Source organism: Falco rusticolus, chromosome 15 (assembly GCF_015220075.1).
Source record: "Falco rusticolus isolate bFalRus1 chromosome 15, bFalRus1.pri, whole genome shotgun sequence".
NCBI lineage: Eukaryota > Metazoa > Chordata > Aves > Falconiformes > Falconidae > Falco > Falco rusticolus.
Window position 1 is genome coordinate 2,655,076 of NC_051201.1, and position 119,574 is coordinate 2,774,649.

The following is a 119,574-nucleotide window of genomic DNA, read 5'->3' on the forward strand; positions in this document are numbered from 1 at the left end:
GCCCCTCTCCGGCCCAGCAGGGGCTCACGGGGCCGGGCCAGCCGCCGCCTCCCTCAGCCCCGACCCCAGCAGGGAGCCGCGGGCGGGAAAAGGGCAGGCTGGAAAAGGGCGGGTGCCGCGCCTCGCTGCTGTCGGTCGCGCTGAGTCCGCTGGTCCGATAGGGGGCACCCGCGGCCAGGCCGCTCGGGCAGGAGGCGGGCCGCAGCCTGAAAGTGCCGGGCCGAAGCGGGCGCCGCTGCCCGTCTCGCGGTGCGCCCGGGGCGGCCAGCGCGGCGCGGCGAGCGCGGTGCTGCTGTCGCGGCCTAGCCCGGCCTTTCAGCCATGGGGAAGAAGGGGAAGCGGGAAAAGAAGGGGAAGGGAGCCGAGAAGACGGCCGCGAAGATGGAGAAGAAGGTGTCCCGCAGAGCCAAGAAAGAAGAGGTGAGGGACGGCAGCGGGGGGCTCTGGTTGCCCCGGCCCGCGAGGCCTGGGCCTCCCTTGGGGCTCTCTGTGGGTCTTGGGGCGTTTTCTGGAACGAGGCCTGAAGGGAAAAGCGGCGGTGGAGGTGGGGGTCGGAGGAGTGGGTCGGAGACAGGGGTATTTCGGTCTGATGGCAAAGGAGCGTCTCCAGACGCGAGGGGCTGTAGCGTGGTTCAGCCCCCTGGGGCCGGCCTGTGCCGCCTGGGTGCGAGGGCCCTCGGAAAGGAGGCAGAGAGGGTAAGGGGTGACAGGAAAACTGCCACCGGGAAGACTTGCATGTATCTGTGAAAAGCTGGAGCAGTGTGTGATAGCAGGTGTAAAAGGAGGACAAAAAAATGCGATTTAAGGGTCGTTCTTGCTTTCCATTTCCCCCACCCTTTTCTTCTGCCCTTAAAAGCAAAGGAAAATGTTTGTTTCTCTCACTAGACTGGGTGCTTGTATTTAGGCCTTAAACGGGCTACCTTTCCCTGGTCAAAACGTGGTGTTGACAGGAACGTGCCTGTGTACATGTATACTGGCTGCACGCTGCAGAGGCAAAATCCGTAGATTTTGGAAATCTCTACTTCAACCAGACCTTCAGAAAGTAACTGAAGGGGGGTGGTGAACAACGGGGGTTGTAGGAGAGACCTTGGATCTGAACCCCCCCCTTAGCTGCAGTCCTGCATCTGCACTTGCAACTCGGTGTATGTGCAGTTGTGGAGGCAGTTTTTGTTTTTAATTGACGGAAGTTGAAAGGGAATAAAAATATGTGCAGGTTTCTCTCCAGCTAAAGTATGAGCTGGGAATAGAAAAGAGTTGCCAGTTCCATGTAGGTGTTTTTCCATTGCAGACACAGAAGAGGACCGGCTGGATTGGAGCATATAGATGCTCATCACTTTGTTAAATGATTTACATTTATTTGCTTATTTGTGCAGTGTTTCTGCTGCAGGAAAAGCAGGCATGCACTAAATGCACTTTGCTTGTTAGTGTTTTAGGGGAGACCAATCTTTAAGGCATATGTGGAAATAGTCAGCATCCATTTATTGTAGTTGAAACGAGGGGAACCTAAGCAGACGATTTTTTTTTTTTAAAAAAAGGGAAATTGTGCGGGTGGGTGCTGTTTTCTTATGGTGTGCAGGTGGCTCTGAGCATGTCAAGGAACTCAAGTCTGGCTTTTTATTTTCAGGAGGATCTTGAAGCCCTGATAGCAGAATTCCAGAGTTTAGATGCTAAAAAGACCCAAGTAATTGAGTCATCCTGCCCACCCCCCTCACCCAGGTAAGAGATTTTGTGAGGCTTTGGACACAGCAGTTGATGGTGCTCTTAAATGAAATTTATTTATGTGAAGTTATTTCCTGAAAGTGGAAGGCACGGCTTATATCTGGACTTCAGAAATACCTTGTATATTGAATATCTGGTGAAAAAAAGGACCAAAAGTTTTTCTTTTTCCCTTAAAATCTGTTTTTTAATCATCCCATCAGCACAAAGGAGGCAAAGCAGGGTTAGATTACAGAGCTTTGAGGAAAAAGAAAAGTTAGGAGGAAGTTTTGGGTTTGGGCTAGAAAGCTGAAGGGGCTTAAGAGGCAAAAGGATATGTCATGAGATACAAGACACTTTATCTAGTGTAGCTTGGGGTCCACAGACTTGTAGGTTCTGTATTTCTGTTTCCTGTGGCTTGTTAAATAAATGCCTTTCTCTGTGATATCTGTTTTCTGCTCGATGTAGTGGGAGAGGTCAGTACATTACTTTCAATCTCACAAGGGTGTTAACGGTGGTCAGTTAGTTCTTCCTTGGGAGTAGTCGGGGTCTATCTCCGGATGGTGCAAAACACTGGTGGTACATAGATGAGCAGTGACCAGTGACGACTGCAGCATAATGACGCAGATAAGTTGATATGAGACAGCCCAGTTCTACCCATAGTTATGTGCCCTCATAAAACTTAATTTTTGTTCTTGACACACCAGCATTAAAATTAAAGAGCTCACGTCAAAAAGCGTGTTAAATGACAATGTAACGTGTGCTCTTAAAATAGGAGAAGATTTCAGACAATGTCAAATTAATCTTGTTGAAAGTTTTAAAGAAGTTAATTTCTTTGAGAAGTTTCTAGCCCTGGGGTGAGTATCGCAGGCTAGTAATTTGGCAGATGATGGAGAGACCTTTGTGGCTAGGGGGCAGAGGTGCTAGTGCTAGCTGAGTTAAAGGCTTCAAGCTTCTGAGTTTTGCACAACCTTTACACATCTGCTGTTTTGGACGTCCCTCTTTGTTTTGCAGGCTGAATGGCTCCCTGTCTGCTCACCCTGAGAAAGATGAATTGATCCTTTTTGGAGGTGAATATTTCAATGGCCAAAAAGTAATGTATACTTTAATTTTTTCTTCTTTATTCTACCCACTCCCTGCCTTTTACTGTAATTTGCATGAGTCTCATTTGAAGTGAAATTCAAGGCAGCAGTCATAAAATATGTATTTGTTCCTGAATGAGAGCAAAATAGCCTTTTAATTCTGCCGTGATACTGTCTCATGCCTGAACAGTTGGCAGGAAGGAGACATGCTAGAGCCCATTAAGGAGTCAGAGTGATTGTCTCGGCATCAATATTTCAGGGCTTCATAATTTCTCCAGACTTAATTGTAGCCATATCTGCTCCTCATTTTTGGTAACTATTGAAGAATATCTATCTTCCATCTGTAAAAACAAGGTACTTCTGCAGTTTTGCTGCTGGCAAGGCATTGCCTGCCCTGGAGATCTGTACAGTAGCAAATATTTGTAGGTGGGCATTCTTGTTACTGAATTTCTGCAAGCTTCAAATGTTTCTTGTGTTGCTGGAGACAAACAGGTCTTTGTGACCCTAAGAAGTTTTATGTACTGTAGCTTAAACTCAAGCCTTCCAATGATATTTGGCGGCCTTAGGATTACACAGTGTGATGTGTTAAACTGATTCTGCTTGCTTCCCTACCTTGTGCTGTTCCGGTCCCTGGAGTTTAGCAGCAGTTTGGGCAACTTTAACCTGCACATCTACGTTAAGCTCCAACTTCTTAAGTCCTCATATCTCACGCTATCGTAGGCTTAACCAAGGGTTTGGGAAAGAACAGTCCAGTCTAGTGGATCACTCTGAAAAAGTTCCTGACTCGCAGGCTAGTGGAGGAGGTGGTTGTCCTCCTTCCCTGCCTGATGAGGCAGGTGAGCTGTTACTTTGCAAAGCTGGTCCTGTGCTCCTCCCCCATACTCACAGGCAGCATCCAGGGGTGCCCGTGCTTGGACAGACTGACCCTGTCCAATGGAAAGCTGTGGTGATGTGTATTTTCTCTTCCTTTCTAACAGACATACCTGTATAATGAACTGTATGTTTACAACATCCGGAAGAACAGCTGGTCTAAAGTAGAGATCCCCAACCCACCACCAAGGCGATGTGCTCACCAGGTAAAGTACTGGGTGCCAGAGCAGCAGTTGGAATTGTTCTGATTCTGCGGTAAAGATGGATGTGAGTTGATTCCCACTGCCCCAAGAGTTTCTGACTTTCCATTCTCCTTGTAAGGGGCTGCCAATCATTTCACTTCACCTCTTCTGCTGAGGGGGCCTGTCCAAGCCTGTCCAAGGTGCTTGTGTTCTCTGATCACTGGGTGGCCTCTGGAAACTTTTAAGTGTGGAATGAAGATTTGGGATTGTATCTCTTGGCCTAGCAGGACTCATTGGGGAGGCTTTTCTTCTGCAGATGAACTCTTTGCTGTATTACATAGGGACCAGCTCAATCATCCATAATCCCAGGGTGGCACTGAATTTTCAAAATGCTGGTCAGGGTACAACTTTGAATTTGATCAAAGTGCTGTGAATGGCAGAGTTGCTGTGCATGATTGTTTCCTTAATGCCCACAGGCCTACATCTATGGGCATTACAGATAATGCTGCTCCGGCAGTGTGAAAGACCCGTTACTGTAGGGTGTCCCTACTAGCATGTAGCAGTTGAGCTTTGCCAAGGGTCCCAACTGTACAACATGATGGACTGCTAGCACTGACTGCGTGTGTCCTGCCTTTGGGTTGTGATTTTTATTTTTTTTTTTTCCTTGGCAGATGGGCTGCTTTTCTTTTGTCATTAAGAGCAATAGACAAAGTTACCTAAGTTTGCCCTGGGATATCATGACACTCCCCAAGAATTCACCTCTCTGGTGCCTGTATTATTAAGGTGACTGACTGGTTGTGATAGTGAAGGATTTGTGTTTGTTTTCTTTATGTGAACACCTGCACATTAGGAACTGGACCAAAGACTTGTATTTTTTGCAGGTCTGTGGCCCTCACCAGCTGTCTGATAGATTATCTTACCTGTTGCAGCAAGTGGCTGGGTCACTGGTACATTTCAAAAGCTGCCATACAGGATGCAAATGTTATTTTCCTACCTACGGCCAAAGCTCTTCAGAGCTTTCTGGTAAGATCCAGTACCCTGGTTAGGTTCATGGACCTTTGTTATACTATGTCTAAATATCAGTCTTGCTCTGAGGTGTGTGTCCTTTCTTGAATTGAAAGGTTCTGACTTGATTTTTGGGCTACCTTGTGGTGCTTAAAATGGACCTTGACTTCAGAGGCCAAATTCCAGGAGGAGACCATAAATCTGAATGTTTGTTTCCCTAGGCGAACAGGGATTGCTTTGCGGGTGTGGAGTTGAGAGGTGCTTGCTGGTGTTGGTAGCCAGCAGATGGCTGTCTAGCAGCTGAATCTGAACTGAGCGGGCAGACTGTGCATCAGGGAGCACCTGGATTGCAACAAAAATAAAATCAGAAACGTAGCTGAGGAGTCCTGCTTCAACAATAAGTTTTCTGTCTAAGAATTAGAGTTGCACAGGAGGCAGTTCAGCCTTGTTAGTTGGCTGGTCTGTTGTCTTCCTTGTGACTTTGAGCTAATGCAGAATATGCATTAAAAATAAACAGAAGCTTGTCTGTGGGTTTGTATGTGCATGTTTTCAGTCTTATTTGTCATCTCTGGTCTCTGACACATGATGCTCTGTTTGAATTACACTGGCTTCATTCCATCAGTTCAACAGAGCTGAGGCGAGAATAGCTATGGATGGGTGTTGTCAGTTGTTTAAGGAAAAGGTTTGGCTATGTAATGAATTTCAAGCCAGCTTTTCAAAAGGTCACACACAAGTATGAGCAGGCCGTTGCATATACCTTCCCTTTAAACTTTTAAATGCTTAGATACCCATGAAAATCAGGCATGTGTCCCCTTTGTTTAGGTAACTTCATGTTCCCACAAATCCTGCTTGCCCCCCCCCCCCCCCCCCCGATATTTTCTCATGTGTTTAATCGTTGCATATATAGGCTGGTTTATGTTGCATCACAGTCGTGCATCTGATGCTAAAAATCTTTGCTGTTTTTTGGGAAAGATTGGCAGGTAATGGAGCCCTTCTGAAGAAAGAGATCATTATCCCAATGTTAATCTATAATGTGTACCCTGGAAAAAACATGTGTGGAAGAATTTATTTATAGTGTAAATAACCAAAGAGGTCCCAGTCAAGAAGAAATTTGCATAGTCACGTAGTTTCCTTTTTGGGATTCCTTCCTTCTTTCTTAGTGCTTACACAGATAATTTTAATGAAGTAGAGTCTTGCTCTTCTTTCCCTGCTTTCAGCTGTCAGCTTGCATTGCAACAGTGTTTTAGTGCTGCTCTGTCCAAAAGAAAACAAACCACCAAAACAAAAAAAAAACCCCACAAAACCCTTTGATATTCTTCTCTCTGCTACTTGCCCTAATTAAAGCAGCACCAGTCTGCTCTTGTCCAAATGCAGTGCATTTCCTTCTGTGTTTGGGGTGGGTTTTTTGGTTGAGTGGTGTTGGTTGGTGTTTTTTCTTCAGAGTGAGCAGTAGTGCTTTTCATGTCTTGGGAGGTGCCAGGTTTGGACTTGTACTGCAGCTTGACTTCTTTACTGCTTGTTGTTTTATAATCTGCAAAAACTGCGAAGGGCAGTTGTGCACTGTTAATGGCTTTTTCCAAAAGACTTTTCCTTGCATCGCTGTGCCTGCCTGGTGCTGGGATGTTAGATGTGTCTTGGAGGCAGGAAGCACCCCTGTTCCTCCCATGGCTTAGGGTTCACCAGCCTCAGTATGTCTTCTGCAGGATGCTATTTATGTGGCTAAAGGATGGGTGAAATGTTGCTGAGCCTTAGTTGTGGGGAGGTTTCCTTTTTGTGGACAGAGAGGTCTGAACAATTGTGGTTAAACTAAATCCCAAGATGATTCCCAAGGAATGTTGAATTTGTAGAACTGGAATTCAAGATGCTAGGAGGTCAGAAAAGCCCTGCTCCTTGGCCAGCTTTCCTTTGCAATAGGAAAGGTGTGCTAAGCAATGAGTAAACTGCATTTGAAATTCCTCATCCTTCAGCCATTCCGCATCCTTCAGCCCCAGAGAGCTGCTATTGTCAAGCAGGGTGGCAGCAGCCACTGCCACTTGTCTGCTCTCTGGTATTTGGAGACAGCTGCACATCCAATTGAAAGCTCTCCTGTCACTGGTTTCTGAACCCTTGTCTGATCCAGCTCTTCCTTCTTCTGGCAGGCAGCAGTGGTGCCCACAGCCGGTGGGCAGCTGTGGATATTTGGCGGGGAGTTTGCATCTCCCAATGGGGAACAGTTCTATCATTACAAGGATCTCTGGGTCCTGCATTTGTCTACCAAGACCTGGGAGCAGATCAAGTAAGTGATGGGCCATCTTGACTACACTGTGTTTTTGCCAAGAAAGGTCGAACCAGATGATTCTTGAGGTCCCTTCCAACTGGTATTTTATGATTCTGTGATGTGTTCTGAAGTCAGTGGTGTTGACCTCAGGAGAAACTGTGCCGGTGTCATCTAAGTTTGATTCCTGGCATAGTGCTGTGATTTCCCAGCTGTCTGCCCATCTCTCCCTTGAGTACAGAGGTGCCTGCCCTAGAATGGTGGAGAGGACAGCCACCAGAATGAAGTGGAAATGAGAGATGTGTTCCAACTCTATTGAGGCCAAAGCTATTTTATTTAGTATGTGATTTTTTGGAGCATGGGTTTGCTTGGGTGTTACTTTAACTGAAGGAAGGAGTATGATGAAAAGCACTCCGTCCTCCCAAACGTGGTGGGTGTAGATGACGTCCAGCATCAAAACGGTACTTCTTGTTCCATCTGTCTGGGCTCCTCCTGACTGGGTTGTACAAGACCAGTACAAGGATCTCTCAATTTTACCATTGCTTGAGAAGACAGCTTGTATCTATCCACAGAGCCAGCTGTGCTCCTGGTAATTGACATTTGCTGCTTCAAGATCCCGTGGGATAAACAAGCCAATAATTCAGGCCTGTCAAAGCAGATAGTGCCAAAAGCCCTAGTAGTTTTTGATAGGAGTTAAAGTGTCTACGTACCTTGTGTGGATCTGGCCTAAAGTCCTCTGCTAATATTTCCTTTACCTTTGGCTTCTTGGTTTTGCTGCTTATGTTTATATATGCATCAGAAAAGAAGAGGTCTGGTGGGTCATCCAGTGAACGGAGAGGCAGGACATGTGGCTTTGGTTCTGACTTTGACACAAACTTTCTCTTGGACCTTGGGATTGTCTTGACGGTAAGATTATTCCAGTCCACCCAAAGCTGTGCTGTGACTTCTTGTGCAGCTGACCTTTGAAGCGGCACTGGGGAAAGCAGCAGCTTTTGAGCACTGCTGATCTGTTTGACCCATGGAGGTCGTGGTTATGAGCTCTGTGTCCTTCTTTCAGGTGGGAAGCCTTGAATCTGCCTAGGTCGTTCACTTTTCGCCCTGCTTACAGGGTGTGGGTGCCTGTTACCTGTGTCTGTCTCTTCCTGCACAGTAATTGAGAGGGTGGGTTAGGGCTGAGCTGTACAGAGATGGATACTCTGGCTCTGCCTTGGCACATGCCTGAGGCCACGCAGTGAGTCATCGTGCCTGTCTGCCTTTTTCCCACTCCCTGTGAAATGGTTGCATTGACATTGCTTGACAAGGGGAAAATGTGAAGGTCTAATTTTACTGATGTTAATGTAGCACTGAAGTGACTCTGGTGTGGAAGGGGGGGCATATACAGCCAAAGCACAAAATCCCAAGGAGTCCAAAGCCGGCTGGGTTAGAAGGATGCCTCACAGCACAGGATCTGGCAGCTGACTGCTCTGCAAGAATCCAGGGATCGTCCTTTTGAGTAGCTCTGGGAGGCTGAGGGATAACTCTTCAATTTTTAAGTGGCTGGTTCCTGTCCATCATTGTGGTTCTTGGCTCCAGACCTGACAGTGTTAATGTAATAACAGCTTTAATTTGTAATGTTATAGGAAGCCAGGTTTACTGTAGTGAGCCCTGCTTGTCATTGAGAAGTGGGGGGTGAGAGAAACCCTTCAGTATGATGGAGGGCTCTTTAAGAGGTGCAGGGATTAAAAAGACCTGTCAGTGTGCAGGCTGATCTGCCTATTGTTGTTAGGAAGAAGCTGACGTAATGACTGTGACTGCACCCCTACCCAGCTCCCCCAAAATAACTTCTGAATCCCTTGCTCAGTCTCAGCCAAATAAAGGGGATGAACTCAAATGCATTACATCCCTACCAGTTTCATGTAAGCAGGCGAGGGGGAGGAAGTGATGCTCGCCATAGAGTCCCTGCTGAGAGAAGGGGTTGACATTTCAACCAAACTCTTGGTTGAGAAAGTCCTCACCAGACAGCAGTGTTAATACCCAGCTGCAGAGAGAGTGAGGGCGGGAGATTGTTTTTTTGTGAGCCATTGGAGAATCCAGATGAGGCTTCGTTAGCTCCACCACCGATGGCGCAAATTGTTCTCTTGTGGGTTTGTAGATGCTTTGCTGTAGAGCTGATTTAGGGTTTTCCACTCCCAAAAGAAATGCTGCAGTACCTGACCTGCCTGGGAAGAGGAAACAAGGTGGTTATGAGGTTCTGCTTGTCCTGTATCTTATCCCATGAGGGAGAGCAGCCTTGAGGATGCTGAGTGTAACTTATACTGCAAAATAACCTGTTCCCTCCCTGGAGCTGAGCGTGACGTTTACATGTGCTGTGAGTCACAGGATGCCCCAAGCGACTAAAACCATGGCAAGAGGTTCTGGTGAGATGGGTTGTTACAGTTAGTGGGGAGGGAGCCGGATTGGCAAGGTGAGTGCCTGGTCCCACTGAGGGAGCAAGTTCTAGGTACGATGTTCTTCAGGCTGCCTAGAGCTGCCCTCTGTTCCCAGGTATTGGTTGTCACATGTCACCTTGGCTGCCCTGACACAGTGGGACGATGTGTTTGGAGACACTGATCTTCAGTGTTTCTTAGAAAACATCTATCCTCTTATCTACTAAGTGAGCATCATAAATTATATGGTTGAAAGTGCCCTGAAGAGGTGATCTTTTCTTTCTCCCCGCCCTATACAGGATCTACTCAGTTGGAGCTTCCTGATGTGTTTGGGTGGATGTCTGTCTTTCAGCCTTGCTGGAATTTTGAAAATGACAGTGTCCTGGTCTTAGTGTTCATGTGAAACAACATACATTTCCTCCCCATCCTTGGGCAGAGCTCCAAGAACTGCATTGATGAGGCATCTGGCAGAGAAGGCTGGGAGGGGATGTCTTTGTTTTAATGCTAACCTGACTGAGTGTGAAAATAAGTTTCTGCTGCCTCTTTGCTTTTCCATATGGCATCTTGATTACAGTCTGCATAGAAAGGGGAAGAGGAAAGGGCATGGAGGACTGAGTTGTACGAGGAATTTTTCTGCTTCTTTTAAAACTATGATCATAACATGTGCTGCATTTCCCTTCCTTCAGTATTTTGCTTTTGTTGCCAGGGAACTCCATTGCTGCTGTCATTTTTCTACATAGGTTTCTCACGGCTGTCTGAAGTCAAGCACTTGCTTATTGTGGATTGTCATTAACCAGCTGGGATGACTGGTGACAGTGGGGGTCAGCTAGGGGACTAGTGGTATTGGGAGGGTGAACATGTTTGGGAAGACTTAAGTGGAGGGGGCAGATTGTGTGGATTTGGTGGGTTGTGGTGGTATATAACTGGTGTAACAAGCCTTCACATAGGAGGCCAAACAATAATTTCATGTGTCTGATGTGGTAGCAGTGTTACCTGAATAAATGCCTGGTGATAGGTATGTGGGGTACAGACCAGCACTGGGTAAACTCAGTTGGGTTTGGAAGACTTCATTTTGGTGCAAATAATAGAGGAACATAATTAGTCATTAAGAAATGACTGTATAAGAGACAAAGTTTCTGTTTCTCTTCCACATGGGAAGAACCATGTACCCTGTTTCAGGTGATTTTAAATGTATTTGGTTTGCATGGACTGAATAGCTAAGCTGACCCTGCTGTGATCTGAACTTGCAGTTCTAGGAAATCTAGGTATTCCAGCGCCACAGCTTATATTTCAGACAATTATGTTGTCCTTCATGGCCTACAGTTCATGCCACAGACCATCTTAGTGCCATAAGAGGCTTGGCTATAAAACACTTTTGAAGAGAAGACCTGGAATGACTCTTCCCTGTGAATAACATCCCTGTGCAGCGTCTGCAAAGGCTGCTGGGGAAGTGGATCTCCATTATCTCCTCACACAGAGCACAGTGGTGCCAATCTGCTTGACAGAGTTAAAAATTGCTATATTTACTTGCGTTTTGCATGCACAAAGATGGTCCAAACAGAACAAATCCCAGCCCATTAGAAGACTTGCCAGCAACTGACTTTGACTTACTGGAACCAGCTTATTGTGTGTGTGATGCACAAGGTTGCCTTAGCGCATGAACTGTTTGTTACTCTGCCTTAGAGCTAAGTAATATTTTAGCCTAATTGCCTCATTCCTTCCTAGAGAGAACATTCTTATTCAGCTTTGCGTGGCCCAGTGCACTCTTTCTCAAAGAGAACAAGGAGCATCATGCTTTGGGGTTGTGCTTGGGAACTGGCAGATCCCTCTTCTGTGTAGTTCTTTGTCATTCTTTTGAGCCGATATAACTCCCTTCCCTTTAATACTGGAATGTTAATGATAACTTCCCATAACAGTTTTGTGAGATGTGGTGCTATAAATATTTCAGGGTAGCATTTCACAAGTGTGTTTAACGCTGTTTACAGAGAGAACTGGAGCAGTCACTGCAGTACAGGATGCCTTTCAGCATAGGTTTGTTTCTGACTGACGGCTCTTCTTGCTCATGTGCTACCTGTCACCAGAAGGATCAGGTCCTGCAACATAAGGTAGAAAAGTGTGTTGGTGCTTGAAGAAAAGAAGGGTATTTTGGTGTGCTGTTGAGTAGACTTCCTCTGTCAGCCCAGAAGTGAGCCCTGTGAGCTTGTTCTTCGGTAGATTAGGATCCAGATGTACAACTGTTGATTGTCCTTGCAAGGAATTTGATTTGAGGATTTTGTCCCTTGTGGCAATTGCATATTCCTTCACTGGTGTGCTTCCTAACTGAGCGTATGAGCATGTGGGTATGCTGTGTGTGCCGCTGGACAGAATGCTTGTTTGCATTCACAGGTGTAAGACTTAAAACTGAACGCTGAAGTCCTGGGCTTCACCTGCCCCGAGTACTGGAGGATAAAAGTGCTTTGTCCTGAAATGCCCCTTTGATGGGATATGCTATGCATCATCACTTCTATTGTTATGGAAAGGTTACGAGATTCATCTGAGCATCCTCTGGATGAAGGAATGAATGAAAGGGTAATTTGCTTAGGCAGTCTGTAGCCAGGGTGACATGTAAGTACTTCTTGAATCTGGGGGCTGAATTCAGGCCTGTTATGTTACTATAAGTCCCAAAGTAACTCCACAAGCAAAAGCAAATTCCTTATGGAGCAGTTCTGATCAGACTCATGCTGTACATGTGTAGAGCCAGTCCTTTTCCAGACTTATATTTGAATCTATTTTTAAAAAAAGTCTGGAGAATTTACAGCTCCCTCCCACATGTCTGCTTTCTGGTGTCAACCCCATGAAGTAGAGTATTAATCATAAAGTCTGTGAAACCATTTCCAAAATGCTTGTTTTGGACTGTGAGCAGTGATACAGGTAAAAGGAGGCAGTTCACATTTGGGAAGCAAGTCTTGGAGCTTGCAGCAAGTGCCTTCTGGAGTGGCAGCAGGGTTAGACATTACTGCCAGTCCTGCTTTGCTGTGCCATTTGGTTTTTCCAGTGTTGTGTCTGGAGACTGGGGACAAAGGACTTTGTATGAATAGCTCCGTGTAAAAATACTTCCAAAGAGCAGCTGTTGCAAGTTTAGGAGGGCATGTCCTTACATCAAAGGCTATAAACTTTCCTTTATAGCTGATCCCTGCAATGTGTGATGTTGAGGCCAGGGAAGCTGAGGTGATACAGTACTGTGCAGGGTGAGGCCTCTTGGAACCTGTTCTTGTAGCTTGTGTTGCTAGTCTAAAGGAAGGAGAGAGCACAGCCTTATGATTGAGAGCAGGTGATGCTGGTGGCAGTGAGGCTTCATTGAATTCCAACCCAGCCCCTGACTGGAGGAGTTTTTTTGTGACTTTGAGTTAATTGTACATTTGTGGGAGCTTGTTTATTAGAACACACACATCAATGAATAAACTTTTCATTGTTCGGAATTGAGTTTTGACTTGGAGGAAACCTGTTTGAGAAGCAAGGCAGATGCTTTCTGAGAACAGGATTGTTAATGTTTGTAGATTTTCAGCTCCTTCTTTCCTTTAAAAAAATAATTTAAAGGTGTCATCCTTTGGAATAATAATGTGGGAGCTTTGTTACAGAAGAGAAAATAGTGATTTCAGATCTTGGTGAAATTAATACTAGAGGTGCTGTTCTGTAGGGTGGTACTTAAAAATCCAGTAAACTCCTAGAAAACCCTACTCTCTGTTAGAATAAAAAGTCCAAGCAATCGATATTAATTCAGTCTCAACCAAGCACTGCTGTCTTTGCTTGGAGTTTTTCATTATGACTGGTGTGAGATTGTAATTTCTGATGGTAAATAAGGGCCCTCATTTTCTCTCTCCACGGAAACCTATCGCCACACTTTACAGCCACCTGCTGTCAGTTAAAGTGTAGCAGTAGGGTTGTGGGTTTAGGTTTTGCTGTTGTTTTTAACAGTGAGCAGGTTTCATACTTATTTAGGCCCTGATTCTGCAACCACTTAACACATGTTAACACTGCCTATTTGAGAAGTCTTGCTGAGTTCAGTGGTGCTCACTGTGTGCACTTTGGGAAACTCCACAGCAAGAGTGAAAATGTGATTGATTAGTCCATGGGGGCAGGGAACACACAAAGCAAAATGCTGTTTCCTGTGCAGTTTGGCCTAAAGTTGCCTTTGTTTTAAGAGTTCTTGGAGCTGTTTTTGTTCTCTCTCATATGGTGCTCAGTCTGTTGGTGAGCATGAAGGAAGGTGCTTCTTCATTGCCTCTCAGGAATGTTGTTGCCAGCTGCCTGACTTCGCGTGAAGCTTTTGAATGTGACAGATGGGGTGTTGTTGCTTGTTCCTGGAAATGGAAGTAGCACATTTAACTGAAAGGTCAAGAAGGCTTGGAAGAGCAGAACAGTGATGCATAGTTGCTTTTTAATGTGTAAGATAATAACGATGACTTGTTTTGTTGCAGTGCTTTTGTTCTTGAGGAAATCAAAGTAATTTACAAAGTCTTCTCGCTAGTTTGATGTCATATCTTAACTGCAGGTGGATGAGCGGGGATGCTATGGACATGTGATTTCCTGAGACTGCAGGAGAGTGGATGTCAGAGCCAGTCTCTGGCTCTTACTTGGTACTTGGAGAAAGCATCTGTCTGGAGTGTCTTACCTACAGTTGTGGGAGTTAACTGCTATTCATTAAACACTCCTGAAAAATTAGCTCCTGAGTCATAGCAGAAAAGACTTCAAGACTTAGGGTGCTGTTGGAGACTAAACGGCTTATCACTAGGAATAAAATTGTTCCTGCAAAATGCCTGTGTGGCAAATACTAAGAGTTACAGGAAGAGCACACACACTGTTCTGGAGAAAAGCATACATATGTATTAAGACAACAAAGTTCCCTGTGGTCTCCCATTTCAGGAGAACAGAAGCTGAACTCAGCCAGCCCAGCTGAAATGACTTCAACAAAAATGGACTGACACATTAACAAGAGAGGAAATTTTGCTGATCAGTGGAATTTCTTTGCATTTCAGGGCATCAGGAGGTCCCTCTGGGCGAAGCGGACATCGAATGGTTGCTTGCAAAAGACAGCTGATCATCTTTGGAGGTTTCCATGAGAGTGCAAGGTGGGTTATTGCAGGGTGGCTGGTGGTATTGAATCCTCTGTTTTTACAGTTTCACCAGTAACAGAAAGATGAGCTTTAATGGAAGGATTATCCTCAGCAGTACTATTACTGAACTGGACTATGTTAGAAAGACAAGTGATGTTGATGTAAAGTCTTCAAGTGTTTGAGAAACCTTTGTACCACTTAGCTGATCACTGAAGTAGCTACTCATCCTTGTAGCTAAAGCTCAATACATCACTTTTGGCCTCTGAATCTTGTCAAAGAGCTCTGTCTTCCTGGAAGCATCTTCTCAGTAGGCTCTCACGTACTACATGAGGTCAGAGTTACACATGGGGACTGTGAAGAGAGTGGAGCTACATATTGTCTCAGAAACAGTAAGTGGCATAACCACGGTCCCTGGGAGCACAATGCAAGCTGCAAAGCCCTCCCTCGCTTTGGCTGTGTCCTTGGGAGTTTAACCTGTGCAGAGCGTTTTCTGCTAGCAGTTTGTGAGCTGGCCAGTAGAAGGAGGAGAGGGCATATGTATATTTTTCCCACCCTCCTAGACAAACGTAGCTCTAATCTGTTTTGATCTTTTCTGTTCCGGTTTAAGTTACCTTGGACCATGTTAACTCCAATAAGTTAATGAAACCTCTGTTGTAGTAAGGAATGACATGGGTAAAAAAGAAACCAGAGAGGTCTTGCTTAAAGGAGTGTTGTCAAATGCAAATTGTTGCACTGAAATAATAATCCTCACTGGAACAAATCTTTTGTGCATTGCTACAGAAGGAGAAAAGTCATAAATGCAAGAAGCTGAATAAGGTGCTGTACCTCTTCAGAGGTTCCTGGTGCAGTTCCTGAGATGATATTTTATGCTGTCTTAAATGGTGACTATTAAAAAATCTTTGATGTGCCAATTTGTTCTCTCTAGAGATTACATCTATTACAACGATGTGTATGCCTTCAACCTGGACTCCTTCACCTGGAGCAAGCTGGCTCCATCGGGGATCGGGCCTGCTCCAAGATCTGGGTGTCAAATGGCTGCCAGTCCTGAGGGCAGCATAATCATCTATGGAGGCTACTCCAAACAGGTAGGAGAGTTTTTGTGGTAAGGCAGGGCGGTTACTTCCTAGATTCTAAACAGAATAGTTGATGGAAAAACTAAGGGGCTAAAGTGAAAACTAAAATGTGACAAACTCAGGTTGCATAAGTGGGGCTGATGGAATGGTCTTGGCCTGTATTGGCTGCGTAGCCCTACTTGGAGAGGGCAGCAGGCTTACAGCCTGGGAGAGCAACACAGATCTCTGCACTGCTGCTTCCCTCTGCTTCTTCGCAAGCCTTGTCTCCAGTGCAAGATTTAGTGATCTTGTCACTTTATTTCCTGCTGCTTGACTGACAGTGTTTCCACGTGTCAGGCAGCTGCCAGATGTCCAAAAAACACTGGTAATGAGAGTGCGTGTTAGCCTGTGGTTATGCCAGCTTGGAGCAAATGTATAGTTGTGCCCTTGGATTGTTAGTACACAGGAACTGGTTTGCAGTGCTACTGCCAAAGGAGGCACCTTCCAGTTGTGCCTTTTGTGTGCTGTTTGATGAGCTTATCTTGGTTAAAATATGTGTTTTATTCTCCCTGCTAATCTAATGTAAGAAGGTGGTATCACAGAGGTAGGAATAAGCAGCTGGGAGAAATGACATTTTTTGGCAATGGTGGTTACTGCCAACTTAAAGCATTCTCAAGTAGTACTCATCTGTGTTCCAGTACTTGCAGGTTAAAAGCAGCAGTTGCCAGGAGGCTTGTATTTTCTTACATCAGTGAAAGGGTTAAGGGAGCAGCACTAGTTAGCAAACTCAATAAGCTAAGGAAGACTTCTGATGAGCACCAGGCTTCCTCTGCTCTGCTGCTTGCTTTGTTAATCATGGTAATTTATACTGGATAGCCTTTAGACCATATGTCCTCGTTGACCAAGTATCCCTGTCTCCATGCTGGGCAGGAGGAAGTAAATATTTCATTGAGCAAAAGGCTCCTGCAAAAGCTTTTAATGTTGCAAATGCAGACAGAAGACCCGGATCCTGCTGCTGCTGTCTCAGTGGAAAGGCATTGCTTCCAGCAGTGCATTGCTGGGGGAGAAGGACGCGTTGTTATTCTAACGTGAATAAATGCACAAAGAAGAAAAGCAGGGAAAGGGAAGATAGTCTGTCTATATATTTAGAAGCATTTGTGCCTCCTCACGGCCTGCGCTTGGGGCTCTTATTTCATCAGATGTGCATTTGATTAAATAGCAGTAACAATACAGAGGCATTTTCTGCCCGAAAGGGCTTTGTCCTCTTCCTTTCTCTGTCCCGTTTCCTCACTCTTGAGGGTGGGAAGGAAGCATGAGCCTGCATGCTATGCTAGATGTGGATCTCGTGGCTACTGAAAGCAGCTGGGTTTCAAGTGCACACCGAGCCCCATGGAAATATAAAAGTTGACAAGTGTTTGCAGTTGGTTCTATACCACTTTACGAGGGTGGGCTGTGTCACACTGCTCTGGCTTAGAGCTAATACAACTGCAGTAGAAGGGATGGGGTAATGCAAAGCTGCCCTCAGCCTTTATGCCGGGCACTGGGCAAGCATAAGAGCTGGGTGCAGTTCCTTTCCAGCTCGGAGAACAGCTTTTAGATTAAAATAACCACTCTTGTTACGAATCTGCTTTCTTTGTAATAAAGAGCTAAGTCTGCTTCTCTCTGCTGTGCCATTCCTAACAGAGACTTTGCTTGTGTATTCTGTAGCACAAGTGAACTTTCAGGCAGGAATGGTGCAGCTGAGCTACAAATTGACCAAAGCACTGGACAGAATTCTCTCTGTATCTTTCTTGAGAGGCAAAGGCAACAAACCTTTAGCACGCCCCTGAAAATTTAATTCAGCAAGATTAAGCCCTTCTAGGAGAAGCACAACTTCATTAATGTGTGGCTATTTAACTCTCATTCCATCTTTGCTTACAGCCGGTGGTGGAGCTGAGTCTCTCTGGGTTTACGTCGAAGTGAAGAAAGTGCATTTGGCTTGTGTACTCCCCTTAGAGTCACTGGCTGGGGTACTCTTGGGAGAAAGAAGAGGTAGATGGTGGAGGAAACAATATGTAATTGGAGCTGGAGAAGATGTATTCATTGTCTCCAATTAGAGGCGGATGGTACTTTCAGGAGTGCTATGAAGACGTTTTTGCCTTATGAAGACATTTTTGCATATGCAGCCAGGCAAATGTCCAAGAAAAATGCCATTCACAGTCGTATAGAGACTTCTCCTCTAATAAGAGGCAGGACAGAGTTGCACATGTGCTGTAAAAAAGGTGCACGTTTCTGTAGAAGTCTCCTGAGGCTAGAGCTGCTATTAGGCATGTATATGGTGTGAATTGGTTTGAAGGGAAGGGAAGCAGAAATCATAATAGCTCCTCTGTTTTAATACCAACATGGTATGTCTGTTGCATGGCTAGAGATTTGTGATGTGGCAAGGCTGCTTTCCTGTGGTGGGCAGTTCTGGTGCATACAACTCCAATGAAGACAGGCTGAGAGAGCTGGGGTTGTTCAGCCTGGAGAAGAGAAGGCTCTGGGGAGACCTTATAGCAGCCTTCCAGTACCTACAGGGGCTGACAAGAAAGCTGGAGGGACTTTTTACAAGGGCATGTAGTGATAGGACAAGGGGGAATGGCTTTAAGCCGAAAGATAGTAAGGAAGAAATTCTTTACTATGAGGGCAGCGAGGTGCTGGCACAGGCTGCCCAGAGAAGCTGTGGGTGCCCCATCCCTGGAAGTGTCCCAGGCCAGGTTGGACGGGGCTGGGGGCAACCTGGGCTATGGCAGGTGTCCCTGCCCCTGGCAGGGGGCTTGAAATTAGATGTTCTTTGAAAGTCCCTTCCAACCAAAACTGTTCTATGATTCTGTGATTACATCCTGTGCTCTCCTTAGCCCGTCTAAATCTGCTTTGAAGTACTGTACCAGAACAGCTGTGCGATGTAGTATAATGTGTGTTGCCTAGGTCAAAAAGAAATGAGTCCAGGAGGCTCATGGTTATGGCTGGAATTGTAGGCATCTCTGTACCCAGCTGGGTGCTGAGGCTCTATAAAGCCTGAGCAACGCTGTCAGTTTGCTGCCAGGATGTGCCCTGCTCAAGTGATCAGTTTGCCTGTCCTCAGGTCAGCAGGCATTGGGAGCTGGGAAGGCAGAAGCAGAGAGGTTTAGTCCCTGCTTTGATTTTTCCGGACTTGCATGCAGAGCTGAGTGTGGAGGGTGAGTTTTCAGTAATGTCTGTCAGTCCAGGCTGTGTTGCTGAATTTCCTTCATGTGTCCTGGGTAAGAAAGTACCTCTTGTGGTTGGGGAAACAGAGGCAGAAAAGATCAAGTGACTTGTCTAAGGCCCTCCAGTGCTTTTATACTGAGCCAGGACGAGAACCTTGGTACGTAGACATCCTGCTGCCTGTGCCAGCCAGTAGATTTTGCTGACCAAGTGAACCACCAGGATGCAGGTGTTGAAAAAGGAGGTTTATAACCCTGAGTGTGACTTAACTTGAGGTGGTGCACAAATTAACAGGGGTGTGTCTGATATTTTAAAATTCATGATCCTTGGCACTATGGTGTCCCTGTGTTCATCTGTTTCATCTTCAGCCTTGAAACTATAAAGGCAACTTCAGCAAGCCCTTACAGAAGGGGATGTTGTGGGCGTTGTCAGCTCTGCCTAAAGCGTACCTCTGAATCCCACAAGGAGCTCAGACTGGCTCTCCTGCTGATCTTAAAGATGTCCTCGCCCGTTTCTCATGCTGGGGATGGGGCTTGCTGCAGCAAGCTGCATTTTTGGCTGTATGAAGCAGTAAGACCTCTCTATTGCTAGGCAACGTGAGCGCACTGTGCCTGACTGGCACGACGAATGCAGCCGGGAGGTGTTGGAGGCTAACGCTGCTCTACCTTGCAGGTGCAAGCAGCCTACAAGCCATGGGAGGGCTGGCTTTTGGGTGCCAAAGCAGACTAGCATGTTGGGTTATTTTTTAGGGTTTGGGATGATTATTTTTTTTTTTTTTAGTGGCAAGCTTTGCAAAGCTGAATTGGATTCTGCTGGGAGGTTGCTTGTGGCAGGGCTGGAGCATTTGCCTGAATTGCTAGATCTGATAGGACTGGTTCCTTCTGTAGTTCTGCCTACTAAGGGCTTCTGCTAATTCGATGTATTTTGCCATTGTTAATCTCTTTTTATCAGACACATTTAGCACTTTATACACAGGGAATCCTGATTCCCTTTCTGAAGAACGGCTCTCCATGCCTTGGTTTTCTTGCTCTTTGAAGGGGGATAAACAGGCATCTTGCTGTCAGTGGAGCTAGGGGTTTTTTAGCTAATGCCTGTAAAGCTCTTGTAACTTGCTAATGTACCTGTATGTGCAAACAGTAGGCTGTGGATATCCAAGCCAGTTTTGTGCTTGAAAGCAAACACCTGGAACTTGAAGGGAAGAAGGACAGTGGGGCAAACAGGAGTCTCTTGTGACTGGTGGAGCGATTTGTTCAGGGCAAGCAGGTGTCCTGGGTGTGAGGGGATTGATCTCTCCAGTAGCAGTGTACTGCTTGCTGGTGAAGTGTCTGCTTTTGAGCCAGTGTGAGCTGGTGAAAACATGAATCTCTTTGACAACAAATAACTAACTCCCACTCCACCTCATTGGGGTTTTCTCAGCCCAAGAAGCTTTGTCATGTTGTATACGCAGCATGTTTACTACAGGGAGATGTGTGGTTTTCAGGAGGAAAGTAATGCAGTTATTCTGTGCAGGTTGTACGGCGGTGAAGCCGACTGCTCTCTCAGTATTTGTTATTTCCCCTCCTTTTGTGCAGACAGCACACATCTTACTGTGCTCCTCCACACTTGTGTCCCCTGTGTGTATGAATCTGTGCTCTGTCTAGCATTTAAAGCCAAAGTGCAGCCTACCTGAGACTGGGGAGGAAACAACCACCATTTCTGTTACTGCCAGCAGGCAGGCACTTTGCAGTCTCTGGGCTGCACTTCAGTCCTATAAGGTGTGAAGCCTCCTGCCCGTCTCTCCCTCCCTTCCTCTCCTCTGCCCATCCATCCCTGACAGCCGTTTGCTCAGGTGAGGCTTGGAAGGGTGTTTAAGGTAAGGGACAGACTGAAAAGGCGGCCGCATCTCAGCTGTCTGCAGCCTGCAGCTCACTGGTGACTTCTGCTCTAGACTTGTGCGACAGACAGGGAAGTATGACATTGCCAGAGCGTGGCACTTGCTCGGCACGGTGACTCACAGCTCTTTGAACTTGAGAGCTACTGCTGTAGATGGCAAAATATATGCACCACCAGGCTATGAATTGGTGTGCTTGATACTTACAGCACCTTTCTGGGAGAAGGTTTTCTTTCCCTTCCTACTCAAGGGTCTGTTGAAAGTGGGCAGCTCGCAGCCCATCCTACCGTGTCTCCCAACACCAGAGCTCCTTTAGCTATGCCTCAGAACTACTCATTTATGCAGAAACTTGTCTCACTTGTTGTCGATGTGCTGGAGAACTGGCAGTGGCTGAAGAAGTTGTCACTATATAACCTCTTATTCAGAAAATAGGATGTCAATAATACTTGTTCCTACAAGCTTCCTGTCTCTCTCTGTGCCTGACCTTCTGTTGCTTGAGGACAGTACGTGGACTAGTGTGATTGCTGACTCCATTGAAGTGGTTGCATAGAAGAGGATCTTTCCAGTGTAGACATCTTGTGTTGAAGAGTGTGTGTCTTTCAGTTTGCTAATGGGCATGCCTAGGTTCATGAGGAGAGCAAGATGACGTGATCCACAGCCCCAAACTAAAAAATTTCCCAAGGACTAGGCATAACCTGGTCCTTAAGTTAACTGAAGCTTCCTTTTTGCTGCACTGTGAGCAGAGTTCTCCTGTTTCCTCCAGCACTTCATTATAGGCCTTCCCCAGGGCTTCTCAGCATCATCCAAGTTACAGCATTGTTGTGCAATGCCTCAAACACACTTTCCTCTCTTCTGCCTTTCTAAGAATTGAGTACTATTCCTACAAATTGGGTACTGGACCGTGCAGTAACAACACAGCATACCCTGCAATAACAAAACCTGTCAAGTGCAAGGCACAAGGTTGGGTACAGATATGCAGCAAGAACAGGACAACGCTGTGCTGTTGCGCTCTCAGGGGCACCCAAGTCCTGCCTGTCTTCCTGAGGACTGGACCCAACGGGCCCAGCTTCTGCTGGGATCCACTGCCTGCATCTTGGAAGCAGTTACACAGCACAGCAATGCCATCACCCCCAGGAGGAAGGGAATTACAAGCAAGTAGGAGCTCTGCATTAAGGATGGATGGATAATGACATTATTAAAAGACCTCCTACAGTGGTGTTGCATAGCGCTGCTTTCAAATGCTGCATGTTGCTATGGGCACTGGGGTACAGGGGCTTACAGTGAAAGGAGCAAGGGAAAATCACATTTAAAATGATGCAGTTAATTGCCTCAGCTGAGGCTTGGTCCTGCTCTTGCTGGTGTCTTGCTGTTGCCTTTAGTAGGGGTGGGAGTGGGGCTTCTGTTCCATTTCTGTTTAGGAGAAAAAACTGTTGCTCAAGGCTCTGTGGGGCCCCAAATGCTAAAAATAACAGCTGCAGTCGGGCTGTGGCGCTGATAGCGAGCTGTCACCTCTGCTTCTCCTGTAGTGGGATGGAGATGGGCGGGTGGCAGGGACTGAAAGTCTGCGTGCTAGTCACAGATCTTTACTGAAAGTTGGGCCTTGTGAATGATACAGCATAGACACTCAGAGCTTCTTCTCAGCATTCAAGGGCAGAATCCCAGAGGGCCTTGCAAGCCCCGTGGAAAGTTATCGTGTGCCACTTTGGTGGAGTGGGTACCTGCTGTCTTTTACAGCTAGAGAAGCAGAGGCACAGATGTAAAATTAGTCCCTTGAGAGCATCTGATACTGTCTGTGGCAGAGTAAAAGGCAGGACCTTGGGTGTCGTTTTCTTGGTGCTTCCTTTCCTGCCACAAAAAATCAGTTTTAATCCCTTGTGACAATGAATGTCTCTTCTCTAGGTGCCAAAATTCCTGCCCTTAAACTGCATCCCGTAGTCTTCATACAGCCATGAGTCCCACAATCTGTGTTGCAGCCTGGAGAGCCTTTCCTGGTTGTCACAGGCAGAAATTGGTTTTGGCTCATCCCAGGAAGTAGCCCTGGTTTGAACACTATGGTTTTGAGCTGACTGATGCTCCAGAGCCACAGTGTGACTACCAGCTTGGCTTCTGCTTGTTCAGTCACAGTGCTTGTATTTTCAGCACAGGAATGTACAGAGTCAGGCTGAGATTAGGTTTATCTGTGGGATGGTGAATTCAGAATGGCACATACTGTTGTTCTGGCATGAGCGACTTTTCTAGGCCTTGAAAAGTTGGACCTCCTCTGTTTTGGGCGACTGAAACTGTTTAACTGAGCATCCTGGTCTTTCCTTTCTTTGCAGAGAATTAAGAAAGACGTTGACAAAGGCACCTTGCATACAGATATGTTCTTGCTGAAGACTGAAGGTGCAGGCAAGGAGGAAGGTAAGCTACTTCTACAGCTAGGAGGGCTGTGCTGGAAGTGATGCTGCAGGACTGTGAATGCAAATCCTCTCTTTCTTTGAATAACAGACGAAAAAACTCCAAGCCTGGAACAGAATTTCCCTTTTAATGAAAAGCACTATGTCCCAGTGTTTGCTTTGGGTTGATGCAAATATTTCTTCTTCCCAGGACTAGCTAAGTGCATTTGTGTGCTGTGACTCTAGCTTAAAAAGAAGGGGGCTAGGGTGAAGGAAACGGCAGTTGCAAGTGAATATTAGGGGAATTATGTTCTCCTTTTTTTGTCTGTGTGCTAGAGAAGGAAGATGGGCCATCGCACATGCAGACAGAGTTCCTCATTGCTGCACTCTGCAAAGGAAAATGGGGAAGTAGGTGCTTGTTGCTGCAGCAGACTGTACACTGCACAGCAGTTCTGTCCCCTTCTCACACTCCGTTTTACAGCCTGAAAAGATGAGGCTGTATCTGCTTTGCTGAGCAAAGCTTTTTGGTTAGCCAAAGGCTGTAAGGAGTCACGGTTCTCAGCTCCAGCTGACTTGATTTTGGAGGTAATATAAATGGTAGCTCTGACACAGTGAAACACTGGGGGATTGGAGCTGGCTGCGAAACTGGCAGAGCTCTGGAGGAAGGTTGGGCTATACTTTTTGTTAGAGAATCATTTCTAGCTCACAACATTGTCTGTGTTGACACCTCCCCGTTGGTCCTGGAATAGTCTGAGATGGAGTGGAGGGTCTCCAGGCTTCTTACATAACTGTGGGAGAAGCTCTGGCCTGCACAGGCAGTTTCAGGAAAAACTAAAAAGATATTTTAGGGATTTTTTTTGGTTTGTATGTGGGAGGGAATTAAAACAACATTTTGAAATTCCCATTCTCTGGGACATTTTGATCACTGCTCTTCTGTTTCTGAAATCCCAAAGATTTTCTTTTGTGAATTCTCCTGTGGTGGGTTGACTCTGGCTGGATACCAGGTGCCCACCAAAGCCACGCTATTACTTCCCCTCCTCAGCTGAGCAGGGGAGAATAGAACATGTAACAAAAGGCTCGTGAGTTGAGGTAAGGGCAGGGAGAGACCATTCACTGATTACTGTTGTGGGCAAGAAAGATTTAATTTGGGGAAATCAGCTTAACTTATTACCAATCAAATCGGAGTAGGGAAATGAAAAATAAAAACTAAATCTTAAAACGGCGTCCCCCTACCCCTCCCTTCTTCCCATGCTCAACTTTACTCCTGAATTCTTAACCTCCTCCCTGCCAGCAGCACAGGGGGACAGGGAACGGGGCTGTGGTCAGTTCATCACACGCTGTCTGCTGCTCCTTCCTCCTCATGGGGAGGGCTCCTCACACTCTTCCCCTGCTCCAGCATGGGGTCCCTCCCACGGGAGACAGTTCTCCGTGAACTATTCCAACATGAGTCCTTCCCATGCGCTGCAGTTCTTCATGAACGGCTCCAGCATGGGGTCCCTTCCGTGGGGTGCGGTCCTTCAGGCACAGCCTGCTCCAGCACTGCTTCCCACAGGGTCTCAGGTCCTGCCAGCAAACCTGCTTCTGGTGTGGAATCCTGTCCATAGGGCCACAGGTCCTGCCGGGAGCCTGCTCCAGCATGGGTTTCCCATGGGGTCACGGCCTCCTTCAGGCATCCCGCTGCTCTGGTGCGGGGCCATCCGTGGGCTGCAGGTGGGTATCTGCTCCACCATGGACCTCCATGGGCTGGAGGCACAGCCTGCCTCACAGTGGGCTTCACCACGGGCTGCAGGGGAATCTCTGCTCCGGCGCCTGGAGCCCCTCCGGCCTCCTTCTGCACTGGCCTTGGTGTCTGCAGAGTTGTTGCTCTCACATATCTTCACTTCTCTGTCCTGCTCCAGTTGCTGCTGCTCAGCTCTTTCCATTTTGCTTCTATTTTGCTTCTTCCCCTCCCTTCTTAAATATGTCATCCCAGAGGCACTACCACCATCACTGATAGACTCAGCCTTGGCCAGTGGCAGGTCCGTCTTGGAGCCAGCAGGCGCTGGCTGTGTTGGACATAGGGGAATCTTCTAGCAGCTTCTCATAGAAGCCACCTCTGTAGCCCCTCAGCTACCAAAACCTTGCCATACAAACCCAATACATCTCCACACTGGAAATTCCTGTTTTGACAAACTCTCTTTGGTAGTGGTGTGTCAGTAGTAGGGTATGATCTCATGAGATTATCTGTTGCAGGGGTATTATCAAGAGTGGGTTTGGGCTGGTTAGTTGTTTTATCTGTAAATGTCCCCAGAAATAAGAATCTCATCACTTTTCTTAGGAGAGAGTGTATTTTGTCCCTGGCAAAGGGGGAAGGGGACAATCTTCTTTGTGCAGAATTTCTGAAATGTTAAATTGTGATTGATTTCTTGAAACGTGACTGTCTTAAAGTGGGACTTGGGGAGGAGGAGGGTTGGTCACATATATTGTCCAGATTCCAGACCCTACTTGCATTATGTCCTATTTATAGTTTATCTTGTTGAAATTGTGGTTTCTTCAGAAACACAGTGTCTAGCCAATGCATATACTTCTTCCAGCCTGCATTTTAGTGATTTGCTCTAAATCCAGAGTAGAAAGGATTGCAGCTACAGTGGAGGGTTTCGAGCACAAGCCTTCTCCTGCTGCTGAGGCCTTTTTCAAAGTGTGGTTGGGTCTCCTTACAATGAACTGTACTTATTCTGGGCATTAAGGCAGTGGTGGAAGCTGGCAGATAAATTCTCTCCACAGGACCCTTCTACTACAGTAACTTATGTAGGGCGGGCTCCTTGGGATGACTGAGGTACATGTTCTTTGTACTTGAAGGCCATATATGATCAGTCCTTGTTTGAACTCTGCCCTCTTGTAAAGGTGTATACACCTTTCAGGAGGCTCCTTGCCCCGGAAAGCATACCTGATGATAACTCTCACCATTTGCTTTTACTGAAGGCGCAACAGCTTTCCAAGGGTAGAAGGGATGTGTGGATTAGCTACATCGTTGAACTGGAAATGCAAGTCGTTCTGATTAATGTTGTTGTTGAAGGCGCGCTATACAGTTCTGAGGATGCCCAAAATGGGTTGTTGAGTTACTTGCTGGAGTACTGAAGGGCCTTAGAAGATACGAAAAGGATTCTCCCTTCCTGTTGCTCATATTTGCTTTTACCTGTTACCAGACAAGTGGGCATGGAGTCGGCTCAACCCGTCTGGAGTGAAACCCACTCCCAGGTCTGGCTTCTCTGTGGCCATCAGTCCCAGTAACCGCTCCCTTCTTTTTGGAGGCGTGCATGATGAAGAAGAGGAAGAAAGCATTGAAGGGGACTTCTTCAATGATATTTATTTCTATGACATCGGGAAAAACCGATGGTTTCCTGGACAGCTAAAGGTATTGTTTTAAAAATAACATGTATATATTCAGTTCATTCTCCTTGATCATGCAAGCTTCTAATTCTAATAACTTGGGGTGCTCCAGAAGCTGAGCCACCAGGTGTGGCTGCCTGCTTTTATTTGTGACCCACTGATTGTGAAGAGGGGGAGAGACTGTAAAAACGAAGCTGGGGATGTGCAACTCTAGTAGGTTTTTGCCACCAGACCAACTAAATTCTTGGCTTTATGCTGCCCTACTCCTTCCCTGCCATGTAGCTCCTTGTGCTCTCCGTGCCCTGTTTCCAGTGTGATGCAGACTGTCACCTTTCTGGGGAGAGGGGAAGCCTGTGAGTCCTGGTGGTTGGGCTCAAAGCGAGAGTGGTTCAGGAGGCAATCCTCCCCTGGGAGTCAGGCTGCAAGTGCCCCATTGTTGTGTAATGTAAAATGAAAACAGTGGCATGAAAACGCAATTAATGGTGTTTTACTGGAGGCCGGCTCCTGGTCAGATGTGTAAGTCTGACATGAGACAGTTCATTGAAAGCTATTGTGAAAAAATGCCATGTTGCATTGGGATCAAAAAGCCTCCCTCTTTTCCCCGGTGTTGATGAGCTACTAGAAGAGACAAAATACTAACCTCAGCTCATAAGAACTTCAGAAATGTGGCCCTCAGCTCAGATCTTTGATTTTTGTTTGAACCACTCTCAAGGGGCAAGTGAGGTGCAAATGACCTGGTTGAACTTCCTTCTTTCCACCCACACTGTTTCTGGCTTTGATCTCAAAAAGAAGTCAATCACATAATAACAGGCAAACATACACTCAGATGTTTGCTTCTGCCTTCCTAGCTTGACTGTTTTCCAGCCCTTTCATACGATACTTTGAAGACCTGGAGTGCTTCCTGGTAATGCACTGTAATTTAGCACCCAGCAATTGTTTTGATTTCTCAGAATGGTGGGTTACATTCTCTCCCTCCTATCATGGACTAGTGGACTCCATGTGTGTGTTTGCATGCACCTGCAAGATAGAGAGCAAAAGAGCTGTTTTCTGTCTTTTCAGCATATGCTTTTAACAGAGGAAGCACCTCCACGCCATGGGTTCTCCACGAGTTTCATTGCTCCTTGTTTTGTGACTGGTAGAAGCTCGTGCTGAGTGGGAGGTTGCACCTATCACCTAAGGCTTAAAATTGTAGTGAAAAATAATTGAATTCTGCCTCCTCCCTCTCGGCAGCATTCATAGTATTTGTATTAACTGCTGTAAGTGCTATTCGGTGCAGGCAGTTCACACGCAGTCTCCTTCTGTTCCTTGTTGCTGTTAACAGGGACCAAAATCAGAGAAGAGGAAGCGAAGGCGTGGCAGACAAACTGAGGCAGAGGGTGCTGGAGATGAGGAGGTGAAGCAACCTCCACAAGGCCCGGTGGAGATAGTCAAAGAGGTGGTAGCAGAAGATGGGACTGTCATGACAATCAAGCAAGTGATCTCTGGACCTGCAGAAGAGAAGGAGAGGTCTGAATCTGAGGAGGAGGAAGAAGATGGAGCCTTGGGCCAGCAAGTGGAGCCATGCCCACGTTCGAATGCCATGCTGGCAGTGAAGCACGGGGTTCTCTATGTGTATGGGGGAATGTTTGAGGTGGGCGATCGCCAGTTCACCCTCAGTGACCTCTACAGCATTGACCTACACAAGATGGAAGAATGGAAGGTGCTAGTGGAGATGGATCCAAGTAAGTTCTGATGGTGGGATCTCTGTCACTGCCCTTAGCGTAGTAATGTTACCTGGGGGGGGGGAAAACCCCACCAACTATGGAGCTTCCTCAAAGGGTGGTGATAAGCCTTTGAGTAGTGTTTTTTTCCTGGGCAGGAAAAAGCTTGAGAGTATGTGATGTGCAGTGTCCTATGGTCACCGTTGCTACAGAAACCTGTCTGGTCCATAGCTTTGCAGTCACTGTAGAGTGTGACCACCTCTGGTTTGTCTACTTTGAAAACCAAGACGTGTAAACAGAGCATCTGTGTTCACTGGCGGCAAGTTCTAGCCTGGGAAGTCCTGCTGTTCCTTGCTTGTCCACTTAGTAGAGGACTTGCCTGTCCTCACTTTCTCAGGGTGGTGAGGGTCTTGGGTACTGCAAAGCATGTGCGCGTTAGCTAGGGTTATCTCCCCGCACCTTAAATGTGTAGTATGTTTGGTGTATACTCTGAATACCCTGCTGGGCTGTTCCTGTGCTGGGAAGGCTAGCCCAAGGGCATGTGGCAAGCACAGAAGTCAATTCCCTGAATTCCTGGCTACATGGTCATTACATGAGTGTTCAGTAGTGTTGCAGAAAGTGTTACCTGAGACACCTCAGTGAAGATGGATTTTCTGCTCATTATTGAAAGAAACTGCAGGTCCATCTTAAGAACAATTTGTATCTTGTGGTAGTGGCAAAGTGATTCAGCCCAGGCCATGTGCTTGGCACTGTAGGGAGAAATTAAAAGAGGGTGTCCCTGCGTGTCTGTCTGTGCGTAATGGGCAAAGGGCACAAAGGAGGGAGTCTTGCTTATGATCACAGAACTGTGAAGTGCTAGGGAGGAGAGCTGACTCTTGTCAGCATCGGCACTAACCAGCTTTTCTTCTGCAGCTGTTCTGTGCTGTTCGCTTCTTCCTGTTTAAACTCCTTGCTCTGCTCCTCACCAGATCCAGGCCCTGTACAGTGAGTAGGTCTGCAAGGGCAATAAATACAGCAGGGCTCTTAAGGAGCACATCTGTCTGACCTTACCCTGGCATCCTCCATGACAGCACTGGGTGTACGGGTGGGAAGTAGCTCATTATTTTTCTTCTGTTTTCTTTCTCATCAAAGAAGCACAGGAATGGCTGGAGGAGTCAGAGTCGGATGAAGAGGATGATGATATGGAAGGTGCAGAGGGAGGGGAAGAGGAAGAGGAGAGCTCTGAAGAGGAGAGTGAAGATGAGGAAGGTAATTATTAAGATGGGCGTTGTCTTCATGCTAATATAAAGTGGGTTTTAATACAATACCTGCTGGTTCCACTGCCAGCCTGGAAGGCCTTACTGGCATCTACATGAGTTTTCTAGGAAAAGCAAAGGATTTATAGTACGCTTTGCTCTAAGGGTAGAGGAGAAGTTTAATTGTTTACTGATGGGTTTTTAGGCTCTTACAAAACACATTAGCTGAAGAATAGTCTTGGCTGGGTTGACACATGGAAGAGCAGCTTGCCTTCATTAGCTGTTTGTGACCTCTCTTCCTGTCTTCCTCCCATTGTGTACTAGGAGAGGAGCAACACCCATCCGTTCAGCCTGGTGAGAAGCACGCAGACTATCTGTCCAGGACGGAGCAGTATTGGATTAAACTAGCCCGCAGCAACATGGGCCTGGATGCCAAGGAGAAGAAGGTGGTAAAGGTGGCACATGCCATGGCAAAGACTTTCTATGAAGATTCAGTCTAGGTGGTGTTGAGGCTGTTCCACAAGTGAAGAAACACACTGGGAGCGGTGGTTAGCCCCACTGAACTCAGCCTGGTGTGCCAGGCAGGCAGCGTCTCCAGGGGGTGTCCTGGCACTCCAGCTTCTGCATACTCGAGTGCCTCTGGGCTGACCAGTCTCAATATGCCTCCTTGATGAATGCTCTGGGTACACTGTTATTCCCCTGGAGGTGGTGGGAGGGTCTTGAGGAACAGGATTGCGGTTGAAGCACGTGTTTCGCTGAGGCTAGTATATACAATGCGGTCATATTTTTGTTCCAGAGTTGTTTTGAGCCTGTAAGCCAAACTGCACATCACAATGGTTCACTAGTCCCAAGTTCCCTATCCCGACTGGGGCAGAATGTGTCTCCAAGGGTTTCTGCAATAAACTTACTTGGTTACATCATCTTGGTTTTCTCAGTTAATCCCATCCTAGCTTTTCTCCTTCTTTTTCCCCCACTCTGGAAGAGGGATTCCCGTTTCCACTGTGAAATACACAGGTAGGGGTCATAAGATGCAGCCCTGAGATGTGGCTGCGCTGCCTGGAGAAACCTGGGCGTCCTTTCATGCCTTATCTGTATGAGAGCCACTGGAACCCCTGATGCGTGTAACAGTAGAAGTCTCTTCCTTGTTAATGTTAGCTGTAGCAGGTTTTGGCTTTGCTTGTGGAATCTCACATGTTGGCCAAGAAAGCAGTTGTCCTACAAATAAACTTTATGACCGGTGAAATGTCCTACCTTGAGACTGGTGGAGTGTTGAGGGCAGGAGGGAGTGGGCTGACACTCTCAAAGGAAATTTTTTTTCACCCCTGCTTTCTGACTCAGCCCCTCTCCTCAAGGCATCACTTTCTTTCCAGCAGAGCAGTGCTGTGGTCCATAGGGATAACAGATGGGATCCAAGTGTGTCTGTTGCAGCAAATGAGTGATGACTTGAGTTGACACCAGAAGGCACTAGCTGTCCTTGTGCAGAGAAATCCAGGGTGCCATGGGTATTGTTTTGGCAGGGGCATCACCAGGGAACCAGCTCTCAGGAGAGCAGTGCTACGTTCTGCAAGGCTAATTAGAATGTAAGAAAGATTAAATAGAGCAGGCTGCCAGTGTGGTTTAATTGTCAAGGTAAAAACGTGTTTGATAGGGAGATACCTTCTATGCAAAATAACAGGCAAGAGTTGAAAACAAACCATTTATTGATAGCCTAGGAGAGAATCCGTAGTGCTTGCTTGGCTAACAGCGTCAGCTGCCCTGTTGACAGTCACTTGGGTTGGTTTACCATACCTTGATCTTGTTGGCATTTCATCCTTCATGTGTGTATGACATCCATGGCTTTCTGTGCAGTGTTTCGGGGAATCTGCCACAGAGTTGCGGATTTTGTTTGGATCGTTGTGATTAATTTTTTTTACTGATTTATCTTTATTTGAAAGGTAGTGGTTTTAAAATCACAGCATCCGTGCATGGGACACCATTACAAAAGCCCAACCAGACAGGGGAAAACACATGTTTTGCCAGGTATGTTTTATCATTTTTTGCTTTTTCAAATACAGATACACACTGAATGTTTTTTTTTTTTTTCCCTGGGTTGAAGTTGGGCTGCAGCAGTGCCAAGGATGAAGGATGGTTCTGTATAGTGCTGCTGCAGCCGCAGAAAAGATTCTCCCTCCTCATTCTCTGGTAGACTGTTAGATGAGGGAACTAGACGCATCAGATGAGCTGGAGTGTGTGCAATGATAACCTGAGGTTTTTCCTTTCATCTTTTCCTCAAGGGCTCTGAAACATAGTCCTAGTTGTGCTCCATGCCAAGCTAAGTGTGACTGGAGAAGGCATAGACTGGAAGAGACATGCTTCCAAGGAACCTGTGAGTCAAGATGGGCCAACTGTCCCGCTCCTGCGAGTGGTACGGCAGCATGTTCACGCAGCCTTCTGTAGGGAACACGCTGCCTGCCTTGCGTTGCTGAGGGAGAGGAGGCTTTGGGAATGGGTTGCAGGGGAGAGGTGTTCATTTCCCAGGGCTGTCGCTGCTCTGCTCTGAGGTTGGGTTGACCTGAGCATGCACCTTGGTTCGGTTCTTCCTAGAGCTGGGGTTTTGGATGAGCTGAGATTGATCATACAGCTTGGTTCAGGAGGCTTTCGTGGCTGTCCTTAGGTTGTATGATGACAGGATGCTGCCATGGCAGACTGTCCTGGCCTGAAAATTGAGGCTTAGTTGGTCAGCTTTGACAAAATGAGGCTGTAGCACTGTAATTGGCACAGCCTGTGTGGGGACTGGAACCCACAGTGTCCATTCTCACTGGAGCCTTTGCAGCCATTGGGCTTGAGACAAATTAATTCTGGTGCATCTGCAGCCGTTCTTCAGCAGAATGAACAAGACAAATGCAGCACTCCCTTGGGCCCTGCAGCCAGCGATCTGGCTGGACCCCCCAGCCCGTCTCGTGGTGGTGTAACTGTGGAAGCTGTCATGTGTTGGTTGAGGAAATGAAACCTCTGAGAAAAGGTAAAACTTCACACCTAAGCAAGGGTGACTGATTACTTCTACTACATTAAGTGCCTACAGAGGATGTCAGAAGGTGATGGGCTCTGCCATGGTCTTAAGAAATGCAGACTGATAATTTCATATCAAACTGTAATGGTACCTTGCTCCTCTGAGCACTGGGTGAAAGCCCCCTGAGGCCTGTTCAGGGTTGCTGGATCAGGTACCTGGTCATTTTCTTGTATTGGATCCAAAAGTACCTTAAAGACGAAGGTAGTTATTCTGCAGGCAGACACACGTCGGTTAAGTGGTTTGCCTAAAATGATACGCAAGGAAAGGGCCGGGGCTAGGACTTGGTGTAAAGCTAGGAACCAAGGAACTCCAGCAGTGTCTGTCATAAAAGCAGTTATTCTTGTCTGACATGCTCAAAGAACAGCATGTACCTTTTAAAATGTATGAATGCCCAGATAAAATTCAATTATTCCTCTGGCATCCATCAGACTATTACTTTTGCCCATCTCATTGTAAAGGGGTGAGTGTATAAACATTTACATAGGAGAGGCAGACCTCAGTTTATTATTATATCTGGAAACAATCAAGCTGTTGGGGTTCTTTTTCAGCTGAAATACAAGGCTGAAAGTAAATTTTCTTTTTACTCCTCGAGGGAAATTTATTCAGTAATCCCTTTTCTTTGGGCCCCACACACACTGTAATTGCACTGTAAGTAACACGGTGAAATTGGATTTTTCTATTACGTTTACATGCACAGCTAGGAAGGGGAAAAGCGAATAAAGGAGAGTGCCGGTTGAAGTGCATTTTACTTTAGGGACTGCACAAAAAAGGCCACAGCAGAAGGTTAGTGGTTCCATGTCTAACTCGAGCTTAGCTTGTAACACATGGGATTGTTTCTCCCCCCCATCAGTGTGTGTATTGTAGTGTGTCAAGTGAAGCAAATGAACCTTGCTGTGGAGTTTGTCAGAGAGCAATTAGGGTAACGGGGCTGACCCAGAGATAAATGCTATCTGAAAACAGAGAGACCGTTCCTAGCATCTCTGCTCGTGGGATTTTGCTGATAGTTAACACAGCTCAATATGCTGAGTTGCTGGTCTCCTTGCAGCGCTGCCTACCTGCTGTGGTGGCCTGTGGAGATAAACCAGTCCTAAACCCTTCTGCTGGCAAATGCTTGTTTGTCAGGCTTGTCGTACTCTGCACACGCTGGGCTCATCTCCTTCTTCATTCATCTTTGAGAGAATCTGGGTTTATTCACAGTCTGTTTTGTATTGGCAAAACGTCTGCTTTCTGGCTCCTGGGTGGGTCCAACCGGTACTAAACAACCCTGAGCACATTGTGTCTGTCAGCAAGAGAAGGGCTAAAGACACACACGTTCTTACAAATTCAGGTCTCTGAGGGATGGGGGAGTGGGAATGGGAGCGTATCAAATGCTTTAGCTTTTGCTGGGAAACAGCTGTTGGCCTAACAGCTGCAGCATCCTTCATCACTAACCCACAGTGACTTAACGCTACAGACAAACAAAAAAAGAGCTTTGAAACATGTTCCACGCTGAGGAGGTTGGGGAGCTGTGCTCCTAACTGCTTGCAGGAGTAATTCTCGCAGCTCTCCCTTCCAACAAGACCAAACACCTGATAGCAGAATGCAGCCGCCGCTGCGGTGTGGGCAGCTGCTCTTACGGAGGAGGTAAGGGGCTGCCTGTGGGTGTTCTTAGCGCATTAAAACAAGCAAGTCTGCGAGAGAGTGTGAGCCTTGCTAGACTGTTAGTGCTGCTAGTGGTCTGCACATTGGGGATAAAAGGAAATAGGCAGATGATAAGGATTGTGAGTCTGCTAGGTAGCAGTGTAGTTGAGCATATAACACCTGTGCACGAATGTGAGTCTCTCTGAAGTTTTTTTTTTTTCCATAGATACCTCCAGATGGGGAATGTGCAGCCCATCATAGCATTTCTAAGCCACCCGTCCAACAAAAACGTTTGGGCAACACTCGACGTGTCTCAACATCTAGAAAGTTTCTTTTAACATTATAGAGCATGACCTCTGAGATGCCTTGAGTGAAGGGACAGAGCTCACCATGTACCCGAGCTACATATTCAGACCTTTGGGCACTGATTAGTAGCCAGGGGGGTTCACTGCCTGTTGAAACTCCTTCGCTTGGCATGGTAATCAGGTGATTACGCATACCCTGGAAAAACAGGTTGAGGGTCCTGCTGCAGCTAAGTGCCTGCGGGTTAATATTAGTTGAAACAGACCACTAAAAGGAACTCAAGAGCTTGAAATGCCTCTGATGGTAGCATAGAGCTGGTGGATCTGTTCTTCAGAGTCATGTTACCTAGTGCTTGCTGTGCTCAGGGCTGTCTTCAGCAATGGGTCAAGCCTTGGGCTCGGTGCAGAGCTGGTCAAGGAGCCTTGCTGTAAAGGTCAGTGACTGGCACATGACTGATGCAGTTCATTTAGGGGCGGCGTGAGGAGCTGACCGGTTTCCCTACACCAGGAAAACATGCCACCATGTGGAGAGTCTGCAAGGCCCATCTTCTGTGCAAACAATTTACCCGTGTGCAGCACAGGCAGGAGATCCAGTCCAGCCTCTCTCTGTTCTGCTTTAGCACAAATCTCTGGAGCCAACCTCTCCCTATGACAGTTTTCAAAAATTCCTACTTTTCCATCTTCCCTTAACTTGCCAAAGCCTGTCAGGATATGTAATTAGTCCTTGAGTTTCAATTAAGACCTTTCTCATCAATATGACATTATTTTTCCTCTTGCCCCTCCCCTTCTGTTGCAGTCTGGATTTTTTTTTTTTTTTTTTTTTTTTTCCCAGCAGTACTTCGTAACTCCACACAAGGTAAATAGATGCTGCAACAGCTCAGTATCTTGAAAAGATTGGGCCCTGGAGAGTCCCAGCACACTCGGAGAATCTAGGTCTCGGGTACAAGCAAACCAGACGCCAGATGGGCTGGTGAGAAGCTGACGTGGTACGAGCAGGCGGAGGATTTTTGTATTCCTTCCTTCTCTTCTTTCCCAAAGGTGTGGTGTCAAACCAGCCCATTGCTCACACAGGTGGGGTCTGGCCGGAGGACCTGGCTGTCCCTGGGGAGGGACTGGTGCCCTCTTCCCCATGGCTTTACTGCGATGGCAGGAGGTGGGCTAGTTCCTTGAGCCCCAGCCCCTCCTCGTGTTTCAGGTGCTGCGTGTTCCACTGTAGGAACATAAAAATACCCTCGCAGCCTAAAAAAAAAAAGATATAAACCTTCAGCTGTTCATATGCATCTGTCAGTGTGGACATAAAACAGTAGGTATGGACAATTTACATAGATTTATATGCCACGATGATAGACATTTTCATGTGCCTTAGGTAGATAAGCACAAATCCAGGGCTCGTAGGACAGGGAAATACAGTGAATTACCTCTCTCTCTGGGCTACTTCTCAAGAATATTTCTGGCCTTGGGCAAATGTGAAAAGCCCAGAACTAAGACAAATTGCTCAGCTCCCCATGATTAATAAAGGAATCATTATTTTTAAACACGTGGTTTGGGACCCAATTAATATTAGTCTTTGGCTATCTTTCATACTGAACGAACCTCAGCTTGACTGAGGTTTTACGCCGTGGAACGAAGCGATGAAAAATTCGAGTTGCATTTGAATTTGCACATAACTGCTGGTACATGGGCAAGAGCAGGAATAAGCAGTCAGTTGCCAGTGTGAAAAAGCTAGTCATGAAATCGCTAGTACTTATTTGATTGATAATAAGAGGCCTTTTTGTGCTGTTTATATATATCTAAATATCATACTGTGTTTGCGTAACTGTTTAACCTGCTCCTGGAGGGACCTTTGCGTCATGCACTTGAATGTGTAAAAAAAAAAAAAAAAAAAAAAAAAAAGTCCTCGAGAGCCTTTAGAAAAGGTTGCAACCAGAATTAGAAAACATGTGGATGAGGTTCCTAGGGCTGCAATCACAACATGTTGTTACTTGGTTTGTTTCGGGTACGCAGCAGTCATTCAAGAGTAAAAAAGATGACTAAGGACCCAAAGGGAAAAACAAAAAAATCCCACAAACAAATAAAAAAGAGGTATGAAGATAATGGACAGTTAACTGTGGAACATGAAATAAAAAAGTTACTGGGGTCTGCTGCCTTCAGTTATCATTTACCCTGTCCACCCATTGCCCTCTGCCTGAAAAGGGAAAGGAAGAAAAAGAGGAAGAAAAACTGCGACAGGAGGGAATAAGACCATGTAAGGAAAAGAACTGAATTTAACTGGCACATGCTCTAATCCTTAGTTTATTTCTGGTTAAAAATATAGCAATCCAGTGCAGTGTAATAAGAAATCTGCTGAAAAGGTAGCAGAGAAACAGCTAAAACCGAAGCAAAGCAAAGCTTAGTCCACAAGTCAGGGCTGTACCCAACCACTCCGTATGTGAAATGTCGAGAAGGATCCGCCCCCCCCCCAGTATGTCTGTATAAGGGTTTCATCCCACCCTCGGGTTGCTGCCACACTCGCACCCCTTCTCCTGTGAACAGAGCTGCAGTGGGTAGAACTGAGGGTGGCATTTGGTCCCTAGATGTACCAAATCCCAAACCAGCTGTTTGAACCGTACTTGGTGATGGTGGATCACCGGCAAAGCCGATCTCCGTGGTGGGGAAGGGAGGAAACAGTACAGTCATTTTTGAAAAGCCGAGGGGACATCAGCCATTTCCAAGTAATTGAGCCAAGACCAGACTCTTGTGATTGGGACCATAACAGCTCAGAACAGGGATACGGCATCTTTAATGAGTATGCATATTATCAGTGGGGACAGGGGAGGGGAGAAAATCAAGGCAGGCATATTACAAAGATGGTATAAACGAACAAATTAAGTGACATAGAAAAAAAAAAGAATACATCCTTAAAGGCTGCCATTGCCAATGATGTTTGGTTTTTTGTTTTTCTTCTTTTTTTTCTTTTTTTTTCCCTTTTTTTTCTTTTTTTTTTTTTTTTCTTTTTTTTTTTTTTTACAGGGACATGTTGGAAGCTGGAATATACATCCTGCATTACAAAGTGCAAAATACTACATGCTCAGAGCCCAAGCATGATGTCTGAAACAGTCCACAGCAAGATGTAAGAGACAAACCCACCACCCTCTCCCTCCTCTCAGGGACATGCTCCAGTGCTCCTCCCCGGATGCCTTTGAAAAACAATTTCATCTTATTTTGCTTTATTGTTATCTTAAGTGGATCAGAATCGAGCCCTCTCTCCCCAGTCCTTTCCCACCAGTCTGCTCCCCGGCATCTCTTTGCACGCAGGTGTTTGGGATGGGATGCTCAAATAACGCTGCTCCTCACGTGTCGGCGAGCACGGCACGATGACCAGCAGCCGCTCAGTTTGTGTTGCTGAAGGTGCCTGCAAGGTTTTTGGGGAATCTAGACACGTGTTTTTCACCAGGAGAAATTGGCTGGGTATCAGAAGTAGCACTGGGTAGTTTTCCAGCCTTGCCATGGGGGGAGCAGCCTGGGGAGAAGGAGTGAAGGCAGGAGGGTGGTGGGGCTGCTGCTCACACCTTGTGTTCCCTATTCCCCCCCTGCCCCTAGAAATTTAGCAAAATACCAATTGCTGCTTTGTTTTAAAAACAAATAACAAAATGGGGCCCGTTGCCCTCCTCCCATCTTTCACATCTAGACAGGGTTCGTGCCTTCCCCGCACTCCTCCTCCTTACAGCAGTGTTTCTCCATTTGTGAAGGGAGCAGGAAGAAAAGCCTGATTTTGCTTTTCTCTTGCATTTACTTTACCATTAAAGCTGTTGTGGATTTCCCTGGGAAACTCAGCCTGGAGCATCCCAAGACCCGTACATACTTCAAACAAAATCTCGCCATGGTCCCCTCATCTAGTCTCCATTTTGGGGTTCATTACTGTTGTTATGAATACATTTTTTGGGGGGTGAGGGGAAGGGAAATGAGGTTTTATTTTGTTGGGATTCCTTCTCATCCTTTCCAGTGTTGGGGGGGCAGAGTGTTGATAGCATTTTGCCATGCCACACAGCATAGTGTTATACAAGCAAAGAATTCTGGCTAAAATCCAAAAAACATTACCCAGGAAAAAAGGCAAACTGTGAGTGAGACTCGATCGTTTGTTGTTCTTCTGTGAAAAGACTTGGAAATTGTCATAGGACAGTTCAAGTTATGATTTTTCCCTTTTTGTTGTTGTTGTTTGGGTTTTTTTTTTTCCCCTCATTCATACATGTAACTGTTATTTTTGCAAACAAGACAGTCTTGAATTAGATGAAAAAGTTAATAAACAAAATGGCGACTCCAATATTTAGTAAGATCACCATGACTACCAGGATGGGAGCTGAGCCCTGGAAGAGAAAGAGAAGGAGAGGAGTTAGAAGGCAGGTTGAAGCTGTGGCTGAGGTTGCTCTGTGTCTGGGGTTGGGAGCTGCCCTGGGTCCAGGATCCTGCAGGGCAGGCAGGTCTGCAGGTGAGCAGACCCCAAACAGCTGTTTTACACCCTCCAGCCAACGATCCCGAAGCGCTTGGTGACCCTGGCTGAAGTTTTGCAGGCTGCTGCCTTAGCGAGGCAGGCGTGGCTAAAGATCTCCCCGAGAGGTGAGCGACCAGCAGCAGGGACTAAACCCAGATCTTTTGCTCCTGTCCCTGAGACAGTAAACAGGTCACACCGCTGGCTCATCTAAGCACAGTGTCCTCCTAAGGCAGCCCCCTGACTCTGCAAAGGCTGACAAAATCCCTCTCCCTTTTCACCAACAGAAGTCAATCAGGCTCTGCTGGGAGCCCCTTTGCTCCCCCCTGCCACTGACCCATAGCCCAAGGCATTCTTGGGGCTTGCAGCACCCCTGGTAGCACTGTCCCTCTCACGCCTCAGTGACAGCACAGCTGCTGGACTCCGGCTTTTCTGAGCTGCTTACTTTCCATCCGTTTGCCTCAATAGACGCGTATACCTGCAAGTCTTGGGGCAGGCTGTTTACTGTTGTGCATCAGCACAAACAGCATCCAGGTCCCCAGGTGAGCTCCGGACCCAGTGTCTGCCACGCCAACACCTGGATGCACACCCACCAGACCCGTCAATTAAGACAGCGGTTGCTTATGGACTCCTCCAGGTCACACACATAGGAAATCTGGCCATAAAAAAAATAACTAAAATTGGCTGCTTACCCGGGGTGGTCAATGAAAAGGGGAAAAAAAACCCCAAAACTATATTGGATCATACAGTTGTTTGGGGGAATCTTGAAAACACATTTCCCAATAAACATTCCTTGTACAGGTATCCTGATAATGGCAAAAGTCAGGTCAGCACATGGTGGTCTATGTTAAGGCACCATTTTTGGGAGAGCTCTGAGAACCCTTCCTGAGGTTCATGCGGACCAAATTAAGCTCCTGGGGACTATGTGGAAACCATTGCAGCAACCTGCATCGCAGCTGGCCCGTGGCCAGACACCCCCCGCAAGGTTGCAGGGCGCCCCGGGAGCATCAGTGGCTTTCCACGGAGCATAAAGGCAGCCCAGAGAGCTTGTGGGGGACCGGGTGAGGATGTGGCTGTTGGACCCCCACAGCATCCCAGGAATGACAGGAAGAGACCGCTCAGCGTCGGGACTGCAGGCAGCCCTCCCGTGCATCTTTCTGCAGAACACCAGTCAGAAAACCATCCACCCTGTCACCTCGTCCCTGCCATAAAACATTCACTGTCCTAAAGTGTTAACGTGGCTTGCTTCAGGGTGAGCAAGCGTGTGTGCAGGTAGGTGGTAGCTATTTCTCGGAGTAGCTGGTATCCTTGTCTATTCTTGCTGCAATGGAGCTGTGCCAGCTTTCCTTGCCTGGAATGATATAAATGCTTTTCTCTGTGCTCCTGTCCTCCTAACAAATCTCCAGTGGCTGTGGGGTTGGCATGGGGCAGGGGTGGCTGCCCTTTCTGAGCAAGTCCTTGTACCACTCTGCAGAGCTGCTGGGGAAAAAAAAAAAAAAAAAAAAAAAAAAAAAATATAGCTCCTTGCTGGCCAGAGATCGTTTCTCTTCTAAGCAGGCTGATTCAGTTCGCATTTGGGAGTGGGTGGGAGTGGGGATGCTGGAGCTTGCTGGAAAGGCATATTTGTAGCTTAGCAACAGGGTCAAAGGAAGCCAACCAAATGGAGGGATTGCGGAGAGCCTCTCCTGGCAGCCAGGTATCCACGCCTGACTGCTTCCAGCAAATCTCTCCGCCTGCACCACGCAAAGCCTTTCAAAGGCAGAAACCACCCCCCTGTTGCCGCTCCCCCCTACCCAAGCCTTGCTGCTGCCAAGCGCTGCGATGCCGTGTGTTATTTACATTTGGGGGGTTTAGCTTCATTTCAAAAGATTATTGGGTTTTACGATTTTTGAGCTCGTGTTAATATAATAACAGATTGCAAGTGATTATCACTGTCATTGTTTCTGTTGGCAGGGCACCACAGAGACACAAATGCCTTTGGTTCCCTCCACCTCGCAGCCAGGGAAGGACTTAATTGCTCTCTCTCCACTTGCATTAGCCTTGGTCCACTCACCATTTGATTTCCCCTGCCAAAGAAGCAGCAACCATTTCTGCCCCTGCTCTGCTCGGGCTACCGTCTCGTTTCAATACCACGAAGGAAGCAAAGTCGTATATAACCTGATGTGACTCGGGATAATCTGGAGGCTGCTTCCTCCTCCCTGACGAAGAGCAGGACTGGCTGCCCCTTGGTTCTCTGCTGTTTGAGTTTTACCCGCTCCCCCAAACCGGACACTTGGGGATGGACCCGTTGGACTGACCGAGATCACAACCCTTTGTTGTGTTGCTCTGAACTTGTGTTCAGAGGATGCTGATGGGATGGTGTCCCGGGAGGAAGCGCGCCCTTCGTTTCTATACCAGTACATCAAAGTCACGCCTTCCATCTAGAAAAGCGGGAGGAGGCCACACGCACGTACCCGCTGGCACAGCAGCAACTGGATTCCCGTGCACGAATGTTTTGCTCAGCTCCCTGGCTCAGTCTATTTGCATCTTGCATCCTCTGTTCTGTGCAGAGGCAGGAGAAAACGCTTGCCTTGCCTGCGTATGCGGGGCCTTCTGCATTTGCCAGCAACAGCATCCCAGAAATAGGATGACCAGGGAGGGGAGGGGTCTCTGCACACCGTACGGCTCAAATCTGAAAGTCTGGCAACCTACATATTCTGCTTTCTTTTTGCAGTTCCCTCTTTTCAACACCCTCTTCCTTGTGCCGACCCCGCCAAGGGCTCTCCGTCAGCACTCGCAGGTAGGGCTGCTCTCCCCGGTGAGATGCTGGTGTATCTTGGCAGGGGCTGGAGTCCTGCCTGTGGCAGCTGGTGGATAAGCAGCTTTGCGACTCTGAAGCTTCTGTTTTAGCTCCAATTACGAATCCTGCTGCATTTCTAAATGCTTATGTCTGGCTTATTTCTAACTTGTAAGGTCTTCGTGCCTTAGCCTCCGCTCAAGGGAAACGCTTGCCCTTCTCCCCTTTGATGGCAAGGATGTCCTGGGATATGTGTCATCTGCTTCTAAGAAATGATTCCTGCTCAGTGCCCAAGCAGAAGATGAATCACTTCTGGGTTTGTGCTTCGGAAGAGATGTTTTGCTGAGCCCAGCCTGGCAATAGGTCAGTGAACTCCCTTTTGCTGCAGCTACTGCCAGCGTTATTAGAACTAGCAGCTTTTGCGACTCTTCACGCCACATGCTAGCCCTCTAACACGGGCCACCCACATTTAGGAAGAAGAGACAGGACCCCTGATTTGCAACTTTGCATGTTGCTTTAGTAGTCCGGCGGGGCTTTATGACACCTCTGGCCCCCTTGAGACTTAGGAAAGCCCAAACAAACCCCCCAGGCCAGATGTATCGCAGGCTCTGGGGTGCTGGAAAGACAGGAGTTGACCGATTTTCTGAGCCTTGGGGTTTGTGTGTCAAAGCCAGCAAGCAGCCTGCAAATCTCTTCCTTTTTATCTCTTCTTTTTAAAAGCTACAACACTCTCTTTAGCCCTGAAATAGTAGTGCTCAAGCAGGCCGTCAGGAACTGCAGAGATTTGTTTAAACTACCCTGCCTGCCATTCAGGAGCCGGGGCTCTGCTGTGAAATGCTGTGCTGCCTCCCAGCGCAGTGCCCGCAAGTCCAGAACCTGCTTTACTGGGAAGCAGACGCCAGTTGGCAGCGTCCTCTCACCCAATTTTAGCTGTCTAAACGTTAGACATCTAGTCTGCGCTAACCATCTAGGCTGTCTGTAGACCAAGTGACGTGAGATGAATTCCACCCAGAATGGTTACCAGCCTGGCTCCAGGAAAGGAAAAATTAAATCAAGCTCTGGTGTGCCTAAGCATCATCCGGCATACTGGCTGATGGCAAATCTCATCAGCAAAACAAGGCAGCTCTGGGGCTGCGATTTCTTGTTTTTATTTTTTATAATAAGGTCCCTGGACTCCTTCATAGGAGGAGGAAAACATCTGCCAAGGACAGGCAACATACGCCAGTATCGGCTGCGTTGAAACGGTCCTACTGTATCGATGGGGATGGTCTCCAAGGACTTTTACAATTTCCTCCGAAGTCTAGAGAGCTGCAACACAGACCCAAACCCACGGAAACACTAAAATGTAAATAAACCCCTGTTATGGCACAGGGGTGGTAACAGTAATTGTAGCTGTAGAAGTTAGGAGTGAAGGTTTCCTCCAGTCTGTGGTTTTGGGCACGCTGCAGCTCTGATGGTAGCTGTGGCTGAGCACCACCATTTCTGTCCCCTCTGTTTTGTTTGGCTTTATCCTTTAACTGTTGTGTAGCAACTCAGGAGTCTTACTGGGAATACAAGGGACAGCTGGTTTACAAATACAATTGTGGCATAATTAATTTAAGCATTAACAATCCATTATTATCTGTTATCGCAGGGTACAAGCTCTGTCTCCCTGCCATGGAAACCATAGTGCAGGTTACCTAGGAATCCCTCTGGGATCTATTAAGTGTAATTACTAAAGGACTTGGATCAGCAAAAAATATATGTGCATTGTTTTCCAGCCTCAGCACTGCGGAAAGTGCTGAAAACTTAGCAGCTCCGTGACATTTGTGCTGAATTGTCACATAATTGCCAGGAACAGGCTGCTGTGAAACGGTTAAGGAGCATTTAGCAAAAGAAACATAAGGGATTCACTTTGCTTTCTCCAGCGTATTACAGCATCTCCCGTGACTCGAGGAAGGCAGCCCAGGAGATGCTGAATGAGCCCGTGCAAGGGGAACAGGCACTTGATACCAGTGTGCAGCTGAGTCGGGTGGTACGGGGAAACCTGCTCCTGCAGAGAAAGGTGGCTAAAGTGAACACAAGGATTTATCCCGAGATGGTGTCTCTTCATGAACTGTTTTGTCACCCCTGGTTCAGCCCTCCCATTACAGGTGCCTGCGCCGCCAGGAGCGAGCCGTGTGTTTGGAGCTGTATGTGTGGTTTTAAGATTTTTGGTTCTTGTGTGGTCAAAAGCTGGCATTTGACCTGACCCCAACTTTTTCCCAAGCTAGTATAAGATGTGGAGCTGGGCTCAAAACCCTAAAATGAATCCGGGATGACAGAGGCATAGTCAGCAGGGTGCTCTCTTCAGGTACATCGAAGGGCCCCCCTGAGATTAAAAGGGTTTTTAAAGGACCCTGTCAAGTTAAACATCACATTTCTCTCTGAACATTATTTACCTTGTGTTGTTACAAGTAATGCCTGCGATGTCTGTACATGAAAGAAATTAGAGGAAGAACAGTTTCCGATTATGATTTGTCTTAAAAAGAGACACCCTGGCACCCTTCTTTGCGCATGTGACAGCCCTGCCCACGCAGGCTGCAGTGGTGGCGATGCTCAGACCTGGCTCATCTCTGGAGGTGTGATGGCACGTGGGTGTCTGCAGGACTGATCTTCCTCCTTGCTCCCGTGTAATTACAGCTTACACTTGTAGGGAGGTGTGGATGTGCCACGGCCATTTGGGATTGGGGTTTGAACCTGTTTGAGACGAGAGAAATAAGGAAAACCCAGACGCGCCTGTGTTAGGAGACCTGCTGAAGGCTCCCAATGGGAAAAAAAATAAACGGAAAAACCTGAAGCAGGAAGACTGAGAGGACCACAGGGATAAGCCACAGGGTTTAGTCCCAAGGAGGCGAACCACAGAAAGGTCCCCTGGCCCCTTTCCCAGCAGACTGGTCCAGAGGTAGACAGACGGGAGCGACTCCACGCACGGCATCATGCCTGGTCTGAGATGCAGGGAAGATGCACAATTCCAACAGCGGGTGCCCGTTCGGGGCAGGGGCAAGAGCCAGCAGTTATTTTTCTCTCATTTTACACTCTTCAGGGCTCGAGATGCTTAACTTTTCTGAAGGAAAACACTCCACCTCAAGGTCAATCCCTTCAAGAATAACCCCACAGCTGCTGGAGAAGGGAGCATCCATCGCCCACATCGGCAGGATGGTGCCGTTCCTGGGGCGTGTGGCTGTGCTGCAGCCCCCTCCCTTGCTCCGCAGAAGCCTGGGCTGAGCCCCTGCCCGGGCACCCTCCCTCGCAGGGCTCCGGCTGCCTGGCACTCCGGCACAGCCCGGCACTGCCTGCAGATTGGCTGCCTCCTCCTCACTTTCCCCAGCGACAGCGAAACCTGCTCAGAATATCTTGATGGCAAATACGCCCCTCGCGCAGCGAGAGAGCGAGGAAGATGCTGCGGCGGCTGGAATCCCTGCCTGGCTCCCCGGCGAGTACCGGCAGGCAGTAATGGGGTCCCTCTGCCATCCCGAACCCGGCAGTTAGGGATCCCAACCATCTCCATTTGCTGCAGCTGGTCCCCCCGGTTGGTTTGCTGTTAAGAGGCAGTACCGTTAGAAAACAGCTGAGACCACTGAGATTTTATGCGACAGCATGTGACAATGGAAGGAAATGTCAGGGGTGGCTGGGCTGGGGCTTTTTTGGCTGCTGCCCTGCTGTCAGGCTATCTCAATGAGAAGAGACAGGGGGATTTTAAAGGGCTAAGTCTTAAGCCTACTCACATCTCCAGGGTGCCTTTAGTGAGACCACGACGTGTCCCTAGAAGTCTTCATCTGAATGTCTGTGATCGCTCCTGCTAAATGAGGACAGGCAGATGAATCAGGCTCTGTTCATGCCTGAGCACTGGCCCTTCTCACAGGCACGCTGAGGACCTCTGTGCCTAAGACACTTCTTTTCCTTTTTAGAAGCTGCAGATGTTCAGCACCTGCAGAAAAGGAGATGTATTCCTTTTTTTCCCCCCAACCCTAAAAATGTGGTGTTTTCTGCTGATGGATAAAAGGCTTGCCGGCACTTTAGAAAGCCTCTTTCCTTTCCAGCATCTCAACAATTCCTTTTTTCCTTTCCTATTTTAGATCTTCTCAAAGGCTCAGGCACCTTGAGCTTTGTGCTTCATGGGCCTTTAAGGCCAGAAAGGATGGTGACGTCCATGTAAGTCCCTTAATCCGACAACACTGACACCGGTCCTGGCACGTTGGTTTCCGCCTTCATCCGCCCGAACGATGACAACTGATGTGAGTTTGTTCTGTGCACGCCGGGGTCAGCGCACACAGGGACACAGAACGATCAGGTGGCTTTAAATGCAATTTTCAAGGGTTTGTATGACTGCACCGCTGGCTTGATGACCCCAAAACCCCAAAGTCCCCTGATAGTGAACACAAAGCAGTGCTGAATTTCATCAATGTTATTGAGTGGTGGCCTCAAGAAATGACCTTTATATAGAAGCAATTTTCAATTACCGATGTGCAGCCCCAACGAAGGGGGGTTCTGGGAGCTTCTTTTTAAGGGACTGGTGAAAAATGACTGGGAACGAAGTTCCTGTAGCTCATATAGCAACCTATGTGTCTGACTCCTTTACAGAGGTCTGCATTCCCACCTGGGGACGCATTGAAAAGGTTGGATGCCAAGGCACCCCACAGCCCCGAGCTGGTCCAGCCTTGTTTCTAAGATAGAGATCAAAATCAGCGATAGTTTTAAGACTGCATTTTTGCAAGACCTGCACCCCCACCCCATTCCTGCGAGCACTGCCAGAGGTGTGCTTGCTCTCGAAGCTGATGCTGGCACTCCGACACAGAGCCAACCCACCGGGCTCATCGATGCCATGTGTAGAGCTGGGTTATGGCAGATTATTTTTAAAACAAGATAACCTGTGTGGGTGACCTCAGTTCTGCGCAGGGATACTCCAGGTAGGGCAAAAATAGCCCTACTCAGCTAAAAGCATCCTTCCCGTTCATTGGCAGGCACCTTTCTGAAAGAGCCCAGCTGTCTGGGAGATGAGAAATGCCCTTTTCAGTGAGCAGCTTCACAGATGGCAGTGCTGTGGATCACAGGGAAGCAGGCTGTCATGCAAGCTGAAACGGCGTGGGCTCACACGCGTGCACGTACACGCGTGCGCACAGCCGGCCTCTCCCGGGAGCTGTGGTTTGCCTGTACGCTGGAGGCGAGCTGCTGGGAGTCCGAAGGGGAGGGGTATTTCAGGCTGGCATGAGAAATGGGGCTTTGGGGAAGTTGGGGAGCTTTAATTCTGTGTGAAAAGACCTGGAGCATGAGCAGGTTGCAGTGATTTTTGTTGCGGGACTGAGCGTGCAAGTGCCCCACATCACTGAGCGTGCACAGAGAGAGGTGGGTGTGGGGACTGGGGAGCAGATCCCCCTTACCCTTCCCCTCCTCTTCCTCGGGGACCCCTCTGCGCTCACCGAAGTCTGAAATGCTTTGAGATACTTGATGGCAGATGCAGGCACAGTCCTGGCGTTAGGCAGGAGGTTGGAACACAAATCACCAAACCTCCCATTCCTCTCCTACACCTGCTTCCCCTGCTCCTGTCCGACCACCCCTCTCCCTGCCAGGCCACTGGAACAAAACCCTGCCAGCACAGTGCAATTCTTGCTAGAACAAATTGTTGCTGGCATTGTAGGTTATTTAAATCCACATATTATCTCTTCCTCTGTATTGCATTAGCTTCCTCCCAAACCTTCACCATCTGTTCCACCCTCGGTTATGAATGTGAGAAAACTGAACATGCTGCTTCACAGCTACAGCACTTAAAAAGTATGATGTGCATCCTAATGGCTTTTCTGTGTGCCTTTACATGCAGGCTGTGCCCCTTTGTTAGTGCCCGGGATTCACTCCTATAGCCATTGCCGTTATGTTGCATTAGCTGCTATTTACCTCCAGCGCTGCGGCTCAAGCCCTCCTCCCCGGGCATGATGGCTCTGGCATGTGGGCTGGGGTCTGCCTGTGAGGCGGGAGCCTTTGCAGCACGTCTGACTTGGGCTGGCTGGGCACAGACACCAGGACTGCTTGTGCCAGCCATCCCCCTGAGGAACGCGTGGCTCGCAGCGAGAAGAAACGCTGGTTTTGTTCCCCCGTGGGGACCCGCGCCTCTCCCAGCTCCCTGCCGCTGTGGGAGGTCACATTATCAACGGTGCTGGACAATCTGCCAGTACCAGGACTTCAGCAGGGTTGATGTCCATGCAATTACTGCTGCTGCCTTCCCCTCTGAAAGCTTGTCAGGCTCCTAGTGCTGCCTGCCATTGCTGTAGCGCTTCACAGGCGCCTACGCTAGCAGGTGAGGACAGCCCGGTCCGGCCTGGGCACCCGCCGCCTGCTCAGTGCTGTGTGCTCAGGGCTGCCTTCGCTTGGTGCTCTTTTTTCATCCGGACTGGTAAGATGTGTCCTACAGTGCCGTCCACCAGCAAACACCCTGCGTTCAGCTCTTCTTAAATGCTGTGTGGGTGCTTTCAAGCCTGTGCCGAAGCTTGCAAGATGAATAGGAAGCCAGAAAGCTACAGGGCTGGGGGTGGGGGTGGGGTGGGGTGAGTTATCCGCAGCCACAGCAGGGAAACTGTGGCAGATCTGTAGTTTAGTCCTTCCTGCATCCCGGCTGCCCTCGGGCTGCAGATGTCACCACTCCCTCCTCTCTCCCACCCCTTCGCTCCCATCCCTTGGCTGCAGGTGCCGACACCTTTGCTCTGCCTGCAGAGCCGTTGGCAGGCGGCTGGAGAAGCGGGGATGCTGTAGGTATGGCAACAGTAATCACCCATTATAAACCATGATGCCCAAACTTTCGGCGTGACTGACAAATGTAATTTCAGTTTCATGATCCCTGTCTCCCAAACAACCAGGCATCATCTTCTGCTACCCTGACAGGGGGATTTAGCTCCTTCCTTCTGCCAGAGCCTGAAATGCTACCAACTGAGCGTTACAGATTTTCCTTTCTCCTGTGGAGGTCTGGCCTGGGCTGTGGCACACCCAGCAGCATGGGACCCCTCCAGCCCTGCTCTGTGTTTGGCACTGACCCGACAAGAGGCAGTTTGGAGCGGTGTTGGTTTCCCCACTGCTCCCATCAGATACCCGTCGCCCCTCCCAGCAATGCCAAACCAACGGGGAGAACAGGTGGGGGAGCTGCTCTCAACGGTAAGTCTGGAAATCATCAAAAAACAGGGCTGGAAAGGGCCTGAAAAATCACACAGCTCAGCCTTCTCCCAAGGCTGGCTCAGCCCTGTCCATGTCACATCTGAGCTGCAGATGTCCAGCCGGGTCTTACACCACCTCCTCCTGCCCAGCCACCACGGCCTCCCCAGGCAAGTTACTGCAGCCCCCAACTCACAAGTAACGGCTACTGGCTAACCACTGCCTCTAATGCTTGAATTTAAGCCCATTAATTCTGTTCACTGAGAACAGATTATTCCCTTCTACTTTGCAGCGGCTCTTTTACGTGTTTGAAGATCGCTCCATCTCCTCTTCCCTAACCTGGACACCACCAGCTCTTCCCAGGAGCCAGTTGTTAATGCCCAACGTGTCTTTGCCTCTCCTGAAACCAGGAGCCCAGGACTGGATGTCTCACAAGGGGTTATCCTCCAGGTCCCGTAAGTTATGCTCCAGCTTAGAAAGTGTGCTCGTGCTCTTCAGAGTGAGCGTATAGACTGACGTTTGGCTGTAACCTGCTACACCACCCGGACCCGCAGAGCTCTAGTAGCCCACTACCCTTGCTTTCCCTGCCTAGGCACCTTTCCCAAATTGCATCCTCTTGACTGTGGTTTGCCAAGACCCTTTTGCACTGCATCCCCCCACTGAGCGGCTTGTACCCCCTCCTGGCTCAGCAGCACCCACGCACCAGAACACCTGAGCTGTACACACCGTGCGGGTCAGCACCGGCAGCCCCGAGCAGTGGCCAGCGCAGGGATGCAACCTCTTTGCAATGTCCCCTGCACCGTGACCATGGAGTCCCTCATCCACCTGGGTCAGGCCTCCAGTGCGACACGGAGACAAGGCCACCGCTCCGGCAGGCAGTGCCATCGCACAGCGGCAGTGACGGGGAGTGGCGGCGGGCTGACGTGATGCTCAGCCACCGGCATTTAAGAACTGATGTGATGTCGCAACAGGGTCACGCTGCGCTCCTGGGCCGGCATGAAGTTCTGTCACCTAACCGAACTTCAGGGAAGCATCACCAACACCTCCCCTGCTCCTGCAGCTTTTCCACCAGGTGAGTGCTCAAAATCCCAGCGATAACGTATTTTTATCACTGGCCCCAGGGCTGGATTGTAAAACAAACTCAAACTTGCGGCTCGCATCCTCCAGTGCGAAACCTGCTGCTCCCACCAAGGCCGTGGAGAAACCCCCCCAGCGACTTCCCACACACGCTATCACGCAGCGTGGGAGAAAGGAGGAGGCGGGATTCAAGGCACAAAGCCACAATAATTCGGGGGTCAGCCCGGCAGAGGGACCTCCCCCCGCTCCGCTGCAGTACCACAACAGCTCTGCACCGGGTTTCTCGGCCAGATTTCAAGACGCAATTTCGCCTACTTACCGTACTGGATTTGAGCGCATCCCCATTGTCCTCTTCAGATTCTAGTGCAACAGGTAAAGATTTCTGTGGCGGGGAGAAGGTTAAGTCCCACCTTAGTAGCCGAGGTTCAGCTTTGTCCCCGAATCTCAGGTTTTCCAGTTTCTGCACCGTGGGCTCGGCAGAGGGAGCTGGCCTGAAATTCTCTTTGTTCTGGGACTTAGACCTCAGTCTCTGAACCCCGAAGCCCCGGTCTTCCCCACGGTGGTCATCAGCCATGCTCCTGCAGGGTCCCCCTTTGCTATAGTGTCTTTTTTGGGTGTGAATCTCTTGCATATAAGAATCCATCCTCATGAGGGGCTTCATCTCCATCTCGTAATTGCTCATCTTCTCCTCGTCTAGCTCAAGCAGCTTGGAGCTCCCTGAGCTGTGGTTGTGGGACCTGTGGTGGGAAGTCCATGAAACCGTGGCTGGGGAATCTGTCCACCTCTCTCTTTGCTTGTGGTTGGAGGCCGAATGTTTGTGTCCTCCACTCCGACCTCTGTAGTCTTCAGGGATGGAGGCGGACCCCAGCTGACCGCTCCGCAGCGTCCCGCTTCTCACACCGCGAGTCCCGCTGACCTTCTCTTCGCTCCAGCTGTTGGGTCGCAAGTAATCCCCACCGCGTCCCTCCAGCAACATCTGGATCTCCCCACCCCTCTCTTCGTCCACCGAGACCTGCCTGGAGAAGTGCGTGCTCTTGTTCCTGCAGGAAGGCCCCAGGGGCGGCGTGGAGGAGGGACTGGCGGGGAAGCTCTGCAGCGGGCTGTCGTCGGGAGTCAGGTCGGACGGGGTGGTCCCTTTGCGGTACAGCTCGGGGCTCTCTTGTTGGAGGGGCGTCCCGGTGGAGAGGACCTCAATGTCATCGCTCGAGTTCTGGCGCTTCGGTCTCTGGCATTCGAGCCCTTTTTGTGTAGTCGTTAGAAGAGAGAGGGAGAGAGAAATGCAACAGGATTATTTCTATTCTGTGGGCACCCACCTGGTTTTTCATGTCAAAGAACAGGGCTGAGGGTGCCGGACAGCAGGGGAACCGCGGGGCAAGGTCAGGACGGCGGCAGCTTAGCACAATAAACAGAGCCGCGCGGTGTGAGCGGCTGCAGCCCGGCACGGGAGACGGTTTGGCATCAGCTACGGCATTGTCAGGACAGAGGCATCCCCCATGAAGGTTGTGTTCCTCCACTGCTGTTAACTCAAGGGCCACCACCCTTTTAGAGACAACCGGGCATCACTGTGGCTCTCCTTTCCAGCTGAGCCAAACAGGCTCCACAGTGGGTGTCCTCGTCAGGCACCCTGCCTGGGGCTCAGGGAACCGCCTGTGTGTGCTACCAGCAAAATGACTTGCAACAGTTTTGCAGCCCCAGCGATGTGGGGAAGCCACTTGGGATGCAGAGCTGCTGGGAGCCCTGTGCAGGCAGAGGAGCGGGCTCAAAAGCAGCCCGCATGGCTCCACGGCACCATGCCTGCGCTGAGCACGCTGCCACTCCCTGTGTTAAGGGGGTTATGTCCCTGTCCGTTGACTTTGTTTGGGGGGGATCCATCTGACCCCCCTTTCCCACCAGTTCCCAGTCTGCCAGCATGAGAGGGGCAACCTGCGGTGCAGCTGGTGGCAGCCCATGGCTCATGCCGTGCCCTGCGCTTGTGTGCCGGGCGCCGGGATCAGCCCGTGCCTGGCTCGCTGCCCAAGTCCCCCCACCTCGCCCGGGACGGGCCGCGCATTGGCTGTGCAGTACGGACAGGGAATCCCATCCCAGAGTTTTCACAGGGAGATGGTCCCATCTGGACAGATGTGCAAGCCTCCCACTAAGGAAGCCCCCCCCCACACCATGTATCCCCCAGCTTTCCTGCCCCATACAGACACGGAGGGCGGGACGTTTGGGGAGCACGTGGGCAGCCGTGCCCCACATGTTCAGGCAGGAGCACACGTGTTCAGAGCTACGTGAGTGCAATAGACACCATCACCCTTATTTCGCTGTGCATTTCACTCCCCTTGAGCCCAGAGCACACCCCAGACAGTGTCTCCCTAGGGACAGGGACTTCAGGAGCGGCTGAGTGTCTTCTGCTGGAGGTGACCGGCTGGTGAGAAACATGTCGCTTCTCCAGACAATTAGAAAAAACCCTGCAACTTATTAATCATTGATGAAACACCAGATTATTTCAAGGGGGTGCAAGCTAATAGTGGTTAATTCTCATTTTACCCTCTCAAGGCGTAGCTGTTCTCAGCTAAAGCCATGCTAAATTACGTGAATAATTTGATAAATATATTAACTGCCTAATGCCCCTGAAATGCATCTAATTGCAATTTCTATGGCTAGACAAGAAATGAGTCTCAAAAAGGAAGAACTCAATTTCTTACCATCATTTAAAAAGAAATGCTCTGAAGCGCCTGCTCTAATCTCTCCACTTCTGCCGAGTAATTTTCTCTATCGCATCTTCTTGGGGAGCTGCTGCGGCTGGGACGTGCCTTCGCGCGCAGCCATCCCTGCGTCCCACCGCATCCACGGTCTGGATACACGCAGGGGATGCCAGGAGCATGGGGACAGATGTCCCCATTGGAGCACTTGCAGGGGAGGGAAATAGTAACAAGGCTGCTTGGAAATTTCCTACTGAAGCAATTTCTTGACGGGAAATGATCTGCTAGCGACTGTCATTTTTTTTGGGTATTACTTGCCACGGAAAATCGCGTTTGTGTTTTGGGACAATACTCAGATAGTTCAGCCTTAGTTCGTTCCCTGTGTCCCTGTTTGTCTGTGGGAGACTGAACCTCCTGGGATTTATCTGGAGCCCCTGAGCAATCCTTGTACTGGTGGGAAACTGCTGTGAAGGTGGAGTTCACCCCCTCTCTTTTCACGCAGAATAACTGTCTCTGGAGAAAGGTACAGACTGATTCTGTGGCTGTTGTTCGGATGTTCCCATTCCAGCCACCTCCAGCATCACGGATGGGAAACTGAGGCAGGGAGGGAATAAATGACTTCACACGAGAAGGCTGGGAAGCCAGCTACTGAAATGGGCTCACCCGAGACTGGGGGTGTCCCTGTTGGTCTCAGGCTTTGACCAAATCTTCCCTGGTTCAGGTCTGCGGGCCTCTTGCTGGACTTGCAGGGATTCGAAAGCTTCCCACGAGCTCCGATGACCCCAAAGCCGATCTCCAAGGGCACAACCAGCCACAGCCTCACTACACCCACTGCTCCCGCACAGCACCGCCAACCCCCATCTCCCCCGGTCCCCCGAGCCCCACGATGGAGACAGGAAAGCCCAGTGATGCTCCAGCATCTTCACCCTGCAGACCCACACCAGGGACCACGTTATTAAGCACCCTCTCGTCCTAAACCTTCCTCACCCAGCCCTGCAGTGAGCTGATCTAATCCTGCCTCCCCATGGGTTAATTCCTTGAGTTTTGTAGCCCCTGCCTGGGGCTCCCGATGAGCAGGTGCCCACGGCGCTGGGACACGCCACCCCTCCAGCCCCGGAGCCCCGCAGCGACGCAGGTGTTTCCTTGCGGAGGAACTCAACAGATGCACAGTGCCGGCTTTCAACACCCAAGGATGTGCAACAATTATTTGGAGCTAAAATTAGTCGAGGAGCACGTGATGTTCCTGGAAGAACGGTTGTGAAAGCGCAAAGGAGGATGCTGAGCACCAAATCTGGATTTCCAGCAGGATTGAGGCAACCCTGCCCAGCCAGCTGCGGCATATTCAAAGCCGAGCACGTGCCCCCAGCTGCTGCCGTGCCCCCAAGGACCCACGTACGGGATCTGGTGCGGTGTTGAGCTCCTGCCTCTGCCACTGACGTGCTGCCATCACCCCGGGGGAGTCAATTCACCAGCACCATCCAGCCCGTGGGCTGAACCGGGGAGGCACAACCTCATGATGGGAACGTGGCAGATCCCCATGGCAGGCAGAGATGGAAAAGCACAGAGGAGAGGGTGATGCAGGGTACTGAGCCGGGATATTTTTATTTTTTCCAGGTGAAGGCCTCAGGGCACTGCTGTGGCACGTATGGGGGTGCTGGAGCCAGAGCCGGTGCCTGCAGGGCTGGAGTCTGTGTCCCTTCACGCAGGGGTGGCACTATGGATGAGGGGCCAGGATGCCTGCAGGGCTGACACTGAGGGGGCCATGAAACCCCCCGTGATGCTGTGAAGGTGAGCGGCACCGAGCACCCACAGTGCTGTGCAAGGGGGGCACATCCAGCACCCATAACACTCTGCAAGGTGGGCACACTCAGCACCCATGACACTCTGCAAGGGGGGCACATCCAGCACCCACAACACTCTGCAAGGTGGGCACACTCAGCACCCATGACACTCTGCAAGGGGGGCACATCCAGCACCCACGATGCTGTGCAAGGGGGGCACATCCAGCACCCATGACACTCTGCAAGGTGGGCACACTCAGCACCCATGACACTCTGCAAGGGGGGCACATCCAGCACCCACAACACTCTGCAAGGTGGGCACACTCAGCACCCACAGCATTGTGCAAGGGGGCCACATCCAGCACCCACAGTGCTGTGCAGGGGGTCACATCCAGCACCCAAGATGCTAAGCAAGGGGGGGTGGCACGCAGCACCCACAGCGCCGTGCAGAGCGGCAGCAGCTCCCCCCATCACTGCCGCAGCCCCCCCCAGGCCGTTCGCAGCCTGAGGTCACAGGGTCTGTGGGGTGGCACGGCCGCTCGCAGCTGTTATCTGCCTGACTTGGTCCAAGGCGCTCCCAGGTTTCCTGACACGTCCTGGATGGTGTGTTTGTTTTTTAATGCGCTCTAAGTGGAAAAACCATTCCCCCTGCTTCACTCGCACACAGCCCACGAAGACACGAGCACCAGAAACACGAGCCCCAACACAAGCCAAGCACTATGTCCCTGTCTAGAAACTAGTAAAAAATGTATTACCTAAAAATATCTTCTCAAGAGGTGATTTAAAACAGCAAAGTCTCTTGGCAAGAGGAAATGGAGACGAGGAATATCTCAGGGCTGAAGAAGCCCCTGGGACTGCGCAGGCCTGTGAAAAAGCTCCGACATACAAACCAGACCTCTGCAGGAGGAGAAATGCTGAGGGGTGTTTGAGCAGGGATGTGCCTTTTCCCGCAGGCAGAGAGCTGCACAGGGCTTGGCTACGAGGGGCTCTGCATGCTGTGCCGGGGGGATGCCCGACTCCCCCCCAACACCCATCCCCACCTGACCCTGTGCTGGACGGGGTTGCTACGTGCATCACCCCAGCTCAGGCGGGCTCATGGCTGCAGCCAGACCTCAAGCCCCGTCTGGCTCATCACTGCTGAGCTGTGGGATGCCCCCGGCCGCCCCCGCAGCCTCCGCGCCGCGGTTAAGTGAGGACTCGTGCATGGGCTGGCTGGTCCAAAAGATGCAACGATCCCTTTTCCCCGACCTTGGGGAATGGCACCACCGACATGAGTCACTGGCACCAGCCCTTGGAGCAATTAAGCCGAATGAGTAATCTTCAGTTAGAGAGCTGGAAGGGGGAGAAAATAACGATAGATGCCTCCTAACGAGGGTTCAGTGTAGGAAAACTTTTGAATAAAACCATTCACATATATTAATTACTATGTTAATTGTTGCTGTGAGCTTTCCACTCCCACTCTCAGCAACCTCTCTCGCTCCTGGGGCTGCAGACCCCTGCCTGACCAGGGCTTTGCTTCGGCTTCCCCCTCCCTGAGCCTTTGCTGAGCCTGAGCCAGTAAGCAGAAATTTGGAGAAACCAGCAAGAAATGTTGAAGATGACGGAGGGGAGGGAGAGCGAGCAGGCAAACCTCAGATGCACGTTTCCCAAAACCTTTGCACAGACCCACGACTGATTTGAATGCCCAAGAGATGGACCAGGCACCAGTGCGAGCTGCCCCAGCGCTGCTGGCCCAAGCATTCAAAAGAAATCATAAACCATAAAAGCCATGGGGGTAAAGTCAGTGACGGCCTCTGGGATCATTTGTGTTCGTGTTTTGCTTTCAGAGCTCTGGTTGCCTTTTTGCAGTGCAACCATCAAGGACTAAGAATTAAAAAAAAACGGGAAAACACCCGTGAAAGGGGGAGATCCTTGTAACGACAGGACTGCACAGGGTGGAAGTGTTGAATATCGAAAGCCTTGTGCTAAAACCCCTGAAAACTGGTGTTACAGGGCAGTTTCCCACCCCAACAGTCCCGGTGAGGTCCGGGAGCTGTGGCCACACCGCGCAGGGCTCATTTTGGGGGTTTTGGGGTCTCTGCGGGGCTGCCTGGGGCAGAGAGCGGAGCGGGGCCGGCGCAGCAGCACGCACTGACCGTTTTCCCTGTGCTGGAAGGAAGGCGAAAACTCTTTGGCAGTGATCCTGGCGATCCGTGCTTCTTCCTGAGCTTTCTGCGCCGCCGTCACAGCCGCCTCCGCCTTGGCCCTGGAGTGAGAGGTCCTGCAAGGCAACCAGAGAGACAAGGACCATGTCAGGCAGCTTCCCTCTGCAGACCAAAGGCAAATTGCCCCCCACGAAACCCCTTTGCTCCAAACCCCTTCAGCTGCGACAGAGAAGCTGCCACCGGGAGCTGGGGCTGGTCGGGGGTGATGTTACATCAACAACATGTTCATGGACTGTTTCTCAGTCTGCAAATCACCCAGGCGACTTGGAAACAGGGACAGGATGGTTCGTTCCCCCGGGGAAGCATCACCCCAAAGCAGGCTGGTCCCCTCCATCACGCATCCCTCCGTGGGGTACCCCAGCCCCGCAGTTATCTGCAGCAACCTCTGCCTGCATCTCCTGTGAGCCTCTGGGGATGAAGACCTGAATTTAAAGCCGGTGGGGTTTTTTTTAACCAAAAACATTTGCTTTTAGATGGAAAAGAGAAGATTTCCACCCCCGTCACCACGTTTTGCGTAAAATGCTGGATGTAAATACAAGCACAGTTTGTCACCAAGAGCAGAGGTAGGAGCGGGGGCTTGCCATCGGTACCGCCTCTACCACCCCTTAACACATCTTTATCAGGGCTTTTTTTTTTTTTTTCCACTCTGGATGAGCGACTGTTCCCTGCACTCACCCATTACCGGCGATTCCCCAGACACTCGTGTTTGATGGTATTTCATCCCATTGCTCAGGATTTACACCCTCTTATACAGCTCCTCTGCAGCGTTTCTGTGAGCATCCTTCAAAGGCTGGTTTGCCCCTTCCCCTTAGCTGAGCTATCGAGGCACTTTAAAAAAAAAAGCCTGTTCCTACCCACTCTGGTGCAGGCAGCGTTATAAATAGCTCATCTGATTTCTTTTCCCTCCAAAATCAGGCCCTCCATCTCCTTTAATCATTTTTTTTTTTCTGCTGCTCTCTGAATTCCCTCTAATTTTTCGACATCTGCTCGAAGAGGAGTGCCATTTCTGACAGGCTCCTATAAATGGAAAATAGGGCCAGTAATGTGCCTGGCGTTGCATCGTGCAGCACCAGCCGTGGATACAAAACTGGGCGGGCGGGCGTCTGTGTGCTGTCACCTCTTTAAGCCGGGGTGAGGTGCCTGGTCCCTGCTCCCAGAGCCGACCTGTCACTCGTTTTGAAGCGCTGACAAGTTGTCTTTCCTCTAATGAGTGCTTTATTGATATAAATTTGCTGCTTTGGAGTAGCCGAGGAAGTGGGACACGACCTGTTCTCCCGGAGCTATCAAAGGTGGCGGAGGTGCTGCCGTGATGTTGTTGCAGGTCCCGCAGGTCCTCCCTGACCGATGCCACCAAAAATTGGTTTTAAATAGTTTTTAACCCACCCTGGGTCCAGTGCTCACTCTGCTCAACACTCATGCAGGGTTGGAGGAGTGGACAAGCATGTTACAGCTCCATCCCCTGGCAGGTATCCCAGCTCAGCTCTTTTAGGAGAAGCAGGGATGCTCCAAGCAGGAGCTGCAGCAAATTGCTGGGAGAGGTGCAAATTGCTCCTGGTTTTGGCACAAACGTGGTCAGTGGGAAAGGCTGGGGCATCAGATGCATCAATTAAACCACTGCAGTGCCAAGGACGGTGCTACCCGAGGCTTAAGATTATGCTGCTGACCCTCTGAGGTTGTTAAAACAGCAGCTAGCATCTTCCACGGGAGCTTCTTAGTGGTCCAGACATCGGCTCCTGAAAATCCTCCATCCACCTATCCCTCCAGTGTCTCCTCAAGCTGAAAACTGTTCAGGGGAGGGACTGTGCCTCCCATACTGCAGCACATTTACAGAGCAGGCTGCCAGTCCCCTCTGCCCTCATACAAAGGATTAATAACGTCTGAGAGTGTCTGGACCAAACTCAGCAGGCAGGATTACACGCCGCCTCCCCATACACCTCCCCGGAGATGCAAGTGGAGGCAATGATCTGTCACTTGTTGCCAGGGAGGGAGGCTGGAAGTGCCAAAAAAGCAGCTTGTGCCACTTCCAAGGGTCTGGGGACACACGAAGGTGTCTGCAGAGCGGGAGGTTACCCATACGTGCAGCCACCACCCAAGGCATGCTCCCCTCTCCAGTGTACGCCACCTCCCCTTTTTTCTCCAAAATGGGTCAAAACCACCATCCCTGGGGCGCGGATGGGTTTCCATCCCTGGAAAACTCACTCCAGCAACTTCTGGACTAGTTCATCCCCTTGGACTCCAACATCAGCCCAGGAAGAGCAGCAACTTGGGGCTTTGACCCAGAAGGAGTTAAAAATCAATCATATTAATTAAGCCATCTCTGATTTAAATATACGCAATGCCCACAAAGCGGGTGTAACGCTGAGTGCTGCGCAGGGAGGCTTAATTGTTTGTAATGCTCTCTAAGGTTCTTGGAGGAGAGGCACCATCAGAGTGAAAAGCAGAATTATGGTGATCTATATGTTGCATAATAAAATACATAAGTATTCCCAAATAAATGCAAGTAATCCAGTTAGCGTTCTCATGACTTTGTCACGTACTAAATTTAACAGCTGTCTCCTTTATACATGCCTGCTGCTTGTAGTGTGCGCTAAATCTTAATTCCCCAGTTAATTGCTTGAGTTTATTTCCTTGTAAAGCGGGTCTTTCTCCACGACATATAGACGGGGCCCGATCTAATCACTCTTCTCCTGCCGTAAGCGCTGCCATAAATCTTTCCTAGACGGAGACGCCGTCCTGGAAACCACAGTCAAAATAAGGCTGGATCCTTCCCTGTGGATTCATCACAGCTGGAGGAGGAGGCTGGGGATGCTCAGAGGCGGGAGGAATTAAACAGATCCCCCTGCATTGCTCCTTTGTTACCCCCCCGTGGTGCCCTCCATCCCGTAATAAGCCCACTGGACCAAGGGTGGTGTTTGCAGGAGCACAGTGACCCTCTTGTTTGATTGGAGTTGATTCAAAGCTGCATACCTGCTGGAAGATGCTCGGCTTGGTCCCTTCTGCCACCGGCGGGTGAACAGGGGAGAGGGAGCGCTGCAGCCCGGGGTGCCGGAGGTGGCCGGAGAGGGACTTTGGAGGACAGTCACCTCCAAATCACATTTTGGTGCGCTTCGCCACCCAAGCTGAACCGGGGACCGGTGCTGCGGCAAGGATGGTGCTAGGACGAGCCAGAGGGGTGATGGCGGGGGTGGTTTGTAGCTCTTGAGACCCGAGGGTCTGGTTTGGGTGAGGGCAGAGAGTCCAAGCTGGGACTAGCTTGGAATATTTTATTTATTAATTTTTTTGCCAAGCTGACTCACTCTTCTTGGAGGATGACCGGGCAAGTGGTCAAACTGGCAAGAAGAACTGGCAGGAGGCAAGGAAAAATCACAACCAAACAGATTTCTGTAAATCTTTGCAGATCTCTTGTGATTTGGCCAGAACTGACAAGGGAAAGGACAGTACCTGTGAGTGGTTCATAATGCCAACTTTATCAGCTCCAGCTAATCTGTAAGAAGCTGGAATAAACCAATTTGTGAGGAAGAACTTGGCTTTTTAGGAATGCCAACAGTGACTCTGGCCTGGCTCTGCCTAAGTGAGGAGCCAGTGCAAGGGCTTCTGCTGCAAACGCGGTGCTTGGGGACGGTTTAGCCAACGAGCGGCGAGCTCTCAGCAAAATCTGTGGCACCTGACGGTTTCAGGAAGAAAGGAAGCAAAATTAAAACCAGGCAGGGCTCGAGTGGTGTTTAGGTTAATGCACCGCTTTGGCAGGAGAACAAGTGGGACAAACTGCTTAAAAATTACCCTGGAAATTAGAGCGAGGTTACAGAACACCAGAAACACTTCTGAACAGAGACAGGTCTGTTTGGGAGTTGTAAATGCAACGCCAACACTTGCAGGGAGAGCACCCGGTGACACAAGAAACCTGCTTCATTTCTGAGTCCTCCCCATCCAGCTTTGCTTGAGCGCAGTGACCGTGGAAAGGGTGAGCTGGAACCAGATGAGGGATTTGCCATCCCTGTTCTTTGTTTTCTTGCACCCCTGTACGAAAAACATGCTCTTCTTCAATAAAAAACTAGGCAGCGGACTGTGTTTGGGGCGAAGGCAAGCTACGTGCTGGACGCAGGGGGAAATCTGCATTGTTTGGGGTTTAAATGCGAAAAAGCATCGTATGGGCAAGATTTCTAGAAAAGAAGGTCTGTTTTCCAAAATTCGCGTGGCAGCTCTTGCTGGGGAATTTCTGTTCTTTTGCAGGCAAACTCCTGGCTTCTCTGGTGCCCCCAGGAACTCAGAGCTCGGCCAAGGGATCCTCTCCTCAGTGGGACTGGACAGGGAAGAATGAAACTGCTGCTTTATTGTCGAGATCCTGCTGTAGGGATGGAGATCCCCAGCGTTCCTCCGTCCCATGCTGAGAGCGGATGGAAACCTCTCCTGAGCTCTCCAGGGAGCCCCAGCTCCTCAACAGGAGCGCGCACCGGGCTGCAACGAGCCCTAAACCCTTTGCTCAGTACCGAGCTGATTTCAACAGGACTATTAGGTCTTAATCTTTCCTGTATTGCCTGTACACCTACAAATCAACCCTCCTGCAAGGGAGCTCAAAACCCCCAAGCTCCTGGTAACTACAACGGGGTTCTCTGTCTTCTCCCACTTGTTTTCCATTTCTTAGCTCGCGTGGAGGGGCAGGAGTGACAGACAGACCAATCTAACTGTCCAGCAATGAAGTGAGAAAGCTGAGATCAAAAGAAAATTATTAAAACTATTATTAAAGCCTTCTTCCATGCAGCTTTTTGAACGCCTCCTACCGTATAAAAGCAGAAAGCCCTGTGGTCCACATTTTCATGGAAAACACGTAAACCTGCCACGTGCAGCCTTCACTGAAGGCTTCCCGGCTGCTGGCTCTGGGCACGCACAAGTGGCGAGGATGGGGTTAACCAGCCAGTGAGCTCATCCTGGGACATAATGAACAGCCTCAAGTTTTCCTCAGGGGCCAGGCTGGCTCCATCGGATTCACTTTGTCTCTCAGGTCAATATGTAATCAGGCAGCTTTTTTGTTGTTTTTTTTTTTTTTTTTTGTAAAATGCTTCTTTATCTTCCTACAGGAGGCACGTTCTCTCCCTCCATTACAGCGGGTCATGTATTTTTCAAATGGCAAAATTCAATTAAAACAAACACAAACTGCAAGAAAACACTTCAGGAAAAATTCAGAAAGAGTATTTGCTGGGCATTTAAACTGGGTGCTTTGCTCTGGTGAAAAGCAGCGGTGGCTGCAGCGGGGCTGGCTCAGGGCTGCACAGGGAAGCGTCGGGATGCGCTTATCCCTGGGAAGGGATGGCTGGGCAAGGCGTGGAGAAGGAATTTTTTGGTCTGACCTCCCCACGTGCAAAGACCAGGCTTGCATGAGCGTGAGTCCCTCTGCTGTGTTGACTCGCCAGGGGTTATTTCACGCTCCCACCAGCCGAGCGGAGAGCAGGATCCGGCCCTAATGGCATCGAGTTGAGATGCACCAAGAAACACAAAGCAAAAGCCCCCAAGTGATCGATGCCAGCAAGCAAACCCCAGAGCCGAAGAGAGAGGGGGAGCGCGATGCAACCTCTCCCAGGCTATCCATCCCCTCGCTCCACATCCCGCAGCGAAGCAGAGGCGCTTCCCGCTCCCGATCCCTCGGGGATCGATAGCTGCAACCAGCGGCGGGGAGGGCTGGAGGCTCTGCCTGCTCAGGGCAGGATCTCAACCCCTGCCCGCAAGGAGGGCGGGCTTGGCTGGTCTGCATGCTCTCCTCGATGGGACAAATTGGGACTGAATTATTAATAGCCGCTGCAGACTGTCTGGCTTCTACCTCTGCGGGAGCATCTGATTTAGGGCAGAGCTGGGGAGGGCTGCAGCGCCCATCCTGCCTCCCTCCGCCCCTGGCACAGGCTTTGGCTCAGCAGCCTTTGGCGGGCACAGCACCCCGCACCCAGCACCTCCCTGGCCCCAAAAGACGGGCGCAATAACCCGACAGCAAGGGCCGGGGTAGGCACGACCCAGGGCCAGGCTCTGTCTAGACATTTCCTTCAGGGAGTGGGGAGATGGCAGCAATTAACAACCTGTTTGTTATTTTCCCTATCTGGCATTTATTGCCCCGATAAAACCCACTCTTAATTCCAGCTTGACTCTTTTCACAGCTTTCCTGGCTTGGTTGTTATTGCGCTAGGCTCGCTTTGAGTGATTTGTGAAGGCAGTAATACAGTGCCGGTACTCAGGGGGTGGAATATTAGACACACCAATTAGCTATCTGTGCATAAATTCCCATTTACCTGCTTATCGCAAGCATATTTGCCTTGCCTGCTTCCTCCGCCTGCTTTTTCCTCCACCCCCCCAGCGCTGGAATTCTTAATCAAGAGAAAAAAGCAGCTAATGTGACCTCTGACATGACGTAATGCAGCCAAAAACGTCTGCTCGGGCTCTTTGCAGCCAGACAGAAAGCGGGTGCTGTGCATAGCAAAGAGAAAGCCTGGCTTCCCCGCATCCCGCTGCCAGGCTTCCCAGCTCGGGATGGAGATTTGGGGGTGGGAGGCTGGACCACCCCTGCCCGAGCTGGCGGGGAGCAACCAGCCCTGGGAGGAGGAGTGGGACACGTCCCGTCACCAGACAGCGAGAGGGAAGGGATGGGGGGGGGGGGGCATGGGGTGGAGGGGATGCTTATTGCAGGCTCTGGAAAAATTGCTCGGAAAGTCACATTTCAAGAGAAAAGTTCTGAATTAAAAAAAAAAAAAAAAAAAAAAAGAGAGAAAAAAGAAAAATCTATAATCCTGAAAAAACCTCCAACCCCTTGATGCGTTTCTTTGTTACGGCCCAAGAAAACAAAACACAGAGAAGGATGGAAAATGTTGTGGCCAAAAGCCCACATCTGAGCCTCCCTGTGGTTTTACACTGGGAAATGTAACGTTGCAGGGGAAACCGTTCCCAAGCCAGCTGGGAGACCTCACGGGGAGCAGGTGCCTGTGGCCCAGCTGGGGCACAGCATGCATGAGGTCTCTGAAACTCATGGAAACGGGGATGGAGCCACTTCCCATTTAGCTCATTGCTCCAGGCACCTGTGCCAGATTCTTCTCTACCTTTATAATTTTGCAGCTTACAAATGGAGAGCAAATTCACCAAGGCGTCATTTGCCATTTTTCACTGAAATACCATTTTTTAAAATCGAGTAAGCGAAAAAAATATCCCGGGCTGCATTCTTCCAACCTGTGCCTTGCCTTTAAGTAGATAAAATGAGTTTTGCTGGAGAACTGAATTCACAACATAGTGGTGCAAAGTCATGGTGTCTTGGGGGACAGGGATGGGCCACAATCAAATGTCACATCCCCAAAATCCTGGGAGAAATACGGCCCAACCCACAGCCAGCAGCGTGTTGCACGGTGATCGTGTCGGCTGCTCTCATCCCCAGGCATCCCCTGGGACCCTGAGCTGGGCCTTTTCCAGCAGAGAAGGATGACGCAGCCAAAGGGTTGTAACGCCACGATCCTCTCCAGCTTGCCTTATCGCCATCATCCCAAACCGGTCACGGGGCTGCTCAGATTTGTTTATTTTATTCCTGTTGTTGCTTATCAAAAAAAGTGCCTGGCACAAGAAAATCAAACTCCATTGACTTCAAAGGGCTGGGCCAGGTGGAGCTGGTATCCAAAGGCACATCTGCCACCGTTACCCAGGATGCTTCCAGCATTCCTCTCTGGCCAAGGGACATGCAGAATAAGCAGAGCCAGGCAGCCCCATGCATTTCCCTCCCAGTGGGTTTCCTTCCTTTTAATTTGTTGCCCCCTGGCAAGGGTAAAGCTGATGGGTCTTTTGCGCCAGAGAGGATGTGCAAGCTGCCCTGAGATGTTATTTACAGCTCACAAGATAATTAACATCTGGAAAGGGAGTCTCATCTCCTGCCATCTGTCACTTGTAACGAAGCTACGGAGGATGCAGGTGAGTGACGCGGCCAGGCAGTACCTGCCCATCCCGGTGCTTTTGTGCCTGCCAGCCCAGACGCACACGCAGGACCTGGGCTTTGCCCTGGAGAAAGGCCAGCTTTGGTGCCACCGTCCCACCGCTGCCCCAGCCTGGCCTGCCAAAGGAGGCAGGTTTGGCATCACAGGTGGGGCAGCGGTGCAGCAATCTCTCAAATCAACACAGAGGCAGCAAGAGCAAACTCCAGCCCCGAGGATGGAATTTCCCCTTTTCTTATAAACTGGGGAGTGCATGAGATAATTGCAGCAATGCCGGGAGCTTTGTTGTTTTCTGGAAAGTGATGGGCAGAGATGCAAAACCTGCAGGAACCCACTCAGAGCAGGGTTTGGGCAGAACTAGCTTCAAGGAAAGGAAAGGAATGAGCAGGAGGGATGCTGCCTGCTTTCCAGCTGTCACACTTTGAGTGGGGCAGTTTTCCATGATTTTACTGGATAATTGTCATGTACGTAATGGAAAATGTACATAATGGAAGTGGAAAACGCTGATGTCCCCCTCCTCATCCCCTGCTCCCACGGAGTGCCAGCAGACAGCCCTCCACGCATACATCCCAAAGGCACAACCACGCCACAAATGTTCTTCTAACCCTGTGCAAAAATAGCGCATTACAAACGAGCCTGCCACTTTCAGGCAGGAGGCAAAACAGGTTGGAAGAAATCACTAACAACCCTTGGAAAAGTAAAAAAATAAAAGAAGAAAAAGCCCAAGCAAAAGCAAGCGAAGGCATGAAATCTCCAAGGAACGCGGGCAGCGCTGGATCATCTGCACACTGCAGATCTATACTGTCTGTATCAAATGCAAAAACAGAACAGCAGAAAAGCCCTACATCAATGCCGCATTCGGGTGGAGATTTTTAAATGCACAACAGGCCAAGTTATAGCTCCCCAAGCAGCCATAACTCAGCCTGCTTGGACATGTGGAGCGTTGAGTTTGGCTGTACATGCTGCTGACTGTAATAACTTCAGGCTGGATCCCGCATTCCGGCTGCATCGCCCTGTCTCCGGGCAAGGCTGGCTCCAAAGGCGGCACTGACAGAACCCTCGCAAGCCCGTCCCTGCTCATTACGCCAGGGAAATGCCGGGTTTTTGGTGGGAGGTTTGACCATGGTGGGTCTGGATGGGTGGCTTGGTGCAACACTACCCATCTTTCTGGATTTATCGAGGAGAGGAGGATAGAGATGTGGTCGGGACACAATCACCTGCGGTCCAGCCACAAATTTGGAGCAACCTTTGTGGGATGGAGGAAGGCTATTAGAAAAAGCCTGGCTCGCTGTGGACACTGGGTACCCTCTCCTGCCATGTCCAGCCCCAGGCTGCACGTCAAAAGGTGGAGGGTTTGGTGGACCAGCAGCATCCCAGCCTGGCCTCCATCACCAGAAGGTCCCCAAACCAGCCCGTTCCTTCCCGTTTTTCACACTGACTTCCTCGCTTGGATGATGCCATGCATGGGATGAAGAGTGGGCTAGAAACCTCAATGCCAAAGGTGAAAAATGCAGCAAAGAGAGAAACTGAAGCAAGCCACGGGCAAAGGAACCGAGAGAGCCTCTGGTGAGCGAAGCAGCCCTCAAATCCCTTTGAGGAGCCATCAGCACAGCCCAGCCCTTTGGGAATCATTAGAGGCTTTTCCCTATGATCAAGGGAAAAGTGCTTAGAATAAGAGAATTTGGGGAGTTCAAGCGAAAAACTCCAGGTGAGGGAGGTGATGGCAGACAAGCAAAGCAGATCTGCCAAATTTCAGTTTCATTTTGATGCCTAAAAATGAACGAGTCAAACCAAATTCTGAAGCAAAACACAACAGAACTGCAAAGAGAAGTCTTCTTTCCTTTCCTGACCCTTCACCCCGTTCGGGTTTTGGCTGAAACACTCTGGCAGTTTCACAAGTTTTGGTCACCTCAAGCAAAACAGACATTTGGCAAATGAACTTTCCAGGCAATTTTTGTTCTGCTGTTGGAGCCACAGAAGCCTGAAAGAGGCAGCGCAGCACAGAGCTCACCGTTCTCCTTTCCCCTGGTGATGTGGTGATGGGCTGATGGACAGGGACATCCCCTGACGTGCCTCTGGCCACGCACCGTTTTACTCAGCCAACAGCAAAACCCACCCCGGTTCAGAGCAAACCGCAAAAAGAGCCAATGACGAGCTTGTTTAACTGAACCTAATATTTTAGTTCCAGCGCAGTCTGGACTCAGGCCAAGACGTGGAGCTGAAACGGCCTCAGGAGCACTGACGGATGCTCTCCAGCTGTCGGAGGTGACTGATATCCAGCCTCGCCCTCTGGGACTTCTCCACCACCTCCAGCCCCATGGGATAGGAGACAGGACTCTTCTCCAGGCGATGTGACAGAGGTCTAAGGGATACGTTAAAATGGTCCAGTCTTCTGAGTGATGGAAAACGTATTTTGACCACCAGGGCCCTAGTGGATGCTTGGAAAGCAAATACATCCATGTCTTGCTCCATGCAGCTGCGAGGAGGCTGATTCCCTGGTGTGAGATGCGGGCGATGGGCACCGCTCTGTGTGCCTCTTGCCACATTCAGCCTCGCCAGCATGGACCCAGTGACCACAGGGAAGCTTTTTCTGCTGGAAGGGGCAACTGGCCCCCAAGCAGCTAGTCAGAGCCTGCCACATGTGGGACACGGCAGCAGCATCTCCATCCCCCACTACCACATCCCACTCCCACGTCTGCACACCAGCACCCCCCAGGAACGACGAGAAAATGCCAACCCAGAGCAAAAATGCTCCTAACGCCATCGTGGTGCCAAGTGGGGGCAAGGACCTCGCCTGGCTGCGCGCAGGGTACCAGCACCCCCTGCTGCAGCTGAGCCCTGCGCAGTTCGGCTGGACGCAGACTTGCACAGAAACTCAGCTGGAAACAGTACCCACCACCGGCCCTGCTAAAAGCAACATCAGATGCTAAACCACTGCAGAAATAAGTCTGGTGCCAGGTTGCTGTCACCAGTGCCTGCCACTCCGGTCCCCATCAGGAGGGATGGAGAGGACAGGAGTGTTTGGTGAAATTTTTTTTTTTTGAGCAGCATTGGCCCCATGGCACATGTTGCCGGGTCCCCTGCACCTTCCACAGCCCCAGTGGGTGCAGGCAGGAGGGAGAGGGGCTGGGGGTGCCCCAGGGATGTGGGTGGGCAGACCCCTCTGTGGTTCGAGTGCTGGACACAGCCCTGCCAACTGGGGAGGGGGAAAAAATAATATAGCATCCCAGTTGCCACAGCAACAAGCAGCTCCTGCCTGCCTCAAACTTCAGAGCCCACCCAAAAGGAGCCGCGTTCCTCATCCCCGCTGCCTGCATGGGTTTCTCCTCCCTGTCACATGGGGGCCTGTGAGCACCCAGGAGCCCAAAAACCAGCCTGTGCCCCCAAATAAGCACCCCACTTCTCATGAAGCTGCTCAAGATGGGGGGTCGTGCATGAGCTGCTGGGTCTGCAGTGGGGTTTGCCCGCTCAGTCCCGCCGCCTGCCTGTGCCCGGCTTTGATGCCCAGCTGCTGGGCACTGCTCGCCGCTGCAGGACCCGGGCACCCTGCGGGACCCCCTGGATGGCAGGCTGCCGCTGGGGACCTGCCCTTTTGGGTCCCCGATGAGCGACGTGCCCCAAGGCCAGCAGGCAGCCCTGGGTTTGCAGGTCTGTGCTGCCTCCAAGGCAAAACCCCTGAAAATTTCCACTTAAGCAGCCGGAAGCACAACAAGGGAAGGGACTCGGAGCCCAGCTCTGCCAGGAGAGAATCTGGGCTTTTAATTATTTATGTTTCACCTCCACGCTATGGTGATGAGACAGAGACACAGGCAGACAGCGGAGAGAAGGCTGCAGCCTGCTTCCCCAGAGAGGCCATTTACACGATCCAGGTGAGCTGGAGGGCTACCAGCCCCCCCCCAAGCCCTGCCCCACACATCTCCCCTTGGAAAAGTGCCTCAGCCCTGGCTCTCACCTCTGCCACTGCTTTCCCGGAGGGTTTGTCCCCAGGACCAAAGAGTTGAGAAGAGCTGCCACCCGCCACGGCTGTTTGAAGCTCCCTCAAGGATCTTGCTGTATTGGATGGGGACCGGCTGTGGCCACCTGCCAGCAGGGTGGCTCTGGGACAGCCACCGTGACCACTGTGTCCAGCTTTGAGCCCACAAACCTATTTCTTCTCCATAAAGGAAGAAAGCACTTCCCCAAGGAAGTGCTGCTCAGGGTTCTGGGCAGCATCACCAAGCCACTGAGGCTCACAAGGACACTTCGTGGTGGAGCGTAGAGGAATTGTAAAGGAATGAAGGCGGGTTAATTAACACTGATAATATACAGCTGTGGGCTGGCTTCAGGGGCGGTGGGTTGGCTGACGTGGATGATGTGCAGCTGTGGCTGGTTCCTGCTAAGCAGTTAAATAGCTCTGAGGGGGATGGAAGGGGAGCTCTGGATGAAGAGGGATCTGGAAGAAGCAGAGGGAGGAGAGAGAGCACCCAGGGTGTAGGAGAGGCCCTGGGAGAAGCAGGGAGCCTGGGTGAGGAGAGGCTGGCTGGGAGTAGGAGCCTGGAGAAGGAAGGGTCTGGATGCAGCAGAGGCAGAAGCTGGCTGGCCTGGCCTGAAGAGGATGAAGAAACAGCACAGACAGTAGATGAACCTTTGAAACCTTCTGGGGGGCTGGTGGCTGTGCCAGGGCAAGGTGTGGGAACTACTCACTGAAGTTAACCTGGTGTGGGATGGTAAAAGCCTTGTAGCAGCCGGCTAGCTTTGGTAGTGCTGCAACAGTGGGGCGTCCACTGACCCAACCTTGCTTGGGTTCACAGTCTCCAGCAGGTTTGGCTTTGGGGAAGGATACCAGATGTGCTTTAATTGAGCAGAATTAATTTGGCAAAGCTATGTGGCCTGGTACCGTGCTCCCTTCTGCCATCCAGGTCCATGAATGAGACCTGGCGCTGCTGGCATGGAGCCCACCCATCTCCCATTGGGGTGCACACAGCCTGTCTCCCACATAGGCTGCTACTGATGCTGAACCAGAACCAACTGTCCCCAAATAACATGTCATCTCCCTGGAGGGAGACACATGAGGACAGGGCAGAGCGGATTCAGGCCATGACGGAGTGAGGTCCTGCTGTCAAAGGGCTGCTGCCCGCTGCTGAAACAGTGGTGGCAGAGGTGGGCTAAAGTTGAAAAGAAGGTCTCGCTGGGTGGTGGGCTGAGCACAAGGCATGGCCACATCGCTGCCACAACAGGATTTTAGGGTGCTCAGCACCCTGAAGAATTGGGACCTTTCTTAGTCACAACTTTAAAGGGATAATCGTTTGAATCCATGGGTTAAATCCCCCTGGGATTTTCAAGGGGGAAATTTGCTTAGCAGGGTCTATGGTCAAATCCTTTAATTTCCTGGATTAGGAAGCCAGGGCAGCTTGTCATTTGCCCTGCGTGGCAGAAGCGACAGAAACCTCATTGCTGGAGGCTTTTCAAACCATCTGCAAGAGCGCTGGAAGCCCCCAGCCCGGCCACTGCGTTCCCCCCACGGTGGTGCCAGTCACCCCAGCATCCCAATCTCTGGCTGCAGGGAGAAGTGATGCTCGTATACTTGTTATGTTTGCTCAGCTCTGTATTTTCATCTCTGTTGTGCTCTTGATATTGTTTTTGCCTCTCTCCAGGGAGGAAGGGACTTTGAGGGGACCAGGAGCATGGGGGTGTTGGGGATGTTGCCGCAGAGAAGCATGTGGGTGGGCGGCTGGGGCGGGAGCAGCGCAGCCGGCAGGAACACATGCCAGGAAACCCAAAACGGGAGCTGGGAGAGGAAAAAAGCATGCAGGGCTCTCTCACGAGATGGGAAGGCAGCATGGCTGTAGCGGAGGGACCCCAGACCTTCCCCTTGACATTCCTCTGTTACCTAAGCGTCAGGGTGCAGCATGGCTGGGGTGCAGCGTGGGACCAGGCAGGGACATGGTGCAGCAGCTCCCACGGACATGGCTGGGGGTTTAGGGTGGTGGGACATGGCAGCAACGGGCTGGGGTGCTACAGTCTGCATCCCCCACATCTAGCCCTTGGGCCCAGCTGCAGGTTTGTGTGCACCCTCACCAGTCCCCTTGCACTCTGCAGAGGATGAGGATGGAGGGGAGCGGTGGGGCTACAAGCCAGCCCGCCTGCCAGGCAGCTGCACAGGCTGGGGGAGGATCTCTCCCTTCCCTCCCGAAGATCGCTGAGAAAAGCAACGCTGCAGTTTCTGCTCATTGAATAGGAGAAGCAGCAGAAAGGAAAATCAGGGGCTGGCTTTTTATTGTTGTTGGCTTTTTCATTTTTTTTCCCCATCTGATGATGGGCTGCTCCACCCAGAAGCATCAGCATGAAGAAGAGGCTTCACCATCCTCTTCTTCAGCTCATTCTGTCTTTCCTGCGCTATGCAAGCAGTCAGGGCAGGCAGGAGGTTATTGTGTCAGTGGGGGGATCTAATCCGGCTCAGGGGGCTGAAATCATCCTGCAGCACCTCCCGAGAAGGGCTGATTCTGCAGCAGGGCCAGCCGCAGCGGGACAGCAGTGCCGGCCGCTCAGCCCATGCACTAAGCTGGTAAAAGGCTCAGATTAGAAACCAGTCAGATGATCCCAGCTGTGATGGGCTGCTGTGCGGTGTCAGCCTCCTCCTCCTCCTCCCCTTTAGCCCCTCATGCTGCCCCCCACCTCCTGCCCAGCTCTCCGGGGCAGCCCCTTCCCATGGAAGTGGCGGCTGCCAGGAGTGAATCACCCTCCTGTCCTTCCTGCCTCGCTGCCGGCCAGTGCCATCCCTGCCCGTTCCCATCTGGTCTCGCTTTTTGCTGCAAAAGCGACCATGGAGCAGGCACCAGCACATCACCCTCCGGCACTGGCAGGGCTCTCCCATCCCATCGCCACCAGGCGTTTTGCTTCCTCCTGCATCCCAAGACCCCTCTGCTGCTTCACCCACAGCAAAAGCATCCTCTCCAGCCATGCTTTGCTGCATGCCTGCTGTGACACAAGCCTTGTCTGCCAGGACTGCACAGATTTCGGAGATCCTCCCCGACGAGCGCAGGGAGCGGGGCAGAGCTGGCTTGGACCATGGTGAATCCAATGGGCTGAGAATCTCCGCTCTGCCCATGTTATTTCACCATGTCCTAGCACTGCTGGAAATTATTATAAGAATGCATGTTGCACACCTGGGCCATGGAGCTGGGGCGATTTAGCTCACATCTGGCTCGGTGGAGAGGGAAGGCAGCAGGAGCCACAGAGTTGGGAGCAGTGGTCATGGTTGAAGGATGGGAGAGCGATGGCAGGAGAGGGGCTAGCAAAACAGTGCAGAGCTGCTCGCCTAGAAGCTAAAAGACTCTGCTGCGGTTTTTCTAGTTGGATTATTTTGTAAAGCATCATTCCTATGAAAGGCACTCAATTTTCCAGCCTGTTCATGTCTGCGCACAGATGTGCCCTTCCACCCCTGCACTGCAGTGCAGGCAGCGGGGTGGCAGCTAGGGACACACAGTGCTGGCCCTGTGAGAGCGTGCCAGCTAGTCCTGACTTTTGACACAGCCACAAAAGGGCTTAATGCTGTAAATCCTGTCTGAGCAGGAAGTTATTAAATTGGCATTGCAGGAGGACTTAAACAGTCACGGTGCAGACAGCAGATCACCCAAGAGCCGGTAATGGGTAAGGATGTGATGCTTCAGGATGCTATCTGGGGATCCACTGTTTCTCAAGTGTCCTGGACTAGAGGTGGGAAGTGTACTTGCCGAGTCAGAGGTACCCGTGTCATCCCGGCTGACAGCAAGGCAGGAACGGGAGGAAGAACAGCTGATCCTAATCTCTGCTGCTGCGGTATCGCCTGACCCCTGTCAGCACACGGGAGCTTGGGCATGGGCAGAGGAGGGGAGGGAGGTGGTGGAGAGAGAGCGGCGTGTTCTGCCACAGCTCAGCTCTCTGTCAATGGTGAAGCCTGCTGGAGGCTGCTAGACCCGGGCTTTGCTCCCCTCTGCATTGCACGGGGGCTGTTTGGGGAGAGGGAGGGCAGGAAGGAAAAAGAAAATGCTGCCATAAAGAGAATTACCTCCTGCCCCAGCTGATCTCAGCCTTTGAGTCACCTCCATCTATCCCCTCTGTGTTTTCCTGCCTGTCTCTTTGCACCCCTCAAGGAAAGGATGGAGAGAATGGGAAGGGATGGAGGGTGCATGCTTTCCTTGCATGAGATCCAGTGGGTACCAGGTAATGCTGTCAGTGACCCCGTCATTCCCCAGCTAATGGGATGAGGTGACTCCTGCAAAGCCCCAAGCTCCAGCTGGCTGCCATGGCCTCAGCAGGGAAAGGGGCAGTGCTTCTCCAAAGGGCCATAAGCAGAGGAACCCTCCCTGGACCCAGAGGTGCCCAAAGAGGGGCTGGGCGAGGTGGCGAGAGGCCCCGGCACACTTGGTCTGATCCCTGAAACATTCACTCAGCTCCATCCCTGCAGCCAGCTCAGCTGTGACCATTTCAGCTTCAGTCTGCTGCTGGCTCATCCCCTCCATCCTGACCCAAGGAAGGGAACACACAGTCCTTCTGGGGTCACCACGTTCCCCTCAATCCGCATCCCTCCTTCTCTCCCCTCTCCATCTGCAGCGAAAGCCCCGCTAGCCACACGAGGCGGGGATTAGGGCAAGACTAATGCGGGAGCCCCGCAGCCACCTCCCCCGGGCATCAGAAAAGCCAGCAGAAACCTTAAATCAAATGCAGCTAAGTACAATTGCAAAGCTGCAGGCACAGGCCTGAGAGAGCATTAAGCAGCATTATTATGGCTCGGTGTACTGCCGGTAGTGACATTACCGCAACTTAAAATGTTTGGGATCAGAACTGCAGAATCTATTCTTTTCTGTGGGTTTTGCCCAGGCTGCATTTCCATTTTTCTGAAGAAAATACCTGTTTGGCTCAACCAACCTCCTGCACTTTGCTGTTCAGCTCTCCGGGGCTTTTCTTGCCTCCTTGCTCCCCACTGTACATCAAACGCGGATGGATGCTTTGCCCTCACTGCAGCATCCTGAAGGAGCATCCATGCTGAGTCCAAACATTTCCCTTTACCCGTCCTCACTGCCAGGTTGTCTTTATTCGCTTCCTTGTTCTTTTCTTCTTCAGTTTCCTTTTCTGAAGTTGAATGACACCGTGCTAATTTGTGGCCCAACTCCTCCTGAGACTATTGAGCTTAATTATATTTTTCTCATCGTTGGTGAATGGCTTAGCTGTAATTACGCCTGGAAGTGCATTACTTAGGACTAACCTGAGAACAGCATCCCCTCCGGGGTGCTGGGGCATCGGCTCCTCCGAGGAGCTGTTATTTTAAGGTGCGGAACAACAGGACCTCGTGAAGCTTGCACTGGAGAGGAGGTGAGTGCTTGCCAAATGTCACCCGTCTCTGGGATTCATAACCCTAGAGCCGCTGGTGGCCCTTCCTCTCACAAGTAGTCCAGCCACTAGCTACAAAACCTGGAGCTGTAGTAGCAGAAGGAAATGCTGGAGAGAATTAAGGTCTGTCTGCCCAGCATTAAAACTGCCATCACCCATCACTGAGAGCTGGAGTCAGTCCTGAGCTCCCCTGATGCTCCCTGGGCATCTGTCCTCCAGGGCCAGCGGCTGTGCTGGAAGCCAAGGATGCTGCAAGCCAGGAAGGCCCACCTCTCTCAACTGGATATTATATTTTCATCGACCGTGACACACCAGTGCCTACAGACAGTTTGCTTCAGGTATCAATGTTAGCACTAATGAGATGGGCTCTAGCGTCTCCAGTGCATCCTCCATCCTTCTGGGACAGCACCAGAAGAAGTGATGGCTCTTGGCTGATACAAGAAGGGCACGAGGCATGCCACAGCACGACGAGGACACCCTGCACCTTCATTTTAAACGGGGTGAAAAAGGGCTCCCTCCCTGGCTACCTCTGAAAACAGATAGTTGCCATCAGCGGTAGTTTTTCAGACCTGACTCACAGCCCTTCTCGCCCACCGATTTCACACAAAGTATTTCAGCGAACGGGAGATAGAGGAGGAGAAAGAAAGTGGTTTTTCCTTCTAATTGCATCAAAGAAAATTTAGGAGAATCATCTACCTAACCTAGAAACTATTTCTTAAATGAGCTTACCTTTCTGTGTCGCCGATAACATTGCACTCGGTTCAGACTAAAACAACCTTAAGGATCCAATTTACTTGTCTTCAGTACACTATGTTTTTAGCCTACTTTCCTCAGGAAATGGGGCTTACTGATGTGATTGTGCTGTTTATATATCTATATGCCATCACTCCCACACTAATAACTTTTGAACGTGTTGGCCAATTCCAACCAAATCTGACAGAGCGGTAGAGTTTTCAAAAATACTGAATTCTTACAAATTTAATGAAATACGTGGGTGGGCACATATTTTCCCCCACCAAGGGAAAGGCTGCAGAGTGAACTCAGCCATATTATTAGACAGAAGAGAATATACACACACACACACGCACGCACACACAGAGACACACCAGTGCTGTTATAAACCCCCCAGATGCTGGTAAGCCAGAGCTCACGGTGGCATGAGATGGGGGATACTGCACCCCTGAGCCCCAAAGCCACCAAAACGAGCATCAGGACCCCTCTGCTAATGCACCCACTGCCTGTTTTGTGAATTTCTTTCCATTTCGACGATGCGATTTGGTGTGGGCACTGTAGGGGAATGTTTATTCATTTAGAAGCTTTAAAATTAATCGGAGTAATTCTAGGAAAGCCTTTCTAGCTGGTTCTAGGTTTGTAAAACCATGCTCTCTTCTGGTTCCGCATGCTAAGGGACTGTTTCTGCAAAAACAACCCTTGCAAAGGGCTGAGCTGAAGGATGGCAGGTTTCAGGCAAAGCAGCTCTCCCTGCTTGCATGTCGAGGTCTCCTTGGGCCAATCCTGCATGCAGCCAAATTGCAAACCCAAGACACCCTCCAAGACGTCGGGGCTGAGCCTGTACCCCCACCTAATCCTGCCTGCCCCACGTCTCCAGCAAAGCCTAAATCCTGCCATCCTGCCTGGCTGTAGCCGAATGGTTTGGATCTTCATTGATAGGTTTGGGGACTTCAGCATAAGCCATTAACACAGGCAGCAAAAATTCCTGGGATGGATGTCATTTGCTGTTGGTAACCCAGCGCTAATGCACAGCATCACGTTGGAGCCTGCCTGTCCCTGGCTCGCACAGCGAGAGATGGGCTGTGCAGCAGATCAATAAAGGGCTTTTCAACACACCAGCAGCCCTTGTGCACCGCAGGCGATGGCTGTGCCATAAAAAGAGACAAGCCCTGGGTTCCCAGCTCTTGCTTTCTTTTCTGCATGTATCTACTCAAGAACAGACTAGTTAAGACCGAGCACAGACGGTGGAGGGAGCTGGGCTGCAGGAAGGAGATGGCAGGTTGCTCATGGAGCATCTTCTGATGGGACCAGGAGGTTCAGCCTCTGACCAAGTACGCTTGAAGCATTGCACTCCCATTCATTTATTTCTTTGCATCTTTACTGATGATGCAAGGGGTCCTCTGAGTGGTCCCCAAATCCCACAGGTTTTCTCCTCCCCCATGCACATGTGTGATCATGGGCTGCATCCTCCATCCCAGCACTGCTGCCGCTCTCCAGCAGAGCTCAGGACCACGTTACCCCAGCCAGTACACGGGAGGAAGGTATTCATGCCCTGGCATTCCTGTCTGACTTGATTATTTTTTTCCCTTCTGTCTCATAATTAGAAGGTGGAACATTATATGCCAAGAGCTCGCTAAACATTTCCAACACGGGGGGCTCAAACCTCTTCCAGCTCCCACTCTTGTGGCTTTCCAGGACCATTACCACCTGGGGACGGAGGATGCTCACTCAGGTCTCAGACCCAGCATCCCAAGGCAGACCAGATCTCCACATTTCCAGAATTCAGGCCTTTGTATCAAGTCATTCACCTCTCCAGATCACAGGGAAAGATCTGGTCTTTCTGCTGCTCCACAGCCTGTTTCCTACCTGGCAATCTAGTTGGGATTTTTTTTTTTTTTCCCAGAGCTTTGACAACAATTTGGTACAACATCAGCTTGAAAACGTCATCAAGCCCAAATACATGCTCCCAAAGCAGGACTGGGAGTCTCATTCATATTGCAGATAAGTCATCGGCAGACATGCAGATCAAGATTTCAAGTGTGACTCCGCATACAAATGATTGAGACCCAACAATTAATCCAGCACAGGAGACTGAGGAGGTACCTGGGTTTTTCCCCTAATCCCAGCCCTTTTTCCCCAGCCTGGCTGCTATATGTAGCACTCGCTCATAAAACAGAAAGGAATGACCACGCTCTAATAAACCACCCCCCAAAAGTGACGCAAAGAGCCCCGAATTTGACAGAGGAGCTTTCCTTCTGGGCTCACCCTGGCCTGGGAGCTCACCGCAAGTCACGGAGCTCTAGGAGCATTTTGGGAGCTGCCTAAAAGGTGCTCGAGTGGACCTGGCTTCGAGCTGGGAGTCGGACCCTACTTCAACCTAAATTAGAATTAGAACGACCCATTTCCCCACCTCCCTCCCGCTGGTTTTCAGCCAGATCAGGTCCCTGCTCTGAATCACTGACCAGTTCCATGATGGTTACAGCCAGCCCGAGAAGTGGGAGCTTCCTGAGGCTTGTAGGAATTATTTGGGCACCCAGATCTGCTGCTTTCTAGCAGAGCCTCAGGCAGGGCAAACCCTCCCCAAGCATCAGCTGCAGCCAGCGATTTGACTGCTTTTCCACTCAAAACCTCTTTTGGGAACAGAAATAGCTGGGAATCCTCCCAGCACAGGCCAAGCCTGGGATGGTTCCTCTTGGCTTTAAGTCAGACAGAGGATACAGGCAAACAGCATCCCAGGAGCCCAGGGTATCATCCTGCTTATTAAAGAAGCTTGGGAGAAATGGGGTAAATAACCCAGTACCTCCTAAGTGATGGCTATCACCTGTGAGCCGCACACTGTGACCCACAAGCGCAGTCTCACCATGGTGCAACCACCCCTTGCACAGGCTGCAGTGAATGCACGGCTCTGGGTGACCCCGCGTGGCCTTGCCAGCTGGTTTGGGAAGGTCCTGCACCCACAGCCCGCTCGGAGTCAGCCAAGGAACATTTCAGCTCGGACCCACCCCATTTTGAACACCACCCGTGAAGCCTGGGCATGCTCGGCAGCCTGGCTTTGTGGGATGCTGCCCGCTCCCGCTTTGGAGTCCAGATAGCACTGACTGCGGCCTGCACCAGCAGATGCCCACCGTGGCACCTGCCTGCCTCCAGCACCTTCCATAAAATACCCCCCCCACGCACCTGCTACTGCAAAAAGTCTTATCCTACCTCTCCCATCAAACCGCAGCTGTCGGGGCAGGACCCCAGCCGAGGTGCCGCACCAGGACAGGGACCACCTTACCTGGATGCCGCGATCTCCGCTTTCTGCTTGGCGATGGTGGCCGCCCGCTCCGCCGCCTCCACGGCCCGATCCACCTTCTCGCGGATCTTGCTGGCCCGCAGCGGGATGAGGTTCTTCCTCTTGCCGCTGACCAGGATGTTCTGCTTGTACTTGCCCTCCTCCTTGGTGCCGTCGGGGAAGGTCATGCAGCCGTAGCCGTGGCGCTTGTTGTTGGCCCATTCTCCCTCGTACTTCAGCCCGTCCGAGCGCTGGCTCACCCCGAAGCCCGACCGCTTGTCGTTCTTCCACTCGCCGACGTAGATCTCGGTGGTGGTGGCATCGATGTCATCTTCAATGACGGAGAGCTCGGCTTCGCCCTCGCCCAGGCTGATGGTGGAGTTGATGTCGCTGGCGGTGGAACTGACCGTGCTCATCCCGGCCTCGCTCCGGAAAGAGCTCTGCTTGCTCCGCTGGCTGGCCAAAGAGCTCTTGGACTCGGACTTACGGAGCTTGAGCCCACTCAGCAGCGACCGCCGGAAGATGCCCTTCTTCTTGCTCTTGAGGATCTCAGCATCACTGTGGGCCATGAGGACGAAGCCACCCCGGGAGACGGCAGGGCTGCCGGCTACTGCCGGCGAGGAGTCGGGGTGCAGCGCCGTGCCGTTGGTGTGCTCGCTGCGCAGGGAGTTGATGGACGTCCTCAGGGGTGACCTGATAACCGCAGCCATGCCGTAGGGAACGCTCTGCCGGACGCCGTAACCCTGGCGCATCCCTCCGACCCACTGGCCCTGGTATGTCCCTAGGAAGAGGAGACAAAAGCAAAGAGGGGTTTCATGGCACGGCATCCTGTGGGCTGCTAACGGCATCAAGCTTCTCTGCGAGCTCTTCATTAGCAGGAGCAGCAAAGAGCCGCTCTGGATCCCTGTCCCACCTCTGTGACAAGGACCATAATGTCACGCTGTGGGAGGAAAACATAACATCTTGGTTGGACTGCAGGCATGCACTCCAGCTGCAGCATGGAAACACCAGGAACCAGCCAAGGCATCACCGAGCACGGGGCGATGCTTCGAGGAGCTGCCCATTAGATCAGCCCCTGATTTGAAAGGGAAGGGAGCGGGGAGACGGGGAAGGGGAATCGTTATTCAGGAACAGACTCTGATCCCGTCCATGCTGCTGGCAGTGATCAAAGCGGTCGGTATATTAAAATGCATTTATTTATATACATAGTGCCTTTTATCCGTCGCGTAGCGGAAGGGAGTGGCTCTATAGAAATAAAGGCCACACGGGGAGAGATCCATTTGGTTATTCTCCTCGGAACGTGCTCCTGTTTGAACACCTACATTTGCGTGGGCACTTAGTGGAGCCCACAACAGTGGGATGAAATGCACATGGGACCTCACCACAGCACTGGGAATGGAGACACGAGAAACCCACCCAGCCCAGGAAGCGCAGCCGGAGCATAACGCCTGCCCTGTGCACCAAAATGTGCGGTGTAGTCTGCCCGGGTTTATAATCCCTCCCTCTCCTGGAGCTCGGTGACTGGCACGTTTGGGTTTTTTTTATCCCAGCTGTTTAAACTGCGGGGCTTGTTTTTATCCTTAGGTTGGCTTAATCTTTTCTGAACTAGCTGAAGATGCAGTGATTCACCGCCCATCTAAGCCTTGCGGGGCAGACTGATGAGCCCGAGGATGGCTCCTTGCCTGGCACTGGTGCTGCTGGGATGCTGCTGGGATGCTGCGGCTGGTCCCAGCCCCGGGCTGCCCTGCTGCCTCCCCTCCCCTGCCAGTGATGCGCAGAGCAGAGCCCTGCACCAGGACAGGCACAGGCAGCACCTCGCAGCGTCGGGGCCTCCCTTGGTGCCAGCCCCGCTCCCGTGCACGAAGGGAGTCTTAAAATAGACCTGCTGAAATGGTGAACCCTGTGCGAATCAGACCGAAATGGCCCCGATGAAAACGACCCAGATGATTACCACCAGCTCAGTGTGATAAAAGCTTTCCATCCCCTCTCTGCACAGGATCCTCCTCGCCCTCAGCAATCAGGCCGCGATTTGTAGACAAGAGCAACCCGTTGGGTCCACCTAAGCCAGCTCTTTTGGCTGCAAAAATGTTGCTCCCTGAGACCTATCCACCTTGCTGCAGTGTTTTCCCTCCCAACATTTCCCAACAGCCCAGCAGAAAGGATTATTAAGAACAGGCTGAGCTGGCCATGCCCATCCCCAGCCCAGGTGAACGCCGCTCTCACTCCAAGGAGCGATCCCAACCCGACAGCTACACATCCTTTTGCTCCGTTTCATCCCTCATCCCGATGCCACCCCCCGCACTCCCTTCAGGGTTTCCACTGCCCAGTCCCTGGGGATACCCAGGGGAGCTCTGGAGGCAGATGCAGGCTGGAGCAGCTCACACTGAGCGTGCGAACTGCTTCCCAAAAGGATGAAACCAGCCCCCGGGCATATTTTGGGGTGCATCAGCTGTCTTATCTAACAGCCAACAGCACTTTGCACAAATCCGCCAGGGCTCGGGCATCCTTCCCAGTGCTCCGATGCAAGCAAGCCCCCCGAGGTGCTACCTTATCTGGGTGACAGCCTTGTGCACCGGAAAAAAAATGCCAGCCCCAAGCTGGGGGACCCCGGGAAGACTGCCTTGGAGAAGGGACATGGAGAGGCAGGGCCAGGTGGGCAGGATTTACCAAGGGTTTATAGGATTAGCACTGGGGAGGGAGGCAGAGCACCGGGATTACGGCAGGTACCGCTGGGGCAGGGCAAGGAGGTGGTGGCAGTGCCGGCAGGGAGAAGAATGGGGAACAACTGGCAAGACGGCTGGCAAACAGCTCAGCGGAGACACCAGACGTGTCCTGTGGTTGGGTTTGAGCAGTGAGCTTGCCTTGCCCTGCTGCAGTCCACTTTGGTGTCCACAAGAACAGGCAACAACCGATGCCATGCACCCACAGCTCCCCATGCCCAGCGGCACCCTGGAACGACACCCGTGGCAGAGGAGAGCCCACCAAGCTGTCCGTCGATCACCGGCAGACCTGGCAACATCTCGCTCCCCTTGCTGGCTCCTTCCCAGATCATCTCATCAGGACAACATACTGGGCATGCTGGACAGCAGATGCCTGAGAGAGATTTCCCCCAACACCCCAAGCACCCCTGCAAAAGGAAGCCCCAGCACGTCCCGGGATGCCCTCGCACCGTGCTTAGCCTCCTGTTTCCCCTAGAGATGGTTTCAGTGGCTTTCAGGGAAAGATGCCAAGGGGACAGAGAGAAAAGGTCCCATATGAGATCCGTCGGAGCCTGCCCTGCCCGAGCCCTGCACTCCCTTTCCCTTGGCTGCATCCCTTGACTCGGTCTCTGGCCCCAGGCAGGTGCCTTGACCTCCCAGTCTCCTAGCAAATCTGCAGCTGAAAAAAAAAGAAAAAAAAACCAGATTAAACCAAAGCACTGTGAAGCAAGCACAGCCCTTTGCTGAAAACCAGAGGCAATGGCAAAGAGCAGAACAAAGCGCTCTTGGAGCAGGCATGACAGCACATCTCAGCTGGAGCAGAGGCGGCAAATTGGTCACAGCAGGTTACAGCTGCAGCGAGCGCCTGTGCGTGTCGCCAGCAAGGAAGAGGTGCCCGGGAAGCTCTCATCCTTGCATGGCCTTAAAACCTACTCCTAGAATTGCACGGCTGCCAGGAACAATCTCTGCATCTCCTCAGCAAGGCTGATTTTTCTAAGCAGAGGATGCAAGGACTAGGGGAGCCATCCCAGCCAGCCAGTCTGTCCTGCTGCTCCCCTCCCAGCATCATGCAGCAACTCCCAAGAGAGCAAAACCCAGACCCCAAATCTGCTCTCATGGGTGTTGCTGCTCTCCTGATTGCTTCCCTGCTGGATGCATGGATGCAGCAGCATGGATTACCTCTGCGGATTGCCTAGGAGGGCATGGTCACCTCCCCAGTGGTCACCAAGATATATGGCCACCTTCATGGCCACCAGCAGGTCAAAGAGCTTCCTTCCAGCGAGCTGAGTTAATCCGTCCTTCCTCACCTAAACAGCACTCCTTCCTTCATCCGACTTCATTATGTTTTAAACCCCTAAATATCCCAGGATTTGGCCATGAATACTGGAAGGTCTCAGAGCCATCTGATCTGCATTGCTAAGCACTGTCACCTCCTCCCCTTGCACTGCTCTGCTTAACCCCTGCCCCCTAACATTTGCAGATATATGCACAAAGCTTAATCTCACAAGGAGCCAGGAGACTCTTTCTCCCTGCAGAGGAAACAGGATTTCATCATTTTGCACTCTATGTGTCAGGACGGACCAGCTATAGCTGTGTCAGAGGTGGGAGCTGAAACGGGAGCGTGCAACGGGAAGCGCCGGCAGTGGGGACCTTAGGATGGGGCTGGGTGTGACAGGATGAGTCTGATGTGAAAGGTCTCCAGGCTGATGTGCTGAACGGAGGGCCTCCAGGCCTTCAGGGTAGAGAGCTGAGCACCTCCCGGGCTCAGGGCAGAAGAGCAGATGCTTCTTTTAACCATGTGTGACAGAGGGGAATGTGCCGCCGTGGGGATGGGCAGCAGGGAAGAGGCCAGCGCTGCTGCAGCCCTGCCCACAGGCTGGTTGCATCGCCCAAGCCGGGGTCCTGGGCAAAAGGGGCAAAGCCACCGTGATGAAGGAGAATTGCTGGGGAGGAAAATGTGCCAACCTTCTTCCCCCAGCCGTGCAGGTGTCTTATGCATGCCTCCAAGATGCCACAAATATCCATCCCACTTCGGTGTGGCCCTTTTGCACTGGGCAAAAAGGACAAAGAGCAGCCAAGAAAGTCTTGGATGCAGAAAGAAAAAGAAAAATCATCCTGAGCTGGGTAATTTGTGACTTACTACGGTAATACAACCAAAGCTGCAGCCACTTCTGCATTGTAGCTCTTTCTTTACTATCAATATTTGCAAAATGCTTCCTGAAGCATTAATTGCATGAGATTAATGGGGTGATTGCATCAGGGAAAATGCAGCATCAATTACATGGCCAGGGCAGCATGGTGCAGGCAGCTGTGGGCAGCCGAGCTGTGCGGCCGGGGGTAGGGCTGGGTGCAAGTCGTGGACAAGAGCAGATGCTCGATAGGAGAGCACCGGACAGCCAAGCCAAGAAATCTCAGCCATCACCATGATCCTGATGAAAAGAGAGCCTGATCCTGCCCGGAGTATGCGAATTTTGCAGAAAAATTGGAGCCCGAGGGAATAAACAGGTTGTGCTCTCGCTCGCCGCGGTTTTACCCCGGGGAAGATTTCATGACCGTTGGTGTAATTGCTCCAGCAGGATTTGGCCAAGACAAAGGTGATGCCAAGAAGAGGTGGGGATGTGCCCATGTGCGTGCCCATGTGCGGGGCACAGATAAGGAGAGGAAGGGCAGAACCTGAGGCTAGGAGAAAATAACTGAGGTCGTTCTGAAAGATGGATGGGCAAGAATATTCCTCTTTTGGAAACAGCAGATGGAGTGTGAGAAAGGGAACGGGCTCACGGGAAAGAGAGGGAAATTTGGGATGGAATGGAAACATGGAGAGAAGAAAATGGGTAATGCAGTTGTTGGTCACTCTCACTTGTGTTCTCAAGCCTGGGGTTTGGGGTTTTTTGGCTCACTGCCCTTGGAGCAAGGCTGCTGGGTTGTTTCCAAATGGCTTTTAAAACTCCTGCAGGAATTTCCATTGCCTTGAGGACCGTGCGGAGCCTCATCCTTGGCTGGAGCCAGCCAGGCTGAAAGCAGAAAGCGGGAAGTCAGTGGCCTCCAATGCATCATTCCCGATTCTCCAGCAGAAGATCATATGTTTTGAGAAATGACAAGTAACAAAAAGTAATCTAATGTGTTGCAGTTATTCAGCACTTTCTCAGCATTTGGCTCAGGAGGCTAAAATTCATTCTGGGAAGAAAGCAGAGAGTCTTCAGGGCTGCTCTTGTTGTCCCATTAATGCCAAAATCCCCCAAATCAGGGTTCGCTCTGGTTTGCACCTTGCAGAAACGGGGAGGCAAGTGGGACCCCGTGCAAAACCAGCAGGGAGATGGCTGGGTGCAACCTCTGCACCTCCGTGCTCCCTGCTGGAAACAGGGATAATGCAGCAGCACTCCGGCAATTCAGCTGGGTATTGGGAAGACTAATTAGCTCCTATTTGCAAAGTGCTCCGGGAGGATCTGAGGCATTACGGACACCAGGAAGAATGACGGATTTCCGTTCATTTCCTTGGCTCTGCCAAAGAGTTTTTGGGGATTTTCCTGGGAAGCAGGGAAGGAGGAGACTGATCCCCGTCTCCAGCTCATCTCCCACAGGGTACCGCCACTGCGGCGGGGCTCACGTGGATGCTCGTCGGCCCAGGACTGCCAAGGGAGCTGCCCCCTCTTGCAGATGAGATCTTCACCATGGATAGGAAGAGGCAACCAGCTCATGACTTGTTCTTCTCACACGCAGCACACCGGGCTGAAGCCTTGGGCAAGAAGAAGAGTCACTTCATTGACATCATTTGTCTCCATACCAAGTGCTTTTTGCACAGAAGAGAGTGATGGAGAGGGAAAGGGGACCTGAAACATCTAGAAAACGACCTTTCTGGCCCAGACAGAGGTGGCTCACAGCCTTGTGCTCAGCAGATGAAGGTGAGAAATGCCGGAGGGGGAAGCTGTGGGGCTGCCTGGCACCCATGGTTCTCTTCTGCTCACTGAGAGATGGTGGAGACAACAGCGATGCCCAGGGGAGTCCAGCCTTCAGACAAATCAGCAGCACCGGGAATTCCCTTAGGGCACACTGGAGCAATAGGTGGATTTTAAACGATATGGAGAGAAGCCCCAAGGGAGGAGGATGGGCTGCTCACAGCCCAGCAACATACGTGGGGCTTCCCTTGGCCCAAGGTGGGATCATCCACTTGGATGCAAGCCTGGTCCATCTTCACCATGGTGTTGGAAGGCAACAGAAGTCAGGATTTTGGGGGTTGGAATAGCTGCATTCTCTTCCCTCCCTCCCCCCCGTGCCCAAGGATTTGGCATTTTGCAGGCTGCTGAGTCCTCTGGCCTCGGTCCAGGAACACCATTAAGAACCAGCTTTAGGGGCTGAAGGCTTTTCCTGAACTGAGACGGCTGGTTCTGCATCCTGCAGGATGAAACCCTTGGCAAGCACACGGGGCAAAGCGCACGGGGAGGTCTGCACAGACCTGCCCTGCCTTGCTCCACTTTGGTTTCTCTACGGAGAAATTTAAGCAGTTATTCAGGATGTTGTAAAGTGTTTTGAGGCCCGTGGACACATACATATTATTACCACAACGTGACCTCGGAAAAAGTCAAATGCTTAGAAAAATATTCCCTACTCATCACTAACGCTGAGTTAAAACCCCCACAAATAACTCACTCTCACAGGTCAATGCAAGGTATTCCCAGATTAGCTAAAATAATCAGCAACGTGGGCGCAGCTACCCTGGCTGTCAAGGATGGTGGGAGCAGAAGGCTCCAAAGGGCAGGTTCCTCTGGGGCCTCTGCCCAATCCCTGAAGCACAGCCAGATCTGCCGGTGATGGTGACTGTGCTCGGCAATAGCAGCGATCCAAACCTCCCAGCTCGCTTTTGCCACTCAGTGAAATTTGGGAACAAGGTCTGATTTGTCTGAAGTGCCTGTCCACTTTTCCAAAGCAACCCGAAGTAATTAGGTCTTGCAAATTGCTAGTTTATCTCGCGCAGGATCCTGCCTGGTGTGCTCACCCCCCCTCTTATCACCGAACTCTGCAGCATATTAATTAAAGACGTCTGATGGCAATAATTAGGCCAGTCTCTTGAATTATGACAGGAGCAAGTTTTACAGATCTCACTTTCCAGCTATTGCATATCAGAGTGGCCCAGGGAGGATTCATGCACAAACCATGTTGAGCATCTCAGAAACATCTATCCCAAAAAGATGTACGAGAGAAAAGAGGACTGGAGGATGCTAATTCAGCCTCGGTCCTGATGGTGTGATGATGGGGACGTCCTTGTCAGCCACCCCAGCTCTGATGTCTCAGGGGGCCTTGCTGGTAAAGACGTGCCCCCCAAACACGCTACCTGCATGTGTGGGTCCTCCTGAGCATGCACGTGGGTGCGTGTTTCCTGCCAAGACTTCACTGCGCTGGGTGACTTGCATTCCCTGCCCTGCCCTCAGCTGCTAGTCAGAAAGCAGCAGTTGTCCCCCAGATGCTCACCTAAATCCCACACAGGCATGAGATGGAGGGCTAGGACTCACCGCTTGCATTGCCCCCCACGAAAGGTGGGAATCGGTGACGGCGCACGTGTGCAGTGCTGCACGGATACGGCATCAGCGGCAAATCGCCTCCTCCCCAGCCCTGCCAAGGCTCTCCATGTCCCTGACCATCACCAAGCCCTGCTAAAAACACAGTCAGATGCTTCTGCTGTGGCTGCTAATTTGCCAAAAATATGCTCTGGTAACTGCTTACACAGGGGAAGAAATAAAGTATGGATTTTTGAGTATGCAAATATAATCTGCAGGCACGAACACGTGATGGATGTTAGTCATATCGCTTAATGCGAGGGTGGATGGATACGGACATGATGGGCACAGTGAGGTCGAGGTATCCATGGAGGAGAGAAGGGGAAGAGGGAAAGGAGAAGGGAGAAGAGAAGAGCAGAGAAAAGAGAGGACTGGAGCTGTCATGGGCTGCTCTGCTACTGCCTGCATGCTGGGCAGCACCAAGTGTGTTGCTGGGGCTCAACAAATAATAAAGCATTACCAGCCTGCAGCTCCTGTCTGCATGGTTAGCTCGCACTTTTAAAAGCTAAATGGCAGGGAGCCTCCACCTAAGGAAACAACCCGGTGGAGCTGTTGGGTTTGGATGATGCATCATAGGAGATCACTTGGCAAACAGGTAGAGATGGGTGCCAGGCTGGCCACAGCAGAGCCAGCGCCTCGCTGGGCACCTCTGCAGGAGCAACAGCCGGGGGCTGGGGAGAGGAGACGGGTTTATACAGCCTCGCGCCACAGCCAGGGAACCTGCCTCCTCCACGGTGGATGCAAATAACAACGTAAAGTAACTCTGGCTGAAATAACAGGGATTGTTTCACCCTTCTCCACAGGGAAAACCACCTGAAAGGCAGGTTCACACGTGGCAAGAATGCTCACCTAAGGGGTATGAGCCCTGTCCGAAACACAGGGAGTCCTTTATATTCTCATTGTCACGATGCTTGCCCCAAAGATACCTTGCAATCAGGAGATCAGCAGAATGAAGCTGCCTCCCTTGTTGGCAAACAGTAACGTGCGTCACGGTATCGCAAGGACAGCTGATATTTGCACTTACAGATGGAAAACTGAGGAACAGAGCGAGATGGAGGACAAACTCCTCCAACAAACCGAGGCGTGTGCCTCCTCCTGCCATGGGGCAGGGAACATGGCAAAGCCCTGAAGGTGATGTCCCACCTCTGAAGATTCCAGCTGCAGGAATTAAGCCATTTTCCACAGGGACTGGCCAGGGATGAATACTTGCCCTTATGATATCAAAGGAGAAACCACTCCAGGAAAAATCACACATGGAAACTCAGCTCAGGTAACACCTGCGAGAGGAGCGTCCCCCCAAACCCACGACTGGGCTCGGGGTCACTGGACAACGGCTTCCCAGGTGTTTTGGCTATTTGCTTCGATGGGGAAAATCTCGATTTGCTCTCCACCATGTGCAGGGAAACGCAACTCCATCCTAAGCATCCTCCCCCTCTTCTTTCTCATTGCTTCTGTATCTCCTGCTTCCCCAAGCCTGTTTGCTTTCACTAGTAATTGCCTTTTCCAGCCGGCATTCGGAGGAAAGCTTCAAACCATTTTAATGACAATCAGATCTCGGCGTCGTTAATTCTGATGGGGCTTATAACACACCTCGGACCAGTCACAATTTTTATTAAGGTATCATGTCTTGGAGTCAGGGGAAATACAGTTTTTCAAAAGGAAAGAACTCAAGAAAGAAATTTCTAGTCTTCCTGGGAGTGGGAAGCGCCGGGTCTGCAGGAGCCAGGGGAAGACGGGAGCATCATCCCTTGGTGAAATGGGGCCCATGGTCTTGCCCAGGGCAGCTGAATCCCGGCAGATTCGGCCACCGACTGGGGCCAAAACCGGGATGAGGCTTTAGAATAAGGAGCATGAAACACATTAACATATCACTCAGCACCTTTATTACGGCTAATGTGCTCCTCTCACAAAGCAGAGTGAAATCGGGCTAATGCTTAGTCCGTTAATCCTCCAGCACTCTAATCCTCCTCGCAAACTCTGTGATCTCACCCCATTTCTCAGCAGAGCTCACGGGAGTGAGAGCTAATTCTCCAGCGCTCACAAACTGCGCTGTGTGTCGGCGCCAGGTTTTGGGGGGCTGCAGCCCTGGCCAGGTGTGGGAGGTGCTGAGCCGCGTGGGATGGGGCTGAGCTCCCCGTGGACAGGAGATAGGAGGCTGCACCAGGAGCAGGGATCCCACAGGACGGGACAAGGCCAGAGCAGGGTTTATTTATTTCCTGTGAAATAAATGATCAATCCCTTACTCAGTCCAGGGAAACACCTTGCAGGCCCAAAGTGATGCCCTGAGCAGGGAATCGTTTCTTTACAGCGATCATCTCGGTGCGAATATCTGCGAACTTGGGGACCTTGCTCTGGCTGTTCACTCATTCATGAAAATTCATGATGCTCTGCTGTATGCTAAGAGTAAGTGGAACCTCTTCAGGGAATAATTTTGGGAAAGGAGTGGCTGTTTTAAGGGAATGCTCATGCATCGATCGCAATTTTTAAGGATTTTTTATTCGAAGGCCAGAACCTCTCTTTGAAAAGCCAACATCAAACCCCAAAATGTAAACACTTGCCATTCAAGTGGGTTTCTTCTCGAAGCCCCCCTTTTTTTGTTAGCCAATACTTTAACTACAAGTTAAAGAGCTTATTGCAGGGGCAAACTGTCATCAAGACTCTCCTGTAACTATTGCAAACTACTGGGGGGAAAATAAGTAAATAAATCCTTTCTTGGTCAGGATTTCAGTCAATGCAAAAGCCAGACCCCAAAGAAGCAAAAACTGCCAAATCTCACAAGAGAGATGCTAAACCACAGTGTTGCCTCCTGTAAGACCATCTCCAACCCCATCCTGCCTGGCTTCTGTATCTTCAAGTCATGCCGACATTAATACAGATCATTCATTACATCAGCGTTACCTGACTCAGAGCATTCAAAATTAATCAGGTTCATTTAAAAATCCAGGCATTTTTGAGCAGAAAGCATTTTTAGCTCTTGTCTGCTGCTTTCCAAGCCTGTAAGAATGACTTTTCTGCAATAGTCTGAGTGGAAACCTTGCTTCAAAAATGAAGCTGAAAATCTTGCAAAAATCACATGATTCCACAAGCTGGAGCTTCAAGGAAAAAAAATGTTCAGCTACAGGAGCAGATGTCACCCAACCACGAGGAGCCCCATGGGATATCAAATCACATGCAAATAGCCTGAGATTTGCATTAAAAGCCATGAGAAACCCACCCCAGCATCCCCACTGAAAGAATATGAAAATTGTACTTCAGGACTTAAGTGGCCCTCTCTTATGGGTCAGGGAGAGGTGTGTAAGGGGGTCAGGTTGCCCCAAAGTTGGGGTCCTACACCGCCCGCCAGAGCATCAAGCGCTGGATGAAATAAGAAGATAGAGTGAGGGTCTAAGCCTGCCTGGCAGTTTCTATCTCAGGTACTTTTCCCCGCGTCAAAATCCTTCTTCCTCTGTCCTGAGCTGTACCTGAAACTAAGCAGCATGTTCCAGTGAGATCAGTAATTACCATGAGTTCATATCATTTATTTTTAATGAGACTGGTCAGAATCTTCATTTAGTATTTTGATTCATTTTTCTAGGTTCGGTGGGTCCCGACGTTTCAGTTGCTGCTCTCCTATAACCACTGTTGCACTGCAAGCACCTTCTGTACCAAACCTAGGTAGTCAGACACGTTACAAAGCAAGCTTGTAGCTTTTTTTCACATTCCCAGGTTCTTAGAGGGGGTTGTTAGGACCAGCTACAGCTGTGCCTGGATTCTGCAGGAACTGGGAGGATCGGGGATCAGGGCGCACTTGTATTTGCTTGTTTCCACCCACTGTTTAAAGTGCATCAACAATTCCTTCCTGGCAGCAAAATAAGACGAGAGCTGATACTTTTAAGGTAATTCTGACATCCGCGCTATGAATAGATCGCGTGGAAATTTGCCCTTGCTAGTTGGTTCCCTGCAGCTGTAGAGGAACCTGTGAAAAACCCTGGTATGGAGAGAGGCGCGAGGCAGCCCTTGGGTGATGCCACTGCCCTTGGCAGCGCTGGCCGGTGGTGGCTCATCCAAAACCGCTTCTCAGCGCAGGGGAGGGGGCTGCGGCCCCTTCCCAGACAGGCAAGGTGCCCCCACGGCATCCCTGGTCCATCCCCCCAGAGCAGCTCTTTAAGCTTGCCAGGGGCCTGCTTTTGCAAAGTATTTCATGGTTTCCATCTCCTCAAGCCTTTTGAAGCCATTTGGTCGGTAGCTCCCAGTGCACCTGCTAAGAGAGCGGCTGGAGGTGTCACCGGTGCCACTGCAGAGGTGGGAAAAGTGGGGCATGGAGCCACCGCGGCTCCTGCCTGGGCAGGACAGCCTGCAAGAGAGCCCACACCAGCAGCTCCCACCGCACCACTTTGCTCTACCCATTGCTTGCAAAGCATGAAAATTTCCCAGCCCAGGCCAAGAAAACCCACTTGCCTACTCACACGGTGCTAACAATGAAAACACTAATTATATTTCACTCACCTATCAAAGGGATGATTCATTTAGGTGAGTGGGCACGGAGGATTACACAAGATGAACACCCCGATGTGACTGCCCATCCGTTTTGGGGTAGCCTTCCCAAGAAACTCCACAAGGAGCACGTGGGCAGCCGGGATGGGGCGAGGGGCTGGCAGCAGGAGGGACCCGGCACGGCCCCGACACACTGCGGACACGTCCAGCACCAGGAATCACTGCGAGCTGTTCCCCAAGGGCTGGCTGGGCAGTGGGGACCTGGGAGAGGGGCTGGTCCTCTGCCCGAGCCCCTGTCCTGCCTCAGATCCCAAATGCCCAGCTGGGGACAGGAGGAGGGAGGAGAAAAAGCATTGGCAGGGATGGAAAGGGCAAAAGCAGATTTGGGGCTTCCTTAATTCACCCCATCTCGTCCACCTCCACAGCCACGGTTCCGGCAGCTGAACCCAAGCCGCAGCCCTAGGACTGCCACGGCAAGCCTGCAGTTCCAACCCAACCTGTCCCCAGGGCACAATCACTGAGTATTTCCAAAGTGTCCGAGGAGTTACAGAAAGGCAGGAACCAGCTGAGATGTCTCTTGATCTCTAGACCTGCTCAGGAGAGGGTCTCCAGCGGGAGGTCTCCAACCCACTGCTCCCAAGAGATTCCACCAAGCTCCAGCAAGGGCGAGGGCAGCGGCTCCAGCTCATATCGGTGCTGATCCAGGTGGATGCAGCCCCTTTCACCTGAAGCAAGGGAGCAATCCTGCTCCCATCCTGGAGCTGGGCTGAATCAAGCCCAGCAAAAGAGCGGTGCAACTCCAGCATCCGACTGAAGCAATCCTCAGAAGCCCGGTTTATGTAATATCAGGGTGCTTCTGGATCAGGACAGGAGGTGGCAGGGATTTTTGGCAGCAAGATAAGGACATGTCAGCAGCAGAATGGTTTGCAGGGGTCTGAGTGAGTGCATGCGTGCAGGGGAAAGGCAGGATGGTGCAGGCGTGTGCCGCAGGTGCAGGACCGTGGGTCAGGCGTGCAACAGTGCCAGGGAGATTTGGCAAGGCGTGGGCTTCTAGGGGAACAGCCAGGCTGTATTTGCTTATTTTGGCTTTGTGTGACAGGTTTGCATTGATGGACATGTAACCGCATGGCCAGGGGAACACGGTTTGCGTTCATCCGGCGCGTGTTTGGGTCAGAGAGCGCTGGGCTGGGGGCAGGACCACGTGCGTGTGGGTATGCGCGCGGAGGGGCGCAGCGGCGTCTCGGCGTGGGGAAGGAGAGGCGTGTGTGCATGGCGATGAGTGTGTCCGCGTGGGAGGTGTGAGATCTGCAAGCTGCATGTGGGGGAAGCATGCATGCGTGTGCGCGTGGCAGGCGTGAGCACCCGGTATGGGGGGGGACGGTACCCAGGGCGGCGAGCGGAGCCAGGACGGCAGGGGGGTGGCCATGCGGCTCGGGCCACCACATGCCATACCCTACATCCAAGCCCGATGCATCAACACATGCGCATCAGTCACACAAAACCTTGCTCCCCAAGATAGCGCTGGCAACAGTTGGTGGAATGTCGAGCTTTGCCCTCACCCACAATTGTGCAAGGAAATGGTAAAATTGGAGCGAAACCCATGAATTCTGGGGCGCTTCCTGAGCCTCGCTGCACATTTAGGGACCTATCCCCTAGCCCTGGTTGATGTGCTAAAAAAAAATAATGCAAGGGATGAATATTTATCTGTGGGTGGCAAGTGACAGATGCTGGGGCGAGGATTCTAGGATACTTCAGTTTGATGAAGGTAATAACTTGAATAGATTAATGAGAAACATCCTTCCCAGCAGTTGCCTCCCCTGTGCCATAGCTACGCAGCCACCCTTCCAGCAGAGCTCCAGTACACACCGGCTTCTTGTACCCAAAAGTTCACCAAGGTTCGGTATCCAAAAGGCCGGAGATGCCCAACTTTGGTGTTTTCCACCCAAAACGAAGACAGGCAACTGGCAAAGGGCTGTGGCCTCGGGGTACTTGCAGCCCAGTTGGTGGAAGTGCAATTCCAGCAGGGTTCAGCCCCTCCGTGTGACTGCCCAAGCGACACGGGCAAAGCTGGTGTGGAGGAGCCTGGTTGGGGTGTGCACAGGGCATCCCTGCCCCCAGCAGCGGGGTGGGCTCAGCCACGGGTACCACCGCTCTGCATCCCCCTTCACGGCTGTCCCCTCCTCCTAGGACAGTTTGCAGAGTCCCGGGGTGGGGGGAGCATTTTGCTACAGACCCTGCCCTCTCCTCCCCCCGACCCTCGTAACCTCCTCCTCAAACGATAAACACGCAATACAGCTTTTCCGTCCCCGAACACCGAGAAACCAGGCTGGCCTGACAAGATGGAAGAAAACTCTCTTTGCTTCTGGTAGTTTCTCAGAAATGGTGAAACAGGCTGGTAAGCCACCCCAGCCTGGAGATGCCCCCCGGGTTTCCCAAAGAGCCACTGTGCTGCAGGTGACAGGGAGCGTGCCGGGGTGGGGGCACGTGGGTGCCCAGGGCCAGGGCCAGCCCTGCAACACCCAGCCCTCCCAGACCTGTAGTTTGTCAAGACTTCTGCCTGCCTTCCTGCAAACCTCCCCGGCAGGGGCTGGGGGCCAGGAGGGGAACAGGGAGACAGCGCTGGTGTTGGGAGCCGGCAACCCCCCCCCCCCCCCCCATCCCCTCCTGACTGCTTGGAAGGTGGGGGACAGCAGTTATTCTCTGACCAAGCTTTATTTTCAGCTGAAGGACTGCTGGGATTTATCGATGGCTTGCAAACACACACCCGGCAGATTCCAGCTCAGACCCCAGCATTATTCCAGGCAGCCAAAACAAAAGGTTGCAGCTATATTTCCCTTTAGGAGAAAGCCAGTGGTACAAAATTATCATTAAAACAAATAATCAAGAGATCGTTCCACCTCTCCCTTTGAGAGCATAAAAGAGCAGCTGCAGGTAACGTTTAATCTTGCCTCCCTGTATAACCACAAAGCAGCAAACTGGGTTTTCTAGAGAAAGGTCTTGCAGCACCTTTCAGGAAGGCTGCGATGGAGCTCATCAACGCTGCAATTCCCTTAACGTAGCAGTCCTGGAAAACGATAATGCCTTAAAAAAGAACAAGAGCCTGCTTTAGCTAGACACGTTTGCCAGCAAAACAGGGGGGCAGCGCTGCCGAATGCCCCCGGCCGCCAGCAGGTAGGCCTGCCGCGTATTATGGTGGCAATTCAGCTGGAAGTAGCCACAAAAGAGAAGAGAGGATGATACAGCCACTTACAGCAGAGCACCAGCTGTTTCTCCTAGTTCGGCCTTAAAGCTTGTTAGCCCAGCAATTTTTGTGATCGCTTCAACTGGGTTTTCTTGTTTTTTATTTAATCCTAGTTTCCCCTCAACATCTCGTTAAGCCGTGTTGACGGCAGAGAATAGCTTTGGTGATCCCTCTGAGCCCCTATGCTAAGCATTAAGCCGTAAACTACGAATGTAAGACTCTTGCCTGAATTAAAGTCTTTTGCCTAGTATTATTAAGTGTGGGGCTGCGGTTGGAGGGGCTGCAGGGCATGCAAAGACCCCAGCCCCTCGCTGGAAGCATTTGCAGCACAGGAGCTGCACCCACCTGCCCTGCATCCCCCCCACACCCTCCCCTCCCCTCTGCCCCACGTTGCTTTGATGCAAATCCTACAGGTTCCAGTGGTGCAGTCCAAACTGTGAATCCCATGTGCAACTTGGGTCATCTCCCGACAGCCTGGCCCACCGCGCACTCCGAGCCCCCTGGGCGACAGCTGGGCATCCCCCCACCAGCACAGCCAACTCCCCTCCCCAAAAAGCCTGGTCAAGGAGAGGTGGGGGGTGGGGAGAGGACACGGTGCCCAGAGACCCGCTAACATATGGGGCTACCTGTGGCAAAGAGCTGGGCTGATGCCATGCTGGGCTGGTTCCTTATCTCCTGTGGGGTACCAGCATCCCTCGCTCCAAGCTAGCAGGTTGCAAACTCACAGACTCCAGCCTAAAACCAGGGTCCTGGGTCGGAGGCTGGTACCCCCCACCCCACCGCCCGCCCCGGCCAGGAAGGTATCAATGCAGCACCTACCTCCATCCGAGTAGGTCTCTGTCCCGTAGCCATCCTGTAATCCATTGCTCCAGGTGCCTTCGTACTTGGCCCCATTTCCAGTGCATTCTCGGACCCCGTACCGTCCCTTAAATCCATGGGTCCACTCTCCTTTGTACACCCACTTCCCCTTGCTCTCCATGCCAATGCCATGGCGCTTGCCCTGCGCCCAGGTGCCCTGGTAAGTGTTGCCGCTGGGCCAAGTGTAGACCCCCAGCACCTCAAAGCCGTGACTCCAGGAGCCCGAATATTCACCTTGACCCTTTGGGCCAGTACAGATTCCGTGGCCATGAGCCTTTCCGTCCTCCCAGCCTCCACAGTACGACCCTCCATCGTCAAAATTAAACCTTCCCCCACTGGACATGCATGTAATTCGGTTTGCAAATCTCCCAAAAGGTGAAAAAAAAAAAAAAAAAGAAAAAATAAAAGAAAAAATGCGAACGATGACTCGGGGAAAAAATAAAAATAAAAAAAATCAAATAAAATCAAACTCAATCAAAATCATGCACCAGATCCAAGGAGCTGCTTAAGCCAGTTTCTTGTGATTATTCATTCTCTGGGAGTATGTTCAGGATCAGTTCTCTCTTCCCCTGCTGTGGAAACAGTATCATTAAAAAAAAAAAAAAAAAATAGCAGCAAGAACAGCAGCAGCTATTGGGTTTTGGTGCAAACGACTCCACCTAAAAACCATCCAAGGCAGGGAACGGGGGTGGGGGGGGAAGAAAAAAAAAAAAAAAAAAAAGAGGCCAAATGCCAAGAGAAGGAAAAGGAAAAACCAGGGGAGAGGCGCGCTCGGGCGCCCGCGCCCCCCGCCCGGCGGGCTCAGAGCCCCCGCGCCCCGCAGCCCGCGCTGCCCGGCCGCCCAGCCTGGCTCCGGCGCAGGGCCGGGGGGGGCGGGCGCGGCGGCATGGCGGGGCCGGGCGCGGCGGGCTCAGCACCAGCGGCGGCAGCAGCAGCAGCAGCAGCAGCAATGCGGTGCCTCCGCCGCCCTCCCGCTCGGCTCGCCCAGCCGCTCCCGCTCCGGCCCTGGCGCCGCGCACCACCCCGCGCCCTAACAACCCGCCATCGCCGCCGCTGTCCCCAGCCCCCCCGCGCCCGCCCCCGCCCCCAGCAAACCTCACTCCCGCGGGGACCCGCTCGCCGCGCCCAGCGGATCCCGCATCTCGGCCGGAGGATGCTCGGAGCGAGGTCGGATGCCGGGGTGAGGGGCTGGGGGTCGGGGAGGGGGGGCACAGGGCCTCCGCTCGCCCCACGGCCTCCCCCCTCCTGCCCGGCTCCCTACGGGGATAAATCCTGCTTATTAATGAGCAGGGATCCTGGGCTTTCTGCTCTGCCTCAGCTCCCGGCTCCTGGCTCAGGGTGGATTTAAAGAGACAGGAACTGCGTCGCCTTCACCTCCCGCCACAGCAGGGCCGCAGCCCCCCGCAGCCCCCCGCCACCCCACCGTGCCTCCGGGATGCTCCCGCATTTTTTATTTATCCCTTCATCTCTCCCCTGCCCCGCTCCCGCCGCTTTCCCACTGCTCCTTCCATGCGACGAGGGGTGGCCGTGCCCTGCCGGCCCCGGGGGTCCCCATTTGCAGGTGTGTGGTGGCAGGGGGGACACGACAAGGAGAAAGGGCCAAACGCCCTGTTGGGCGATGCCAACGCCAAGTGTCCGGGCAGACCTTGCTCCGTGCCGGGTCCAGCACACCGCAACCGCAACACAAATTATTTATTCATGAAAAGGCCGTGCTGTCGCTCGGGGTTGATGGCAGCGGTCCGGGCTCCATCCCCTCCTGGCCACTGCACACCTCGGTCCCCTCCCTTCGACACAGAGCATCTCATCAGGGCCCTTCCTATCCATCGGGAAAGGGCAAAAGAGCAGGAGGCCCTTGCCAGTCCTGTCCGCAGATCTTTTTTTTTTTTTTTTTTTTTTTTCCCTGGGATTGCTGAAGATATGAAATCCTCCCCAGGCAGTGGTGCCAGCTCGCGTGGTGCCTCTGGAGCACACAGGTCCTGGTCCAGCGATGCACCCCCTTGTTTCTAAGCGTGCCGAATATTTGTGGTATCAGGGTGTCTGTGTGGGTCTGTGCGCATGCATACATATATATTTTTGCATTAATACACGAGTGTGTTAACACACAATATTAAAGGGGGAGCTCTGCTTGAGAAAAATTAAGAAGATGCTCACAACTGCCTGTAAAGCAAAATCTGGGCAAGGTATGAAAACACAGGTTTTCCGCAAAATCTCCGGTAGGACTGCCAGGTGCACTGGCTCGTAGTTGCATCCCACCATCGCCACTGGTGTTACTGGAGTGCTAGTTTCGAGCCAAGACTATCAACTTGGATTCAAGACCTGGCTCAGACAGAACTCCAGGGAAAAAAATGAGCTGTATAAACCCCAATGATGGAAACCCACGGGATTTAGGCACGTGCATCCCCACTAGAAGGGATGGATATGCTCAGTACCTGCCTCAGTTGCCCACCTAGTAGGAAGTTTCAGACTGCGCCTTCCCACTCAGTTTTGGGTTTTTTTTCTGTATCAATGCATTTTCTTGTCCATCCATTGAAAAACATCACCACCCTCGGCTGGAAGAAAACCTTCCTCTCTATCAGTGCCGGAGGGAAGAGATGAGACCAGAGTGGGTGGATATTTTCCCACTGAAGCGTTTTTTTCAGTTGAAAATGTGTTTTCAAACTACGACAAGTCCTTCATGGATGCAAGAACTGTACTCATCATACATTGGGTCTTGTTGTTGTTTTTTTCCTAAAAATCCCACGCTTCAGGTACTGTATTTTTTGGCAACTGCAAACTCCCATTTTTTTCATGGAGAGAGACTTTGGGCAGAAACCCCCAAATTTTCCAAGAGAAACATTACAACTGAAGTTGCTTAAATGCGTATAAAAATTTTGGCAGAGAGAAAAAGAAATTCCAGCCCCCTTCTTCTGTTTTCTCAGTAGTTTCACACAGTTATGGTAGTTTTACATGTTAATTGGCACGTTCATTAATGGCCAGCTATTTCTTCTGTGGAGTTCAGTGGGGTATACAGAACAGAGGCTAATGCCTGTGCGTGCATCAAGGTGCGATACACCTCTGGCCAACGCAGGACACTGCTCCTAATAAAACAGTTGTTTAAAATAGCAGCACGTTTAGTGGTACCTGGCGCAAAACAAATCACTAATAACAATCTGCTGAGGAAGCAGGGACAAATGGGATTTACTAGTGACAAGCGCTAGTGCAGGGCTACCAGGACGGTGCGTGGTTTTAAAATTAGTATTATTTGGGGAGCAGCGCCTTTGCGTCTGACGAGCGGGCAGTTTCAACACTAAAAATGCAGTCAGGTGTTATATCTTCTCTTCATGGCCTGGTTTAGGTTTTGTGGTGTGCCCATAGCCTGTCTTGCTGCCCTGTGGCTGGAGTGGAGGGTTTGCTTACAAAGGGCCATCTTGGTTATTGAAGGGTTTAAGACGGGCTTCAGGAGGCTCCAAAAAATGCCAAAAGCCATGTTGGCAGCCAGATAAAGAAGATTGTGGGAATACCAGATGAAAGGGCTGGATGGACAATTACAGATGCCAGGGTGATCGTGGTGTGGTGGCTGACCACGACACAGCCACGCTGCTGTCCCTGAGCCGATCTCCAAATACAACTGGTTTTCCCGGACTTTATCCGAAGGTCAGGATTTAGTCTAAAATCAAAACTCACGCCCCAGTCATCTGCAGCCCTTACTGCCTTGGGGAGTCCTTTTCATCCTCGGTGCTACTGATGTGTGGGAGGCAGAGGGAGAGGAAATTCCGGATTAGGTTTCACACCAGCCCTGAACAGCAGCAGGGTTTTCCCTCTGGAAGATGCTCTTGCCGCCGGTGAGTGCCAGGTTGACCTCCACAGATGCTGCCTTGCCCAGGGCTGGACTGCCCTTAAACCACAGCAGGATTTCTCCAGTTCATTTGATTAACTCTGGAGATATTTCCCCAAATGGTGCAGACAGAGTTAGATAGGGCTGTCAAGGTGGTTTTTTAAGAACCTGATGCACCTGTGGATGAAGGGAGTGAGACGACATTTGGCATAAAAGAGTAATGATGAAAAAACACAATAAAAATCAAGTCAGCTTATGATAAGAAACTGAGCATAGATGGCGGAAGACAAAATAGCATCAGGCAGCAGGAGTGATGCAAAACATAAAGAATAAAATTAACACCTGCCTATTCCTGGTGTGCCTTGCAGACAAAAACACTGCTGGAAAGGCACAGATGTCCGGGGGATCCCATTCTGCCCTTGTGGGTAGAAACCCACCTAGTCCTGCAAAGAGCGGGGCACAGCCTGATGCAGGCAGCTCATGGTGGGGATGCGGGCAGGCAATGCGTTTTGATGTACAACGTGGTTCAGAAAGGCAAGCGCAGGGCATCGGGGAGACCCAGCCTTCGCAGAAAACCTGCTGGGAAGTTTGGCTATGCTTAAGAATGGAAAAACCTGCCACAGAGCAAAGGAAGAGAGGATTAGCTGGAGGAATCCATGCTGTTACTGCATCCCCGGCATGAGTAAGGCAGGATGTATCTCTAAAAGTCCAGCTGCCCAGAAAAACATCTTCAGCATCCCAGGAAGGCAGAAGCTTTTTCTGAGAATTTGATCCTGCAAAGCACAACAGAGGATGGGGAGAGGAGGAGGAGGAGGAGGGATGACGTGCTGGCCTCCCCCAGCCCAGCCGCAAGGTGCGATTTGAAGGCTTCTCAACTCAGTGGGCCACCATCCACGGGGGTGGCTGTTTCTTTGGCACTAGCAGCAGGGCTTCGCAGGACCTGGCAAATTGCAGCCAGCTCCTGGGGATGCCCAAATGATGCTAAAGGGAAAGCACATCAAAGTGATCTTAAAAAAATCACCCGTTTCACAGGGAACGAAAGGAGAAAGGCAGCTAAGCGTGGAATGAAATACCAGGTTGTTTAAGCAGGGTAGGGAGATCTGTGTTTTCCCAGGGTGAGGCCATCCATGGTGGAGCTGTAGAGCTCAGCTGACCTCCATCTCAAAGGGAAAAGCTCCTGCGGGGTACTCTGGCCACATTAGCCTGGTGTCATAAGAGAGATGGAACGAGGGCACCAGTCTGCACTCGCTCCAAAAGAAAAAAAAAAAAACAAAAAAACAAACAACAATTGGGAAATCACAAGATGCAAAGAAAAGCAACTGCAGCAGTAAAACTACCAGCACAAGGTGGAATTGCTGAATAAACACCCCAGCCCTGCTCCTAACACTGCAGGGTGGCAGGGAGATTCCTCCGGCCAGAGTATTGCAGCCCGGTGTTACAACCACCTTCTCCATCTGATTTCCATTCCTTGGAATGGAGGTCTTGATCTGCTGGTCCTGATCTGCATCCTGCTGGGACAGGTTTGGGAGCAGATAGCTCTTTCTCCTGAGCGTCGGTGCTCCCAGGCTGGTTCTGAGTCATTAGCAACACAGAAATAAATGATTCAGAGTGTTTCTGGATGAATATCCCAGGAAATAAAACACGAGGCAAGAAGGGTCTGCAGCAGACCACCACGCTGCAGCAGGGACTCCACACAATCTGCTTCTTTAAGCAGCCACAGCCGTAATATCTAATGAAAACCTTGTGGTCACTGGCGACTTCAGACTGAGCGATGGGTGCTGGAGGTCCTGAGCTGCCAGTATTAAAACATCCTTAGAATTTCAGGGGGGCGGAAAAAGGTAATTTCCTAATGCAAAAAAGCCTGCCTCCAACATGAGGGGATTCCACATTCAGCCTTGCCCTGGCAGGTGAAGATGAATTTGTCACCGTACTAGGCACAAGTAATCATGGCTTGATTACATTCCTTATGTGCGAACAGAGTAAAGCTCAACGCAGTAATAGATATATGTACTTGCCACTTTTAAAGGCCCTGTTTCACAAAGCAGAAAATAATTACAAGTCAGATCAACTTGGAGAAAGACTTTAAATGAAAAATGTGTTGAAAAGGGAGAAGCCTTTAAGAATATTTTACCCAAAAAGCAGCAACAGTTGTTAAAAAAAAAAAAAAACAAAACACAACGTGGCTTGGAAAGGAAGTGAAAGAGCCACGAAGACTAACACATAAAATACAAACACACAAAAAGAAGAAAAGGGAAACTGGTAGTAATTAATAGACTTCAGAAGCTGGAGAACTTAAAGACAGAAGGGTGTTTTCCAAGGTTTTCAAGAAAAGGAGCCTTGCATAAGCAGTGGGCCAGTACTACACAGAAATGGGAAATTATTCGATAATATGGAAACGGCAGAAATGCTCAGTGCAGGTTTTTTCCTGGCATCTGGTGGAAAAAAAGGCAACGTGCTAGTGAAATACCTTCCAAGAGTACATAGGAGCTGTGCTGAACGGCGAGCTGATGGAGCTCAACATTTTCAAACCAGCAGATCTGAATAACTTGCGAGAGTTGTAAAGGAGGTGGCCAAGGAGCTGTCTGGATAGTTAATGGTGATTTTCAATAGGTCTTGGAACAGTAATTGAGAGTACTAGAGGACATGGCTGGGAAAAAGCCAGCGCCATGCCCACGCTGTAAGGGGTGAACAGGCCACCGCCGATTTTAAGCCTTTAAGCCTCGGAGGGATCTCGGACAATTAATGGAACCACTAACACTGAACTCGATAGATAGAGAATTAAAAGAGGGTGATGTAATGAATGGCAAACAGGAGTTTGTGGGAAATAGGCAGTGGTGAGCTCACCGTCTCCCACCGACAAGGTGACAAGGGTGTTAGGTAGAAATAATCCTACCGATGCAATACCCTTAGCTTTCTGCACAGCCCTTGGCTTGGTCCCATGTGACGGATTGACCGGGAAACAATACAAAATCAACAGGGCTTGCATTAAATAGATTAAAACCGCATAACTGAGAGGGCTCAAAATACAGTCGTAAACAGCGAGTGAGCGCCGAGCGAGCCTGCGTCCGGAGGCATCGCAGGTGAGCGGCTTTGGGCTGCAGCACGCCTGGGTAAGCTGAGGACCAAGGTGCTCTGAGCATCCTGCCCGTGGCACCAGCATCCACAGAGGAGCTAAATGCTGCGGATCAGAGCATTCTGGCAAGAAGAAAGAAGAGGGATATATATTCTCTATATCCAGTTCAGAGCCCTGCACAGCAGCACTCTCCAGAAAACACATCTCTGTCAGTAAGGGTAGGAATCAGTGGCTCAACCCCCCCAAGGCTGCTGTGGGGTCCTGCAGCAGCCGGAGGGATGGGAAGCCCTCTGGGATGGGATCAGACTTGCTACGAGTGGTTTTAAATGAACAGGGCACCTCCCCCCTGGCTCGTAACTATTTCGAGGCTTGTTCGCCTTGCGTGTCTCTCCTGGGCTTGCAGGGGTGGTACGGCCACCACTTGGCCACCACCAGCAAGCACAAGAGCCAGGATATTCCTGAGGTCTAACAACATTAGATTGAAATATGCAGCTTTGGAAACTGGAATGATTTTCATTTTTGCTTCCTGTTCACTTCCTCCCCCAGTTAATTGAATTCCAGGAGCATACAGTCACCTGATGTTGTCCCCAAGTTTTCTCTTATCTGCTTGGTCTCTAGCTAAATTACCCCCAAAACCAATTAAAGAACAGAATGATATTGCAGCAAGCAGGACTACCGCTAATCTTCCGGTAGATTGTACCTTATGAAAGTGATTGAAATGGTTGGAAATTGCATTACTTGAAGGAGGTCAGCCTTCGAGTTGTAAGTAGCATTTTTCTTTTTTAACATGTGTCTGCTTCAATGCTAATAATCTCTCACAGGTCAACAAAGGTCAAGACCTGGGTTAACCAGAAAGAGAAACTCCTGCATGTCCTTGGGTTTAATACCGGTTTGCGAAGAGCTTAGGAGAAAATGATGAAAGGTTTTGCATTCTGAAAGAACCCTCATTGTCTCAGAGGGGAAATGGGTTTGCAGAGAGAGGAAGGACAGGGATGCCTAATGGGCATGTTACAGGCATGTGTACAATAAATTACCTTGATTGTCTTCTTTGTGCTAGGCATGGGCTAAGTGCATTTACTGGTCACTGAATGTATCGCATTAACCTGCTGCATACAGTATGTGTCTGTTTATCCTGCCAATTACTGCAAATCTAATCAGCTTTAGCTGGGTAAAAATAGAGCCAGTTTCCGTGTGGAAATCAAGAGGCACAAAAACAGCAGCAAAGAAGCTGATCCTGATCAACTGAGCACACAGGAGAGAAGATTCGCAGTGCTGGGAGCATGAAATGTGTTGTGATGCTTTCTTCCCGGTGGCCAGATGGATCTTTTCCCCCAGGCCTATATTCTCCCCAGCACCCATCAGGCAGCCTGAAGGAAGGAGCTGGAGAGCGTGGGAACCGCAGGCAGGCAGAGACCTCCTCCGAGCACGGATGTTTCATGCGCTTTCTGGAGCGAAGGAGCAGGGCTGCAATCAGCTGGAAGGGACAAACGAGTTGAGACTGATGCAGAGGAGGCAGAGGTGTGCAGGAGGTGTTTTGCAGTAAGGGCAAAGAAAGATGAGCAGATAACACAGGTCATTTGGCATTCAGGCTGGGGGGAAAACCATGTTGCTGCAGGTTTAGATAAATTGGTAGATGGATGCTGACCAGATTGAGTTCCTATGTGCTGTGGAACATAACCAGCAAGCGTATTCAGTAAAATCAACCTGCTAACCACAAAGCAAATATCATACAATGGGAAAAGGAGCAGGACATGGCTCCGCAGGGGGTGGCTTCTCATCCTCCTTCCCTCCCTCCATCCCTCTGTGATGTTTGCTGAAGGACAGAGGTAGCTTTTGCCCACTGTGAGCTTGGAAGCCGAAAAACAAAGCCGAGGGACAACAATATGATTTCGCCCCCCAGGATGGCTCACTTGCCCTTTCATTTGACTGGATCACCCTACAATAAATGTGTGCCAAGCTGTTCATTCATGACAGAGCCTAGATCCTTCTCACGGTCACCGCTCTGCATGCAGAGTGGGCCTGCTTCGCCCTTCTCGTCCCAGATGGCAAACCTCTGCAATCAGCAATGCCATAGCACAATTTTTTTGAAGGGACTTGGCTTCCCCAGCCACCCACATCTTCCCGTATTTTCCACCCTGCTAGACTGCCTGCCCCTCTCGTGGAGGTCTGGCACACCCCTTGGCATGGCAGAAAACCCAAGGTGACTAATTTTCCATAGCTGAAAGATGCTTGTAAATAAAACGGAGGTAGCCAGTCTTAACCAAACGAAACAAAGCCTTCATTTCAAGCCTCTGAATTTTATGTCTGAGACCAAGGAGCAGGAACGCTGCCGATAATTAAGGGACATCTGTCACCCGCGTGTTCCTGCTGGTTTTGTCAGGAAATGCGGCTGACATAATGTGGAGAGAAGAAACCTGCTTTGGAAAACGACTTGGCATGCTGGTTTCCATCTTCATCACTGCCACGTGCAAGGGCTGCTCCTGCCCGCTGATAGTGGAAAGGGCCAGAGGAGCTAACCGGGGCTCGCCAGCCTGCCCACCCGGGCCAGCTTACACCCAAAGCTCTGCCAAACCTCGCAGCAAAAGCCACGTCTGCTCCCTCTGTCCCACCTCAGTCTTGAGACAGGCTTCAACCTGCATGAGATTTAAAAAAATAAACAACTCGGAGGGATGATTTTTGTTTGGAGGGCACTTAGGGTATTTTCTGGAAAGAGCTTGGCGTTTCCTAACAGCTACAGAAATTCACTTTTTTTTTTTTTTTTTTTATAAATTTGGAAAGCTCTCATAAGAACTCCAGCACTTCAGGAGCCAAGGGTTGCAAGTATTGGCCAAAATGGCTTTCCCTTTTTTTTTTCCGTCAAAGTCTCGATGGACTGAATGCTGATATCTGACTTTGCCAATGGGGAATCTAAGGCAGGGACCAGCAACAGGTTTTGCCAAAGGCGATGCACAAGGGCAGTACTGCTGCCGTCACACAGCCACGCTCTGAAAGAAACACCCGCTCCTCTGCTCCGCCCCTTTGAAAAGGTGCCACTTCTGAACCCTGGGATTAAGATTTGCTCCTGATGGAAGAAATAAGGCTCCTTCCCTCTTTTCAAGAGAACAGAAGATCGTCAGTGCTCTGCAGCTCACCGTGCATCGGCACAGCTACTCCTGGTGCTGGCTCAGACCATAGGATTTTAGGCAGCATTGTCCTCTCCACAGGATCGCCTGCCACTCGCCAGCCTTGGCAAAGCCAAACATTAAGCTTAAAACCACGGACATTCAGGAATCAACCAAGTAATGAAGTAGTTTGGCACCTGATTAGAAAGAAGGGATTTCTACGTGAATAATGAATGTTTGGAAATGCTTTGAGCATTGCAAATGGTAAGGACAGTGTATTTTCCTGTGTTCAGAAGGCCAGTGGCAGTAGTTCCCAGAACTGTTTGGACTGTAGCAATAGAGATTTATAATTTGTAACAAAGAAGAAATGTCTTTCACTGAAGCAAGAAGACAGAGCAATGTAACGAAGTTGACATTACTCATATTCTTATGAAATACTGTCACACAAGGGTGTTCAAGGATCTTTGTTTCTAAGCGAATAAAGAGCTATGGAAGGATTTATTCCGTATTGGTTGCTGTTTTTCAAACAAGGTTTCTTTCTCACAGCCTGTTTTGTAGTGGATTTAAGCAGATGCACTCTGCAGTCTGGAATAGCGTGTCTAGACTGTCTAAACACATGAAACTCCTTTGCTTCCCAAAAGCTGGAGTAGAAAGCTATCCTACACATTTTATGTGTTGTGTTTAAAAAAAAAAAAAAAAAGCACAGCACAAAACAAACCTCCACAAAACTCAAACGAAGCCAGATTTACCGCGTTTCAAGATCTGCTTAAGGAATCAGCAAGCAGGATTCAGGAGCAGTTAACAACAGACTGTTACATGGTACCTATTAACATGGGATAATCCAGGAGGAAAAGAAAGGATGAGGGATAAAGGAACATCACCCTAGAACAGCAAGGCATTTAGAAATCAAATCAGGAGAATTCTAAACCACCAGATTAACTCAGCTGTCACTGTCAAGCGACACCCTGGGCACAAAGCATGGGAGGCAGCAGGGATGGAGAAGAAAAGGGTATCTGAATTTTCACTGTGATGAAATGCACACCTTGGTCCTGCCAAAACAGAGGACCCCAGGAGCACACGGTGCTGATAAATCCCAGCTGGGACCTCTTCTAACATGGGGGGAAACTTGGATTTGGACAGAAACTCCACTGTTCAACTCAGGCACCGTGGGATGAATAGCTCTCCCCAAAAGGAGCAGAGCTGGAGGCTACCTTCCCTGTCCTCCATCTCATTCACTGCTTGCCCAGAATAATTTTCAGCCAAGAATACAGTCTTCATTGGGCTTCTACCTCCTAGAAATGCTCTTCTCATAACCACCCCAAGCTCCTCCTTTGCCCTCTGCTCATATTTATCATAGAATCATAGACTGAATCATAGAACGGCTGGGGTTGGAAGGGACATTTTAAGATCATCTAGTCCGGCCCCCATGCCACAGTCAAGGACATCTTCTACCAGCCCAGGTTGCTCCAAGCCCCATCCAGCCTGGCCTTGGACACTTCCAGGGATGAGTCATCCACAGCTTCTCTGGGCAACCCATGCCAGTGCCTCACCACCCTCACTGGAACAAGGTTATGAGTATTACATGACCCTTCCCTGCAAACTTCCTTTGTGATTAAGGTCACCAAGATTTTCATGAGCCTGTGAATTTTGGATGGTTAATTTTGAAGAAAGTCTCAGGCTGAAAGTCAGTGCCGAATGAATACCTGTTTCAATTTCTCACTTATTTCAGATGCCCCAGGGCATGTCATCTTCATTAGAAAACCGAAGAACATACAGGGGTCTGAATTTTTAAAGTAAGGGGCCCAAGTCAAATTCTGGAGTGAAAAGCCTCCAAGTTATTTGTTGAAAGTGAAAATTTGGAAGCAACTGGCTTTCAAGCCACATGCAAGCACCCAACTGATTACCAAAGCTGCTGAGTACTCAGTTTTGGTCTTCAGCTCTGAATGTATTGATCCTACGTGCCTACACATAGCTCTGGAGCGCTGCAGAGCATCCTTTGCTCCTACTGACATGCTGGCAGCACTCAGCCCCATACAGAATCCATCCTTAAATCTGCATACAAATTTGCAACAGCCTGCTTTCCCTGCTGGGCAGAGGGCAGCAAAATTTTCCCCCTAAACAGGGAAATCACATCCTGGGAAAAACCAGAACCATCTGAAATGAAACCTCGACCCAGCTGAAGTCAGTGAAGGTTTCACCATGAGTTTGAACAGGGCTGGGATCTCACTCTGTCTGCAACAGGCGTCTGTTCCGGTGTCCCAAAAAGACCTCTTTAAACAAGAGCAGGCTGCCCATGGTTTTCATCAGTCTCAAGTATTTCCTATGTTTATTTTCTTGGCCAAGCCCCAGATTTGCCAATTGCTGTACTCTGCCGGCCTGCTCTCCCTCCAATTTAGTCAGATGTCTTGAGTATTTTCCCTTCCTATCCCAAACTGCTGAGCTGTGCCACTCTGAGACGTGAGTCCTACCCCACGCTCCTCCCCAAATACCTCTGGTTTATATTTACTCCACAAAATGCTTCTGGATCATTTTGGGAAGAAAGACGCTCCAGCAATGTAAGATGACACCATCCTTCGGTGGCTCTTTCCGTGAGGATGTGACTGCAGCCCGGCAATTTGCTATTCCTGTCCCATGAAATCAGAGTGCTTCAGAAGCATGAGAGGGACCAGAGACTTGGGTGTGGGGTTTCTTCTTGCCCCTTGCTACAGCATCAGGGGAGACGCTGGAGATGGGCTGCCCATGGAGGTCTGCCGGAGTTCTGCATGGACCGCATGCGAACCACAGTTTCCATCTTTGCGACAGCAGGGAAACCACCCTGACAAAAAGGATGGCCTCAGCAGACACCAACACTTGGCCAAGCACAGTTTTATTGCAAAACTGCTGTCTCAGACAAGTCATTTGCTTCTTTACCACCCCTGTTTTTTCATCTGTCAGCTAGAAATAATTGCTGGCACATGATGCTAACTTTTGGATCCAGAAGGACCAGATTCCTCCCAGAGCCGGGGAGAAAAACAGGCTGTGTGCTGGCTACTGACATAGCCCTCACCCACCTGGTCGAGACACTGCTGCTCCTGCCTCACACTGAAATTCTGGGCAGGAAAGCACAGATCAGTCTTGCTGGTGGGGCTCAGGGTCAGCCCTCCGTCCCATCTGCTCTGAATCACCCACTGTGGCTTGGGACAGGAGCAGACAGCTCCAAATCCTGAGCCATGCTGGCTGAATTCCACAGGAAAAGCTGTCAGCGTGTGATGCAGAGCCAAGCAGCGCTGGGCTTGGGGATCTAGGCAAATTACCTTTCCCTTCCCCTCACTGCTAGCACCTATCACTTTCCAGCCACCAACACCAAAAATGTTCGTATTCCCTAGTTACCTTGCCCACCAGAAAGCCACATGCTCCAGAAGAAGACTGTGCTGGACAGGCAGGTGGGGAAAGCAATGCATGGGGATGGATCTGCCAGCATCGCACCAGGAATCACTGCAGAGGCAGGTCAAGACAAAGATATTTCCTAGTCCGATGCTTCATCTTGCTTTTTCCATGTGTCAGCAGCAGTGTGCCACCCCTGCAGCTGGACCTTAAAGAGGAACTGGTGTCCCATGTGTGGCCATCCGAGCTCTTTCCATTGGTGGCCTTGGGGACAGGAAGAAGAGCCAGGGTGTCCATGCTGCTGGGAGTGACTGACTGATCTGAATAGTTTCACTAACACTTCTTCCAAAAAACTATGGACCTTCAAATTGTTTTTCCAAAGGTTTAAAACCAAAAAGGAGACTTTCATCCCCTCTGCCATGCTTTCTCCCAAAGTCTGTGTTCCTTTTCAAAAGCCTAAATTGGGAGTACTGGGTTGCTTTCTCTTTTTTAAAAAAATCCTCTTACTTTTTAAACTCATGCTGTTAAGACTGGTCTCCTAATTTCTTTGGATTGTCATTTTTTAACGCTGTAGATGGCTGTTGCTAACAATTTAGCAGCACCTGTGCTGAGAAGTGAAGACCAAGTCCCATCAGTCGTTTCGGTGGTCAGACACACTGCATTTTGAGAGCTGGAGAGCTGTGCACACCCCTCTAACCAAGGAAGGGTTAAATACTGCTGGGTGTCTGCTGTATACAGCACAGACCTGTGGCTATTCTGCCTTTCCAAGTGGCAGAATAGCCACTTGGAAAAGCGAATCCATTTGATAACTGGGCGGGTTTTGTCATACCTGAGGTTGGGTGATTTTTGGCAGGCTCAGACTAGAGGATGGGGGCCCCATCCTTTAGTGTCTGTCCTCACCACTAGACCTAGAACACAACAAGTGATAGCCATACAAACTATTTTTTCCCACTACAGCTACTACTTGTTCTTTCACTTTTTGTGGTTAATACATCAGGTTTTTTTATGTGGATTTTCTATTCACATTCAAATAGTGTCTGGAATCCCTTGGCAGTGTTGAGATCACATGCACTCCTTCAAAATGCATCTCTGCCCCGTAAAAGACCCATCGTGCAGACAAGTTCCAGGAGAGAACCCTGACATTTCACAGCTGAAGGACAGGGAAGTGCTGCAGGAAGGTTTTTTCCGAGGAGGGACTGATGATGCAGGGGCCACCCCTGACAAGTGTCAGTCACCCCTTTTTCTTACAAGCATCCAAAAGAATGCCACAGCTCTCTAGATCTGTGTTTTGGGCATAACAGCTCTCATTTCCAGGCTGAGCAAAGCCAGCGCTTTGTACATCCATACTGTTGTCACTACCTCTTATATAGGGACAATATAAATTGGGGAACACTGGACTTCTTGGAATCATAGGGTGGTTTGGTTTGGAAGGGACCCTAAAGCCCCCCCAGTTCCACCCCCCCGCCAGGGGCAGGGACACCTGCCATAGCCCAGGTTGCCCCCAGCCCCGTCCAGCCTGGCCTGGGACACTGCCAGGGATGGGGCACCCACAGCTGCTCCGGGCAGCCTGGGCCAGCGCCTCGCTGCCCTCACGGGGAAGAATTTTTTCCTTATATCTAATGTAAATCTGCCCTCTCTTAGTTAAAAACCGTTACCCCTTGTCCTATCACTACAGGCCCTGATAAATTGTCTGCTCCTATCTTCTTTATAAGCCCCCTTTAAGTATTGAAAGGCTGCTATAAGGTCTCCCTGGAGATGTCACCCAAGTCTCATCAGCATCACAGTCAAGACTTCTCCCATGCCCAGCTGATGCTAGTGCCAACACACAGAAGAGTGAGGAGGGCTTCGTCTCACTGAGTTTGCTACAGGCTGTCACTGGCTGATGTCCTTTTGATCTAAAGCTGCCACACCAACTCTTGCCCACATGCATTTCAGCAGGGCAGCCAAGTCACTGTAGTTAGCCTGGCTGGGCAGTACGAGGACTGGGTCCCAAAATGGGCACGGATTTGCCTGGTCTCCAAATGTACAGGCCAATGTCACGTTTTCCATCATTTCTGGGGTCTGCAGCAACAGTAGGTTCCTGGCACCCTCTAATGGAAAAGATAAGTCACTGAACTACCATTCCCTCGGTCTGTGAGTCTTGGCTCCTGCATTTCTATTTTTAATCTAATACCACAGTAATAACTTCTAGCCAGGCACGATACGCCCCATGCCAGCATGGACCTGGAGAATGTGCTGAACAAATGTCAAGGCTGCTCTGGGGAAGGAGAGGCTGCCTGGTGATCGCCCTCCAAGCCCTGGAAGGCAGCGCGCACAGGGACTGCTGCTTTACTTATGGAAATGCAAGGCAATAGCTAATCAGCTCTGACATTTGTACCTTGTTTGTGAATTTAAGACACATGCTAGTGGGCTAGTCATGTTACATCGCCTGTCCTTCCCTTTCTCCCTCCCTCGGCCACATCTATAGGGTGGCATTTTCTGGGATGTTTTTCCAAGTTCAGCAGTCTGGAAGCATCTCAGATCTCTGCCCAGGTTAGCCTTGGCTCTGGAGCTGGTTCATAAACAGAATTACTGCTTGAATTATAAGGGTTTTTTAAAGCTTAGTTCTTGCTAGAAAGTGACACCCATAGCCAGAGAAGTCCTACACACAGCCCTTTGGCAGAGCTCGTGAAAGATTTGTCCCAGGGTGGTGGGGGACACCTGACATTTAGAGGCACAGAAAAAGCCTGGGTGGTGGCAAGCACAGCATTCCTGCAATGATCCGGCAGCCTTGCGCAGCCCGTGGCCAGGCCGAGGGGTCGCTGGCTTTTGGCGTTCCATGCAGGAGCTGGGCTTTCGTCTGAGGATTCCTGGATGGACCATGGGGAAGGACTTGTTTTTCCTTGGGCAGCTCAGTGAGGTTGCTGCCCCAGGTAAAGCACAGCATGTCTGCCAAGTGTGGGTCTGCCCATTGCTCACCTTGCAATAGAGGATGCAGAGTATAAGTAGGACCCAGCCCACGAACTACACTCTTGTCCTTTATACACTATACCCAGAGATAAAATAATTTAAATAACCATTTAGTACAGTAAAATCTAATTTCCAGGAAACACTGATCCATGTCAGTCTCAAAGCTCTGACTTTACTGCAGCGTGCAAGAGGTTTGCAAACTTAGCATTGCATAAGGTAGTATTTCCCTTGGCAAAAGGCTCCCGAAAAACAATGAAAGCAAAAGAAGAAAGCAAACTGCCCTGAGCCCGGCAAATGTGCCATTGCTAACAAGACTTTAACACCCCCATAGCTACCTGCATGTCTTTTGTCTCAACAGACACCAAAAACCAGGCTGCAAAGTGCCAGATGATAAAAAAGCATAGAGGACTAGTATCCCCTGACAGCTAGCTGAGATCGTCAGATGTATTTTACCGGTAAGTTTAAGGCACAGTTGAACACAGACCTCTGGAAGTGAAAGCTAGTACTCAAATTCAGCAGGTCTTTTCTAAAATCCCTTTAAAATTCTTTTACTTTTAGAATCCCAGTTTCCACAGCAACAAGACACACAGCTCTCTGCGGAGTTTCGAGCTATAAATAAACCCTTGATCTATAGTTGTGATATTAGCTATGAGGGCTTTAAAAAATTGCATGTGGTAATGAAGTGAAAGGATCGGTGCTGAAAGGAGACAAATTTAATGAGGAAAAGATGGTTCCTAATTCGGTTTAGAGCGTAGCTTTGAACAAAGGAAAACTGGCAAAACACACCGCCTGGTAAGATCCTGCCTTTTCTAAGGGTCCTTTTGATTGCAACCGAATTGTTGGAAATGGTGCCTTGCAACCTCCGTTTTACGTATGTTTAAACTCTGTATTTAAATGGTCATCTTAAAAAAAAGAAGGAGAAATGGCCATTAGCCATTGTTTTCACAGCCTTGCTGTTCCTGGAGAAGCGATTAAGCAGCTAACAGCGGGCCAGATTTTAACAGCCTTATGCATATTGAACCTTGCCTGCCGTACCAGTGACTCCACTGGCTCCGCTTGAGCGAGCGTCCCTGTTTAGAAAAGGACTTCTACGTGTGCTAACTTTAAACATGTATTTTAATCCTAATTGCTTTTTTGAACTGGGATCGTTGGCTGCTACAGGACTGCTTGCAGGGGAAGATGCTATTCCATGAGACGCAGTCAGAGGGCAGGAATTTGGTCTGCTGGATCTAAAGAAGTGCTGTTCTTACCCCTTGACATCAGCGTATAAACAAAGACGCAATCCCATGAGGAAAGATAAATATTAGCTGTGTTAGAAGCAAAGAGGAAATTAAATAACTATCACATGGCATAAAAACAAGCTTGTCAGGGGAGAAAGAACTGGTGGTTTTGAGCTTGCAGAACAGATTTGTATACAGTAGTGAGGAGGAGGAGATGAGGAAGGAGAAGAAAGGAAACACAAATCAAAGAGTTATTTGGAGTTTCCTCTATTACAGACAGAAGGTCCGTGTTACTCAAACAGACGTACCGCATGTCACCAGTTTTTTGGTGTTTGTTATTTTAAGGATGGTCTTAGGAAGAAAATAAATTCCACTCTGAGGCTTCTTTATATCCATTTTAGGCAGTCTGTGGAGAGAAGCCCAAAGAGTGGGGCTGTGGAGATTCCTCCAGGCTGGTACATCCTCTGCTCTCTCTACCCAGGAGGCAGCTTTACTGAATTGCTGGGAAGGAAACCCACCAGCAGCTCCACCTTGGTTGGGGCAGGTTGGGGCAGAAACCCACCATCATTACCATGGAGCTGCATTGCTGCTGCTCGTCAATGGATCAAAAGAACTGGGAGAAAAAAGATGTCTGCTATGACATGGATAGACTTGGGCAAAATCCAGGCAAAACTTGCATGTGTCTACACGTAAATGGGGAGCTGCTATGTGGCCAGCAATGCTCTACACAGTTCCCAGTGAAGACACTTCTGCCTTGGGCTGGCAGGGCAGAAGGGCTCTGCAGCGAGACTGGGGTAATTTATTTAAATGTGATCCCTTCAAGTTCAACCTGGGATCTGAACATCAGTCTGGGTTCTCCCTGGCCTCATCACCAGCTGGAAAGATTATGTGGGTGGTGGTCTGCAGTTGTACCTCTCAAATTATTTGGCTTTGCAACCCAGGATAAAATAGGAAGCAGAATGACATTGCAGTCTCCCATGAGCTACACCAGCATCAGGTTTTTCTTCTCCTGGAGGTGTTGGCTTGCCCATGGTCGGAAAAGCGAGATACAAAGCATGTTATTCTGGTCACTAACACAAGTGGTCTGATGAGGAGACCGATGCGGACAATACTGTGTGTTATAAATCTGAAACAGGACAAGGCAGTCTGCTACTGGGCCAAGGGCTATATGGGACAGCGCCGACAGAGGCACGTGCACCAGTTTGAACTGATGTCTCTTTCTAACATTGCCACATTCAGAGCAAAACTGTGCTGTAGGAACTTTTTGGTGGGAAAGAAACATCACAAACATTACCCTTACACAAAAAATAAAATAAAATAAAATAAAATAAAAAAATCTAAATGCCCAGATGCAAGTTCTGGGCTCAGCATGCAAACAATTGATTTCTGTGCCTTCTGCCTTAGTGACATTTCTTTCCAAAGGGTTTTCAAGCTTCTGTGCTGTTCTGTACCACTTATTCTGGATAAAAGCGAAGCAAAAGAAGACATATGAAAAACCTCCCCCTTCAGAGAACACATCAGGCCTAAGACACACACTCTGGCACTGAGAGTACATTTCTTTTTCTATGATTAATTGATCACCATGCAAGACATTTTAGAAGTAGTCCTTTTAATAGAAGACACAAAAAGTTGGAATCAATAAGCAATAATAAAAGAAAGGGAAAAAAAAGGCATTGCAGAGAAAGCAGGCACCAGGCCCATTCTCTGAGGGTTCTGTCCTGCTCCCACTGAAATCAAAAGGAGTTTTGGAGTTGGCTGCAGTGGGAACAGGAACAGTCCTTAAGGCACTAATTAGTACAGCTGGTTGAATAATGCATAATGAACAGTTCATTCAGCTAATTTCATCTCTTTTTCTATTCATGAATTGCCTGTGAACCAATCCCAATTTTCTCATTTTGGTCGTCATTCAGAAGTTATTTGTGGGTTTCTTCAGGAAATCATCCCCAGCGTGCAATTCCAGTGCACATTGCAACATGTAAATATTTGAAGTTTGCACAGAAGTGTTTGAAGTGTGGGGCTAGCAGGTAGGGCAGATGACATTCTCTCTCTTGTCCGAGCAGGTATTTCTGTAACCAAGTATAGCATGAATTTCAAATGTTGCAAAGAAATGCAGAACTTTATATTTGGTAAATAATTACGCATGTTCCTGTTCTTCCTCATGCTTTCTCCTGAGCATTTTAAATGGATATAGCTCGTTAGTGGAATACTGACCAAGGGCAAAGAGAGGAGGGATATGATGTGAAAACACCCTGAGGAATGTCACTGGAATAGTCAAGTAAATACTTCCAGACTTTCCTTTCCAGCTCGAAAGTGATTTGGCTGTAGCAAAAAGTACGTTAACATTGTGTGATGGATAAGAGTTGGAATCAGCCTGTGGATAGGAGAGCATGAATCCGCTCTGGGTTGCTGCACATCCCTCCTCCCAGGCTGCCAGAGCAGTGCCCTGTGCATGGGGCAGGGGTGGGCTCTGGCAACCTGGACCCCGACATGGCAAACAGCTGTGCTACCTCAAGTAAAAGGAAACTGAAAACGATTGCAACACAGCCTTGTTTTGTAAAGAGTCACCCAAAATGTGACTTTCCTGGGGTGAGATTAAAGTAAGGAAAAATTCAGAGCAGGAATCCAAAGGAAATAGCTGCCCTGTGACTGGGGTGGTGGGGACAGGGAGGCTGTAGCTTCAGCAAAGGGTGAGACATCCCTGTGCTTCCAGCCAGGCAGAGCAGGAGAGGGAGGGACAGGCCACAGCACGGGCAGTGAAAGACAGGGAAAACCAAGAATGTTTCTTTTGCAGCCGTTTCTGAGACGGATGTAAGGAGTAAGGGCAGGGAGGCGGGGGAAGCGTTTTTGGCAGCCAGGGACTGTGGATTTTCATGCTGAAGCAAGCCCTACAGGGAACCGCACAAAGCCAGAAGGTCTGCCTGGCTTCTGGGGCCAAGAAGGGACGTGCCAGGGCTGTCCCGCAGAGGAAGGGACATGGGGGACGCGGGGCAAGGGAAGTTCAGGGCTGACTCGCACTTTGAATTTTGAAAGGTGACAGATGAGACAGCGTGGTGATCCGGGGGGGGCCTTTACTCAGGGAGAGGCAAGTCTATCCCTTATGCCTTCAGCTGGAAAAAATCCCCCAAAAATCCGTATTTAAAGACATGTCTGTGTCTGCCACAGTCTATCGGCAGAGGGCAGTGACACTCACACACACACTCGTGCGCGCGCGCACACACACACAGACACACAGACACAGACACACACACACACACACACACACCCCACCCCCCCACACACCCCCCCACCCCCACCCCCCACCCCCCCCCACCCCCCCACACCCCCCCCACACCCCCCCCCCCATCCACACACATCGACATTGCTGCCAGCCTTTAATCCACCCTGCTTTTGCTGCTGTCACAGCAAGGACACCTTCCACCACCCCTGTCCGAACGCGTTCAGGTTGTTGCTTGAATGTCACACTGCAAGGGATGCTGCAGGCAGTCCGACAGCTGGCCTCTTTTTTTTTTTTTTTTTTTTTTTTTCCCCTTTTCCCAAAGCCCACGTGATATTTTTCTATGTGCTTCAAAGCTGGGGTTTGTTTGTTTTTTCAAAACCAAGAGCTCCAATTCCAGCATCTGCAAGAAACCTTACAGGAAATCACCCGTGTGCACAGAAGTAGTTGAATGAACATGCAATGGCAATATTTATCTTTCCCTTCCATATAACGGCGCAGACGGCACGCAACGCTATCGCTCCTGTCACTCACTGCATCCCAGCAGAAAAGGGGACGAGGGAGTTTAGGGTGGAACTGCAGGATCAAAAGATTTCTCTGAGGCTGAATGGTGAAGAGGAATGGGAGAGGTGGATGTTGGGCAGGTCAGAATGGGCAGTTTTATTCGGCAATGGGGAGCAAGGTTTTGGGAGAGGGCAGCCAGGAAGGGCGTGTGGGGAGAGGCAGGGGATGATCAGCAGCAGAAACTTTGGGAGAGGTGGGATAGAGCAAAGGAAATACAAGGAGGTAGCACTGATACCACAAAAGGAGCCCACAACTCCAGGGCCAAAGCCCACAGAGGTCCCAATTAAAACAACACAGAGTTGGTCTGTCAGGTTTGATGTACATCGATATACAGAAATATGCTTTCTCTCAGCGTATTTTCCTGGGACAGCATCCAATCCCAAAGTGGGGGAAAGCTGGCTTGGGGTGGAACCCACGTGAGGGAAGGATGCCCATCACAGCTAACTCATACCCAGTGAGACCAAGACAGCAGCGGGTTCTTCTATGGCTTTGCAAGTCATTTTGGTAGAAGACTTAGAATTTCCAGGCTGAATTTCTGGCAGAAGTGCTAAGATTTAAGCCACATTGAGGAGGTCAAAAAATGCCAAACGTGCAAAACCTTCTGTCCGTTTAATGACAAGCGTTGAAGAGCCTCATAAAGGAACCAGAGAACTTTTAACAAGTGATAGACAAAAGCTCTGAAAAGGTCCCTGCAGAGGAGTCCTGTGGGCTGCGAGCACTGGGTATGAGATAGATCTGGGTAACGCAACTGGCCTTTTAACCAGCAGCCTCCTAAACAAAGGTCCCCCTCTCATGTTGATTCTATGGATGGGTAAAAAAGCGAAATACCTCCTTTCACACTGGACTCAGTTACCCACCTCACACTGAATTATTTCAGTTAATTTTTATATGCTTTTGGATATGTCATGTTGCCTTGAGTCAAACTCACATGAAGAAGAAATTATCTTCGTGGATTTGGCTATGTTTGCTTTGACATGCTGTTTAAAGGAAAATCAATACTTCAGCCAGGCTCCTTGGTTAGACCTGAGGAAATCTGAGTACAAGAATTCAGACCATTAAGGCAGCAGGTGAGAACTGAAGTAGATGCATCCAGTTCTGAAGAAATGGACCCTCTCCCTTCGCCTGAGACATTCAGTAACAGCCTCTGCATGTTCTGAAAATACGAAGAGAGGAAAACAACTGCACTTTCAGTTATTGTTTACCGATTACTCCGACTCTTCCCCAGCTGTTTGTCTCAAACATGCACAAGGAGAATTTACAGGAAGCGAGAAGATGCAGGAAATAGGGTGATCTGGGGATGAAAGAAGGAGCCAGTTTTGGTGTCCTGAGGGCTGTGGCTTACGGGGAACACGGCTGTACAGGCACTCCAGAACGACCTTCACTCACAACCCGCTGTCTCGAGCAAGCGGTAACACGAGCTCTTACGAAGTTGATTTATCTTGCTGAGGGTGGTTCTTTGCTTTGCCCACTGGCTAGCCAGGAATTCTTGGTGGCTTGTGACAGAATTATATGTCATGCTCCTTTTGGTTTCTCAGGCTTCACCCAAAGCCACTTCTAATCAGAGAAAAGGCTCCCAGTTCATACACTACACTTCAGATTAGAGTTTGTCTCACTGTCTGGCATTGAAGACAAACAATTTCTGCTCTGGCTGTAAACCACAGACTCACTCTTTAGCAGCAAAATTCTGATTCAAACTTTCATTTGGGCTCAGGCTTAGACCTGGTTCCCAAGCAGAAAAGTTTAAACCTTTACCTTGCTACAGAGCAGGCAATTGTCAGATACCTGACTTTGAGCACAGCGCAGTGCTTTCAGAACGGATTAACTCTGGGATAAAAACCAATATAAGCAGAAAGGCCACCAAAGAACTCAATGTCCTTATGCCTACTGCCTGGCCTGTGCTGCAATTCAATGCAAACCTTTCCTAAGGGACTGAGAGCACTTCCTCTGTTTTCTGCATATCCTTTCCTCCAATGGACAATGCTGGGCACGGCAGGAAAAGGAAGCGCATATGGTTTGCACTCAGTGGCGGATCACTACAAGGAAAGGACACAGAGAGGCTGTGGGATTTTCAAGGACCCTCTCACAGCAGGAGTCTGCAACACAGAAGCAGAGTTGTATAGCTTTACAATATATGACATTATGCAACCCCAGTAAGCGTCCTTTGATTGCTTACTCTTGCATTTCAGAGGACTTCAATAAATGCAGTTGATGGTCTACGATATTCCACAGGGAAATAAAAAAGGATAAACTACCAGCATTTGGAATTTTTGTGGTGCAGCAGTTCATCTTAGCAAGGTGTATAATGAGATTTCCAATAAACTGTCACCCAAAGGAATAAGCCTCTTTCTTTTACATGACATCAACACAAGTGTTCACACAATTCATGTGACAGAAAGCAGCCTGCGTTTGGGCATCATGTGCACCCCATAAAGATCAAGTCAAGACAAAATGCAATGCTGCTTTTAAAAACCTCAGTGTTAGCTCTTTTGTTTATCTGTGTTGCAGCAATATTGCACTTGCTAAAATAAAACACACGGTCCATCTTCCAAGATTACAATCTTATAAAAAATCAAGTCTGGAATCATCTTTGCTTGCCTGGGGCTGCATTTAAAAATGTTATTCCTGGCCCACTCCACTTAAAGATCTTCCCCCATATCATTTATCTAACTGATGCGCCGTCTGGCTACTGGGCTACAGCAGACATACAGCCAAGTCCCATGGAAAAACATTATGAAAAAAATAAATTATGCGTCCGCCCCTTGGCTGCCGGGTGCCGCCCGTGCAATCCATAGGCAAATCTGAAGATGATAAAGCTGCTTCAAAATGTGCATTGCCACATCGCTGTCGGCCAGATCCCCAGTTTAGAATGGAGAGTAGGGGGTAAAAAAAAAAATAATACCATTTTGACACCTTCAGCATCTCTTTTGTTTCCACACTGTATTTAAAGACAATCTGAAGTCAGCTGCCAAATTGGCTGTGACCGTAGAGCACGGCTTGGTTTGGTGAGGCTGCGCAGGGAAACGCTGGTGCCAAGAAGCTTTATCGGAGTTTTTGGCATCAGGCAGCCAGCAGCAGCTCATGCCATACTGCACCCCTCCGCTCCATCCTGGAGGCTCTTTGCCATCCCAAAACGCTAGCTAAGGAAAGAGGGCATCATAGCCATTCCCTCTTCTACTCTGCGAGGCTCTTCATGACTGAGATCAGGATACTTTTGACAGAAAAATCGGTGAAAAGGCACATACAGCCCCACATGAGGGTTAGCCAAGAGCACGAGTCAGCAGATGGGCTGGGAATATGCCTTCCAGGCAGGACAGAACGAAGGTGGTCAGAGAGAATTTGGGAAGTCAGTCAGGACAGCGGCCTGAGGCACATCTCCAGGCAGCACTGGCCATGCCGCAGGAACGGGAGCCCCAGTCCCCACAGCAGGGCAAGGCACAGCTCTACCCCGAGGGGGTCACTGCCCCAGGCCTGGCCCCGTGGGCTGTGACAGGGCTGAGAACACCATTTCCCCCCAGAAAAATCGTGCTCCCCGCCTCAGGGTCACCCCACGCCCCAGCCCGCCACCGCGGGCGCCTGCACACAAAAGGCGGGTTGTGCCCCCCCCCCCCCCATATTTAATCGTCCTGTCAACCAATCAGCGCCGGGGGAGGGA

At 50.3% G+C, this 119,574-nt stretch overlaps 2 protein-coding genes across 7 annotated transcripts; one reads left to right on the forward strand and one right to left on the reverse strand.

Annotated features, from left to right (window-relative positions):
* The first annotated feature begins 205 nt into the window (after positions 1-205).
* Positions 206-30,311, forward strand: KLHDC4 (kelch domain containing 4). Of its 6 annotated transcripts, none has more exons than XM_037409198.1 (12): positions 206-420; positions 1,625-1,716; positions 2,710-2,788; positions 3,755-3,853; positions 6,973-7,109; positions 14,509-14,601; positions 15,512-15,671; positions 23,031-23,112; positions 26,273-26,481; positions 27,778-28,177; positions 29,291-29,404; positions 29,716-30,311. In XM_037409198.1, exons 1-12 carry the CDS (start codon positions 322-324, stop codon positions 29,889-29,891), a joined length of 1,740 nt encoding a protein of 579 aa, XP_037265095.1. In that variant the 5' UTR covers positions 206-321; the 3' UTR covers positions 29,892-30,311. The 6 variants fall into 6 exon arrangements, with proteins under 6 accessions (XP_037265095.1, XP_037265094.1, XP_037265096.1 ...); XM_037409197.1 differs by having other exon boundaries at positions 207-420; positions 29,288-29,404; XM_037409199.1 differs by lacking the exons at positions 206-420; positions 6,973-7,109 and adding an exon at positions 4,711-4,852 and having other exon boundaries at positions 1,665-1,716; positions 2,710-2,765; positions 29,288-29,404.
* An 8,228-nt stretch (positions 30,312-38,539) lies between these two features.
* Positions 38,540-95,254, reverse strand: JPH3 (junctophilin 3). Its single transcript, XM_037409449.1, has 5 exons — positions 94,586-95,254; positions 77,808-78,585; positions 56,436-56,560; positions 50,155-51,074; positions 38,540-38,705 (listed from the first exon to the last, which is right to left on the reverse strand). The coding sequence occupies exons 1-5, from the start codon at positions 94,965-94,967 to the stop codon at positions 38,625-38,627; spliced, it is 2,286 nt and encodes a 761-aa protein (XP_037265346.1). The 5' UTR covers positions 94,968-95,254; the 3' UTR covers positions 38,540-38,624.
* Positions 95,255-119,574: the final 24,320 nt, after the last annotated feature.

What these genes read in the sequence shown, in the direction of transcription:
- KLHDC4 (XM_037409197.1), top strand. Translation starts at nt 322, where the DNA reads ATGGGGAAGAAGGGGAAGCGGGAAAAGAAGGGGAAGGGAGCCGAGAAG. An exon ending in GCAGAGCCAAGAAAGAAGAG is followed by an intron (nt 421 to 1,624) that starts GTGAGGGACGGC and finishes TTTTATTTTCAG; the next exon opens with GAGGATCTTGAAGCCCTGAT. An exon ending in GGAGAGTGAAGATGAGGAAG is followed by an intron (nt 29,405 to 29,715) that starts GTAATTATTAAG and finishes ATTGTGTACTAG; the next exon opens with GAGAGGAGCAACACCCATCC.
- JPH3 (XM_037409449.1), bottom strand. Translation starts at nt 94,967, where the DNA reads ATGTCCAGTGGGGGAAGGTTTAATTTTGACGATGGAGGGTCGTACTGT. An exon ending in AGAGACCTACTCGGATGGAG is followed by an intron (nt 78,586 to 94,585) that starts GTAGGTGCTGCA and finishes TCCTCTTCCTAG; the next exon opens with GGACATACCAGGGCCAGTGG. An exon ending in GCGGAGATCGCGGCATCCAG is followed by an intron (nt 56,561 to 77,807) that starts GTAAGGTGGTCC and finishes GTTGCCTTGCAG; the next exon opens with GACCTCTCACTCCAGGGCCA.